Source organism: Calypte anna, chromosome 1 (genome assembly GCF_003957555.1).
Source record: "Calypte anna isolate BGI_N300 chromosome 1, bCalAnn1_v1.p, whole genome shotgun sequence".
Lineage (NCBI taxonomy): Eukaryota > Metazoa > Chordata > Aves > Apodiformes > Trochilidae > Calypte > Calypte anna.
Genome location: NC_044244.1, coordinates 3,211,495 through 3,355,371, shown reverse-complemented (window position 1 = coordinate 3,355,371; position 143,877 = coordinate 3,211,495). Strand labels below are relative to the sequence as shown.

Genomic DNA, 143,877 nt, shown 5'->3' with positions numbered 1-143,877 from the left:
AACCTTCAGGCTGCAGAGGACGCTGAGCAACCACATCACCAACTCCTCCTGTGCCAGGCTTCACCCCGTTGTCTCTGCCAAAACTCAGCCACTGCTGACTTGCCAACAATCCTCTTTCACTGCCAGATGGTCACGTCTGGCCACTGAACCTTGTCCTGGACTGGCTGCAAAGAGAGGGCAGGAGTAAAGTCCTGCCCCTTGGTGTGATTCCATCGCCTCCATCTCACTCAGAAGTTGCCTTCACCAGACCACAAGGGAAGAGGACACCAGGGGTGAGGGGCAGTGGCTCTGCAACATAGCAGGTGCCTGGAAGACTGGCATCCTCCATGCCACTGTGCTGTACCATTGGCTCAAGAAAAGCTGAGACAACCCTCAGGAGGCATTGCTGGAGGCAGAGTGACCTTCACTGCCCTTGGCTCTGCAGAGGATGCTGGTTAATTCACTGCCCTTGGCTCCTGTTGGTTAAGCAGCACAACACCTGGAATCTCTGCTTGGATGCTTTGTGGCAAAGGCCTCCAGACTTGGTTTCTGTTTCTCCTGGATGAAGACCAAAGCTCAAAATCTGGCAGAAGGACAAGTCTTGAGGAGCATCCAAGGGAAGAGCTGTTCTGATGAGGAAGCTGAAGAATGTATTTATCTCAGCTCAGAGATCTCCAGGCAGGTGTCTGATGGATGTGCCATAGAGCAATGCCCTGGATGGGCTTACTGAGGAGGGGATGAGGGTAATGCAAGCTGTAAGATGACATGAAATCCAGCAGTACCAGACCTGCATCCAACTGTGCTTCCATCTATCTCCAAGGGAGAGCTGCTTCTCCTTTGGAGAAAAACAGGTCCAAAAGGTTCTCCAGGTTCTCCAGGAGCACCGGGGTTTCCAGAAGCTCAAGGACCTCCAGGTTTTAGAGGAGATCAAGGACACAAAGGATCCAAAGGTGAGCCAGGATATGTCTATCCAGAAGGCCCAAAAGGTGAGCAAGGAGATCCAGGGGCCAGGGGAGACAGAGGAAGAAAAGGTTCAAGTGGATTTCTGGCTCTAAAGGGTCCAAGGGTTCTCAAGGTGCTCAAGGTATTTCAGAGAAGTTGCCAATATTTTTTTGCTGTGCTGGAATAGGATTGGTTAATTGTGTGAAGAGAAGCACAGTTCAGGATTTGGAAGAAGGCAGCACTGTGCAGGTGCTGGGGCAATGATTGACACTCTGTGTGGCACACGTGGCATGGTTGGATAGACAGACAATACCTTGGCATTTACCACTGACATCTGGTTGGGCCAACCCCAGTCTGATTGAGAAACTCTGCTCAACCTTGCACGTGCTGAGTTCCAAAACAAGGGAGGTCACCAAGGCTTCTGTTCAAAGAGACAAAGCCATTGATGGAGAGTGCCCTGTGGCCTCATGGATCTGGTCACCACAGGCAAGATCTCAGCTCCTGGGACCTACCTGGAACACATAAACAACCTGAGGCTGAGACCATTTAAGCAACATGCCCATAACCCCAGCAGAAAGTTATTTCAGGGCTAATTCATGGTCAGAGGGAGGCTGCTGGTCTAGTGGTTGGCATGTGCATCCACACTTTGAGAACATGAAGCTTCAGTTTCCTCCTCTGCTACTGGGTGCCTCCTGAGAAGTCGAGTTTCATGATGGCTGTTGGACCACAGTAGGTTCTCCCAGCCTGACAAATCCCCTTTGGACAAGTCCCACTGTGATTACAGGGAAGAGCAAAGTATCTCAGAAAGCTCCAAGCAGCCAGCTTGAAGGGGGAGCTCTTGGGGCTTTGCTCACTCTGTGTTCACAGCTCTAACCTTCCTTCTGAGATGGCTATCCCAGAGATTTGCCTTTACAACACACCAGGATACCCTGTTTTCCAAGGATGGTCAGGGATATAACACATAACTCTACATTCCTCTCCTCCTTGCTACTCAGTGGTCCAGCATCTCCATCCCCTTGGCCACAGTTTGTGCTGTTTCCTGCCTACTTTACCCATCTCCCAACCATATACAACTTTTTTTGGCCTTTCCTCTGCAGGAGTCACTTTATCTCACCCAATGGTGAAGCACCCACCTTGCAAGCTCTGATTTAAGTCTTTCTTTGCCTCAGTTTTCCACGTGCAAAACAGGTCTTGGTATTTTCCTCCCTCTTCAGAGCAGTGTGAGGATAAATACATTAAAAGCTTGGCTGTCATTCAGGTCCTAGAGTACTGTTTGACATAAAAGTGACTTCAACAGATGGTTTAAAGCCAATTAAAGGAAAATCTTTGCCCTGAACATAGAGGTAGAAAAGATATGACAGGTCACCCAGCCATCATCCCTCCCAGTGTAGGGTTGTTCTGTTCCTGGCCTTCAGCTTTGTCAAAGAGATTGTGCTGAGAGCAACTCCAAGTGCTTCCACCAGAAAGAAATTCAGCATTTAAGCCAAACTCTTGCTTTCTTCATTTCACAAAATCATAGAATAGTTTGGGTTAGTAGGGACCTTTAAAGGTCACACAGTCCAACCCCCATGATTTCATCCCTTTATTCCCATTATCCCCTTGGGATATCCATCACAAAGCTTCTTTCCTAGCCAGGCACAGGGTAGTTACAGCAGCAATGAGATAATGTTAAAGGGATGATTGTGTTAATACCTTTGTTTGGCCTCTGAGAATCTCCTGGGTAAATTAAATGCTCCCAGGTGCCTGAGCTGCTGCAGAACAGATTCCCTGCTGGGGGTCCCCTCCTTCACTCCTCTCCACTCAGCCAGGGCACCTGTGTAGGGTTTCCATCAGTCCTTGGATAAGGCCAGCCTGTGAGATCACCTTGGTTGGAAAAGACCTTCAAGATCATTGAGTCCAACCATTAACATAACACTGCCTCTCTAGGTTAAGCTGGAAGGTGGAAAAAGTGCCATAAACACATGCAAAGGGTAAAAGTTTGCTGAAATACTCACTGGACAGAATCCCACAGTGGAAATGAAGCACTAACTTCTCAAAGTTAAGCCATCATCTCAGCAAGTGGATTCCTTGGGTGTAATTCACTCTGAAACCCATTTCCCTTCTCATCTCACATTTACTTCCACCATACAGACACAAACCCATTTGTATTTCATGGCTGCATAAGTGGCATTTTATTCAAAGCTTGAATTCAAAGGTGTTTTTTGGTTGTGGTGTCCCTGGGGTTGGGTCTGGCTCTGGCAGCTGGGATGATGCTCTTCCAGCACCACGAACTGCCAAGGACTATGTTGTGTTGCCTTTTTTTTTCTTTTTCTTTCTTTTTTTTTTTTCAGAAGATCCTTTGCTTTCACTGTAATGATGTGTATCTCAGGCCAATAGATGAAAACAAATAAGATATTTCAATAGCTTTTCAGTTTTGCAAAATTAATAAGCTTCTCAGCATGGTTCTGGGAAGGCATTAGCTCAAGACACACAAGAATATGTGCACTGGCAAAACTTTTGCCTTGGAAGGAAATCTTTCTCTCAGCCCCATCTGCACATATTTTTCTGCCATTACTACTTTGGGGGAGGAAAATAATTGCAATCTACAGATGTCAGATGGGGTTTGGGAGTCATAGGAGGCTCAGGATCAGAGGTGGGGCAGGATTTGAGCCTGATGAACCATGCCTTGCTCCATGGTGTAGCCTGGATTCCCCCGTGTACTGCTCAGTGGTGTTGAAGGGGTGAATGTTTTCCAAGGATTTTTTGGTGCAAGGAGCCTAATTCTGTTCCTGCCTCTCCCTTTTAGACACATTCTTATTTTATAAACATCAATCAGTCATGGGGTTGTTTTATTTTAATCAAAATCTTTTCACGGCAGGCTGGACCTCTTTATGCAACCTTAGAAATGCCAATGCATTTATTACCAGAAAGCATTATTTTAGTCATTCTCCTTCAGCAGAGCTTTTGAGAGACATCTGTGGCAGTCTTCAATCACTAAAACAGAAATAATTTTCAAAAACAATTTGTCTTGTCACTGTTTTCTTTGAACACACTGATGACTCGATCCATTTCCCTCCATCCTACCCAACCATTCTCTCACATCTTTTAAGCATTTCCACCAGCTCTGGTGAGAACTGCAGATCCATCTCCTAGAAATGACAGCATCTGGGGCTGGGTGAGGCCAAAGACTTCTTTGAGTTGGCTTTTCTAACACTGCCCATGCAAGAGATGCATTTTGGGAAGCTCAGTTCAGACATTCTTCCCCCCATTGCACATTTACTTCTGAAATAACATTCTGCAGCTGAGCTCCAATTTCAGTTCAGCCCTGCAATTTCTCTTGCCTTCACTGAAAGCTGCCCTTTTGCAAGCCCAAGCTGATTGTGTCCCTTGTCTCTGGCCACACAAGCCAAGTAGAAAGATCTCCCATGGCTGTTCACTCTTGGTATGAAGGGATTTTCAGTCTGTCAATAGATCTGATGCTCACTGCTGGGATTTAAGGTTTCCTCATTGTAGCCAGGCTTTGTATTTTTGCTGGGTAATCCTGCAGTTGGTCAGAGGGCTGGAGCACCTCTCCTATAAAGACAGGCTGAGAGAGTTGGGGTTGTTCAGCCTGGAGAAGAGAAGGCTTCTGAGAGACTTTAGAGAACCTTCCAGTACCTGAAGGGGCTCCAGAAAAGCTGGGAAGGGACTGTTTACAAGAGTATGGAGTGATAGAACGATGGGGAACCATTTCAAAGTAGAAGAGGGGAGATTTAGGTCAGTTATTAGGAAGCATTCTGTTCTGTGAAGGTGGTGAGACACTGGAACAGGTTGCCCAGAGAAGCTGTGGCAGCCCCATCCCTGGAAGTGTTCAAGGCCAGGATGGATGGGGCTTGGAGCAACCTGGTCTAGAGGAAGGTGTCCCTGCCCATGCAGGGGAGTTGGAACTGGATTATATCAAAGTTCCCTTTCAACACAAACCATTTTATCATTCTATGATATGGGAAATGAGCAAACAAATACTCTCTTGGTCCTCTATCAGCATGTCCAGCCAACCAAACTTTACCTTTGGTTTTCATTCCTTCACCTGGGGAGCCAACCCTCAGTCACAGAAATTAAAGGAGGTTGGAGAGAAAGAAGGGGACTGTAGGAGAGGGTGAGCATCCTGATTGCTGCTCCCTCCAGCCAAGCTGCCTCCTTGCCTGCACCTTGCTTGGAAGCAAAGCTCCAGCTCCCTGGCAGATCTCTCAGCACCATCAGACCTTGCTGCTTATAAAGGCAGAAGCTTTCTGTCCTCCAGCCCCAGATTTCCCCCTCTATCTCCTTTCTTCCTTGTCTCCATGCCCCTGTTTTGTATGCTCCCACCCTCACCCATAAGAGTCCAGTGCTGCACAAGCATCTCCACCTTGGAAACCAATCCTGATCCACAAGTGGATAATGAGACCTCATCTGCTCTGCTGCAGCATCCCCAGCAAGTGGCAGGTCCCAAGGGACTGCCGAGGGATGGCACTGCCCACCTTGGTCAGCAATTCCTCTTCCATCTGTATTTCTGAGCTCCTTTAGCCCTGTGTTCAGCACTGCCCTGCTGCATCCTTCCTTTCCCCCTCCATGCCCCACTTCCCTTTTTTGACCTCCTGCCCTGCTTTCTCCAAGTGCCAGTCAAGCCCTCCGCACCTTTCTTTATCCTGGGAAGGAAGGAAAAGTTTATTTCAGCTTAGCATCCTGGCCAGTACTGAATCCAGTAGTGAGGGGGAAAAAAAAGCACATCCAAAATTGGCATTGCTCAGTCTGGAGAAAAGGGGGGTGGGGGAAAGTCCTTCTCACTCTCTACAATCACCTTGTTGGAGCAAGGTGGGGGTCAGTCTCTTCTCCCAAGTTACAAGTGACAGAACAAGAGGAAAATTCCTCAAGTTGCTCCATGGAAAGTTTAGATTGGATATTAGGAAAAAATTCTTTACTGAAGGGGCCATCAGGGACTGGCACAGGTGAAGTCCCCATCCCTGGAAGGATTTAAAAGCTGGGTAGATGTGGTGCTTAGGGACGTGATTTAGTGATGGGCTTGGCAGTACTGGGTTAATGGTTGGGGCTTGATGATCTTAAAGGTCTTTTCCAACCAAAATGCTTCTTAGAGTCTAAAAATGAAGTCCCAAGATCCCTAACTAACCACACAGCACTTGCTTGGTGCCACACATGCCCACGCTGTGAGGTCTGTAGGATCCCAAGCTGCATCTCCTTCTGTTTCTGGAATATAAAGATCAGGAGAAAGAGAAGATATTTTCTTCTCTTTTGCTCCCCCTTGACACGGGGAAGCTCTGAGAGAAGTTTTGGCTCACCCTCAAGCTAGCTAGCATCCCTGTTGAGCAGGAAGGTGATGGGTTTGCAGCCCTCATTTTCAGAATGCTCTGGAGCAGGACCTACATTTACCAATGTATTTCTCTTCCTTGAGCACCCTGGTAATGCTGAGAGCATTAGAAGTAGGCTGATGTTTCCAGGTGACTAATTAGTACATTTTTTAAGGTCTGGCCATCCTCTGTCCTTTCTCAGCAGTGCCAGTTGTCAAAGGAAGTGAAGGAAGGACCATTGAGTCCTGTGTCCAGTTCTGGGACTCTCAGCTCAGGAAGGAGATTGAGGTCCTGGAGCAGGTCCAAAGGGGGCAACCAGGCTGGTGAAGGGACTGGAGCACAGATCCTCTGAGGAGAGGCTGAGGGAGCTGGGGGTGTTGAGGCTGGAGAAGAGGAGGCTCAGGGGAGACCTCATCACTCTCTCCAACTCCCTGAAAGGAGGTTGGAGCCAGGGGGGGGGTTGGGCTCTTTTCCCAGACGACTTTCAACAAGACAAGAGGGCAGGGTCTCAAGTTGTGCCAGGGGAGGTTTAGGTTGGATATTAGAAAGAATTTCTTTCTGGAGAGGGTGATCAGACATTGGAATGGGCTGCCCAGGGAAGTAGTGGATTCTCCGTGTCTGGAGATATTTAAAAAGAGACTGGATGTGGCACTGAGTGCCATGGGCTGGGAACCGCAACGGTGGTTCAAGGGTTGGACTTGATGATCTCTGAGGTCCCTTCCAACCCAGCCAATTCTATGATTCTATGATTCTGCTTCGTTTGCAAGAGACATCTCCTTGGTCCACCAATGCTTCACCTCTAGGGCTGGACACCACAGAATCACAGAAAGTCAGGGGTTGGAAAGGACCTGGAAAGATTATCAAGTCCAATCCTCCTGCCACAGCAGGGTCACCTACAGGAGGTCACACAGGAACACATCCATGTGGAGTTTGAATATCTCCAGGGGAGAAGATTCCACAACCTCCCTGAGCAGCCTGGGCCAGGGCTCTGCCATCCTCACAGTGAAAAAGGTTTTCCTTATATTTATGTGGAGCCTCCTATGCTCAATTTTGTATCCATTGCCTTTTGTCCTATCGTGGGGCATAACTGAGAAGAATCTGGAACCGTCCTCCTGGCTCTCTCCCTTTGTGTATTTATAAACATTAATGAGGTCACCCCTCATTCTCCTCTTCTCCAAGATGAAGATCCCCTCAGCTCCCTCAGCTTTTCCTCATAACACAGATGTTCTGCTCCCTTTGAGCATCATCTTGAAGGCTCTGCTCTGGACTTCTTCAAACAGTTCCCTCTCCTTCTTGAGCTGGATATCTGCTGGAGAGAGCAGGTGGGCACAGCTGCCACCCACAGCCACCATCACAACCCCCACAAACCCATCCTGGGACAAATCCAGTGCAACCCTGGGGTGTATTTGAGTCTCAGCCATTGCTTTACCCCTCTGCCCTGCACAGCACCCTCTGATTTTTTTTAATTTTTTTTTTTTTTTTTTTGCATCCCCTCCAACCCTGCTCCTTGCAGTGAGGTTTATTTTATTTTATTTTCCAGCCTAACCTTTGTCTCGTTGAGCCAGTGAGTCATCTCCCTCATTAGCTGAACTTTGAATATCTCTTTATCCGCTGGATCCCTTTCAAGCTCCGTTCCCTGGCAGCGGAAGCTCCTGCTCTCCTTCCCTCTGCTCTGGATTGCAGAGGAACTGCCTGCACTGCTCTTGCAGAGGCATCTGTCTCCCCAGCTAATAAAATCAGAAAGGAGCAGGGATGGCTGAAAGCCCAGGAGCTCCTTCCCCAGGGGTTGATTGTTTGGAGGCACCTCTGACCCTTTAGGAAGACCCCCAGGTTTTTTTGGCTGGTGCTGAGCCCCCTTTTCTTCCACCCACTGCCTCTGTTGTTGCTGCAGTTTCTGTTTGCAAAGTGACAAGGACATTCTGCAGCCTCTCTCACAGCTGATTGTGCTCAGAGCCTGCTGCCAGCAGAGCCCAACGGGAGCTGCCTCAAGGACTGCTCTCCTTGTGGCCTTCTCCAGAAGGTCCAAACCACAGAACCACAGGATGCTGAGGGCTTGGAAGGGACTTCTGAGGCTCCTCTCGTCCAACCCTCCTCCTAGAGCAAGGTCCCCAAGAGATGGTTTGAGAGGAATACATCCAGGTGGGTCTTGAATGTCTCCAGGGATGGAGAATCCACAAAATTATTTAGTTTTTTCTCTTCTTTCTCCCCTTGCACAGACCTCCCAGAAATTTAATCTCTTGTGGCTGAATGGATAATCCCAGGGGAGGAGCAGGAGAGGGTTACAGGTCAGGTGTGAAAGGGTGCAAGTGTTTTACAGGGTTTTAAAAGAAGTCAGAGCGATTTAAGTGACTGAAAGCCACTGCTCCTGATGTGCTCCCTGCTGCTTCAGGGACTCAAGGAGCCTCTTGCCTCATAAAATAAGAGCAGAGGGTGCTCAGTCAGAGGGAGAAACCCCTTTTCCACTTCTCCCTTGGATGTGAACAAGTGATGGCTTTATCTCCTGGACAAGACGAGCAACCTCCTCTGTATCCCTGTCTCATTTGGGTATTTTTTTTCTGGTCTCAGAACTGATCACCTCCCCCCACATGACGGGGAGCATCTCCTTTGACATCTCAGCTCTCCTCTGCCTGCTTCCATGCAAGCTGGTAATTTGTGTCTCTCTGAGCTGGGAAGCTGGAGAGCTCTTCCCCACGAGGAGCTGATGATTCACATCCCCAGAAGAGGGAATCAATAAAGCATGACTAAGGCAGCCCTACATCAGGCTGCTGATTAGAGGCTGCCTCCACATCTCTGTCCAGAGTGGCAATTTACTGATTGTCTTTACAATTTTTTTTGGCTTGCAGAGTCTTTGCCAGGCTTCCAGCAGCCCTTTTTATTTATTCATTTCTATGTTTATTTTTGACTCCGTGTTTTTTTTTTCTCAGGGTTTGTGCTTTCTGGGGATGAGGAGTTGTGCCCATCTACACATTTCTCGCCTGTCTAGGGAGAAAGGCAATTCCCACTTCCCTAAGCCATCCCAAACAGAGAGATGGGTGTTATTAATCACTGTTATGGGGCCACTTGGGGATTGTTTGCCCACGAAAATGCTTCGGGGCAGGGGACTGCTGGAGAGATTTGATTTATGAATGCACCATCAAATGTGCCGAACACACAGGGAAGATAAGTGTGTGCTGGATGTGAAACTAATTATATGCTATCTGCAGCCAGCCCTTCACAGGAAGGAAAATTAATTCTTGGTGACAAGGCAGAGGATACTTTGCACCTTTTGAAGGCCAGTTCCCAGGAGAATGCACACACACCCTACAAACACAGAGTTAGGGCACCTACATACACCCTACAACCTGAACCTCGTGTGATTTGATGCTATTCCTCAGCACTTCTCCAGTTTACCACATGCTGATGCTTTCTAGGAGCAACATGTGGATCCAGGGATGTGCCTTGGATCCAGGGATGTGGCTTTTCACCAAACCATCCCACTCTTATTGCCTCCAGGAGCATTTCTCTGGTGGCTGTGCTGTCCAGGCAAGGTCTGGGAAGAGGTTTTCTTCTCACGGTTATTTTGTGCTGGATCAGTTCCACAGCTCAGATGATTGCACAGCCCCACAAGGCAAATGATTTTGGGGCCATGGAGCTGTTACACAGAGAAAGGCAGACCTAGCAACAGGTAGTGGAGTGACCAGATGGCTACCAGAATGGGGCCACCAACTAGTGACCAGATGGCTACCAGAATAGGGCCACCAGCTAGCACAGCAAGCAAGGCAGCAAGGAAAAGTTTTTTTGGTGAGGAGAGGCAAATTGGAAGACCCTCCCTAAGGGTAAGTCCTTGGAGGGGCAGGGACAGAGACAGCACCCGCCATCTGATGGCATTTTGTGGGCATCCAAGCTCCAGAAATGGCATAAGGAGTTGAGACTCACCCTTGGAGCAGCCCTCAAAGTCTGCAGAGGTGATGACAGGGAAGAGGAAAGTGTCTCCTCTTCCCTGCACCCATGCTGGGAGGATGCAGCACAGAATTCCTGGCACAGAGGTCACAATTCCCACAGCAGTTCCCAAGGCTCAGCCTGACCTCCCTAACCACAGGGAACTAAAATACCTCTCTAATATCCCCAAGCCTGTTATCCTTGCAGTATCAAACTGATGCTTAGTGGGAGAAAGCATCCCCAGGATGGACAAGTGCAGGAGGACCAGGACTGACTTGAGCTTTGACACTGAATTTTGTCTCTGCTTCATCCCATCCCCATGCCCCATCTACCTGAAAGAGATGCTTCAGCATCCTTTCATCAAGAGATGCTTCAGCATTTCAGGAACAGCGTGGCCAGCAGGTCCAGGGAAGGGATTCTGCCCCTGTGCTCGGCTCTGGTGAGGCCACAGATTGAGTCCTGTGTCCAGTTCTGGGACCCTCAGTTCAGGAAGGAGATTGAGGTGCTGGAGCAGGTCCAAAGGAGGCAACTGGGCTGGTGAAGGGACTCAAACACAGATCCTATGAGGAAAGGCTAAGGGAGCTGGGGGTGCTCAGCCTGGAGAAGAGGAGGCTCAGGGGAGACCTCATCACTCTCTCCAACTCCCTGAAAGGAGGTTGGAGCCAGGGGGGGGTTGGGCTCTTTTCCCAGGCAACTCTCAGCAAGACAAGAGGGCAGGGTCTCAAGTTGTGCCAGGGGAAGTTTAGGTTGGAGATTAGAAAGAATTTCTTTCTGGAGAGGGTGATCAGGCATTGGAATGGGCTGCCCAGGGAAGTAGTGGATTCTCCGTGTCTGGAGATATTTAAAAAGAGCCTGGATGTGGCACTGAGTGCCATGGGCTGGGAAGTGCAGTGGGAGTGGATCAAGGGTTGGACTTGATGATCTCTGAGGTCCCTTCCAACCCAGCCAATTCTATGATTCTATGATCCCAAAAGGGCAGATTTCTCTCTGCAGCCCTTCAGATGTGCTTAAAACACAGCAGCTCATCCTCACTCGTTTTTATTCCTACCATTGGTTTTATTACCTCCAGCAATGGTGTGTGGGGCTGCCTCCAGGGGGCAAGCCAGGATGCCTAAATTAGCTATAGGGAACCTCTATAGGGGACTTTAGCCAGGAGCAGGAAGGTATCCCTGGCAGAGATCAGATCTCCCTGCTCTCCTCAGCCCACTGGAGCACCCTGACTCTATCAGGTGTCTTGGGTGAAAGAATCTCCCTACCCGTGCATCTCCCACTGGGTAAATAGCAAGTAGAGGAGGTACCAAGAGTGCTGAAGCACGTTGGTGATGGACACCAGAAGTTTCAGTGGCCTCCTCCTTGCTCCCCTCTGCCCTTCTCCCAGTTTTGTGGAGGCTTTTCCAACAAAAAGGAAAATAAAACCCAGATCCCAGCCAGGGGCTGCAGGTATGGGAGCACCTGGAGAAAGCAGATTTGCTTTCCTGAGTGGGGACACACTGTGAGTTAGACCCTGTGATCCTGGCTCCTGGTCTTGCTGGAGATGGTGATGCTGAATGTGAGGGTTCCACTGGTGACAATGATGCCACGGGGGATCTTTGCTGGGGATGGTGATGCTGTGGGTGAGGATCCCACTGATGCCCCAGGCAAGGGTCCCACTGGGGATGGTGATGCTGCAGGTGAGGGTGCCCCTGGGAGTGGCTGTGTTGTGGGTGGGGGTGTCACTGGATGGTGATGCCACGGAGGAGGGTCCTGCCAGGGATGGTGATGCTGCAGGTGAGGGAGGGTCCTACTGGGGACAGTGATGCCATGGGTGAGGGCTTTCAATGGGGATGGTGATGCTGCAGGCAATGATCCCACTGGGAATGGTGATGCCATAGGGGAAGGTCCTGCTGGAGAGCTGGAAATCCTGCTTGCTGCTCAGATGCAGGTCTTTGTCTGAGCCCCCCTGCAAGGCTCCTGCTCCTGGTCAGTTCCCAAAAGCCAGTGAGATGTCAGGGTTATTTACTGAGGCTGGCAGGAAGGAAAGGCCATAAATTCCCCAGATATAATGTCTGAGTCAGAGAAGGAGGCAACCAGGGCCAATTCCAGCATGGCCTGGATGAGCATCTTAAAGGGAGGGGATAGGGTCAGCTGGGGCTTGTGCTTCCACCCCTAATCCAGGAGGTCTCTTGGATGCCAGGAAGGTGAAGAGGAATCAGATAACAGGTCCTGTGGGTTCCTGGTGGTCCCAGAGCTGCTTTCCCCAAGCAGGATACCCTGTGTTTGCTTCCAGGGCTGGGAGGCAGCAGTTTTCTTTGGGCTCCTGCCCTGCTTGAGGATCATGGTTTGTTTGAAAGGCCTTGCAGACAGCTTGCCCTTCCACCCCGGGGATCATGGCTTCTCTGGCAGGAAAGCAAAAGGTTCAGCCTTCAGGACTGAAGATCATCTATTATCTCCTGAAGGGTTTTTGCAGCCCTTGGCTTTTTCTAAAGAAAATAATTTCACATTTTTAAAATTAGCCCCGATGTGTTGCAAATGCAAAATCAACACATTTCTTCAAGAAAAAAAGCAAAACAAAACAAAAAAACCCTCACAAAAACCCCAACAGCACAAAAAAATTAAAAAAAAAAAAATCCAGAACACCATAAGGAGACATTTGGATCCATTCACATGCTTGTCTTTTTCCTCTGCTTGTTTGGTTGTTTGGGAGCAAATTCTCCTGCAGGCTTCAAGCACCCACAAACCAAACTGGATAAATTGTTCCTCTCTGGAAGGCTTTACCCCACCTGGGCTCCTGCCTTTTGCAGCATGTGGCCTCCAAGTTTGAGCCACCCAGACCTCATCCCCAACAAATTTGCTCCTTGTCCTCTCACCATTTGCTGCATTTGTTTTTTCTGCTCTCTCAAGGTTTTTTTTTCATGCCCCAGCAGACATCTCAAAGCTACTCTAGACCTCCAGGGAAGGACTTCAGCAGGTGATGATGGATTTGCTTCCAACCCTTCTGCCCAAATCATTGGGGCTTTGCAAGAGCTCTTGGAGTTGCATTGCTTGAGGACTGGATCCCACCAGACCTCTTGGATTTCACTGCTGTAGTTGTCTCCCCTCCTCGAGCCTCCTTTTCTGGGGTGATGCTTGTAGCTCAGACACCAGCATCATGGTGCTGCAGCTCCAAGGACAAGTGGTGATTTCCCAGCCCTGGCATCTGTTACAGTCTGACAGAGACAGGAGAGAGGAGAGGGTGCTGAGACCTGCCACAGAAACCACAGGTGGAAACAACACACCTCCTGCCACCTCCTGCTCTTCCTCCTCTCCCTCTGTCCTCAATCCCCAGCAGATCCTGAGAAGTCTTAACAGATGAAAGTGTCCCCTTTCCACCCTGCCTCCTGGATCTGCCCATCCCTGGCTTGATTTCCTTGCAACATCGAGCTTGACCTGCAAGAAAAGACACAAAGTCATGAAGTCAGCCCCAGCTTTTGTTCTTCCATCTTGCTGAGACAGAGCATGAATGCTCCCAGGTCTCTGCCCTCCACTGCTCCCTCTCTCCTGACATCCAGGAGAGCTCAGCTCAGTGCTCCAAGCTATTCATGGGTGTTGCTGAAAACCTCATGGATGGAAAGGTCTTGAGCAACAGCCTTGAATCACCCAAGCAGAGTAAAGAGAAGGTGGTCAAGGAGCATTTTAGGGATGGAAAGTGTGGACCTGGAAGGCTTTTGGTAGAACAAGTAAGCACATGCTAGAGGGTCAGGAGCACTGGAGGTGACATGGAAGCAGGACACGTGTTTGAAGGCACAATGCTGCTTCTCAGAGGGGCTGCTGAGCTGCTCATCACCAGCCTGTCAAATGTTTTTTGTTGGAAAGGAGGGAGGTGGTAAACCTGGGGAAGGCAGCTGGGTGCATGGACACATACAGATGCCCAGTGTGGTCCAGAAATGTATCATTAAATCATTAAATACCAAACCAGCTAAATGCAAGGAGGGCTGGGGCTGCAGAAAGACCTGTGAAAGACATCCATAAGTATATTCAGAGGTTAAAAAGAGAGACTGAGTGGGCTAAGTGGTGAGTAATGAAGATGTCACTCAACGAGATGAGATCTTTCAGGGTATTGAACTCTGCTTTATATTAGATGGAAATTTTCAGGTGCTTGGAGCAGAAGTGGATCTAAACAACACAAAACTCTTTATTATTTACCCAACTGCTTCAAATTCACTATCATAAGTGTATCTGATTTTAATCTGGAAGGTATAATCCTTCCAGATCATTAGCAAAGATGTTAATGAAACTTGATCTTGAGCCCTGACTCTTGTTCTACCCTGAAAAATGTGCCTTGCTCAATGTACCACACTCTTGTTCAGGATTACTTACTGCACTCCAATATGTTTTCAGTTTTTACAAACCACATTTCAGACCAATGCATTTTTTCTGCTTTTTTATTTCCTAAGACAAAGAAGTCAAAATAAAACCACATGTTCATAAAGGCTGTGCCGACTCCATCCTCTGGCTGTGCCATTCCTCTTCGCACCAAAAAAAGAGATGGGAAAGAAGAAAACCTGGCAGTTTTCTGTGCCCATCATCCCTCAAGTCTGATTCTTTTATCATGGTGATTTTATTCAGCATTTGAGTCCTGTTAAGTTTCTCCCCATTGACACTACTGTGTGGACAGAACTAAGCTCTAAATATTTCATCATGATTTTTTTCTTCAGGATTCATTCGATTATTTTTATAGGCTGGTGATTGCCAGAATTATATTCTCTTCTTTTTTGTCTTAAATCACCACTTCACTTCCTTTCTTCTGCTTCTCAGGATCATATTGTCCAAAGATTTAAAAATACATCCACCCAAGGATCCATATGTTAATTAACTAATCCCCTTATTAGCAGCTAAGAATGAACACCAGGAGATGTCTGCAACCTACACAGACTGATTTCTTAAATATAAAATTTCTTGAGAACTCTTTTTTTTTCCTCTTTATCATTCTCCTTTTCTTTTTCCCAGCACTCAGACAACAAGATTCTAAGGAGTTCCCTGAGTATTGTCCCTTTGGGGGTTCCAATAGTGTCATCTTCCTCCTCACTCACCTCTCTGCTACATTTTTGGGTGCATTTTGCTGCCTGGCTTGCTGTCCCCTTCCCAGCAATACTTAACTGTCCCCAAAGGCTCCACAATTCTCCAGCCTGGGCAGATGTTCACCCCACAGAGGGCTGTGCCAGCTGGAAATGTCACTGTGACCCAGCTAATTTTTACTGTCCCCAGCTGGAAAGGACAGTGTCAATAGTGAGCGTTCTGACCCCAAATCCACTGTGTCTGCTCCAAGGATGCTGCTTTCTGCTCAATGGGCTGGAGCAGCTGATGGGTGGGAGAAGCAGCTGGAGGGAGAGTATGTCCAGTGGCACAGCTGGATCCAGAAGCACACATCTGTCCATGGTTCCCCATCCTCCAGGAGCCTCTTGAGACTCAGCCTTGGCTGGCTGCTATGTTGGACAATCTCCCAGCCTTCAGCCCTGCTTAGAGCCTTGCTTGGGATTTTCCAATCTACTCCTTCACTACTGGCTTTTCCAGCCCCTTCAAGCATAGGTTTAAAGCCCCCAAAGCACTATTTTGCTTTCTGGCCCTACGGCAAGAAAATGTCCAAGGTTCCCCATCCCTTCCCAAGCTGTAAGCAGCATGTTTAGGAAAGTTTTCCAAAGTACAACCCATCACACGAGTACATGCAGCAGATTCTTGCACTGGGATGAGATGCTGAGCTGGAGAGGAGCAGAGAGGGGGTGGAGAATTGGCTGGAAAAATCCAAAAGCTCAGAGCAGTCCTGAAATAGCAAGCCAGCACGGCCCAGTAGTTTTAGGGAGGTTGGGGTTGGTCCTTCAGACTTACAGCAGGAGGTGCACAGCACTGATGCTGCAACGGATGGTGCCCATTAGCCACAGGCTCCTTTTCAAAGAATCATACCATCCTCTGGCTCCAAGGAACTGGAGAAACAACCTCACTCCAGACAGCTGTAACCAACTGTGACAGCTTTGATTTTGTCTATGCTTGCCACGCTGCCTCCAGGCTCCACTACACCAACTGCAGGAATCAGCCCTTGCTGACAGTTTCATCACCTTGGGCTGCCAGCAGAGACTCTGGCAAGGGTTGGTCCCAAAATAGCAGGAAGGCTCCTCTGGTTTTGGGCCAGATGTGTCCTGTGCTGGCCTTGTCGTGGAGGACACACTTTGTGATGGTGTTTCTGCCCTCCCTGCCCGGATGCTCACCTGTGGAAAGGGGATGCTCACCTGTGGAAAGGGGACGAGGAGCGTTTCAAGTGCGGGAGCATTTTGGGGGGGCCATCTCGTGCCTGAAGCACCACCCCCATTACATGGAAAGCCCCCAAAATGGAAATGGAAAAAACATCCCACTTCAATCACTGCTGTGATTAAAGAAAGAACTCAGAGGAATTTCATATAAGATGGCAGCCCAGCCGTGGGGAATAATCTCACAGCACACGGACTTGATGCTCATCAGCTCGCTCGTGATGTCAGCCTGAGTGCCTGCACTCTGTCTGCTCTTCTGTATTTAAGCTTCCAGATCTTGCTTCTTCCCCAGCACCAAGCTGTGAATGGACCTTAAAGCTCATGTAGTTCTAACCCCCCTGCATTGGGCAGGGACACCTCCCACCTGACCAGGTTGCTTAAGTCCCATCCAACCTGGCCTTGAAAACTTCCAGGGATGGGGCAGCCACAGATTCCTTGGGCAACCTGTTCCAGTCACCCTCACTGGAAATAATTTTTTCCTAATATTTAACCTAAATCTACTCTCTTTCTGTTTAAAACTGTTGTCCCCTGCCTTGCCACCACAGACCTTGGTAAAAAGTCTTTCCCCATCTACCCTACAAGCCCTCTTTAAGTACTGTAAGGATGCTCTAAGATCTCCCCGGAGCCTCCTCTTCTCCAGGCTGACCAAACCCAACTCTCCCAGCCTGTCTCCATAGGAGAGGTCCTCTGATCATCTTCATGGCCTTCCTCTGGACATGCTACAACAGCTCCATGTCCTTCCTGTGTTGAGATCTCCAGAACTGGATACAGGTAAGATGTGATGAGAGTGGTGATTCCTCTGAAAGCAACTTGGATTGATTGCACCCAGTGGATCCTGGTGCACGATGTGCAGGAGCTAATGCAAAGTCCTTGAAGGTCTTATTATTTTATCTGCTTATTATGTAGCTAGAGGAGACTAAGTAGTGAGGGAAGGTTGTAGACTTAAGGGCCAGCAGGGATGAGCCTGGAGGTTTCCTCACTACTGGGGTAAACCACCAGAAATCACCCAAGGCAGGATTTCCACAGCCTTTTTCTCCAGAACCAAGAAGTCCTTTCCCATGGAAATACCCCAGACAAGCCCCAAACACCTCATCCCTTCTCCTTACCAGCTCAGCCATGGTTGGGATGTTCTATTATCTTTCAAATCACAGTGATTTGCCTTTCCTCCCCCAAGTCCATGGCAATCGTTGGTCTTTAGAGAGCATTTTACCTACATTTATCCCATTCCAGGGAGCTCTGTTTGTAGTGGTTTATACAGAGGAAAACTGAAGCAGAGAAACAAGGTAAATGCATTTTTTCAGTGTTAAGAGCTCTCAAGATTTGTGGCTTCTCTGAATCTTCTCTCCAGCCAGCCTGCCAGGGCTGAAATCTCTGGGATGCAGAAAACCAAAATATTTAAGCAGAAATTTCCCCAAAGAAGAGGTAAATCCTCATTCTACCTCCAAAGACTCTCCACTGTTGCCCTGGGCAAGCCGCTGAGTTTATCTGTGAGTCAGAAATAATGACACCTCTTCAGTTAGCAGCATGAGGGTGCAGAAAGGAGGATATTGCTTAGCAGCACTCAAACCCTACCACGCTCCTACCAACCGTGGATTTCTGAACCCTTTGAGCGCTTTCTCAACACGTTCAGGGTTGCTGCTGACTTGATAAAATTATTTAGGTAATTTAGGTACTAAATAATTAAATTATTTAGGTAAAATTATTTCCTAGAGATGCATCTCCAAGAGATGCAGGTGTGCCAGGAATAACCTGCTGTCTGCAGATGGTGGATTCTTGAAGGAGGTTCAAATGAAACAGTTTTGACACGCAGAACCCTAAGGGCCTGATGTACCCCACCTGCAATCTCCAGGCTGTAACCACACTGCTTTTTGTACTGGATTTGGGGGGTAAAATTTTCATCCCCTCTCACGATGCTGAAACGAGGCCTACAGATGGCACTGAGCCGAAATAGGATTGATGATTTTGCAAGCACAAACCAAAGGTGGGTGGAAAATGTGTCTTGGAAACCGGCTTGGTTCCACTTTTGATGCCATCTGAAGTCTTACCGGGATGTGAAAACGTAGCTGGCATTTTGCAGCTGTAAATATGATCTTCCCAGCCACATACAGCACTTCCAGCTGCCCAGATGCTACTTATCTTGGTGTTCTCCTGGAACAAAACCTGGCTTTATTTTTTTTCACTTCCAAAATAAACTTCCTTTTCTGCACTCCCACAGAGAATCGCCACTGGGAAGAAAAGCTGTGCAGAGTTTTCTCTCCAGCAGATTCCCTCCCTGTTCCCTCTGCCCTGAGAACCTGAAAGCAGAGCAGGACCACTGTTTACAGAAAACTGATGAGCATTTAAAGATGTCTTGTTCCTAAATAGATCCATTTCTAATTGAAAGAAGCTGAGCAAGTCACATCGAAGGAGATCATTAAAATGTAAACGCCGTCGCTTTTAATTGCTCGCTAAAAATTGTCATTATTTATTTTAAAAGTCGAGGTGCATAAGAATATGTGTTTAATTGCAAAAAGAAGGAGGAGGTGAATTCTAAATGCACTTTGGATGCTGCAGGCTGAGCTCTGGCTGGTTGTTTCCATGAGAAAAAGCAGTGGGTTTTCTCAACCTGCAAGTCCTTCGATGCAAACACACGGTTTGATTTTTTGTTTCCTCTTTTAATGCATTTATTTGTTTGTTTGCCCTTCTTCAAAATCCTATTTCTCACCTTCTGCAATTCTCACTCTTGGAGGAGTCTGGAAATCAGCCCAACCCTTCCAGATCAGTTATTATGGGATGTTTTTCTGTTCACGCTGGTAAATGGCTCGACTGTGTGTAATTAGTTAAAGATGTGAAGTGCCAACTAAATGCCAAGTGATGTTACATAAGTGTAATGTATGGCAGACACACTCTGCCACCAAGAAAAAAAAGCATCCTACTGTTTTGCACCTAACTAGCACCTTTTACCCCAGGCTGGCAGAGCTCCTCACTGTCATTGCTGGAGGTTGTCAGCACCCTGGCAAATTGGGTTATTGTTTTAATTTAAACAAAATTATTGTTTAAAGTTGCATTTACAGCTGAGAAAACTGAGGCACAGAGCACTTTAAGTCCCTTGTCCCCATTTTCTGGTGAGTCAGCAGCTGAGCATCACAGCAAAGCCTGAGTCCCATCACCAGCTCCAGGTAAGGGTGATGCTCCCTGCCAGGAGCTGGGGCTCCATAATTCCTGGTTGCACTGTTCCTGCTGTGCTCACTGTCAGAAAAAACCTGGGGTGACACCCTGGGGATAAACTAGGGGTAATTCCAGAGGGGGTGGATGTTTTGGATGGGATCTGCAGATGTTGCTGCCCACCAGTGAGTGGGAAAAGCTTTGCTGGGTCAGTGGTCTGGCCAAGAGGGGAAGTGGTAGGTAAGCTGAAATGAACAGCTCGTGTCCTCAGAGAGGCTGCCAGACTGGACATGAATTAAAATGAAGGATGGGCAGCACGTGTCTTCCCTCTCCATGGTCAACTGCTTATTAAAAAGATCGGTTTCCTTTGATGGTGGCAGGCTTTGGGTTTTTGTAGGGCTTGCTATATAACTGAGGAAGAAGAGCAGCTTCATCTCTTTCTGTTGGGCTCACAGAATTTTCCAGCTCATGCCCATCCCACAGGAACACACTGGACCAAGCTGTTCTTTGACTCAATGACTTCCTGCCTGGGAAACCCAAGCAGCACAGGTCAGGAGGTGGTTGAGCCTAAGGTCACCAGCTGGGAAGTGGGAAATGCCACATCCATGGGACATTGGTACAGACCTACCCAGATTGGCCCTGGAGGGTTTGGGGCACGGTGTGTGCATCATCCCTCCTGCCTGGGCACCCTTCCTCTATGCCCCTTTTGCAGCATTGCTATGATCCCCATCTCCCTCTTTCTGGTGAGCAGAGTCCTTGTGGCTTCTCCCTCTCCAATGTGTTTGCTCCAGGCCTTGAACTGCTTTTGTAACTGTGCCCTCATTGGATTTTCAACATCCTCTGGAAAAATTGATTTCACACTGTATTTGTAGGTTTTAAAAAAAAATAATTCCAAACACCAAAAACAAGCCATGCCCTGACTGGTGTTACGTAGCATCTGTGATAATTGGGCTCTCAGAAAGCCAAGCACTTTCTCTGTTTTAATGAGATTCAGACTTTAATTACCATGTCCCTTTCCCAGGCATGCAGTGGAAGCAGGGAAAAGAATGACCACAATCAGGTTTCGGGCATGTTGCAAGAGACAGCCTTGATGGATCAGGTTTTGGTTCCTTAATGAGGGGCAATTCTTGCCATGCACAGTTGGAAAGCCACTTTCTCTTGCCTTGTGGCCTACATTTCCATCCCTTAGGATTTTGGCCACAAGCCACTGCTGCATCCTCACACAAGGCACTTCTCCAGTGATGGAAAACCAGCAGAGATGAACCTGCAGAACAGGAGAGGGAGAAAAGGACATCTCAGGAGCTGGTGCACACTCTTAGGTGCCACTTTCTCTTGCCTTGTGGTCTACATTTCCATCCCTTAGGATTTTGGCCACAAGCCACTGCTGCATCCTCACAAAAAGCACTTCTGCACTGATGGAAAACCAGCAGAGATGAACCTGCAGGACAAGAGAGAGAGAAAAGGACATCTCAGGAGCTGGTGCACACTCTTGGAAAGGTCTTGATGATGATGATAACACAGGGTGGTCCTTGGATGGGGTCCAGGATCCCTGCAGGACCAGCTTCCTGCAAGCTCTTTGCATGGTTTCTCCTGCACTGCACAGATCCCAGGCATATCTTGCCCGTCAGGCTTGGATGATTCATTTGGTGGCTTTCTCACTTCCCCGCCTCCATCCTGGAGGATGCAGTGTTTTGAGGACTCTTATCTGCACTGAGGTTGGATGAATTCAGTGGTTTTGTGTCTGCAGAGCCACAGCTTCAAGGGAGGGATGGGGTCATCAAGAGAAAAAAAAAAAAATCTGGGAGAAATCAAGATGCTGCATGGTCATCTGAGAGGACCTTTAAATTGCAGTGTTCAGCCCCTGTGACAATGCTGAGATCCACCAGAAACTGATAATAAAAGAATTTTAAAAGGGGGTTTGGAAGACACTACAAATTCTTCACAGGCTCTCGGTGTTCCTGCACCCACTTATTTCATAAAACGAGAGGAAATCCACGTGTTCTTCAAAGCCCCATGGTTTAATTTGTGTTATTCCATCACCCTTTAGATGCTCAGACATCTATGTCGTGCTTTGCCTTTCCCCGTTGGTATTCAGGACCCAAGTTACAATTACCAGGTGAATATTTCCAGGATTGCTCTTCTTTCCATTTCCTGACCTCTTTTTCCAAGTTCCCAGCTATCTTCCCAGTTTTCCATCACTCAGAAAAGGTCACCCACTGCTGCTGCTGCTTTTTTTTTTTTTTTTTTTTTTCTCTCAGCAGGCTGGAGTACACACTGTCCTTGCTGAATACACACAAGCATTTTCTTGGAATTACCTTCTTTTTCATCTCTAGCTGGTTTTCTGTTGAGTTGTGTGCTCTAGATGCCCACACAGATGTGACTGCTTCTTGCTGGAAGCAGGGGAAGCCAAGGTCTAAGCAGGCAGGAGCAGTGGGTGGCTTGAATCAGTCTTGACATGAGACACCCCAGCAGTCACCATGGGCAGGTTTGGCACCTCCATGGAGGTGGCCATAGCCTCCATCAGTTTCTGATGTCACCCAAACACTATCTCTGCTTGATGGATGTCAGGAACTCAGCTGGCTCAGGAAGAGAAAACTGGGTTTGGCAGGGAAGAAGCTGAGGCCCCAAGGTCCCTTGGGGTGGGAGAACTCAGTGGGGTCAGTGCTGTGAGGGCAAAACCTTGCACGTGGTCCAGAGCACTCCCGGGAATGTGATTTTCATGGCTATCCATCCCCTCTAGCCTTTCCCAGGGGATGCTGGGCAGAGAGGGTTTGGATCTTCCAGCCTTCATCCTTTGGAGGTAGACTTGTCTCTCTGCTACTTTTCACTGTTCTGTAACAATGATCTCCCAACTCAGTATTTTACTGTTGCTCTACCCTTTTCTCATCCAAACCTTGGCTTTATCAATGCTTTCTTCTTCACTTCTTTTGTGCTTTTGCATTTCCAAAATGAGTTATTTTATCCTTCAAGCAGCATATTCCCATGGGGAGCCACGTTTGCTGCTGCTGCTGCCCTACTGGGTCATTTTTAGGGCTCCAGAGTGGGCATTGGTGGTATGTGTTCTTCAGACATTCAGGGCAAGCAGGGAGATGGGAACTGCAAGCAAATCTGCAGCTTTAGGGCAGATGTAGGGATGTATTTGAGGGTTCTGGGACACCCTCAAACTTCTAGTTTTGCATGGAGCTGGATTCCTCATCTTTGACAAAGATGACTGGATCCGTGGCAAAGCACAAAAGTAAAGGTCTTGGGTAAGAGAAGAGTGAGCTGGAAGGCTCCCATGGGCTCATAGCCTCACCTTGCAGAAGGGCACAGACAGCCTTAGGCCCCACTGAGACAAATCCCAAGAACAAACAAACTTTCACCCTGGGGCTTATACAAAGCAAACTCTGCAGTGACCAAAGACCTTGAATTTCCTTGGATTTAAATTGTCCACTCCTAAATCTGAAGAAACACAAAACATCAGCAGGTAAGGCAGGGTGACCTGTGTGGGTCAGAAGAAAAATCCTTTACTAGGTATCCAGACTGGAGAAGGGCAAATTGCCTTTTGGGATGTCCACCCTGTTACACCCAGCACCAGGAGAAACTGGGATCTGCTTGGCTTGTAGCAAGGCGGAACACTTCAGGGTCTGATTTGGATGTTGTTCTGTCTCCCAGTCTACACCACCAAGGGGAAATGCATTCTGGATGAAGTTAGGATGCTTCTTTTGGGAAAGATGGACCTTGTGTTTTCCCAGTACATGTTGGGTTGATGGACCTAGGCTGGGATTTCCAGGTATCCATGTTATGGAAGGATATGCTGACTTGATTCATTCTTCTGTCTCTCTTCTCTTCTGGTTTTGGGTAGGGTATTGTCCTCCTCTGGCACCTCTGGAGTGGGATCCCTCAATCTCAGCTACATGGGGAGACCCCAGAACCTTGCAGCCAACCCCTGGATATGGGAGCAGGTTGGGAAAGCAGCACAGACACCACTCAGGCAGCCCCAAAACCTCTAAGTCAAGCCTGCACAGCTGCCTGCCTGTAAGCATGAGCCTATACCAGCCCTTCAGCAGTCACAGAACTGTTGTCTCCCTCCTTTTTCCAGGAAGTGGATTGCAAAACCATGTAACCACAGAGACCAGCAGTGTCTGAATGGGCTCAGGCACTGGTCCATACCCATCTGTGGCTCCTGGGAAATTCCTTCCTACTGGGTGGAAAAAGATGAGCTTGGTGAGAAACAGACTCCTGCTGGGCATGTGGCCCTCCTCTCTCCACAGAAAATGGAAACACTGCCCTGCAATGGACTGAAAACTCCCAGATCTATATATAAAAAAACAGCCCTGATCCATTTGTCACCCCCCCCCCAGCCTCACTAAATGTTATGTTTAGGGGCAGACCTTGGAGTTGGACTCTGGACAGTACAGAGGAGGCTGTTTGGGTGGATTTGCTGCTGGGGTAACCTCTGGACAAAAAAAACAAAAAAAAAAAGCAAAAAAAGCAACTTGAGCTCCACCAAAAGACCTGCACTGTGAGAAGATGCTTATTCCTTCACATATTCTTTTTCTATTTAGTGAAGGGAAAATTTGTTTCTCTTCACAGCAGCAGTTCCCACTTACTCTCCATCCAAAGGGGGTCTTAAGGGGAGCATCTAGTCATGGTGTGGAGGGTAATCTTGATAAATAAGTATAACATAGAATGGTTTGGGGTTGGAAGGGACCTTAAAAATCAAGTTCCAACCCCTCTGCCACAGGCAGGGACACCTCCCACTAGACCAGCTTGCTCCAAGCCCCATCCAACATGGCCTTGAACAGTTTCCCAAACCCTGCCCTTCCCAGAACTGCTGCCAGTATTTCCACTTACTTAATACAAAACTGGGAACAGACACAACAGGAAGCAATTCTGAAGAAGAAAGCAGCCATCCTGAGACTTCATGGACTGGGCACAACCCTTCTGCAGGGAGTACTGGGATGGATTAATTCTGTTGGCATAGCAAGTGAAAAGGATGCTGTCCTGTTCCAGAGCTTAGGCATCACTCCTCCTTATAGACCACTCTGCAAAGATTGTGGAATGCAAGTGGTGGAAAGGATCAGTTCCAGGCTATCCATGCTCCTTCTTTCCTGGCTTCTTGGCTGTGGAGATCTCAAGCATGACATCCATACAGGGTGCAGCACAGTGGGCAAAACCCACTGAGATGGTCTGTGGCTGGCTAAACGCAGCTGAGGAAAAGAGAAAGGAGTTGGCATCATCTGCACATGGCCTGTGGCTGGACACTCAACAGGAAGCAGAGGAGCCCAGCAACCTCACTGGAAAAGTCATCTTTTGAACACATCAAAGTGTGAGACTGTCTCCAGGATGGGAAACTGGAGTGTGTGAGAAATGTTGGCTTGTTTAGTAAAGAGGCAGAGGGAGAATGTGCTTCCTTGCTGTGCTCAGAAAGCTGAAAAGCCAGGGTAGCAGAGGTGGGGCAGCACATCCCAGCGACAGCACTGATGGTTTAATAGTTTTTATGTGCTACAAGAAGAGGATAAAAACATTTGTTTGCAAATTATTAGTGAGCATAAGTAATATTAGTAAGCATAATTATTAGTGAGTCAGAGAAAGTGCTGTTCCAGCTACTGTAAAAACAAGCTGGCACTGAAGGGTCTACTGGTCATTTGAAAGAGCTTCAGCCCAAGATTCCTCTCCTAATTGCATCACTCTTGGGCACTCACTCTAAATTAAGCAGACAGGAGTACAAGAGAGCTAATGCACTGCTCAGAAAGGCAAACTATTAACCAAAGCTTCTCTCAGATGTTTAACTTCAAGAAGGCACAATTGAAATCTCATCAATTACGATCAGCGGACATGAGAAGGGCTTGAAGTTAATCCATAACATAATTTGCAGGATAATAAAAATTAAAGATGTGAAATCTCTTTTAGGTTGAGTCTTCTTCAGTCCCCAGGGTGAGTTAGATGGGTCTCTGTATCCTGCTTCTCACTGTGCTGCATGCATGCCATAAAGGCAGTGCAAGAAAAGCCTTCTCTGATGCACTTCTGTTACTCAAAGGATGCTGCTGCTGAATATTTCCAATTAGAGATGTAAATAAACCCTTTCTGTGCAGTGCCAGGTATATTCCCTGCTCTTGCCTTCACTGGTAGTTTTCTCTCCCAAAAATGCACCCAGTTGCCCTCACAGCTCTGCTGTCCCTGGCATCCTCTTCTTTTAATCACTTTGCCCAAGTCCCCTGCCCTCAGCAGTCTGATCAATGGGAACAAATGAACTTCGGGTGACATTCCTGACTGAAAAACAAGATTGAGTCCTTCACTTCCCACTGTGCTCCTGACAGCAATACCACTTAGCACTCCTACCCTGTGAGGCATTACCCAAACATTAGCTAATTATCCTGCCTGACTCCTTAGAAAGTAGGCAATTAAGTATTTAGCTCCATTCTCCAAATGGGGAAAACCTGGCATAAAAAGAGGTGAAATGGGCAAAGGGCAGTGCTACTGTGGAGGGTGGAAAGCAGTTCTGCCTTTCAGAGGAGCAATGTTGAGGGTAGAACTTGCCTGACCCCTCTCAGCTGTCTGCACTAAAGCTGAGCTTCTTCTAGAGCACTTTGGGAGAGGGATTAATCCTTACCCAAGCCCTCATCCATTCCACTGAGGTGGGATGAACCATCCTCTAGGAAAGGACACCCAAGGAGCCCACCCACCTTCTCCCTTCTGCCAAGGGGAATACTTGGGCAGGTGAGGATGCCTCAAAGAGTGTGTGAGCTGCCTCCAAACTGCAGACAGCAATGTTGCCAGGGCCAGTGCTCCAGAGCTCCTGGATCCTGGGAAATGCTTTGCTGGCATCATTGAAATCAACTGTGATGGAGACCTCGGAGCACTGCGACAAAAAGTGGGCTGAAAGCTCCATCCTTCCAACAGCCCATTTGGTGACCATCACAACCACGACCTGGGGATAGCTTTGGAGGGAGCAAATGCTGAAACAAGCTCTTTAATACAGGGAGAAAGTGTTGAGCAGAAAGGTCTTTAAAACAAAACAACAGAAGGAGTCCTAACATAATAACAAGAGCTCCAGCCATTGTGACTAAGTACTCCATAAAATGTGTAATTACGGCACTATAGCAACTATTGAATTCCAAGGCACATTCTGCATCTGAAACACAGGACAGAGCATCCTCTTTGGGTGATTCAGAGAAATAATCACAACCCTCAAACGCTCCACGTAAAGAACAAAAAAAGAAATAAAAAAGGGAGAAGCACCAAACTGCGACGTGCCACATCCACCTGGCCTGCAAGTGCCATTCCACGGGAGCAGGCCTGCCTAGGATGAGCCCACCTGCCTGGGGGGGAAAAAAAAAAGAGATGAGCAAATATTTTTAGCCTGCAGCACAGCTGTGAGCATCTCCTCTGCTTCCTACGAGCGCTCGCGGAATCGTGGAGCAGAGCCGAGTGCGGGGGCACATCCTGCTGGTGGGTACGGAGAGGGTGGGGTGGAGATGACATGGGAAGGACGTGGTTTATGGAAGCACGTAGGGCCCAAGTGTGATTCTTGCCCTCATTTCCATCTCAGAACCTTCTCCTGCCCTTGGGTGCCCCAGTTCAGCTCAGGCAGGGCCAAGCACGCCAGGGAACCGGGGAGATTTTCTTTCCTCAGCGTGGCTCAGAGCCACTCACGTCCCTTAAAAGGCACCTCCTGCCTCAGACAAACTCTCCTCCATCGTCTGGGACATGTTGGTTTGCATCTGGAGACTGGTGAATGAAGCTGAGATACTGACCTTGATTTGAAATTAAAAAAAAAAAAAAAGCACACTTGGGCTTTGTAAAACAAGCCCTTTGAAGCTGTTTTTTATTGCAAAGAATTCCGCCGGTGTGTGTGTGCGGAGGCACTGGTGTTTCAGGGCCCTTTCAAGCTTCTTTTCAAGCTCTTTCACTCATTTAAGCTTTTTAACCAAAGGACAGATGCTGCAAGAGGGGGTGAAGAGGATTCAAGCAGGTATTTAAGTGCATGGCCTAGGAGCAGATGCCTGGATCAGGGCCCAGATCTGGAGAGGTATTTCATTACATTGAAGGAGGTATTGTTTTACCCCGGTGTAAGGAGGTACAGATGATCCCTCTCTCCAAATAGGGAAAAAAAGAAATAACCCATCTTTGACGCCAGCTCTTACCCCTTTTCAGCATGGAAATGCATCAAGGCCCTGGAGAAAATGGGTCTTGATCAGCTTGGACACTTTTTTTTTCATAGAATCATAGAGTTATCTGGGTTGGAAAGGATCCCTGAGATCACCAAGTCCAACCCTTGATCCACCGCGGTTCCCAGCCCATGGCACTGAGTGCCACATCCCATTTCTTCTTAAAAACCTCCAGAGATGGAGAATCCACCATCTCCCTCAGCAGCCCATTCCAATGCCTGACCACCCTCTCTGTAAAGAATTTCCCCCCATTATGTCATCAAAATGACAGATGATGGTGAGCGAGGCCAGTTCAGGGAGGTTTTTGGAATTGCCCCCATCTCCCTCCAGCCTTGCCCATAGCTTAGAGGTAATTTTCTTTGAAGCCACTATGGGAAAAGGAACATATGTTTGATTGGAGAAGATGCTCTCCAGCCTCTTCAGGAGGGTTTATTCCCCCTGCACCATGTGCTGAGTTAGAACAAAGCCCTGGCTTTGCAGAGGGAGCTCAGTTAGGTGAGTGAACATTGCCAGAATCTGGTAGGACAATACCCTCTCAGGCTCTGCTTCCGCTCAGAACACAATAGGAGTTTACACAACTGCACCCACTTGAGGCTTTCACCATGCTTCACAGCTAAGCAATGAGCCCCCAAATGTTACAGCTCTGCCTAATGTCCTTGGCTCTGTCCTGCTTTGGAAGGAAACAAGTCATGGCCTGTGCTGCCAATGCTATTTCCTTTAGCTTGTCTTTTAAAGGTCTTTTTTTCCAACAGCTGATCAGCTCTGCAGCTCCAGGGAGTACGTGAGATCCGGCTGGCCCACCATCTAGCTGGTATGGCCACGTGCCATGTTGTTGTTTGTATTGCTTTCATTTTGCTTTTATTTTTTTTTTTTAATTTTATTTTTATTTTTTCTTGTTGGAGTTCCTTGGCTCTTCCACACGACTTGTTTTCATCCTGAACTATGTGCTCATTACATATCCAAACACCCACGCAGGTTTTACATGAGGAAACTCAAACCACACGCGCAGAAGAGGAGCAAGTTTGTGATGGGGGGAATGAGATATTTGTCTCGAGGCAGACACAAACAATTGTCAAATCCCTGAGCTGCCTGTGGTTGGATTTCAAGCTCACTGACGACAAGCACGAGGATGCCGCGTGCGCATCCTCCTGGCAAAGACATGCAGGGGACATCTCCTGTGCTCACCTTGGCAACTCCAGCTACTGTCCAAGGTGTTTGTCCAGGGACCTCCTGGCTCTTTGGCCAGGGCTCTTTGCCCTCAATGCCAAAGGGACCCATTTCTGCTGCTTGGAGAACTCTCACTTCCCCTTTGTGGCCCCATCTTCACCAAACGGCCACAGGCAGTGTAGATCTACCCAGCCAGATTAGGTCTGGGAGGGACCAAGTGGTGCTGGAGGTTTTTTTTTCAGCAAGGACCCAAGTGAGGGAGTCAGAAATAGGACTGCTCTGCATAGTGTTTGCTTCATAACTGCCCTCCTGGGGGTTCTTACCTAAAGCAGCAGGTCTGAATTGCTGCTGGATGCAGCACTGGTGCCACCAGGATCCCCAGATGGCATTAGTGCAGCAGACACAGCACAGCCCTGGACTAGCACAGCAGGGTTCAAACACTCATGTTTTTCAAGTCTGTCCCATTTTTATAACCCCCCCACCACTTTGATTAAGGTCTGGCAGCCACCCTGATGGGGATGCAGAGCTCAGCTGGAGGCTCACAGGCTCTCCAAATCTGCAGAATGCTGCTCCCCTGCACACTGTGCTCCTCCACACTCCGTTTGTTCCACTCAGTGGGGAAAAACTCCTCTCCCAGTGACCACCAGTAATTGCAAAGCACTGGGCAGGCTGAGTAAAACCACAAGACTCAGTTTGCAGCTCAGGATTGCTTTGCTTCCTTGCAGCCTTCCCTGCTGCTTGTGCTGCAGATGAATACAGATTTTCCAGGGCTGTCACTACTGCGTATTTCACCAGCATTTGCTTCACTTCAAGTCCAGAATGTGCTAAAAATAAGCTGGCTTGGCATCCAGGTCTTGATTCAAGTGGTAACAGGATACTGGGGCAGAGAAACTCCTGGGGTGGTTTGCACTGTGCAGCAGTGAGCTGCTTGCTCTCCTTCCTCATCCTCCTCCCTGCTGCTATGGGGCTGTCACCCGCTGCTTGCTCATCATCCACTTTTCATCCAGTTTCATATTTGAAGGTCACAGGTTTTATATGGCATTTCTTCTCTTTGGGATGGTTGTTAGCAGGGCTCCAAATGCTGAGGTAGTGTCTCTTCCTCTGGGGCTGGGAGTATATTATTAGTAAAATATTTCTTGTAATACTCTTGAGGTAATTTAGGTGGCTGTCAGGGGGGAAGCCAGCAGGCAGAAGTTTGGATAAGTGAAGTCTTAAAAGCCACATGAAGGCCACAAACTTCAAAAAGCTTCGTTAGCAGAAGGAGGTGAGGATGTTTGCACCTCATGCATGGACTTCTGCTGAGCTGTTGCAGAGATGTGTGGCTTTGATAGCAGAGAAAACGCTGCAAACCTTCCTCCTGGGAAGGCATCCTGAGATGAAGGACTGATGCTGCCTCCCCCCTCACTTTTGAAATACCCAGTTGATGTTCAGTCTTCAAGGCTGCTGAAAGAGTTTTTCATCCACAGGCAGATTTTGCTGCTGCATTCTCACTCACTTTCCTAAAATAAAGGGGGAAAAAAAAATAAAAGAAAAAAAATCCTTGCACTAATTTAATCCTGTCAGGCATTTACTGTCCTGCCTGATAATATCTCTCCAATCTGGCATTTCCAACTGACAGCTGTTTGTTTGTTTATTTGTTTGTTTGTTTTTCCCTCCTGATCTTGAAATGTCTCCTCTGCTTTCTCAAGCAGCCCAAGCTGCCCCAAGCCTCCCCTTCTCTTTGGTGGGAGCTCTGCGTGAAATCATCTCCAGGGAAAAAAACCCTCCAACAATCTTGAGGCAGAGAAACCTGTCAAAGATGCAGCTTACATGCTGGTGTTTGGGGTTTCAGAGCCAGCATTTTGGCATGCAGCCATGGAGTGAGCCAAAGCACTGATAAAACAACAGGGTGCAGGTCTGGATATCCTGATGGGAGCTTCCTTTGAAGCTGAGCAGAGCACCCCAGACCCAGAGAGGTATGGGTGCTGCTGGTGATTTATCCATCAGCATCAACTGCAAAGGAGAAAATGATTAAAGTTATTCACTAGAATCCACAGCAAAGTTAAAAAAAAAAAAAAAAAAAAAAAAAGGGAGTGGTAAAGCTATGGGAAACAGCAATTCTGGAAGCCAGCACTCAATTTGCAATTGGTTTCAAATGGTGCTGTTGGTTAAATGCTAAATCTGGGCACCACTCAATCATATGCATTTTCACTTTACTTGTTATTTACTTTCATTTATCTATTTACTGTTATTTCTGGTTTAAGTCCTTCCTGGAAAAAACAAACAACAAAAAACTCAGTATTTAAAAACTGGCAGAAGTGTCAAAACAAGTTTCTTGGTGAATACACTGTCAAATATTCAGCTGGTAAAATGGAACAAGGGAGGACAACTGTGCTTCTCATCATAAAGATTGGCAGAGGAGCCAGTGCAGGATCAAATCCCACTGGGATTTCTTACATCATTTTCCCAAGCAATCACCTGCAGATGGGGATACTGTAGGATCTGAACAGGAGACATCCCCTTTGGCAATCAAAACCCCACTCCAGACCAATGGGGCACCTCCCTGAGCCTCACAGCCACCTCAGCCCCATGGGGCACCTCACTTACCTCCATGGGGTGTCCCTCTGAACCTCACAACCCAATGCAAGCCCATGGCACATACTCCCAGAGCCCCACAGCAGCACCATTGGGTGTCACTCTCAACCCCACAGCCACCTCCGACCCACAGAGCATCACCCTCAGACCCACAGTCACATAGGGCATCTCCTTGAACCCCAGAGGAGCCCCATGGGACATTCCCCTGAGCTCCATGGGGAGTTCCATAGGGCATCTCCCAGTGCACCACTTCCACCTCAGCCCCATGAGGCATCTCCATGAGCATCCCCCTCAACCCCACAGCCCAATGCAGCCCCATAACACATTGTCCTGAGCCCCACCTCATCCTCCAGAGACCCCCTGGACCCCAGAGGAGCCTCATGGGACTAACCCCTGAGCCCCACAGCAGCCCCAGGAGGCATCCCCCTCAACTCCACAGCCCAATGCAGCCCCATAGCCCACCTCAGCCCCATGGGATACCCCCCTCCCTCAGCCCCACAACACCCCTCATCCTCATGGGACACCCTCCTGAGCCCCACAGCAGCTCCATGGGGCATCCCCCTGGACCCCAAAAGAGTCCCATGGGGCATCCCCCTGAGTCCCACAGGGAATCCCCCTCAACCCCACAGCCCAATGCAGCCCCACAGTGGATTGTCCTGAGCCCCACAACCCACCTCATTTCTATAGGACACCCCTCTCAGCCCCACAACCCACATCATCCTTATGGGACACCTCCCTGAGCCACACAGCAGCTCCATGGGCATCCCCCTGGACCCCAGAAGAGCCCCATGGGGCATCCCCCTGAGTCCCACAAGGAATTCCACTTAACCCCACAGCCCAATGCAGCCCCATAGCACATTGTCCTGAGCCCCACAAAACCCCTCATCCCCATGGGACACCCCTCTCAGCCCCACAACCCACATCATCCCCATGGGACACCCCATGGAGCCCCACAGCAGCTCCATGAGGCATTCCCAGGACCCCAAAAGATCCCCATGGGGTATCCCCTTCAACCCCACAGCCCAATGCAGACCCATAGTGCACTCCCGTCAGCCCCCTGACCCACCTCAGCCCCTGAACCTCACAGGAACTCCACGAACCGTTCCCAAGACCCCAAAAGACCCCCATGGGGCATTCCCCTCAGCCCCACAGGGAATGCCCCTCAACTCCACAGCCCAATGCAGCCACATAACGCGTTGTCCTGAACCCCACAACCTCCCGAAGCCCCACAGTAGCTCCATGAGGCACCTCCCAGAACCCCAAAAGACCCCCGTGGGGCATCCCCCACAGCCCAGTGCACCCCCACAGAACACCCCTCTCAGCCCCACAACCCACATCATCCTCATGGGACACCCCCCGGAGCCCCACAGCAGCTCCACGAAGCATTCCCAGGACCCCGAAAGACCCCCCGTGGGGCATTCCTCTCAGCTCCACACGGAATCCCCCTCAACCCCACAGCCGAATGCAGCCACATAACGTGTTGTCCTGAGCCCCACAACCTCCCGAAGCCTCACAGCAGCTTCATGAGGCACCTCCCAGAACCCCAAAAGACCTCCCACAGGGAATCCCCCTCAACCCCACAGCACACTGCACCCCCACAGAACACCCCTCTCAGCCCCACAACCCACATCATCCTCATGGGACACCCCATGGAGCCCCACAGCAGCTCCATGAGGCATTCCCAGGACCCCAAAAGACCCCCATAAGGCATCCCCCTCAGCCCCACAGGGAATCTCCCTCAACCCCACAGCCCAATGCAGACCCATAGTGCATTGTCCTGAGCCCCCTGACCCACCTCAGCCCCATGGGACACCCCCCTGAACCTCATAGGAACTCCACGAAGCATTCCCAAGACCCCAAAAGAACACTATGGGGCATTCCCCTCAGCCCCACAGGGAATGCCCCTCAACTCCACAGCCCAATGCAGCCACATAACGCATTGTCCTGAGCCCCACAACCTCCCGAAGCCCCACAGCAGCTCCATGAGGCACCTCCCAGAACCCCAAAAGACCTCCCACAGGGAATCCCCCTCAACCCCACAGCACACTGCACTCCCATAGAACACCCCTCTCAGCCCCACAACCCACATCATCCTCATGGGACACCCACCGGAGCCCCACAGCAGCTACACGAAGCATTCCCAAGACCCCAAAAGACCCCTCGTGGGACATCCCCCTCAGCCCCACATGGAATCCCCCTCAACCCCACAGCCCAATGCAGCCACCCCCCCTCAGCTCCCTGACCCACCTCAGCCCCTTGGGACACCCCCTCAAGCCCCACAGCAGCTCCACGAAGCATTCCCAAGACCCCAGAAGACCCCCGTGGGGCATCCCACTCAGCCCCACACGGAATCCCCCTCAACCCCACAGCCCAATGCAGACCCATACTGCACCCCCCTCAGCTCCTTGACCCACCTCAGCCCCATGGGACACCCCACTGAGCCCCGCAGCAGCTCCACGAAGCATTCTCAAGACCCCAGAAGACCCCCGTGGGGCATTCCCCTCAGCCCCACAGGGAATGCCCCTCAACCCCACAGCCCAATGCAGCCACATAACGCGTTGTCCTGAGCCCCACAACCTCCCGAAGCCTCACAGCAGCTCCATGAGGCACCTCCCAGAACCCCAAAAGACCTCCCACAGGGAATCCCCCTCAACCCCACAGCACACTGCACCCCCACAGAACACCCCTCTCAGCCCCACAACCCACATCATCCTCATGGGACACCCCACTGAGCCCTACAGCAGCTCCACGAAGCATTCCCAGGACCCCGAAAGAGCCCCCGTGGGGCATCCCCCTCAACCCCACAGGGAATGTCCCTCAACCCCACAGCCCAATGCAGCCACATAATGCGTTGTCCTGAGCCCCACAACCTCCCGAAGCCCCACAGCAGCTCCATGAGGCACCTCCCAGAACCCCAAAAGACCTCCCACAGGGAATCCCCCTCAACCCCACAGCACACTGCACCCCCACAGAACACCCCTCTCAGCCCCACAACCCACATCATCCTCATGGGACACCCCACTGAGCCCTACAGCAGCTCCACGAAGCATTCCCAGGACCCCGAAAGACCCCCCGTGGGGCATCCCCCTCAACCCCACAGGGAATGCCCCTCAACTCCACAGCCCAATGCAACCCCATAGTGCACTGTTCTGAGCCCCCTGACCCACCTCAGCCCCATGGGACACCCCCCCAAGCCCCACAGCAGCTCCACGAAGCATTCCCAAGACCCCAGAAGACCCCCGTGGGGCATTCCCCTCAGCCCCACACGGAATCCCCCTCAGCCCAATGCACCCCCACGGGACACCCCTCTCAGCCCCACAGCAGCCCCAGGGGTAACCCCCTCAACCCCACAACCCACCTCATCCCCACAGCGCTTCCTCTTTTGCCTTTTCCTCCTCTTTTTCCTCATTCATCCCCGGGGTCTCTGCCCCCTCCCCTCCCCTCACGGCCTCGGCGCCTTTAAGGGGGAGGCCCCGCCCCCCGCGGTCGCTGCCGGGGCCGCGGCTGCCGCTGCTCACAAGAAGATGGCGGCGGCGGGGCCGGCGGGTCCTGAGAGTCGGGTGTTGGGCTACACCCTGCACCGCTGGAGCAGCTTCTCCTCTACCTACCTGCCTGAGTGAGTCTCGGCTTCACCTCCGGCTTCGGCCGCTCCGCGTTACCGGGGGAAGGGAGGGGGGGGTATAGGGCCTGCTCCGGGCCCTTACCCGAGGCCTGCGCGGGGAGGCCTCGGCGGGCGGAGCGGCGGTGGCGGCCGCTTCAGGGAGTGCGGGCCCGGGGAGGGGATAGGGGCGGCCCGGGCTGGCTTTGAGCCTTTGGTTGGTGAGGGGAGGCTGCGTTAGAGACCGCGTTAGAAGAGGGGGAGAGCGGTGGGGAAGGAAGGAAGGAGGGAGGGAGGGGTGTGAGCTGTGGTTGCGTGTGGGGGAAGGGGTGGTGAGGGGGGTGTGGGGGGAAAGGGTTTGTAGAGAGGTGTTTGGGGGGGATGTGTTTAGGGAGAGGTTTGTATTGAGGGGTTTGGGGGGGATATGTGAAGGGGAAGGGTACAAGGGAAGGGTACAGAGGGATTAGGGGAGATGTGTGTGGGGAGAGATCTGTACAGAGGGTTTTGGGGGGCTAAGTGTAGGGGAAGGGTTTGTGCAGAGAGGTTTGGGGGGATATGTGTGGGAAAGGTCTGTACTGAGGGGTTTGGGGGGGGCTGTGTGGGAAGGGATGGTCAGTAGGGTTTGGGGGGGATGTGTGTGGGAAAGGTCTGTACTGAGGGGTTTGGGGGGGGCTGTGTGTGGGAAGGGATGGTCAGTAGGGTTTGGAGGGGGCTGTGTGTGGGGAGAGACCTGTACAGAGGGGTTTGGGGTCTGTCTGTAGGGGAAAGGTTTATGGAGAGAGGTTTTGGGGGGATGTGTGTGGGAAAGGTCTGTACTGAGGGGTTTGGGGGGCTGTGTGGGAAGGTTTATACAGAGGGGTTTAGGGGGCTGTGTGTATGGAGAGGTCTGTACTGAGGGGTTTGGGGGGGCTGTGTGTGGGAAGGGATGGTCAGTAGGGTTTGGGGGGGGCTGTGTGTGGGGAGAGACCTGTACAGAGGGGTTTGAGGTCTGTGTGTAGGGGAAAGGTTTATAGAGAGAGGTTTTGGGGGGATGTGTGTGGGAAAGGTCTGTACTGAGGGGTTTGGGGGGCTGTGTGGGAAGGTTTATACAGAGGGGTTTAGGGGGCTGTGTGTATGGAGAGGTCTGTACTGAGGGGTTTGGGGGGGCTGTGTGTGGGAAGGGATGGTCAGTAGGGTTTGGGGGGGCTGTGTGTGGGGAGAGACCTGTACAGAGGGGTTTGGGGTCTATGTGTAGGGGAAGGGTTTATAGAGAGAGTTTTTGGGGGGATGTGTATGGGAAAGGTCTGTACAGAGAGGTTTGGGGTGCATATGTGTGTGGGGGAAGGGTTTGTACCAAGGGATTTGGGGGGAGATGTGTGGGGAGGGATGGTCAGTAGGGTTTGGGGGGGATGTGTGTGGGAAAGGTCTGTACAGAGATGTTTGGGGTGCATATGTGTGTGGGGGAAGGGTTTGTACCAAGGGATTTTGGGGGAGATGTGTGGGAAGGGATGGTCAGTAGAGTTTGGGGGGGATGTGTGTGGGAAAGGTCTGTACTGAGGGATTTGGGGGTGTGTGTAGGGTTAGGGTTTGTACAGAGGGGTTTGGGGGGCTGTGTGGGAAGGGGTGGTCAGCAGGGTTTGGGGGGACTGTGTAGGGAAAGGTCTGTACTGAGGGGTTTGGGGGGCTGTGTGTGTGGGAAAGTTTATACAGAGGGGCTTGGGGGAGCTGTCTGTAGGGGAGGGGGTGGTCAGTGGGATTTAGGGGTGCCTTGTATGGCTGAAGAGGTCAATTTAGGGGGAATTGGGGGGGGGCTGTGTTTAGGGTAGGGTCTGTACAGCTGGGTTTTGAGAGGGTCTGTGTGTCAGAGGGTGGTCAGCAGGGTTTGAGGAGCTGTGTGGGAGAGGTTGATCAGTGGGATTTGGGAGGGCTGTGGGAGCTGAGCTGGACAGGTAGATTTTTTGGGGGGTGATGTGTGTGGGAGGGGGTGTTCTGCAGGACATAGGGGGCTTTTGGGGGGGAAGGGAGTGGTTAACACATTTGGGGGGCTCTGTTTGTGAGAGAGGGTCTGTAGGGAAAGATTTTGGAAAGGCTGTGTGTATAGGAGGGGATGATCAGCAGGATTTTGGGGTCTGGGGGGGTTGATCAGATCTGGGATGGTGTTAGGGGAGGAGGTTTAGCATTAGCACTGGGGGGGCTGGGGTGTGTTTGGGGGAGTGGTTGATGAACAGATTTGGGGAGTGATTTGTGTGGAGTGATCTCCAGGTATAGACAAGGAGGGGATGCACTCAAGGAGAAGTTGGCCCCAAGTTTGAGGGGAAAAAAGTTCGTGGGGGATGCTGGTCACTGGGTGAAGTAGAGAGAAGGATAAGTAAACTTTCATTCCAGGGTGTTTTTTGGCAGCCAGCCTTCCCCTCCTACCCCTGAGGTCTGGAATGCTGTAGGCTTGCAGAGCTGCCCTCCCTTCTTGTGTGGCTTGGAAATTTGGGGTTTGGCAGAAGACCCTACAAATATGGACCTGTCCTGAGTGGGAGACTCTGCTGTGTGGCAGTCGAGCTACAGCCTCTTAAATTCCTCTAGTTATTGAAATAAAAACTTGAAGTGACTCTTAACATGGTCTAGCTGTGCTGTTGATAGTTTTGTCCTAAGTTTTGGTGCTTGATGTCAGGGGGATCCTTAGGAGTACAGGACTTAGACACCTTAGTTGTTATCAGCTGTAGAAAACCTAATCATTGATTGTGCTGAATTTAATAACCTCTGATTGAAACAGCTCTAAATTAGCCACTCTCAACAAGCAATAAGGGTTGCCTTATTTGTTAATTATTAATAGCATGAATTAACTCCACTATCCAAAATGCAGTGAAACTTAAATTTCTGACCAAGGTCCTAGTTGTCCTCTGTACATTTATTTTGTTAGGTATTAAAAAGAACTGGATCCTTCTCTAAATTATAATCTCTGGTGATAATTAAGTAATCCCTTTATCTTTTTCTTTGTTAAAAGGACTTGATTTTGAGGTGTTTCAGGTCTAATCCCTTTACCTTTTGTTAAAAAGCCTTGATTTTAAGGTGTTTCTTTCAGGTCTGTGATCATGTTTGTAGTTATTTCTAGCAGCGTTTCTGTCTTTCATAAAGTGTAGGTTACAGAATTAGAAGGGTGGGAGTCCATCATTCCTCTCTCTGATGCAATATGAAAAGACAATACCATATTTCTCCCAAATATTGCTTTCCAAGGTTCCTATTAGTCCTTTTTCACTATGAACTCATGTCAGGAATTAATGTTTGTTCAGGTGGTATCTGCACTGCTGCCCGAAGTCCTTAATGTCATTGCCTCCTGTGATACAATTCTGTTTCTTATAGCAGGTCTGGTGTTTTACAGATGCACGGCCTTGTGTTTGGCTGGTTTTTAAGATGTTGTTTAATGTGCTTATCATCAGTAAAACCAACTTTTAACATCTTTTAAGTGGTGTTCAATAATGGGGCTGCTCTCTGGCTTGCTGACCTTGGTCTGAGGGATGCTTGTGTTATGTCCTCTGGGGAAGTTTTGGTTTTTACTTCCTGTTGGTTAACTTTTGATTCCTGTGTTCTGGGAGAGAGCTTGATTATGTTTTGAAATGAAAAGGGGGGAGCTGGGGCTTTGCCCCATGATTTAATTCTCTAAAGGAGGAAATTTATAAAGAAACACGTGGGAAGGTGGGGTTTTTTTGGGATGAAGGTGGAAAACCTGGAACGTAGCATACGGAGGGATGAACATTCAGAGCTAAAAGTTGAGTTAGTATTTAATATGTGCAAAGAACAATGTTGTTCTGCAATGTTATTGGGAATTCTGGTTATCCTGTAGTTTAAATGAGTTTAGTTTGCTGGTCTAACTGGGGAGAGACCTCTTTAACCTTGAAGAAGAGGAATTCTGCCCTGTTGTATGTCAGGATATACTAAATAAATAATGTTGCTTCTTGTTGGGAGCTGTGGTATTGAAAGCAGAGTGCTTGTGGAAGAGGAACAGAGTAGATAATCCTTTTTCTTTGTCAGCTGAGAATGACTTAAACACACTTAAGCAGTCATGTGGTCTTAAATGTAAAACAAAGTTATGAAAAATAAAACTTTCAGCACTGCTATCTGGGGAAGCAATTAGATGTCTGGTAATTTACATTACATCTGCTTGTGTGATGCTTGACTGATACTGAATCTTTTCAGAACACTAAAATCACCTGATAATTATTATTTTTTTTTTAAAGTGCTTTTCAAAGACCTTTCTGGTCAATTCTAGTTTAGGACTAGTAGTCTATGGAAGAACAGCAGTTTTCTTTCAGTGATAGAATACTTTTCTGGGGAATGCCAGCATCTTTTCCTGTTGTGTTTGATGGGGGTACTATGGAATTCATTGGTGTGGGATCCAGTTTCTGGCTGTTTTTCTAATTTCTGCAGCTACTTGCAAGTTTGCAAGGATCTTTCCAAACTTGAAATGCAGATTGTCCTTCTTGAGTCTGCCAAAAAATAGTTCTACTGTTTTTAAAACTGCTGGAGTTGTCTTCTGTTGGCTTGTAGCTACCAGCAGGAAGGCTGACTTGGGTATTTATTTAAAAAGCTCTGTGGGTAGAAGTGAAAGAGTTGGTCTAGTAATAGTCTAGTTCAGTCTGTGTTGTGGGGGAGGTTGTGCCTTTGGGAAGAAAATTGATCCAAGAGGAGATTTGTTCTTGAAACATCTGGTGTTTCCAGGGACACTCTGCCTGTGTGGAGGCAAGAGTGTGTTGAGAGGATTCAGCTTGTCCAGTGTGTTGTGTTATCACCTGAGACTCCTCCATCTGATCCCTTCCCTCTCCCTGGGTCCTTTCCTGAGGATCAGAGCCACCTGTGGGAGTGCTCCCTGGTGGTCCTATAAGGCACTGGCCTAGGGATTTCCCTACCACTGTCACTTCCCACACAAAATGACTCCTGGTGTCCTTTGACACAAGCTGAAGGAGATTTATTCCTCTCTCTTCTGTCCTGCAGAAAGCAATGAGCTCACTTCTATTTTTTTTGGACTAGGAGGCAATAAACTATTTAGACAAGGTAATGTAATCCTCATTCAAACTTAGGTTTTTTTGCTAAGAAGGAGAACCAAAAGCTATTCCTCTGCATTCTGAGAGAAGCACTTCATATCCTGATTTTTTTTAATTGCTCCTTTTTTTACTTGCTCCAGTTTGAACTGCCTGCTAAGGTGAATAAGAGGTGAAGTACTGTGTGCTGTGCAGTGGCAGTCATGTACCCTTTTCTATTGCCCAACTCTAAATTACTAGGAGCATGGTTTCTAGTGGTTGCATTAGACTTGGGACTGATGATGCTGATAGTTGACTAATGCACTCAGGTCCTTCAGTCTCTTTTATATGGCTGACATCCCACTTGAGAGACTGACAAGAGCTTTTTAGTGTTCTGTGAGTCTTGTAGCTTTGTGGTGAAGTTTCACCCTGTTTCTATTGCTCAGATTTGTAGAGTCATCCAGGTTTTCCTGTATGGTATCTCTAGAAGGAGCTCACTCTCTTTCCTAGATTTGACTTGGAGATTTTTATTGGTATTTTGTTCAAGTCTTTCTTGTGCTAAACTCACTATTAAGAATATAAAATAACATTGGCTTCGTAGCTTATAATTAAATGCCACTAGCAACCTCCTCTGAACTGGTAGTCACTTTTTCCCTGCAACCCACTTTTGTCTGTTTCACTGTGGACTTATTCTGGTAATTCCAGCCTTGTCCAGTTTGTTTTATGTGGTGCTGCATCAAATGCTGAAGGCTGGATGGCTCTGCTGACTCCTTTTCAGAAGTCATACTGGAACAGAGAAAGCTCCAGCTCTTTGGTGCCATAGAGTTTAAATATGTGTGTTTTGGTTGGGATTCTGTCATCCCATCAAACTAGGGGAAGTAAATCAAGTGAAAGATGCTTTGGTAAATCATGAGTGACTTGTAGCCTTTCAAAGAGAGAATGCAATATTTATATATATATTTTTTTTTCTTTTTAGTAGGGGATGAGACTCTGCCTGGTTCCTGCCTGGTTTAACAACTGTTTTGCTGTATTGTGCTTACTCTGAAGCAGAGATGTGCTCTCCTGTGTTTCCAAATCTTATTGCAAAGCTTTAGCAAGAAGGTGCTGAGCACATGTGTAACAAAATTTTTAGCATAGAGTCCACAAAGATATAAAAATATTAATAAAATAAGCCAGAGAATAACCTGAATTCCAGCTGCCCTGTTCTATGAGATTTCTGTCACAGGAAAAGACAAGTATTTGTGGCTAGTGAAATGGGATTTTCAGTTTCTTCTACCATGTGAAATGGGTGTTTCAGATCTGTACCTTTGAGGTTCATAAATCTTGTAGCTACATCCGGGTCTTGAACAATCTCATGTTAGAGTTAAGTCATAAGGGAAAGGTTCTTTCTCTGTTTTCTGGTATGCTCTGTTTCCTTGACAAGGTGAAGATACCTTCTGCTGAGTTCTCAGCAGCTTAATGCTACCAAACCAGACCTGAGTGCCTTGGAGCTTTTCTGGCAGTGTGAACTGTGCTCATCATCCACACTCCAGAAGTTTTAGGGCTACTGCTTATGTCTCATGGTTTCTTAAATAACTTCAGCTTTGTACCAGTGATGATTTCCATTCTAGTTGTAGAACTGTGGCCTTGGGTGTTTTGTTTTTTGCCCATGTAAGCACAAATATACTTTCCCCCCCCCCCAACTTAAAATGTCATCATTTATAGCTTTACTTGAATACTTTAATGTAGTCAATTCACTTTCCTTGTTCTTTGCCTTTAGGTATGGGAAGACAAACAGGCAGCCCTGCTGGCTGGCTGTAATTATCCGCTTGTGATGTCTTTGCAACACTGATCAATACTTTCAACATTTACTAAGATGAGCTGGGAATGCAAACACTGGCTAATGAAGCGAGTTGACCAACTCTGTTCCCCTCTGGTGAATCCTGTGTATAGAAATGTCCTCAGTTCTGCTTCTTGTCCTTTTCAGTGCCCAGTAGAACATATTTTTTTTTTTCCTCCACTTGTTTGTAAGGATTTTCTGGATGTTTCTAGAAAACCTGACATTCTGACAGGCATTTTCCCCTTTGTTTAGATTGCTTCTGTAGCCTAAGATTTTTCTCCGAGCTCTGAAATTCAATACTTAAAAAGCAAAGTGTTTCTGCTGGAAATACAGTTGCTTATATATAGATTGAATACTTCTCTAGTGTCAGATAAGGTGAAGTGGTGAGAAAGAAAAAGGTCAGAGGGAGGTAAGCTCATTCCTGAAATTAGCATCAGAAGTCTGATAGCTCCTGCTTCCCAGGTAAAAGCAGAAATGCTGTAGCATGAGAAGAAATTTCTTCAAGCTTCACTTAGAATATAGCCATTATTTAGGAGAGGAGACAGAGTTTTATTCACTGGCAGAAGGATGAAGGTGAAATGCTCATTGCTCTACTTCCCTGCTGTGACTAACCTTGCAGAACCTGTATTACTCCAATGTTCATCCTTTTTTTGGGATGGTATTTTTGGTGACCATTAAGAATGTAAAATTTCCTAGGAGGTGTTAACATCATGAGATTATGGATCATTTGTTCTGTATGTGGCTTTATAATCTGCAAGCTTAATAAAGGTTTTCTAGTTCCTGATTATTAATTACTTGTTTAGAGACTAAAACACTATTTCAAGCAGAGAGTGTTTTCTCTGGGATAACTGTTGTTATTGCTTAGACAGCATCTACAGTCTGGGTGATTATCTTTTTTTTCATGGCAATGGTTATAGTTTCTTATTCTGCATGGTCATCTTTGTTAGCAGATTGCTGTTAGAATGCACTGTTAGGAGGTTTATATTGCCACCATTGATTTTATGATGTGATCATGATTTTTCTGTTGAGGTTAAGTGTGCAGCATTGATTCAGTCAGTTCAGATGTCAACATCTTCCAAACTTCCAAACCTAGACAGTGCTTGACAACTTCCTTAAATTTCATGTTAATGTAAACTTCTAAAACTAATTTTACCTTTTTTTTAAATTATTTTTTAATTTTTTTTTGACTGCAGCCTGTTGAATTTTGTAGGAATGATGGACTGTAAGTTCAGCTATATTTAAATTAAATAATATATGTTGCTGGAAGGGTGGGGAATGCTGAAGATGCAGAGTGGTTTGTTGCCTTAGGTCATGCTGTTTTAGTCATCACTTGAAACTCAGGATACAGAATCTTTGAGAAATTATTTCCTGGTTCAGCTTAAATCAGGGAGCACAACCATATATTTAAGCCAAGGATAGCAACCTGCATGTCTGAATTTAAAGTGCAGAAGCAAACTGGTTAATAGCACTTGCTCTTTCTCTGGTGTGTTCTGCAGTTCCTGGAAAGTGACATGATTGATAATGGAGAAAAATTGCACACAGATAATTTTGACTTTGGTGGCATTTTCCTCAATCCTCTCTGCATTTTCTCACCCGTCTGACTGCTGGGTTCATAATGTCACTCAAGCTCTGGGAAAGTGCCTGAAAATCACTGAAACTCTGCTGAGTATATTACCTGTATTTTTCTTGAATGCTTTTCTGTAGGTACATACTTGAAGCAGCATTTGGCTCTTATGGTAAGAGTCATTTAAATATTTGACTATTTAAATACAATATTTAAATAATAATTCACTAGTCTAGTCTGCATCTGAAGATGTGTTAGCTGGGGTAGCAAAGAGGTGCTCTTAAGACAGTGTTAAAATAGAAGAAAAAATTTAGATCAGGTCGATGGCCCTGTGAGTAAGGAGTTGCTGAAGGACTTCCCACCCTCCTCTTTCCTGATGCTGTGCTGTTTCTAGCTTTCACATTTGGTCTCCTAAACTCCCTACTTTCTGGTCCAGGGTTTGGAAACTATCAAATGTGAAAATAATGCTGACCTGGGAACTGGTGCATCCTTCAGCAGGAATAATTTATATTGCTTCAAAATAAGGAATTATTCCCTAATGTAGCCCTGGGGGCAGATATTTCTGACTTGTAACACAATTGCCAAAATACCCAGTATATAATGACAGGTGGATATTTCTTTTTTTTCCCAGGTCAGTGTTTTGTCTTCTGGCTTTCCTGAGTAGAGCTGTTAGTGAGAGAACCTTAGTTTTCAAAGGAAAGCTAATACAACGAAGGTTGTCCCACCTACAACCAGGAGGCATTTTTTTGGAGAATTTTTTTGTGAAGAAGCTCCATGTCTGGTATAGTTTTGACACAAGAGGGCTTTGATCTGTTCTTTTGAACTTAATCTGCTTTGAATTATTTTACAGGCATCAGTTTTTTGGGTGAACTTTTTACTAAGCGTGAAGTTACATTGCTAATGAATATTAAAAGATGTGTTTATAGCTTACATTAGGAATTTATCTCTTTTCATGTCATTACTTAGTCTGTTTTCATGGATTTCCAGACAATATTACTAACACTGTGGCATGTCAGAGCATTTTTGCAATGCTGTGAAATTGTGGAAGACTTAAATCTGCTTCCTGGCCTTTGTAAATTTTTTCCATGTGTGCATTAGTCAAACAAAAATGCTCCACCACCTTTGTGATGCTTCCAAAATGCAGCACAGAGGCTTTAGATACGTGTGTGCTAGGCACTGTTTTCCTCTAATCTTCTTGTAGAGCACCAGTCCCTTTCCAAGAAAATTATTTTAGAGATGAGAGTGAGGGTAAGGCAGTACTGAAGTGTTCTACACTAGCAGTACTGTGGAAGATTTGAGGAGTCTTTAAGTTCAGTGGCTTTTCTGGTGATTGCTGATGGTAGAAATCCATGTGCCCACACACTGCCTAAACTCTGTTCCCAGCAAGGTATGACAGGTTTTTAAAAATGAAAATGGGATTTTGTTGTGAAGTGGCCACAGCTCGTGGTGTCTTAAACTCTGGCAAATTTCACAACAATATTTTATTTATTGACAAATTCAGATGAAGAATTTAATACCTTTGTCATCTTCTTTGAATGATGAAGAGTAGAATTAGTGCTGTTCTTGGCCTTTTTATCAAACCAGGGATTTATTTCTCTTTGGGGAATCTCCTGGAGCCTCACCTAGGCTGGGCTGCATGCATCCTTGTGTTAGCACTTTGTGAATCATTTAAAAATCTGGATTTCAATTATCCTTGGGGCTTAGACATGTGCAAATGAACACAGAGTGTGAAAAGAATTGGGCAAAAGGAATGATTCCAGATAATCTTATTTGCTAATGTTGTTTCACCAAGATGATTAGGTGAGTAGTCTTCAGAACTGCTGATTTCATCAGCATTTTAAGTGCCTTGCTTTCCACATGATTTTTTTTAGCAATCTAACAATTCTTAAAAGTACAGCAAGTGCAGGGAGAGAACAAACCTTGATATTAAAGGTTCAGCATCATTTACCAGTTAAATTGCATCTAAACTGTAATCCCTAAACATTGGGACAATTAGGCTGGTAATCATCTGCAATGTGAAGTTACTGTGGTTACCAGCATACACGAATAAGCCTGACTGTATTTTGGTTTTTTTCCAATTTCTTTTTCTGCTGTGTTAATACTGATATTACCAACCTGGAACTGGAAGCTCTTGCCACTAAGGATTTGGTGTGATACAGTCATAAGTTTAATCTGTGATTTAGGGTTGTTGAGTATCACAGGAATAGAAGTTATTTATCTGATAACTTGCTGAGAATTCATTCTGCTGCTGTTGTTGAAGTCACTCCTGGTAGCATTCAATTCCTGGTGTGTCAGGAGGAAGCACTGGTGAATGAAAAATGCTGTGTATAGAGTGGTCCTAAGTAGAGGAATTAAAAAAAAGTACTTTCAAACTTAGTTTACTGGAAATGCCTGCAGTTGTCTTATTTAAGAAGCAGTTTGTTTTTTGATGAAGGTTTTTGTGTATCATTGGGCTGGGACTGATTCAAGGCAGCTTAAAAAAGTAAGATTTTAATTGAAATATGTAACTATTAAACTCTTCTAAATTGAACTGTTTCTAGACTAGAGAGCTAAGAGAGCTGTTTCCTTGTCCAGTATAGTCAGCTGTGATCTGGTAGGTGAATTTCTGCAAGGTGACTTTTAAATGAATCAGTTTCTTTTTGTATGCTGTACTGTTATGCTATTATTTTGTATGCTTAGCTATTTTACTTTTGATGGAAGTGAATTTATAACATGCTGGATGTTTGTGTGAAACTCAGCTGCTGAGGAGATGGAAGCAAATTTAGGCAGTAAGTTGGCAAATCTCACAACAGTACAGTATTTAAAATATACTGTAGACACTTGTGTAGTTGTTTAACTCAAACATTGGTTCACTACAGAAGAAATCCTCCTGTACTTTCTTAACAGTGGGGTAACAAAGTCCTGTGCTTTAAAACATGCAAAATGAAAAAGAAATACCCAACCTCCCCCCCAAAATTGGTTTCCTGAATGCAGCTGCACACCGTGCAGTAATTGTGGAAGTTTTGATGTCTTTCAACTAATAAATTCTCATGTCTTTATGTCCTTGTGCCTTTTTTATTAGAAAACTTTTCCAATAGAAAGGAAAGAAACTAACAAAATCTAGAAAGCTTTTTTTTTGTTTGTTTTTAACAGATTAAGTAGAGAACTTTATACATTGCAGAGAGATGGTTTGGAATCAGCATTAGTTGCAGGGAGTTTCTGGGAGCTGAAGGAGAAAAATTTCTCTAGTTCTTTCCCGATCCATGGAATAGGGTTTTTTTGGTGGGGAGGGGTTGGTTTTTTCCCCCCTCCCTGTTTTTCTTAGTTAATATTGTGTGTACATTCCAGTGTCTAGGCTGGGCAAGAGCAGCTCTGTTAATGCTTTGTCCTGGCTGGTGTCATGGTTCCACATGTTTGAAATACTTGGCCAGCCACATCTAAGTCCACTTTACAGAAAACTAAGTGGAAATATTAATCCATGTATCCTAGTGGCTGTATTGCTAGTCAGTTTTGGGATGGGAGTTGGAAAAAAAATGAAAAAAAATCATCATAATGACAACCCAGAGGAAGTATTTTGTCAGTTTTTTGAGACAAGTGATGTTTTTGTAGTCACTCTGGATTTTTTTTTTCAGTGTAATGGCGTGGTACCTCGGTGGTTTTCTGGAAGAGCTGTGTCTGAGTTCCAAGTCCTCCTGTGTGCCCTTTTCTGCACAGCTGCTCTCTGAAGAGAGAGATTTGAATGTGCCAAGCCAAGCTAGTGTTTTGGATTTGTTTATTCTTAAGGACTCGTTCCTAAAGTCCTGGATTTCTTTAATAGCAACTTCATGGAAATATTTAGGTTAGATGCAAATTATAGCAGCCTTGAACCTAATTTGGAGTATATTCTGCAAAGTCATCTTATTCCTCCCCCCCCTTCCATACCCTGAAGCAATGAAAAGCTCTCCCTTAGTGATTACAAATCCTAAAACTACAGCTTTTTGCACAGAGGAGTCCTCTGGTGATACCAAGTGTGGGGAGATCTCTGTAATTCCAGCAGAGCTCAGGCAGCAGTTGGTACAATGGATATGATGGTTTCTGGGTTGGTAAAAGGAAAAATTATCTCCTTCCAGCAGTTGCAAGGGCAGTGTCTGCATGGGTAATAAAAAGAAACTTCCACTCTGTTCTGCCAAGAGGGCTTTCTACACAAAGCATCCAGAACAATCCACTTCTCTTATTTAGCAATGGGAGTGCTGACAATAAAGGTTTAGATGCTAATAGCCACGTAGGAAGGCAAGTTATGAATTTAAGGCACACCAGTGATGTGTCTGGGTCCATTATTGTTTGTGGTGCAAATAAAGTATCTCCTTCTGCTTAGCTTTTAGTGTGGGATAGGAGAGCAGCTGAGGTACCAAACTTTTTTTTAAGTAGTTACTTGCCAATGGGAGAGTGGAATTGGTATGAACCTCTTGTCCAGATCCAGCTGCTCATCTTTTTTTATTTTTTTTTCCTCCTTTTTAGCTGGCACTAGTAGTAAGCTGAATTGGAGAACAGATCTGACGAAAGAAGTTATTTATGCTGATCTTTATTATAGCTGCTGGGGTAGGGAGGGGGAGGATCAGGCAGGAGTGGGTGGAATGGTCTCTCTTGGCAGCGTTGTTGATTTATGCTAGACTGGATCTTCTATCTACAGTTTATGATTATGAGTTGTCTCAAACCACATTTAATAGGTTGCTTATTTTTTTTTTTCACAGAAAAAGCTTGCGTAAAACTGTTTGGTACTTGTGGTAGCTCAAGGGCTTGCAAATACCTTTTGTAATGCCTTGTGAAAATGACATGGAAAGTCATCAAGTTAATGGAATTCTCACATCTAAAGTTTCTCAGATTTTTATCTAGTTGTCCTGTTTGAAAAGCCTGTCTCCTGGTACTGCGTGCGATTGTTGTGATGTCCAGAAAAAGGGCTCTACATGGAAAAAGGCATTTGTCATTAAGATACACATTTGATTGCTTCTTACTGTCTCATGACTGCTGGAATGCTTGAATTCCTCCAAGCCCATAAATTTTCCTAAACCATTATCATAAATTGACTTGGTGCATATGGACTTCTTTTTTCAATGTTTGTTTAATTTTATCTAATAACCCATGTGTTTTGAAACACATGTGAACAATATTGACACTGCTGTCTTTACATTTTAAATATCTTTTTAGCCATCATTTTGTATGAGCTGCCTGCTTCTTTTCTCTGTCTCGGCAGAAGGATTTTTATCTTGTCTAGATTGAGGTCCTCTTTGGGTTGTGGAAAACTGATCTTTGACCTGGAGAAACAAACAAATCTACTTCTAAAAATACAATCTTTGGGATCAGTCCCAGTTATAAAATGCCTCTTAGCAGCAGGGCATTATCTGGCTATGTTAACAGTGCCAGTTTGTGCAAATGTTGCTCAGCCTATGAAGGGCCTGTTGTCTAATGTTTAAATAAATGTAATAGCATCATAAATAAAATCTAGGGTAAATTGTATTCTTGCATGTTAGGAAAAAAGTTCCCTAAAGGAGGAAAGCCATACAGTGTTATTTGGTTTTATCTGCCTTAATATCCTTTAAGTATTTAATATGTTATCTTCTTCAAGTTTAGCTTTTTTTTTCTCTCTCCAGATATTAAAAGGTATTAAAAAAAATTCTAAATACCCTTTAACCTTGCCTGTGCCATGGTATAGGGGATGTTCCAGGGTATGATTCTCCTCAAAACAAATGTGTTTTGTTTCCTAGTGGTGACTTAGCTCTGAGACTGGCAACTCGGTTTAGAAGTCTGTGTCTCATCAGTTCCCAAATTCTCCCCTTTGGTTTGGTTGGTTCATTTTGTCCCTGTTGTAATTAAAGACAGGAGGTAGGTTTTTCTCTGGGAGTTGAGCCTCTTCATGCTGCCAGCTCCATGGTCTTAGTTGGGTGTTTAATTACACAGACCAACAGCTTGAGAGCTCTGTACTGATGGGGTTTGGAGCAGGAGGGTACTCCATGTCCCCATGCAGGGATGGGGGAATAAACCAGCTGAGGCTTGGGCTGGTGCTGGCACTGCTGTCTTAATAAGTGCTGTGCTATGATGGAAACTGGCTCAAGGGAGAGGGAATGTGAGTTTTGTTACTGTGCTGGGTAAAAAATCATAACATGTTGCTTGTAAAGCCCACAGATGGACAGCCACCAGTCCAGCTTGCTAAAATGGACCTTTTTTAAGGGGTGACCCTGGTCTAGCTCCTTTCTGTCTCCTCAGAGCCCCGTGGGGCTGCTTGGATCCTGGTGCCACTATGGTGATTTTGGTCAGCCCAATGTGGAAAGATTGAGCTGATTTTTTTGGCTTCAGCACTCAACCTCTGCCTTAACCTCTTTCCCTTCTGAGCTTTTATGGGAGTGCTTTTTCCCTCAGTCTTTTGTAGTAATCCAGATGCTCGTGTTCTTTTCCTCCTACACAGCAGATGGAGATGGCAGAAGCCTTTTGATGACAGCTTCCTTCTTTTTACATAAGTTTTATGAGCTTGGTGAGTTCATTAGTTGGATGTGGCAGAGCTCATAAGCCCTGTCCAGCAGGTGGTGCATCACCATCTCACCATAGGTTGTATATATTTTACTTTTTGGTTTTTTCTTTTAGCTTTTAATCTTATCTGGGAGGAGAGCTTTACCCCATGGTTACAGGAGATAGGAAGGCAGATCCTTCATACGATTATCATGATAATTCTATTTTGTTTTAACAACAACAAAAAAAAAAAAATCAAAACCCATCTGAATTTAATTACCTAAATACAACTTGGATGTAATTTTGCTGTTTGAAGAGCTGAACTTCTGTTTTCTTGTGTGATATTTTAGGCTTTGTAGCTCATATGAAAATTACTTGATAAAATTAAGTTAGAAAGTCATCTTCCATACTCCAGGAACTCTTTAGGTTACCAGCTCATTCTTTGTTCCAGTATCTCCTGTCTTGTAAAGGACACTTTTTTGGCTTGCTGACTGTTTTACTTCTCATCATTTTAACCTGATAGGAAAGTTTTTACCCTGTTGAGGTGAACAAGGCCATTTTTCCCCCCTTCATTGCTGACTTGGTCCTACATAAATTCATCTGTTTTACGTTTACTTCACAAGTTCTGATTTTTTTTTTTAATTTTTTATTTTGCAACTTGGAGCTCCATTTCACAACCACAAGGCTTGCAGGTGTATTTTGATGGGTTCTGTAAAATAGTAAGGTAGAAAATTTATAATAAAAGAGGGGGAGAATCTTAGTCTGTGCCTAGTGATTTAAGCAGTTGCATGAGAATTTTACTGATCTGCACGGATGACAGATCTTACTGGAGATGGAAAATTCAATGTAGCTGTTACTTAAGTTTCTTCTGGCTTTTCATTTTTTTTTTTTTAGGAATATCTTGGTGGATAAACCAAATGATCAGTCCTCAAGATGGTCTTCAGAAAGCAATTATCCTCCCCAGGTAAGCATCTCAATCTCTGCAGCTTCATAGCCGTGTTGTGCAATTTAATAAATACTGGAATTTTTATTTTAAATGAAGGCAGTTATTATTTCATTTTCATTTACAGCTCTCCTTGGCTACCTTCTCTCACTAAAATGCAGGTTGTTGGTGTATTTGTTGTTAACATTTCCAGCAATTTGTTTGTGATCTTTCAAGAAATGTGTTTTTTGCAGGGAAAGCTTTGCCTTTCCTCCTTGACAATCGTGGTCATACTGGAAATAATCTAACCTTATGGTTAGATTAAGCTGTTAATGAGGCATGCAGGTCCCCCTTTGTCAGCACTCCTGGAAGCTGTTGTAGATTGCTGGCCTTGAATCCTAGATCTAAGGAGCTTGTATTTGTTTCCCCTAATAGAGCATTTAGAAATGTAGACTGTTTAAAGAGACATGAATGTCACCTCTTCTGCTGGTTAAGCACCTTATTAAAATAAGATTTGTATTGATTTTAGCATTTAATTTGCTTTTTCACAATTAATTAGATTGTTAGATCATCCAGAAATAGTATGCTTATCCTTTTATTTAATTTTTTTTCTCCAATAAATACTTTATCCTTCTCTTTATGGTAGTTCTGTATCTTATTACTCTGGTACTGTTTGATCAACTTCAATATTTCTTATGCTGGTGGTTTTAAACTTTTGTGTTTTAAACACTGATGGCACAGCAGAGTGTTGCACTGTATCTCTCTTGCAAAATTGTGCTTTTCTACTTTTTTAATTTAAGTATTCCCTATGAGTTAAGTCTTGGGTCTTTTCTGTGGGTAAATCTTGCTATTTTGCTTTGGTGTGTTAAAAATCTCTAGGCTAGCAGCTCCCTGTAGCAGTAGATCAGCTCATCCAGCTGAGAAGCTTTCATCTTGATTTTTGTGATAAAGTGGTCTGTAATATATTGTTTGTAAAAGTGTTGGGTTTTTTTAGGAGGAGAGGAAAAGCTGTCCTGTTAGTTCCATTAAAATGTTTCATAAACCTGCTGGAGAAGTCTTACTAATTTTGAATCTTCTTAACACCTCCATGCATCTACTGTTTTTATTTTTTATTTCTCTTTCTAACATATATGTATTTTTATGGACAGCATAAGAATTTAATCTATACCCTGAAGCATTTTTAGTCTATCTAGGAACTATTGATTGCAGGATAATGGGTATTGAGCATGTGTTGTGGGGCAGTCTGTGCCATCTTCCACTCCTTTCATGCAGGGAGCACGTGTTCCTCTTAGGGCTCTTGTGTTCACAAGGCACAGTTGGCTTGTGGTGTAGCTTTGGACTGGGTTTTTCATCCCAGGGGTGCTCATAGCTGTTGCTAAAAGTTACTCTGTTGTTTTCTCAGCCATCCTGAGTATTTTTGTGCTTTTAAAAACCTGATTCTGGATTGGGAATACATCTCCTGTAACTTTAGAATATTCCCAACCTGTGTTTAAAGCTGACAAGTAGTAATAGGTTTTCTATTCAGGCACACAGATTGAGCAGGGAATAGAGTGGTAGACTTGTGTACAAATCACATGAGTTTGTTAGAGAGATGTCTTCCAGCAATTTTATGTGTATTGATCATGGCCTGAATGAAGGTTCTGTTGCAGAACTACTGAATCCCAACCCTGGAGAACTGGGCCCTACATGCAATGCATTTAGGCCAAACTTTTTAATATGAGAGAAATGAATTAACATTATCACAAACAGACTTACACCTATCTCTTTATCTCTAATATATGAGATATCCACATTTGAGGTCCTTTGATCTGACTTGAAAAAAGTCTCCAGAGTGGCAACTGGTACTGACAGGCCAGCATTTGAGTTTTATTCTGTTATGTAAAGACAAAACCAACAGCACAGCCATCTGCCTAAGAGGAGGAGGCCACCCTGCTGGATTCCTCTTACTTGAATCTCTCTGTGCAGCAGTGAGAATATAAAATGCTGTGGAGTTGCTCATGTGTTCAGCAAACCCAATCGTGAGCACTCAGTGAGAGATTGTGATGTATTTGTAGTGTCTCTAATATGTACTTTAGCTGATTCTGATGCTACTAACTCGAGTCTTTAATTATTCATGTAAAACATATTGTACAATGTAACTTCTCTGTTGAAAAATTAACTGCAAAGAGGGAATGGGGAATTAAAATGTGCAGAAGAGGCCTTTGTGCAAAGAATGCAGATTTTGTTATTTCTCTGCACGCAGAAACGGATCCAAATTGTGTTGTCTCATCCTTGACAGAAGAACTCCAGATTTGATTGCATTTTTCTCAAAGTAGTTTTTCCACCTTGCCCACTGAAAGACTGCCACATTTAACTTAAAACTTTTAGGCATGTTTTCTGCTTTCTTCTTGCAGATGGCCCAAGTTTTTAAGATGGATTCTTTAGCTTGGGAAACTTCAGTTGGAATAGTGGGCGACAGAATGATGAGCATGGTGAGAAGCTGGGGGGGAAATTAGTTGCTTTCAGATATTTCATGTGCAAAGAACAACTGGTACAGACACTTGACGTTTAATCCCCAGAATAAACATCATGTATCCTATGGAAAATGAAGTTGCAAAGCATTTTGTGGCTTGTGTGTGGGCTTCACTTCATTTAAAAATTGGTCACTTTGGTGGTGACGCACTTGTTAAAATGTGTGGGCGGTCATAATAGTCTGGGACAGGAAGTGAACTGAAACTTGGTAAAATAAAGCTTTCCTTGTTTCCAGCTTTGTTAGCTGAAACTAGAGCTAAGACACAACACAAGGACTGATGTCAGTCATGCTTACTGGAACGTGCCCTGAGATATTTTAATAAACTCTGCAGCCCTAATCCCCAGCGTTTGTCTCATCAGCGTCTCACCTTAATGTAAGGGTTTAGTAATTCCCAGCTGAGGTGGTGGTGCTGTGCTGGCTTAGAGGTAAAAATATGAGTGAGTCCCTAAACATCAATTTATTCCCTTCCCTTCTGAGTAAACAAAACCTCTTCAGGCACCTTTTCTCTCTGAGTGTTCCTCTTGCTAGGAGGAGAATTAATCAGAACACGGGCAAAAATCTGAGGAGGTATTCGGAAGCTCAACAAAGATCCATGTTTTGTAGTAAGTGTCCATGGGTCTGTATTAAACCTTTTTGAAACAGGAAAGAAAATAAGAATGGGAGTCTGGACACTTGCCATGTGTCTACGTTTAGCATTAGGGTTTTTCTAGCTTTATGGGTATGGTGGAGTTAAATCATTCTTACGGCTATGAAAGCCACCAGTTGGTTATGAATGGGTGACAGTGAAAGGAAATACATGTGGCAGCTGTTTTTTTGTTTATTAAAATAGATAGCTTTCTTCAGTCTTGAAATAGAATGACCCAGAAATTATAGATTCAATAACAAACCTGTTATGGGGTAACCTATTCAGGCAGAAGAGGACTGATTGTTCTATTTTTAAGTTAGTTCTAGGCTTATATGGGAAGTGTGAAGCAATAAGGCTGGTAATGCTGAAGACCATGGCCCTGTCAAAAATGCTCTTCCTGATGGCTCCAGTGCTGGTGTAACTTGGAAGACTGCATGCAGAAGAACATTTAATTCCCCTGAGTGGTTTAATTAATGTGTGAAACAAATGGATAAATTTTTATTCAGCCACAAGCTTAATTGCAAAACCAGTGGGTAGGTGGACAAGGGCAGTCCCTGTTGGGTATCTTGGTTGGTTTGTGTTTTTATTTTCACATGCAGTGTGAGTTTCGCTACTCTCTAATAAAAATGCTTGAGCAAAAAAAGGTTAAGGAGAATGAAAGAAACAATATAAGTTTAACTCTGGTTTCACAGGAAGCTTTTTTAATGCAGTTTGAAATCTGGTCCTGCGTGTTTAATGTGGAGATGTAAATTTTGAAGAGTTAAAGAGCATATGGATAAAGTTAGTGGCACTCTCCAAACAACTGGTTTCAGTTTTTCAGCTTAGAAGACCAGTTTTCCTCTCTTGAATTCCATCCTGCTGTGGAGATTGTATCAGGAACTCATTTAAAGTACATTAATAAAATTGACACTTGGTTGTGTGATGCAGAAGCATGCATATGGTTGCCATCAAATGAATGGTAGCATAGATCAGAGCTTCAGAAAAGTTTGGAATTTTGCTGCAGCTTTCAGTGTGACAGGACTGGACTTGCTTTTCTGGGTGCACAGTAAGAAGGTGTTGAGGTGCTGCAGTGCCATCCATGACCTACGCCAACTCTGCCCTTGGTGCTTCTTCACTTACAAATGTGTTTAATCATATACCCCAAGTTCTGCTCTTTGAATCTTTTGTAGCATCTTTTTTGTAAGTTTTAGAGTTTGAAGCTTAGCAAATAGGCTGAGGTTTTTTGCAGTTACTCCAATTAATGTGCCATACAGCTAATGAGCAAACGTCAGTTCATCATTTGGATTTTTAGAATACTTCAGCACATCAGATGTACTGATGTTGCTTATAAAAATAGGATGGAAAAGTGTCATATATCTTCATATTTGTCTGAAATCTCACAGACTTGTTCTCTCTAGGGTTACTAAATCAATTGATCTTCAGTACACTACTGTAACATATTTCAGAGCTGTAGAGAATAGTCTGTCACATCTAAAATCTTGGTAGCAGTCCAAAAATATCCATGCAGACAGCTGTTTCCAGCTTTTGGGGAAGTAGATTGGTTTTTTTCAGCATCAGTGAGGTTTGTAGCCAGTCAGTACCCACAGTGGCAGCAGCCTGTATATTTGTAGAGAAAAACAAAGTGCATCTGTATGTGTAGTCCTATATGTGTATTTGTATATGTATTAAAAAACCCCAAAAATTCTCACAGGTATTGGGCCTTGGGCTTTAAAGCAGACTTATCTTTTGTTTCTATTTCAGTCAGCAGAAAGCTCCACAAAAAGGTTGTTTTTAGCTTTTGTGTTGATATTTTTTGTTACATCTGCCTGACTCGGGCTGATAGGATTTGTGGAAGCAGGAGGGTGAGTGCAGAATTCCTTCCTTGTCCATAGGTTTAAGAAATCACTGGTAGCCATGAGGAGTAGTTGCTGTGCTGTGCTCCCTCCTAGAGCATGCCAAGATAAAGGATTTAACTTCAGTACTGGATTTCTCTCCCTTAATTTAGTAAGAATCAAATAATTCAGGATGAAGTTGGTGCCAAGCTTTTGCAAATCTTGTGTGGAACTTGAGAAATTATGTTCTCATGAGCCAAGCCATTAGTTTTGTGATTCCAGCAAGGTTAAGAATTGGAGTTGCTGATGGTGGTGGTGCTGGCTTTACTTTTTCAGCTTCAGGAGAGATCTGCAGAGAAGAAATGGTAAATTAGGAGGAGTTCTTAAGACTCTGTGTACTGTCTGTTCTGCATGGGAATTTTGGCAGCAAGCTGTGCCATGTATCAAGTGCTGCCTTGCTCATTACAGGGCCATCCTTTTTGCTCATCCCTTCCTTTTCTCTGCTTTAGAAAATCTGTTTTCTGTGTAGAACTTTGTACTGAAATTTGGGAAATACCTTGAGACAAAAGCATGGCTTACTTTAGAGAAACTAGTGGAGTTAAAGCAGTGGGTTCTGACATCAAGATAGAGGGTGTTCTTTACAAAACTAGAAATATTTCATTAAGAAAAAATGATTTGGCAAAGTGCCAAAACATTCTTCCGTTGTTTTTTATCAGTGCTGATACTGGTTTATTTTCTTTATTCTGACAAAAAATTGAGTTACTGGAAACATCTTTGGTAGAACATCTTTATTCTATTGGGGTACCTGCCCAGTCTGCATTCCTGTCTGTATCCCCTATATGTGCAAGAATTTCTTTTATGAATTTCTTTATGAAATTCTTATGAGCTTTCTGTAATGGGAATCAGCCTTTTGAGATCACACCTTTATCCTGATGCTCTTTAGAACCATGTCAGCACTGCTCCTAGATTGAGAATTAAGTTTTTATGGAGCCAGAACAGAAAGACTTGAGAACTAAACAGATGGGAAAATTTGTTCTGCTTCTCACTCAAAAGTTTCACTTCTTAGGGGTAAGGTGATCCTTACCCCTCCACCTCCTGATGGAGCTGTTCAGCAGGAGCAGGGGGATGCCCATGGCACTTCATAGAATCATAGAATTGGTTGGGTTGGAAGGGACCTCAGAGATCATCAAGTCCAACCCTTGATCCACTACCATTGCAGTTCCCAGCCCATGGCACTGAGTGCCACATCCAGTCTCTTTTGAAATATCTCCAGACACGGAGAATCCACTACTTCCCTGGGCAGCCCATTCCAATGTCTGATCACCCTCTCCAGAAAGAAATTCTTTCGAATCTCCAACCTAAACCTCCCCTGGCACAACTTGAGACCCTGCCCTCTTGTCTTGCTGAGAGTTGCCTGGGAAAAGAGCCCAACCCCCCCCCTGGCTCCAACCTCCTTTCAGGGAGTTGGAGAGAGTGATGAGGTCTCCCCTGAGCCTCCTCTTCTCCAGCCTCAACACCCCCAGCTCCCTCAGCCTCTCTTCATAGGATCTGTGCTCGAGTCGCTTCACCAGCCCAGTTGCCTCCTTTGGACCTGCTCCAGGACCTCGATATCCTTCCTAAACTGAGGGGCCCAGAACTGGACACAGCACTCAAGGTGTAGCCTCACTGCTTTCTACTCAGTCATTAAAGAAAGCAGCCACATAAATACAAATACTCTCCTTGATATCGGTCCTGCATTGTGTCTGGTTTGGCAGTGCTGCTCCTTGGAGAAAAGGGACACCAGAAGGTTTTCCTCCAAGGCCTTAGTGACCTCCTTGTAGTGTAGCCTTGGATTACAGAGTTTTGTAACCCAGTGTGATGAGTATTTTGGGTACTCCACTTTGTCTCCTTTGTGTACTGCTGCTTTCTGAGGAATTAAACACATTGGTTTCATGTCTAAAATGATGTGTTCTTCAAAACAAGATGTCTCCAGACTGCCTCTAAGACCTGTTTTGTAGGGGAAGGTTAAATAAACTTGGTGCTTGTTGGTCCCCGCTGAATGGTGCAAGTGCTTCTGTGCATATGCTTGAGCACTGTAGCAGATCTCCTCCTCCAGCAGTGCTGAATATAAATAATCTGCCAGTTCTGGGCTGAGGGGGGCACACACGTCTGTGTAAGGGGGAAGCAATTGTTAAGAAGGGAGAGCATTTTCCTTGTTTTATGAATAAATGACTTATTGCCAGTTAAGTGGCTTGGTTTCATTTGGTATGGTTAATAAATAGTTGGGTCCTATGTTAGCCACACATCAAACTCAATCTGTGTTCAGTGGTTAAAGTGTCAGCCCAGAGAGGAAAAGTAATTTAATGTTCTCTTAGTCTGTGGAACATACTGTGTTTATCTAATTGTGTATTCAGTTTAGGTTTCATTTCAGGCTGTAGTGGGTGTTTGAATCATCATTCTCTGGAGTTTGATCCTATTTGCCAGATTTCAGGAAGTCTTGCATCCAACTTTAAGGAATGCATGTAAGCCCTGAAGAGAAATGCTAGGACTTGGTAGTCAAACCAAATCTTTTGCTTGGTTAAGCTGCTTTTAAAGTATATTCCTAAAAAAAAACCCTTGCTTCGTTTCAGAAACAAAGGGGGCAATATAATAATGGGGAGGAATCATCTTAACTTTCATTCCCTGGCTTTGCAAACTGAATTTTTGAAGGCTGTAAGGCTTCTCCCTTAGTGTGTTTTGCAGCCTTGGCTTGAAACTTAAAATTTCACTGTCCTCTTTTCCACAGTATTTGATTCTGAAACTTGAAAGACCTGCCATAGTCCAGAGCATCACGTTTGGCAAATATGAGAAAACACACGTCTGCAATTTAAAGAAGTTTAAAGTCTTTGGTGGGATGAATGAGGAAAACATGACAGATCTCTTATCCAGGTAAGATGTGATTTCACCTGCTATGGGAATCAGAGGCTGCACCACAATGTTCTTCCCCTTCACTCCCAAGCAGACACGTGGGTGTAATAGAGCTGTAAGTGCAGTCCTGCAAGTAGCTGCCCTTGTGCTTTTGGCCGGGTCAAAGAGTAGCAATCCCAACACTCACTCCAGGAATCCTTCCTTATCCTGCTCTAACCACAGAGGATTTGTGGAGAGCAAACTCTTGGAGATTTGGAAGAGCTGAGAGCAGAGTGGAATTCTGCTGGGCTGTGATTCATTTCTTCTCTGTGCTTGAGGCACAAGAGAAATGATTCCTTAGCTGTGGGTAACTTAAAGTACATTTTAAAAGAAGCCCAAGTAACCTGCCTGTGTCAAGAACCTTGTTGCAGCTGTAAAAGTATGAACTAATCAGCTGCTCTGCCTTGCTTCAAATGGGTAAATACCAGGTTTTCCTTTTAGTTTGATTTGGTAGTTGTACTGACAGGAACTAAAGAAAGGGCCTTTTGGCTGTCCTATCTCTCCAGAGTTTCTGAGTAGTTGCTAATGTAAATTTGCAAGGGTCTTTTAAGGAGTCTTATGTTTCAGAAAGAGAAATTATATTTAAATATCTAGGAGTTCAAGAGAAATGAGTAGCAAGAACTAGTCTATTCTTGGAGGTCTGCAGAAGTCCATCACTGGGAAATGTTTGGGTGTACCTCATCTGTAGTCAAGCAGAATTACCATGGAGAATCATGGTGAGTTCTTTATTGCAGGTATACTCCAAGACCATATAGAAAGTAGTCACAACCCCTTCATCCCTTTTGCCCTCTTTAGGTAGACCAGTCTTACAGTTTGATTTGATTGCTGCTAGAATTATGGGGGAAGAGGTCTTAGGAGCACAGTTATTATTGATACCTAATGTCATTTCACTTGTACTGAAGTTTAAGAAATTTTTTTGGGGGGGCATCTTCTGTAAAAACAAACTTAAGATTTTTAACAAATTATATTAAATATTTGAATATTTATTTATTTAAAATAATGTCCATAAATGGATTGCAAAGCACTCTGACAGTGGGATAACTGTGAGAGCTGCTCCATCTCTGTGGTAAAACTAGAAAGGTGAGGTTCAGGCAGACTGCTTGCTGAAGTTGTGGGGTTATAGGTGCAGGTGAGCAGTAATGATCCCATCTCAGCTCCTTCCTGAAACCACTGGCCAGTGCTGCTTCCCAAGGAGATAAGATGGTGAACAGCAGCCCAGGCTTTGGTCTAGCATGCCTACTTACAATTCATAGTCATATGAGTCAAGCTTCCCATTTCAGGTGTGACAGATTGCATTTATTAGTTAGTCTTAACATACAAGGTAAGATTTAGTAACCTTATTTATTTTTTCCCACAGTGGCTTAAAGAATGATTATAACAAAGAAACATTCACCTTGAAGCATAAAATTGATGAACAGATGTTCCCCTGTCGATTCATTAAGATAGGTAAATGCATTTTTTCAGCATTCTGAGTAGAAAATAATCTCTTCTTATACTTGTGCCAGTTTTGGCACTTGTGACTTCATTGTACCCAGGCAAAGCATCCACAATAGCTGTTCCATTTCATGATCTTTTAGGCTGGCTAGAGTGGAACACAGTAAAGTCCTGTTGCTAAGAAATAATAGCTTCATAATTTAAATCCCAGGGAATTAAAGCAAAATATAGTAATTTTCACAAATACAGTTGCTGAGTCAACTAATTGCTGGAGAAGCTGCTTACTGTCCTACTATAAATTGCTACATAGAGCTTAAAAAATCATTAAGAAAAATACTGGTAAAAATTTCAGCATTAACAGCTCTGGAGTTTGAAAAAGGCTGAAGTCTTTTGTTGTCAGACACAAAATATGAGTTGCTTGTAACACGTAGAGCAGCAGCAGAAGCCTTTCTTGTTCTCTTCCTGCTACTCTAATCATTAAATCTTATCTCTGGCTAAAGATGACACCCAGGGTCAAGGAAGAATTATACCTCATGATGTCTTAGTTTTGTTTGTCTGGTGGAGCTTCTAAAGGGAGTGCTAAAGAAGGCTGGTTACTGTGACTTGTGATGGGAGAAGGTGAGAATCTCTCTTCCTTGGATCAATCAGGCCAGAGAGAATAAATGTCCTGTGCTGGCCACCAGTGATATTGATTGGTATTAATATAAAAATTTAGAGCCTTTCAACTTTTAATATAAAAAAATCTGTCTTCTGTACCTACTGAGGTAGTAGAAGAATGGCAGGTTTTAAACTTGCTCTTTAATGTTAAAAATAGATCAAGGAGGTAGTTGCTGAAAAATCAGGTGAGATCCTGTTGACTGATTTAGATGAGTTAAGGAGTGTTTTGAAGTGTTGGGTAATTCCTTTGCTAAGACTTGGGTGATAGTGGTTGTGTTGTAGGGGCTCTCCTTGGAGCCCTTTGCTCTGTAGTGTCTTCTCAACAGCTTTCTGAATCTCCTCTCCTATTTCCCTGAGGCATCCATTATCTGTGGACCTTAAATGGTTTTGTTTCCCATTCCATGAGTAGAGAAATTCATAGTTTGGTTTGGCAGCTGCTTTTGTGGAAGCATCTGTAACACTTAGCTTTAGGGAACCTCAAGAGGGGCAGAGGAATAGTTGGAGTTAAAAGCTGACTACATCAGGAAAGAGAGATTTATTATTAATTTAAAAAAAAAAAAATGTTTTCTGAAGCTTTTGGGAAATGTTATTTTTCAGTGGCTAGAAAACAGGAAGAAGTTACTGGAGGGCTAAAGGTGCAAATGGAAAGGTTAATGGCTATTTCTCTGGATGTATAAATTGTATTCCAGTAAAATAAGTTTTGATGTTATAATGTATAGCAGTAAGTTGAAACTTGTTAGGGAAGTGAAATGCTGATTTATTTCTACTAGGAGGGTTGGTTTCTTTTTATGTATGTGAGTAGTATTGATACTCCCATGGCTTGTTGTTGGTATGGATTAGTCTGTATTATCTATACCTTAATATTACATTTGTATTTAGCTGTCACTTGATCACTAGCTATAGTTTGGGATTAATTTCCTTTTAAACTATAGCTATAGCCTTTAGTTTCTTGAAACTGTCTCCTGTGAAGAAATTCCTGTGCTAGGACAGAAGTCAAAATGATCTTTTCACCAAAATCCATTCAAACCTCCAGCTGATGGCTAGTGTAATTTTGTTTATGAAGTGGTGAGAGTGTTTTTTGCTGTGAAACAACTGCAAAACGATGTTACGAAATTCTGTTATTTTTCAGATTCACAGCTTGAAGATGTTTTCAGTTTGTTAAAATTTCCAAGCTGCTAGCCAAAGAAACTCAAAATTCGAAATACTGTGCTGTGTTCCTTGTAATGCTGCCAGTAAACATGAGGCCAAAATCTGCCCTTTTGGACTTGTAGAGACTGACACTGCAAAGGTTTCTGCTATCAGTGAGGTTTGCATGTTGGGGGAAGGCATTAGTTAGTTCAGCAGAGACTTGCATCAGGCATTTACTTTATAATTCTGCAGATAAGCAGTGAGTTAAACACCACTGTTAGTAACACATCAGTGAGCTTTGTGTGAGGGGGAACAGGCCAGGAGAAATGTGACACAGGTAGATCTGTGAGAGGAGAAAATAATTCTTACAACTTCCATTGCTCATGTATTAGAGGAAGTTTGACTTGGAGAAAGCAGAAAAAGCAACTTACCTCTTTTTGTGAAGAATAAATCCTCACTTTTTTTAGTTTAAAGAGTTCAACTTTCAGTTCCTTAGTCCAGTGGTGTGAACCTGCTTGACAAATAATTTTTACATTTCATGGAGCATCTCATTAAAGAACTTGAGAAGAGGAAGAAGGATATTTATCTGGAAAAAATATCAAAGAATATTCTTTTTAATGTCTGCCTTCATTTTTGGCTCTGTTATTTATGGTTACTCCTGGGGTTTTTCTTTTTTGCTGTGTCCTTGGAAGCAGAAGGTGTTGTAAAGACTGATGGCTGTGAAAGAGCTTGAGGAAATGCTGGGTTGTAATTCTTGGGCCAGTTTGTTACTAGCATGGGAGTTCCTAAGTAGATTTTTAAGCTTTAGTGCAATAGAAGTGAGCAATACTTTTGGTATGGATGTTTCCTTCCTTTTTTTCAAACATTTGCTCCTTGTGTGTCTGCTGCCTGTAGATGAGGGACACAGAAATTAGATTGAGAGAGGTGTTTGAGAGTTTTTTACTGTGTTTAATGGCTCTGGTACTGTCCCCTTTTCTACATGGTATTGCAGTCCTTGACTAGGCATAGCTTCAGGTTATTGAGAGATATCCCCTAAAATCATCCTTGTGTGGGTAAAATAGCTGTTTAAGTGACCTAAATACCTTCTGCTTCTATTGAAGATATATTGATTCTTTTTATTTTTATTTTCCTCTGTGCAACTCACACTGTGGATTGAGTGTTGAGCAGATCTGAACAGAATCACGTCCCAGCGTGGATTGCTGGAGGACGTGCAGCAGAAAACCACATGCAGGTGGCTTGGTGGAAGGAGGAATGCTGTAGCTTTAGGCTTCAGACTCAACACCTTTTATTCTAATGTATTTCCACCTCAAAGATACTCCTGTGTGTGGAAAAAAGCAACATAGCAGAGAGCAGATAGCATCAGGTGTGGCCTCTGCAACTCTGTGTGCAGAGTGGGGTGCACAGTGATTTTTAGAGATGATTCTCACCTCTTGCAGGGACTCAAGTAGGTTTGTGTCTGTTTAGGATGTGGTGTGAAATCTGAAGTGTGTGAAGGGGAGGAAAAGGAAAAACCAGACACTGGGAGATGTGAGAAAAGAGAGTTTCACTCAGGAGCCTATGTTACCTCTTTATTCAAAGTTAAAAATGAGATTTGTGTGTCAGAGTGAGAAGTAGCTCTTATCATTGCATGTGGCAGTGTTGCTGCACTTAGTGTCTCTTTCTTCCAGGTCTTAGTTAAATTTTGGCTGCTCTAAAAGGAGATTTGTCTAAATAGCTAAGCACACCTCTGGGGGCCTCAAAACAGAGAGGGCAGAAGAAAGGATGAGAGGAGTCTCCTTTGTGTAGCCAGGGAGCCAGAGAGGTTAAAAAAATGGGGAAATGCTTCAGCAAGACTCCTAATCCTTCCTAGCTGGAACAGGAATGACATTACAGTTTCAATTCTTCTGTTTTGATTCTTCTCTACTCCCGTGGAGTAGTTTAAAAAGATCAGATTCAGTTTTCTCTGAAAACTAGGGAAGAATTCACTTTGCATTTGCTGCACAACTTAATGTATACTTTCCTTAAAGTAGGTGATTGCACCATGAAAACTGATGTTAAAATCACAACTTCTGGTGTTCCATTTCCTTCTTGTAAACAAGACTGTTCAAAACTCTAAGCTAACTTGGGAGGGGGTGAAAGTGCTAGCAAGTTGGTGGCTTTGTATGTTTATTTTCTTTTTATGGTGATAGCTACACAGGATTCTTATGCACATCCTGACACATCTTTTGGGCTATAGTTACCAAGAGGGTGAGTTGTTAAATTTTACTGGGAGAAGTTGGTATAAGTTCTGAGAAGAACTGCTACAAGAGAGTTGGTTTGTTTGGTTTTTTTTTTGATATATACTTTCTGGAATGAGGAGGGAGGATGGTAATAGTGGGGTTTCATTTTTCACCCAGTAAACTCAATGTTTTAAAATTGGCCTCAGGTTCATCATCAGGAAACTTCTGGTCCATTTGAGGTGGTCTGTGGTTTGGTCCAGCTGTTGGATAGGCTTTGATTCTTTATAGCTGAGCAAATTCCAGATTTACCTTCAGTTTGGTTTTGGTTTGTGTACTCAGGTCTGAAGACAAATCAAAAGTTACCACCCTTAAATGTGGTGTGTTGCAAGTCTGCTGCTTTAAGTGGTGGGATAGGGTTAAACTTCTCTGTGTACTTGAACTGCAGTAATGTTTTCTGGTATTAAGATACCATATTGGCAGCTCTCATCTTGTGCTGAGGCCAGAAGTAACCAAGAAGGAAGTTTTTTGGGCAGTGTGTGTGCAGTGTGGACAGAGGACAAGTGACTCCTGGTTTTTCTGATCAGTTCACTTCTCTCCTGTGTCCAGAGATGCTCCTTTTAGTAATTGCTCTGAAAGTATCTGGCTTTGTATGCGGTCATGTACAAAGAAACTGTATAAACAGGATGATGTGAGAGCTGTAACATATAAAGTACCTACTTATGGATGTTAAAATCAGTTAAGAAATGTTTAATTCAGAGTTTCTTTGGATCTTTTCTAAAAATCTCTTCTGGTGACAGTTTTGAGAACTTGTCATAAATCTTTACTGATAGGTTGGTAGAAACATCCTTTAAAATTCAGGGAATCATATATATGAACATATGTTCTGTGTTCAAACACCTTGCAGAAAATAGTAGATCCAGTTGAAGTGTAAATATTGAAGAGCCTCTTAGAGCTCAGCAACAACTTTATAACAGTTTCGTTTCCGTTTCTTCAAAGATTAGGTCAGAAACCCTTTAGTTGAACAAATTAATCTCAGTGGTGTTTTATAGTGGTTTGAAACTCAACAAGCAAAAATAGTTTCTGAGGAAGGGAGGAAGTAGTGAACTCCATGCTGTTGCTGGTAAATACTCATTGGTCTCTAATACTATCTTTTCCTGTTTATCAGTTAGAGTAAAATAAAAAGGAAATAAAAGTATTTGAAACCTTGATTTCACTGCAGTTCTAAGAAGTCAGTTCACACACTTTTCAGGGGATTGGAGTTGTTCTCAAAAGCAAAACCAGCTCTTAACCTGCAGGTTGATCAATAGACACTCCAAGACCATAGATGTTAATACAGAGTGACAGACAAGCTTTAGGTGAGAGGCTGCAGTGTTTCATGGGTCATTTATTATTTTAAGAATGTTTGTTCCAATATGCAGATAAAACAGTATTAGACACACAAAAAAAACCAAACCCAACCCAAAAAACTGCACAGATTTAAACTGAAAACCCCCACCAAATCTAGCTACAGTTTTTAGATTGGAAACTGACAGTTTTCCCTCCTCCACAACTTGCAGAAGTTACTAATTTTGTGAAAATGAAAATACCCAAGATTCTGGTCTTTACCATTAGGGAAAATAATTGTTGCTGACAAATGTGGAAATTAATGTGCTATGAGGAGCAAATATTGTCACTAGTATGCTTGTGATTCCCATCCATGTCAAAGCTTGTTGCCTCTTTGAGCTGTTTTAAATGATACTATTTTTGCTCTTTTGCTTATAAAGCAAGCTTCTGCTTTGTAATGTTTTGCTGTGTTGATGTTGCTTGGTGCAGGTTGCTTTAAATTACTTTATCATGATGCATTTAATAATTTCTCTAAGCTTATTTAAATGAACTACAAGTTATTTCAGATTAGAAATACTGAATTTTGTTTTAACTCTCAAAAGCATTCTGTAGAATAACAGTAAGACTAAAGCTGTGGTTGTTTTATGTTTATGCATCCTTTTTTCTCCTTTTCCTTTCCTCTCCAGTTCCACTCTTATCCTGGGGACCTAGCTTCAATTTTAGTATCTGGTATGTTGAACTGAATGGCATTGATGATCCAGATGTGGTCCAACCATGCCTCAACTGGTACAGCAAGGTAGGCCTGCATTTTAGGTCCCTGCTTGTTTGAAGGTTTTTAGTCTTGTGAATCTTGTGAAACTTCTCTTACTGGAATTACATGACCTTCTCATTCCTTGGATATCAGCTATTAAAACAACAAACATGCATAGTTAAAACTCAAACCACATGGTTGACTTTGATTTGGTGAATCTGTCTTAATTGTATGCTTGTTCTCTTTGAGAAAAAAAAAAAACAAAACACCTTAAAAAACCCCAAACCACCACCACCACCACCACTACAAAACCCCAACCAACTTTAAAAAAAAAAACAAACCCAAAACTGCTACATAGACATCACAAGAAAAACAAAGGAAAGCAACAGTGAGTCAAAGGGGACAGTGTTAGTAAAATACTATTTGTATTGGAAGGAAAATGAATCTTAAAACCAGATTCCATTTCTCCCTCCTCTTGTCTTTTGATTATACCAGTCCTTCTGGAGAGCTACATGTGAACCTTGAGCCTTTTGGGTTACATACACAGCTTTTGTTACAGGATATAAAAAGGAGCTTTTGTTTTAAAAAGAATTCACATTGGTGTCTTTGCTGTTGCAGCTCCTTACACTTCCGATGTTTCCCTCTTACTGTCTCTCTGCTGAATACTCTGGAACAGAGGGGAACTGATGCCCCTGGACTGTGAGATGAGATGATTTATGCCATTTGTCACTTTGATAGACAGAAGGTTTAAAGGATTCTAAATATTATTTGTATAAACTATATTTAATTGAGTACAACAGATGCCTCTTCTGTAGGAGGGAAGTGCACATTGACAACCAGAATTCATTTTGTTGCTGCTTTTTATGCATAGATCTTCTGCAACAATTCATGAAACTCATGTTGTATTACAGTGAAGATGTCCTACCCAGCTGAATAAGTCTGGGTTAGTGGAGCAGCATATCACAGCTTCCAGAAGGAAGAAGTTAAAAGGAGATTTTTGTGTGGTAGAACTGAGGCTCCCTCATCAGTTTGTGGTGCTTGTGGCCCTGCTCTCTGGCTCATGCCAACATCACAACCTTCTTTATGGAGGATTTAAAACCAGCACAGTCACAGGGAAAGTTGTCTGTAGCAGCTTTATGATTGAAGTGATATTGTGGTCATTATTCTGCTGATTATTCATGTCCAGTTCTGAAAAGTCCTGTTGACAGAGGCTGCTGATGGTTTTCTGTGCCTCCTTTCTGCTGCCTCTGCACGTGGTGCCATTTTTGACCAGTTGCTGTGACCAGGAAGTTCTGATGGAATTTCTTTGATTTATTTTTTGGTTAGGAGCCATCTGATGGTGTTGTCAACATCTGTTTTGTTTGGTTTTATCCCATGGAATCAACCCTTTTCATGGTCAGCATGTATGTAGTGGCAGCTTCTTCTAGGGGGTGCCAGCATTGTTCTTCTAAAACTTAAAGCCCTAAAGCAGCAAGGCAGAGACTTAGTCATGATTGTTTGGGCTCTAACAGAATCAGGTGCCAAGTTTTTGGTGGTGAGTTCATGTCTCACTGATGTTCTCCACACCCACAGTCCCAAGAGGCCACTGGAAGAGTCACGTAGGAGGATGTATGTGCTGACCCATGTTTGGGGAAAGGCAGAAAAGTTGACCTGTTTCTTCCAGGTCTTTGAGATGGGCTCAACTTTTTCATGCATGTTACTGGAAGTCTCAAAAGGCTTTGAAATCTAAAAATTCTCTACTGCCTGAGACTTCAGACAAAAGGAAAGGTCTTCACAAAGCTGCCCATCCTTTTTGTAATGTGTGAGCTTCAGCCAAAAAAACCCACCCTACTGAAGAGAATGGAGTTGGAGGGAAGTGATAAAGATTCAAAGCAGCCACCACCCTCCTTGGTTCCCTCCTTACTGTTCCAGCTCAGCCTACTGCTTCCTGGTAGCCTTACCACTGGTTTTTACTGGAGGGTGGGCATATTTCAACAACTAAGAAATGGCAGTTTATTGATGGCTATCCCTTTTGTTTTTTTATAAGGAAATATTTTTAATTCTGCTAAGTGTATTGACAGTGTTAGTGTCTCAGTCTCATGATCTTTCTGCATTTTTAACCCTAGGAATTATTTACAGCTTCAAATCAAAGCTATTATTTGGGTTCTCTCATCTTTATATGGCAGCATTTAAAAAGGGGCTTTTAATATACTTAATACACTTTTTTGCATACAAAGTGTATAACATTTAAAATGTAAATATCACTTAAATACAAACTTTTATATTACATTGAGTGCCAAACCTGCATCCAACAGTCATTTGATGTTTCCTAAGCCATGTGTGTCAGTCATGAGAGGCTCAATAGAAATATGCTAAGTCTGAATTTTGTCTGATGTCTAAATGAGAGGAGCTGAAACTGCAAAAGTTGGTTCTTACTGGTGTGCAGCTATCCTTTTGCTTGCTATTCCTTTGAGCAACAAAGAATCCATTGTGAGTATGGCACTGACTGATGTAAATGAACATTTGCTTAAAGACTTAGATATCTTAGAAAAAAAAAAACTTTTTTTTTTCCACTTGTGCTTTAAAACTGTTTTAGCTTCAGTATTCCTGTGCCACAATCTTGCATTTTTATTGTCCTTGGCCTTTTTCATGTGGGCTGGGAACTGATTTCCTAAAAATGAATAGTTCTGGGTATTGGCAGCTGTGAAATACTGATGGATTAAGACCTAAAAATACAGCACGTGGTCGTGTTTCGTTTTAGCTGTTTCAGTTTATGAAATTCTTGCTATAGGGTCACTATTTTGAGAGCACTACTTTTTGTTGAATGTTGGTGGTGTTGTGTTAGTTCCAGGTTTTCAGCAAGATTGTATTCATTTAAATACCATAAACATCACTTCTAGCAGTGATGTCCATTTAAGAGTAAAACCTTCTGTCTGTAATTTGATCAGCCTGAAAAATGCTTAAAGTTTAGTTTGCTTTTTGCCACTGTGGATGTGTGTTCAAGGTGGAAATGGAGATTGTATTTTTTTCTTGAATGCCATAGAATGTAAGTTTGAAGAGTCTTTAAAAGAAGTGGTTCTGCTGCTTGACAACTTGAAAATGTTACTTCTGCATATTGTTAGCAGCTTTGAAAATTATTTGGATGATTTGATAGGTCAACAGCACAACCTGAGTAGCTTTTACTCAGAATTTACTATTTCCTCACATTTCTGTGTGTTTGACCCAGTGGGGGGTTTCCTTTTCACCTTTCTTACCCCTTTCCACTACTGAGTGGGAAATGGGCAGCTTTGGCTCCTCTGCAGTATGAAAGCAGCAGTTCTGCTTCAAGATGCATAAGAATATTTTGAAGGTGAATATTTTCAAGGTGAATCTTTAGCATGCACATAATTCCTTGCTGCCATCGATCTGAAACCCTCACAAACCCATGGGGTCTGGGCTCATCCCTACCCTTCTACCTATTTTCTGCTGCAGGAGCAGTGGTCAGTGCAAGTATTCCATGTTCTCACAGCTTGCTTTTTTTTTTTTTTCCTTCTTCTGCCTCTAGAAAAGCTGTGACCTACTTACTCTTCTAAATTATTTTGTTACGTAAGAGTCATACAATCAAATTATGCAACGCTGATAGTGAGGGCTTTTCCCTGCTCTCTTCTTCATGTAGGCCTGGGACAGCAGGGCCAAGCAGATGGAGAATGGAAATAATGGTTACTCCAGAGATCTGGGACACCGTGGGTTCTCTTCTTGTCTGCTTATTAAATCAGATGATACAAAGTTGTATGATTTCTATGTTGCTGGAAAGTAAATGCCTACAACTGCTTGTAATGTCTTTCTTAGAGCATTCCTCTGTAAGCTTGTGAGAATTTTAAGTGCAGCTTGTATAAGTCATCCTGCTTCTGTCTCTCATAGGTAGTTTCCAGCAGTGCTGGTAAAAAAAAAAAAAAAAAATCTACATGTCTCATAGGTTTTCTTGTGTTCCAGTAGTACCGTGAACAGGAAGCCATTCGCCTTTGCCTGAAGCATTTTCGTCAGCACAACTACACTGAAGCTTTTGAGTCACTGCAGAAGAAAACCAAGATTGCTCTGGAGCACCCTATGTTGACAGACCTGCACGACAAGCTGGTACTGAAGGGAGACTTCGATGCTTGTGAAGAACTGATAGAAAAAGCTGTGAATGGTAAGAGAATCTGAGAATCTGAGTGGCTTGATGTAATAATTAGAAAACAAAAATGTGGTGAAATGAAAAAAATGAAAATGAAATGAAAAAAAGTGTTGAAATGCTTTGACTGTTGATGTGCTTGGTCGTAGAACTGCCTGGTCCATATGCTATTTCAGGCTGGAGAAGGACTGTTTTTGCAAGGGCCTGGAGTGATAGGACAAGGGGCAGTGGTATTAAATTAGAGTAGATTCAGATTGGATGTTAGGAAAAATTCTTTACCATGAGGGTGGTGGAAAAATGGAACAGGTTGCCCAGAGATGTGGTTGAGGCCTCATCCCTGGACATATTCAAGGTGAGGCTTGAAGAGGCTCTGAGTAACCTGATCTAGTTGAGGGTGTCCCTGCTTACTGCAGGGGGGTTACACTGGGTGACCTTTAGAGGTCCCTTCCTATCCAAATGATTTTATTCTATTATTTTATTTTATTATTCTAATAATTATTATTATTCTGCCTACTGTGTTGTACAGCTTTTGGACTTGTGAGCATGTATGTGATGAAGGATAAAAATTCAGTCGTAATCTCTTTATCACTGCCTCTCCTGGAGTTGCTTTCTCCCCGAGGTGACAACCTGGTGCTCTTGAGTGGGTAAAGATAAGTTTTCCATATAAGTGGCTGAAAAGCTGAAAGGGGGATTAACTATCAGGAAAGTCCCTGGAGTGGTGAGCAATGAAGCACAGAACTTGAGTTCTCAGGAGTGATCTGTATGATGGTTTCTTGCCACCATAGTTGGTGGTAAGCAGAACTTAGTTGGTGTTTTCAAGCAGAACTTTGCAGCTGTGCCTGAATGGGAATCTTGTTTTTGCTGATGAGGAAACAATCCTTGCAAAATGGTGTCAAAGTCACAGTGACTGGAGGCAGAGCCTGTCTTCACTTGCAGAGCAGGAGGTTGGCAGCTGGTTTCATTGTAACTACCATTAATTTTTTCCTCAATCTTTCAACTTAGAAGCACTTGTGTTTTAACATCTCTCAACTCCTAAAATGGGGAAGATGTATTTTTTGTTGATAGAATGGAATGTAAAAGAGTTGGACTGTTGCACTGAAGTGTCTTCCAAGACCTGTGCAGTGGTTTTGGATCACAGTCTGGTAAAACAGAGGTGCTCTTGGCTGTGGGTGTTCTGCTTTTTGACTGTGGGCTGTAGTTCTTCATGAAAAACTTGTATTGGCCTAAGAAAATAACCTTGTGTTTGATGCCAGTAGAGTTTAGTGGCTTAGTGGACCAATTTCATGGAAATCTGGCACCAGGGATGTTTTTTCTAGTTCTGGACTAATTGGTCATTTTGTAATAACTTTTGGATATATTGCTAGCATAGCTGTTTGACTCTTTCAGTGTGGTTTGTACCACTAAAGTTGGAAGTGGCTCTCAAGATACGATAGAAATGGTAGCTTTTAAACCAAAGTGTGTCTTCCATGAAAATCCACCATCTTTTTACAAATAAACTGTTCAACTAAGCACAACGTTAAGCAGCTTATTGCCACAGGTTGTCAAAACCCCTAGTACATGGTTTTCTACAGGTTTTGGCTCAAGGTTTTCTCAGCTGCCTGGATAGAACAGATGAGCTCTGCCCTGTGCTGAGCTCCCTGAGCAGATACCAGAGTTGTGATGAGAATTGCCAACCTTCATCCTCACCCTCTGGAGTCAATCCTGGCTTCCTGAGACAATGTGGTGGTGTTGGCTGGGATGGCAGCTTCCTGCAGGGGCATCTGGCAGCTTCCTCCTGAATCCTGAGGGAGGGTTGGAAGATGAGAAAGCAGCAAGGAGCTGTAGCTGGCTGTTTCTGTCTTTGCAGTATTTCTCAGATAGCAGTGCCTGGGGGGAGCTGATGAGCCCACCAAAGTGAGGCAGACTCTGCTGAGGGCCAGAGGAATGCTGTGTGCTGATGGTGATGATTTTATCCATGTATCTGTCTGCTGCCTTGGCTGTGTCTGTGTGTTGTCAGTGCCTAGAGGCTGTCCTCTTTCCACTTCATTGCAAGCTGTAGTAGAAACTGTTTCTTGAATGGAATTTCACTAGAGGCCTAGAATGTGCTGAGTAAGTTCTTTGAAAAATGGACCATTTTTTGTTTGGGCACTAACGAAGTCAATGCTTCTCACTTTTTTACCTGTTGAATTTTGATTTCTATTATGACTTAATATTAACATACTGGGTTTATTCTATCCACCAGCTTTTCCTAGGCCTTGAGCTGAGGTAGTGTTTCAGTTTCCCCTTGCACATTGAGAATCATAGAATCATCTGGGTTGGAAGGGACCTCTGAGATCATCAGGTCCAACCCTTGATCCACTACCATTGCAGTTCCCAGCCCATGGCACTCAGTGCCACATCCAGTCTCTTCTTAAAAACCTTCAGGGATGGAGAATCCACCCCCTCACTGGGCAGCCCATTCCAATGCCTGATCACCCTCTCCGTAAAGAAATTCTTTCTGATATCCAACCTAAACCTCCCCTGGCACAACTTGAGACCCTGCCCTCTTGTCTTGCTGAGAGTTGCCTGGGAAAAGAGCCCAACCCCCCCCTGGCTCCAACCTCCTTTCAGGGAGTTGTAGAGAGTATTGAGGTCTCCCCTGAGCCTCCTCTTCTCCAGTTGCTGTCTGCAGTGCTCAGCTTTTCCAGGTGTGGAAATACAGGCAAATGACTCACCTGGTGGAAAACTGCAGGGCTTGTACTGCCTGACAAACTGACACTTGCTTCTTGTTGGATTTATGTGAATACTTCTGCTTCCCTGGTTCTTGCAATCATGTCCTGTTTTGGAAGGCTGAGGAACTCAGCATTACTCAAGCAAACCAGAGAAATACTGTAGCTTGTCTCACCAGTCCTTTTTTGTTTGTTTGTTTTTTTAGTTCCAGGGACAGTTATATACAGGAGAATATTTATATTGCCTCCTTTTAATTTGACACCTGAAGTAAAATGTCAGTGCATGCATCTCCCATTGCTCTGCTCCTCATCCTTAATGATTTTGCTTGTCTGTGAATACATTAACCTTCGTTCCCCCATCCTTCTGTAATTCTTTATGCTGTCTTCAGCTTTTGCACCCATTTAAAGCTCTGTCACCTCCCAGCACCCTGTGGAGAGAAGTGCTATCTATCCTGAGATGCTGAGGCTGTATCCCATATTTGCTTTAAGCTGACACAACTGCAGGTTTTTAACTAACTGGGTCAATTCTGCCTATACTCAGGACAGTGTGTCCCCTGGCCCCTTGCTTACTGGCACTGGTGCTCATGCTGCCACATGTCAAACCAGGTCAGGGAGCTGATCAGCCTATGATGGGGGAGAGGAGAGGACAAACCCCCTTCTGATAGCCACAAAACCCTCTTGAAACTGCAGCTGGAATAGTTTGACCAGAGTTGTAAAAGAGGATGGTAAAGTCAAGTTGCTGAATGTAGTAGCTGGCATTTAGCAGCTGGATCCTCAGTAGAAAGGTATTTTTCAGCCTGCAACACATTCTTCTATAGTATTGCTACCATCTGCTCCCTGTGGTCCTCTACCTGTCCTTCCTCAGTTCTGCATCTCTCTCAAGTTCCTCTGCTTGAAAGAGGTTTCTTCACACCCAGCATTTTATTCCCTAGCAGCTTTGTTGTGAAGTCTCCATCGCTTGCTGCGTAGTCTCTAAGGTGTGGGTGTTCTTATGACTGAACTCCTCTGTGATGTGCTGTTTTTTCCACATAAAAGCAGATTAACTTGAGGCCTGTGTATGGTCTGTGCAGTGTAGTTAAAGTGTAGAGTTAATTGAGATACACAGATCCTTAAATTATCCCTGAAATCCTTCAAAGAGCAAACTGTTCTGTAGCAGACGGGACATGAATATGTGAACTTCTGACCTCTTGCTGATGTGGAAGTTCATTGCCCTAAAGGAACAAACAGAAGTGCACTGAGGTTGACAGAGTTCCTGCCTCCCCAATTCAGCCTAAAATGTCTTCTGTAGAGCTTAATATTTGCAGTGCTTGGTAGGTATTGAAAAAGTGCAATATGATGCATCTCTCGCGGGCTATTTCCATAGGCTTAGTCATCTAGAAAAAGAGTAGGTGGTCAAGAATTAGTGCTAGCAGAGCTAACTCTTGTTCTTTTTTGCATTGCTAATGATGAACTCTGTCTTCCACCTCACATCACCAGATGATTTCTTTTGAGAGCTTGGTGGCAGGCAGCCACACTTTTCCCGCAGATTCTTTTGACTTGTGCATTACAACTCTGAAAATGGGCAAATGGAAACTCTGGCAGCTGCCTGACTTCCTCTCAAGAATAAAAGATTCCCTAAATTTCAGCTGGTTCACAGACTTAGTTCGAATGCTTCCCATTTGGATTCATTCCTATAGCTTTCAGACGGGCCTATATTATTGAAATAAAAAAAAAAAAATGCTTAATATTCCTACAGAGAGCACGTGGAGCGCAAAGGACTCGGTTGAACTGTTTACAGCTCCTGTAGACATAGAAAGCTGCTTGAAATGGATGAAGATCTGCTAGTTTGGTATTAGTATTCTGGTGATGGAGGTGTTCCTTCTGGCAGCTCTCCTGTCAGTGTGTGATATGTGTTTATCTGTTGACAAGTCATCCCTGTACGCAGAACAAGAAGTTGTGATGTGCAGCCTGTGGGCTTGAATGTCTCCTGAAACTCAGGATGCACACAATGTCTAGGTATTCTCCTGGAAGCTTGAGACAGTCGTGTATACACCTCAATTTTCCCATCAAATAGGTTTGAATTTGGTTCTGAGGGAGTATGGATGCTGGCTTGGTGCTCTGTAGTACTGGGATATATAGAGGGGATCCATAGCCTATGGCAAGTAGATAGTAGGGTTTGTGTAGCAGGAGTGTATCTCCCAGGGATTTGAGGGCAGACCCAGTATCCTGTTTCATTTTTATCAAGAAGGAAGAGTGAGAGCATATTGCAGCTTTGGGGCTGGAAAAAATTATATTTCCCTTGTTGCTCCCATGTCCTGAGGAAATTGTCAAGTAGTAGTTGGACTGTTATCTGGATTCATCTTTGTTTTCTGCTTCAGCTTCTCTTTAGAAGGATTTTTATGACTAAAATATGTTTAGGTGTTTGGGGCATTTAATTTTTTTTTGTTCAAGAAAAATCTTATAAAAACCAAACCCCACCATCCAGAAATGATGGGCTCAATGCCACTGAATTTTTTTGACCATAGGCAGTGAAGCTGAACAGATTTTAGTAATCTTATCTAGAGATGTGTGTTATCTAAAAAAACATAATACCATTTTACTTGTTCCTCATTGGCTTCAGCAAGTTAAATATTTTTGTTTGCAATGTTTGTCCTAATGCTTTCCAGGTAACCTGTAATTGACTGACAAAATAAAAGCTCTGGCTATCAGGGAGGTCGAATTTACTAAGCTTTAACCACTGTGAACTTTATGTTGTTACATCTAAAATGCGTCACAACTTGCTACAATGGGGCCTGAAAATAGTACAAAATAAAAGTACCAGCTTGGGCCATGATTTTAGGCAGTAAACATAGACATTGAAATGAGAGGCCTCTGGGGTGAAGGAAAAGACTTCCTTTAAAAATCTACACTCAAGGCTTTATTTTTCTCCCAACAGGGGTCTGTAAATTTATTTTTAAACTACTGATTCATTGGAAACAACTGACAAACCTGAGCCTGCCTAGATCTGATCTTCAGTGACTTGCAGAAGTTTTGGAGACCTTTTGATCAGCAGTGCTGTCCTGGCAAGAAACACAAGAATAGGGTTGGCATCAGAGAGAGGATCCACCTAGAAATCCTATTTTTTTTTTTTTTTTTTTCCTCCTGATGGTGTCAGACAGGTGGTGATTCAGCTTCCAAAACAAGCTGCTGCTGGTTTGCAGTGCAAGTAGAATGAATGTAGAACTGCTCCCAGCAGAAAGAAACATTTCTGGGAAGCAAGCTGGACTATTTCCAAACCAATGTCCCATGGAAGACAAGAAGCATTATTAAAAGAGGCTGAAGGCACAACAGGGGAGAAGTGTCATATCTTGACAAGTGCAGCCTGTGGGTGCTGAGCATGGGAGAGAGGTTAAATCACCCTTTCAGATCATATGTGGTGCAATTCATCCTCTTGAGCTATTTATGTACAATTATCTATTGGCTGCCATAGGGATAAATATGGCTTTTCACTCAGACCAAAAGCTCTAATGATAACCAAAAGGCTGGATTTCTGTCTAGGTTTGTGGCTAGAAAAATCTGCCTGAGTCAGGAAAGGGATTTCTTACAGCACATGCATTTATTTTGTTGGAAGTGAGCTTTTCTGAATCAGAATTGATGAAATCTCAGGCTCTTAAGCCTCTCACATCTTATTCCAACTTTAAATGCTGAAGAAGTGGGCGTTAAGAGCTCCCAGTCTTAAAACCAAAGCAAACCACTTTTCTACATACATTGAGCAAACTTCTGGCTTTCCTCAATTACCCTAATGTGAGGGGAATGTTGATGTTTTTGGCTCTAAGACAGGTGAAAGTAAAATCTGCCCTGCTTTCACAGAATATTTCATTTGAAAAACCTGCAGAGCTGAGATGATGAAAGTTGAAAGTAGTTTTAAGACCAACTTCACCTTTCAGCAGCTCTTGAGTGCCCTTATTTTCTTACTAGAAGGTCTCTAAATAGAGTATTCATCTTCTCCCAGGAAACACTCCCTGGATTGGGCTTTAATTAAAACCTGGATTTCAGTCACGACAAACTACAGGATGCCAGGAAGCACTTTAAAATATTTTCTGAACAGTGTGCTGTGCTTAACAAAGGTTTTTTACCTTTTTGTAAATAAATAGGGATGTGTGCAGTAAGGATTATTTTTTTGTCTGTGTGCCTACCAAGGGATTTTCTATAAAAAAACTGAGGCATTCATAATCTGTTAAATTCTTACTTCAAAGCCACAATTACTGGGGTTGGGAGAACTGAAACCTATCAGATGCAATGCAGTAATTTGATTTTGTCTTTCTCTGCTGGAGAATGTCAAAGTAATTCCTGAGCAAATTTTACCTGATGCCATTTTCCCAAAGAGAGCTGTTGGGTGTTAGGTGGTTAAGGACCCCTGAATGCCTCCTGTGTCTGAATGGTGTATGTGCAATGTATTGTTTCAATACAAACCCATGTAAATCTATCATTTGAGTCCTCAACCTGCCTGTTGTAGTCACCACTAGCAGCTAGTGATGTAAACTGGGTGTCCCAACTCATGTTTTTCAGGTAATGCATAAATGCAGAATAAACTCTTGTCAGGAAGAGCTTGTGTCTTGGGATGGGAGGGTGATGGGTGGGATATAACCAGGTGAGCAGTGGACAAGAGCCTTGCCATTAGCAGTCTAATAGTTTGCTGTGCCTGGAGAAGGCAAGATAGGTTCTTTTTCAAGGAAACACTTGAAGAACAATAGCACCAATTTTCCCAATTGCTTGCAAAGCTCTTTCCAGACTGAAGAGTGGTCCAGGAGAGCGTGGGTGTTATGAGACTCTTTTTCAAAAAATTAATGTTTATGACTGGTAATGTGTAACCAGAGTAAGGAACTCACTTACTGATGCTCAAGAGGTGAAATGTGGTAACAGAGGGAGAGAGGGAAGTCACAAGGTGAGCTTGGATAGAGTGCTTGGAGTGCTTCTTACAGAAATGCTGCAGTTGGCATATCTGGCCAGTGACCTAATGCATCTTCTGTTTCTCTAGTTGCTTAACTCTCTGAAGAGAATGTAAACTGTTACTTTATTTTTCATTCAGTGCTTGGTTGTCCCATATCGTAGCATTTAAATAATCTGCTGTTCTTCCTTTTTCTTCTTAGATGAAGCTCCAGAGATGCTGCCTGACCTAGTTTTAACTTAACATGTACTAAAATGGTTGAATTTTACATGCAGTGGCAACTTTCTCTTTGCTTAAATTAAGGTGGAGGGATTCAGTTTTTAATTAGAGATTTATAGACAATTGGTATGACCTGGCAGGCAAGCTGGGTGACTCTTGGAGTGAGTATTCTTGTGATTTTAAGTTCTTACACATTTAATTTGTTAGAAAGTTTAACAAACTGGTATATGTAGAGAATTTACTTATAATGAAGGCTTTGGAGTAGCATTCTGGATTGAGTTAGGCTGAAATTACCTGCATTAAAAGTGACTTTGTTATAATGGAAGTATAAACATTTTATACAGCAGAGTTTGTGTTTTACAGATGGTTTATTCAATCAGTACATCAGTCAGCAAGAATACAAACCTCGCTGGGGGCAGATCATCCCCAAAAGCACCAAAGGTAAGGACATTTCTTAACATATAATCTATGCAATGCCAGTTCCATCTTGTTCCTTGGAGCACATTGAGCAAGAAAGTGATGCAAGAAAGCCTCCTCTAGGACAGTTGTTCTAGGGAAGGGTTTAGTCTCTGAAAAATTTGCATTTGTCTGCAAAGTCAGTGAAATGCAACCTGGTTTCTGGTTGTGTAAGGAACACTGCAGAAATACTAGCTGTGACTTTAAAGTTAGCTTATCAGTTCAGAAAGAAATCTCAGAATGTAGGTTAAGGATTCAAGTGATGACTTATATGGCTGGGTTTAATGCAGGGGGATGTTGCGGGAGGAGCCCTTCTTGCTCCTAGGGCTGATCCTGAGGCCTCGGGGTTTAGCCCATTCCTGGACGATGTCCTAGGGCTGTTCCTGGGGCTGCAGGATCTACCCTTTCTTGCCTGCTTCTGGGGCTCCTCGAGCTGTGGGCTTCTCCATCCTTACTGATGAGTGAGAGCTCTCTCTGTGGGTGTCAGCTGCTCTCTTATTGGCCCCCTGCTCCTGCGCATGCTCAGGAGGGAGGCCAGACACAGGTGAACCCACACCCACTCATCAATAACTCAGGGCACCTGGTCCTGTCTCACTACAGGGGGTCAAATGTACTGCAAATAAATACATCATCTTAATTGGGAGTATTTTAAATTTGAGGTGCCTCTTCTGAAGTTTTGGTCTATTTCACAGTAAATCTGAACTGCAGTATCTTTTCTTCTTGCTTTCTGCCTTGAGAGGAGACTCAGCAGCAGCTTTGGCTAAAGTACAAAAATTGTCTTACAGCAACTGTAGGAATGAAGGTGACAATCACCAAAATGTGGAATTCTGCACCCAAACCTCTTGGGAAGAGCTGTCTATGAATACAAGCAGATTTTTTGTCCAGCAGAATGCAGGTTGTCTGTCTTATGTTGCTTTCCATAGATGACACCTGCCCTGAATGCTCAACAAATGCAAAGTGATTGGAAAACTGCTTTAATTGGATAGTTGGAAATTCCTGTATATGTGAGAAGATGTAAAGGGTGCAAAGTTAGCTCTGCTCTATCTATACCATTACCTCTTTGCCTTCATCCTGTGGGTATGTTTCCCTGTCCATTTGAGTATCTCAGCTCAGGCAGTTCTTAGGTGGGGAGAGATGGAAAGAGTGCTAAATGTTGACTGTGTCCTCTTTGGAGAGCTGCAAAGATAGCTCAGACCTCATTTTTGTGGGCCTGTGTGCTTCAGGAAGTCTCAAGCCCCTTTCCAAAGCTCTTGGAACTGTGGCACTTGAGCTTTCTGTGCTATCAGTCACCAGTTAATTCAATATAAAACTCTGTACAGTTTCATAATGCACAGAAGAATATTATCTGGATATTACTGTGCTGATGTTTGAAGAATGGTGAGTTATTTGCTTGTTCTGCTTCTGTATAGTGTTCAGGCCATATAAGAGGTTGTCTTTGGTTTAAAAATCTTATAACAGAGAACTTTGCCCTCTTTTTTGGAGGTGATGGGGAAGACAGCCGACCAGGGATGAGAGGTGGCCATCAGATGGTTATAGATGTTCAGACAGGTGAGTAGTTTTTCAGTTTCTTAACTAGCTAAATTATTTAATCAGATGTTTTTTCAGATAACTCTTCAAATGTGTTTTTCTTGAGAGACTCAACCTCAGGTTTTGTCAAAAAAAGAAAAGTACTTTCTGATAGTTGAATTAAATACTCTTTCTCTCTGGAACTATATTCCGACTGCCTTTCCCACCCCTCTTCTTTCCTGTTAGGAAAACCTTAATCATTGTCTTAACTAAGAAAGCAAGAACAATTGTTTTTAATTTTTTGTCCCTCCTACTCTCCTAGAGCAAGAGCTGAAACAAGACAAATTAGGGATTATGATTTCCCTTATCTGCTGCTTACTATGCTCTTTGAAATAGTGCTCAAGCACTAGCTCTGATGTGTTGAAATAGTCCTTGTATTTTGGTTGGAGTGGCTACTAATTTCCACAGTGTGCAAGAAGCTCCTGTTAAATATGATTTGTTAAACATCTTTTTACAAAAATATTTCCTTTGCTAATTTAAAGAATGGCTTATCCTCTGTTTCAGAGTTTCTGCTGAGAAAAGAAAGGGAGGGGTATAAGTAACCGTTCCAGTGATTGTTGTTCTCCATAATTTTCTGTCTCTTTGTCTTGCTTCTATTTAATCAGATTTCTGTGGTATTGTCATTCCTTACTAAAATAAGGAATGCATCTGCCTTCATCTCTGCTAAGGAAACAATTTGTGTAGCAGCACTGTTCTTAGGAAAGGAGAAACAAGATCAGGGTGTGAGTAGCAGAGGGGAATCCAGGGTGGCATTGAGGGAGCTGGCAGAAAAATTACCATGGCTCTATCTGTTGTGGTCATATGGACAGGGACTGAAGCCTGTGACAGGATAGTCCCTTCAGGAGTAATTTGCTAAGTCATAGTGAACAAGCAAAATTGCAGCAGTAGCTGCAGTCTTTGGCTTTTACTCAGAGTGTAGTTACTGCTTTAGAGGAAGCACTCGAGTTATTTTTTTTTATATGAGCACAAACTTTTTTTTTTTTGTGGAGGAGGGTTGAGGTTCATTAGAATAAAATGCTGCTGGGGGATTGCTGGTGTTTGCCTACAAAAGAAGCTGTGAACGCTCCCTAGTGGCCTCAGGGAATAAGCAGACAGTGGTTGCTTCACAAGCGTGAAGGAAGGTGAGGTTTGCCAGTTCTGAAATGATCCTCCTTTAGACCTCCTGCAAATGATACATTCGTGGTAGTGTGAGATTTCATTTCCATGCCTGTTGGTTTCCTTAAATCCCAGTAAGCATATTATCTCTGCCTTTGACTTGACTTTACACTGTGCTTTAACAAGGCTGTAAAAAGTGTCTTTTTTTTATTACCTGCACAAAACTCTCTGGAGAGCACCAATGGGGGTAAAATCCTGATGCAGGATGAGATCTTCCTCTTTCCATTCCCATCCCTTTCTTGCTGCAGCTCTGTCCAGTGGTGGTGGGATACCTTCAGAAAGTTTCTCTGTGGGATAGTTGGAAAGTTGCCCTTAGTTTTGCTTCCAGGCCCACTGAGGCTTGTAAAAGACAAGATGTTTTTGCAATTATCAGTTTTGCCATTTTATTTGGCTCATGCACAGGCCAAGGGAGTTCTTGATGCTGTTATTCTTAAAAGCAGCTGTTGCCGCTTGCTGGAGTTTTCCTTTGGAATATAGGTAGTGTTTAATGAGACTGTGGGAATTCAGCCAGTTATGTCAGGATGTGTTTCACAGGCTGGAGCTATAAAACTCCCTGGCTAACCTTGAGCAAATACCCACACACTTGTTGAGCTGTTTGTTGATGTTCTGCGTTTTTTTTTGTTTGTTTTTCTTTTGTTTTGTTGCTATTTTTTTTTCTTTCATAACGAATTAAAATCAGCTCACTTTGCAGCCCTCATTTAAAGGGTTGATGTCCTTTTCAACACCTCATGTTTTCTTCAGGTTTAGTATTTTAGAAAGCAAGTGAAACACCAAAATCATACATATAAAGAGATTCCAAAGCTTCATAACACATAGTGTAGGTGATGGAAGCAAATTTCAATCCCAATATCCAGACCTGCTATAACTGGACTATAAGTGGTGCTGCTTTTTGATTTCAAGGAAATATTAATCAGTTATTACTGATGATAAAAACATCCAATTATATTTAATAAATTTTGTAGTAGTACTGAGAGTGTTGGATGCACAGGTTAGTGTCAGGACAGAGGATATGCTAAGCAGTTGAGCTACATCTCAAGTTACCAGTAGTGCATTGAGTCATTGAGAATGTTTCTGCTCTGAGTTTCAGGTAGAATATAGTTTAACTTGGTCTAAACTGCTTTTTAGCATCTGTTATCTTCTGATTAGGTTGAAAGTAACTGAAAGAACAATTCTGGCATCTCTGCTGGCAACCAGTAACTTGTGCTGTTACATCTGATGTTCCTGCTCGTAATACCTTCTGTGGCTGCCTTAGGATAAGTGCAGTGCAATTTGTGCTTTGTAAAACTGCTTAAGCAGTTGGGGATGAAATTGTGGGCACTTTGGGATACCAAGGTGTAAATGCAATGTGCTACCTTCTTATATAAAGCAAATAATTGGCAATTACTGATTCTGACAGTATCTACCGTGCTTTTAATCGTATTATCACTCAGACTGGAATGAGGCTGGTTTTGATATGCTTATGTAGAAACACTTACAAAGAAGCATTTCTGGTTATAGTTGGAAACAACTGTTAAGTCCTCTTAAGCTTTATTGACAGGAAGCTGAACATGAGCCAACAGTGTGCCCAGGTAGCCAAGAAGGCCAATGGCATCCTGGCCTGCATCAGGAACAGTGTGGACAGCAGGTCCAAGGAAGTGATTCTGCCCCTGTGCTCAGATCTGGTGAGGCCACAGCTTGAGTCCTGTGTCCAGTTCTGGGACCCTCAGCTCAGGAAGGAGATTGAGGTGCTGGAGCAGGTCCAAAGGAGAGCAAGGAGGCTGTGAAGGGATCCAGCACAAGTGCTGTGAGGAGAGGCTGAGGGAGCTGGGGGTGTTGAGGCTGGAGGAGGCTGAGGGGAGACCTCATCACTCTCTCCAACTCCCTGAAAGGAGGTTGGAGCCAGGGGGGGGTTGGTCTCTTTTCCCAGGCAACTCTCAGCAAGACAAGAGGGCAGGGTCTCAAGTTGTGCCAGGGGAGGTTTAGGTTGGAGATGAGAAAGAATTTCTTTCCGGAGAGGGTGATCAGGCATTGGAATGGGCTGCCCAGGGAAGTAGTGGATTCTCCGTGTCTGGAGATATTTCCAAAGAGCCTGGATGTGGCACTGAGTGCCATGGGCTGGGAACTGCAGTGGTAGTGGATCAAGGGTTGGACTTGATGATCTCTGAGGTCCCTTCCAACCCAGTTGTTTCTATGATTCTATGATTTTGTCAATGAAAATAGAAGTCTTATGTCATTTCTGCTTTTTGCTGCAAGGTGCATGTTTTGTGTAGTTCAGACACCACAGTGCAGAGTTTTCTGCTCTTCCTTGATGGAAGGGAAAATATTTGGGTAGTCACAAGTCAGGTGAATAAATTAAAGCACAGGTATCCCCAAAACATGAAAGTGAAAACAGTCCCAAAACTACACAAAAACATACACAAGTGGACTGAATGGCAGTGGTGAAAAGCTGTACTGTTGTTTACATAGGCTGGGATGAAGTACTCAGCAGTAAATCATAGGCTTGTACACAGTACTGTGTTCCCAGATGCATTAAGCCCTAGTAGAGTTTTGGATGAGGATGGAGACATGTAGCACTGATACCTTGATTTACATAGCTTTGATTATACTATCTCAGGCTTTTTATTATTCAGGCATGCCATGCATTTAGAAATACAAATGCTTATTCTTTAAGAAAGTGTGAGTGAATGAGTAAGAGCATTACCAAATTCAAGTTTCAAGGAATAACATCTGTACTTTAAAGGAGTATGTGTACTGTGTTTTGGAGATGTGGTTTATAATTCCACATTTAAAGTAGAGTTGATTGCCACAATTTTCTGTGAATGACAGGCTATAAAGCCACAGAATTTATTTAATACACTGAAATCACTATTAAAAAAATAATGTTTTGTGATATATCTTATTTGTTTAAACATTAGTCTTTTATTTCCTTTAGATAGAGCTTTCTGAGGCTTTGACAAACCTGTTTTAGAAATAATATCTAAATGACTAGGGTAATTTTTTTGTCTGCATTTATCTTCTCTTTGGCAAGTGAAACATTTTTTGAAGTAAAATATTAGTGAAATGACCTTTGCTAGTCACTGTTCACTCACCAAAGTGAAACAGCTCTGTAATTTTGGTTGTACATTATTTTGCTTTTCCTTTCATAGGAAGGAATTCTGCTTACTTCATTCTGTTAGATAAGTAAGAACAAATCTGTAGGTTGGGAACAGTGGGAGATTCAGATAACTGGGCACAGTATGCCCATAGTATATGCAGGCAATTCAGTGGAAATTATTAGCCTGGTTCAGAAGCAGCATGGAGAGATGAAAAAGATGAAGTGAGAGCAGCAGACATGAAGGATGCTGTTTTGCCTGAGGAAAACACTGCTATCCACAAGATATTTAAAGACAGGACTTGTGTACAAGATGAAGAGATCTCTCAAACAAAACACAGATGGCTCCTAAGCTCTGAAACACAAACAGCTGCTGAATCCTGGATGTTACTCAACTCCATGGTGCTTTCACATTTGAGAGGAAGACACTCTGCCTGCTTAAGCCAGCCCTAGCCTGACAAAACTCAAATCCAGCCACCACCTACATGGAACATCTTCACTGAGTGATGGGATACATAAGAAAATTTAAGGTCTGACTATATAGTTCGTGCTCCTTACAAAGTGGATTAAATCTACTGTAGCTACATAGGGAAGTGATGTCCTGTTGTCAAGTGCTTTTGGTCTATCTTAATGCCTAGAATTTTTTTTAACTTATTTTTTTTTTTTACTTCTGAGGTGAGCCCTTAGTTTCAGGGGCACCACTTCTCAAAAACCATCTCAGCAAGTTTGAAGAGGGCAATTGGGAGGGCAATGGCTGATTAATAGGGCTTGGAATTGAAAGGACCCTGAAGGGCTTCAGGGAGCATCTTAAGAGGTTCAGGCAAGAGAAATGCAGGTACCTGACCTGCACCTGTGTGCAATGGTATAAGCTGGTGACTGACTGCTTGGGAAGAGCTGTAAAGTGGCAGTCAGCTGGATGTGATCATCAGTTTGTCCTTGTGGTGCACAAGGGCAACCTCCTTGTGTGTGTTAGCACAAGTGTGGCCAGCAGGTTAAGGGGAGGGAGTGATGTCCCTCTGTTTGGTGTCTGTGAGGCTACATCTGTGCTCAGTTTGGGCTTTCTGGTACAACACAGGTGGTGGTAAACTTAGGAGTGAGCTCAGTGAAGGGCATTAGAGTGGTTGTGGGCTGGAGCTCATGATGCCTGAGATGATCAGAGAGCTTGCAGAAGGCTCAGGGGAGGATCTTAGAGCTGTCTTCAGCTGATGGGAAAGCATGGAGAAGATAGCTAGATTTATTTTTGGGAGGTGCAGAGGGACAGGGTGAAGGGCAAGGGACATATTACAAGGGAAATTCCAGTTAGATATTAGGAAAAAATTGTAATGAAGATGGGCATTGGAGCAGGGGTCTGTACAGACTGAAATATCAGTATTTGGAGATACTCAAAGTGCAGCTGAATACTTTCTTGCACAACCTGGTTTGTCTCTGAAGTTAGCCCTACTGTTAGGGGTTGAGAAGACAAATGATGGACTTGTATGACTGCTGTACATCCATAATTCTTCATAATTCTCTAGAGATCTGTTCTGGCAGGGACATGGAAGTACCCTTTGACCAAAATGTTTTGTTAAATATGTTACCAGGGTTGGAGTGCATTCATTGTGTCCAAACATCAGGAGGTAAAAATGCAGAAAGGGATGCTCAGAGAGATGAAGCATCTTTTATCAGCCTGGCTTTAACAATTTACTCTATATATCCTTATTGGGTGAGCAAGGCTTGCTGGAATCCTACCAAGGATTTCACCACACAGAGAAGATGGAGTTAACAGGAGAGCTGACTTGGAAAGCACAGATGAACCTGGACTGAAACTACCTCAGGATTTTTGTTATTTTACAGGACCTGGAGAAGGCTGCTTTGCACACTCTTCAGAAAAAGAGAACTTAAGGAGAGATTGACAGGAAATAAGTTAATTTTGTGGAATGTACTTTCTCTAAGTACACTTTTTAGTCTTCCAGTGAGTAAGGGAAGAAAAGAATTCAGACGTTAGAGAAACATTTTTGCCTGAGCAAGCAGATTAGAAATATTCATGGAACATATTTAATTCAAAGTGTTGAATATGTATTCAAAATAAATGTAGAGGAGATAAGGTGAAGATGCTGGAGGAGAAATTTGACTTCCTAAATTTAGCTGGTAAAAGCTTTGGGTAAACACAACTGCTTTCATGTTTTTCTTGTTGCCTTGCAGGTAGGTTTGAAAATTCTTCTGCTTTGTCCCTAAAGCAAAGTGGACATTTGCTTTAATAAAGCAGCACCAATATTGCTGCCTTTCATATTGCTTGGATGCAAAGGAAGAATCCTTCCCCCTGCCAAAGCAAGGTGCCCTGCTTGCATCTTGAGTTCCCCAGTGCTATTAAAGTAGAAAAAGTGCTGTTAATGGGAGACTACTGTGCTCCTCTCAAGCTTCCCCACACCTGCTGCCTGGGAGTTTGTGGTCTCTTCCCTGTGTATTCTCTTCCCTGTCCTCTTCTTGAGTATCTGATGTTTAGGTAGCAGTGCCTGGGAGTGCTGGGCATGCATCTTGGATTTGTCCTGCTTGGAGCTTTGGATGCAGGGTCTAAAAATAACCCTCCCCACAAAATCTGAATTGGCAAATAGAGTAGAAGGTGTGATAATGGTTGAGAGATGGAGTTCAGTATGGTTAAAACAAAACAAAACCAACAAGCAGAAAAGCAACCAAAAAACCCTATTTTTTCCTTATGCCACAGGAGAACAATTGCACACTTTAGAAGAACTATGCCTATTGTCTTTAAAAAAAAATGTATTAAATATCCCTTCAAAAATGAAGATGCTTCCCATGTAAATGTCTATAGTTCTGTAATAAGACTTACAACTGGTAGTCATTCCATGTCTTGGTAGTGATGGAGCCTTTCAGCTGAGCCACAGTTTTCCATCATGATGAAGAGGTTTGGCACACTGCTCATGCACACTTGTGTTATCAGGGTTGCTCTGAGACTCTGGGGATGCTCACAGTTCACACCAGCTGTGTGACTCTGCTCCTCTTTCAGTGCTTACATGCCATTTAATTCTGTCAGCTCGTTTTAGGTAACTTTCAAAAATCTGAGTTTTCACCAGATTCATTCAGGTTTGCTATTAAATTTCATCTGAGACAACAAAGCCTTTAGAGGCAGGCATGACGTTTTGGCAAGGCCCCAGTAGGATACTTAGCTGGTGCCAAATCTTTTATTTTTCTCTGCTATCAATGAAGCTGTTGTGGTAATGTGGGTTTTGTGAGCTGTGAGAATTTATGTGCACAAAGGGACCTGCTCTTTGCAGGGAACACTGGGAGCCCTGAGTCCAGGAGGAAGGGTAATTAAAGTTAATGAACCAGGGTAACCTTTCCATGGTGATGACCACTATCCTGATGGTAGGTAAGGGTCAGGGACTATTCCCATTTTATAATCATGCTTCTAACTCTGCTCTTTAATTGGTGTTGGATTCAAAATTGGTCCTTACCTCCATAATAGATCTGGTTTGTGGATTTTAAAGGAGTTTTTCACAGCTTTGCATGTCTTCAGTGGCTTGTTCTTCTTGGACTTGGTTTTGTGTTTTGTTTTAATGCAGCCTAAAATGGAAATATTTTTAGCATTTGCCACTAGATAGTGATGTTTCTATAATAGGAGCAGCTTAGTTATCTCCCCATGTCAGAACAGAGTCTTCTTCCTTAAATGCTTCTCGCATGCAGAGGCTTCATACAATTTTATCAGTAAGTATGAGAGGCCTTTAAACTTGCTGTTCATAGAGTAGTTGTGAGTTTAAAATACCAGGCTGTAAAGATGGGCCTGGAACACTGACTTGAATCTGTAACTCTTCTGCTAACTTGCTTTTGTGGCATCAGATGAGTTACTTTATGCAAGACTTCTCCCTTGAATGGGATTTCATAGTTAAAATAAATTCTCCTTTGTTAAGGAATAAACTCAACAGAAAGTCTCTGCTGCTATCTCAGAGGTCTTTCTAATCTATATTTTTTTTCCCACCAAATGGGGTACAAGCTGAGATGTCATTGATAAAATAAAATGCCCAGTATCCTAAAAGTTGAATATTGTTAATTTGGATTTTAATCAGAAATTTGTGGATTTGATGGCCTCTTATGTACATGTAAAAAGAGTAAATGACTCAGGAATTGACTGTTCTGTCAATCCTAAAAACTTCTGTTATTAAACCAGACTATTTTCCTCGTGACTGGTTACATCAAAGAGGAGCAGTTCTTTAAATAAGAATTGGTTTCAGTTTCTCTCTTGGTAGTCTGTCTGGTTTTCACAGGTATTTTTTAGGTGTTAGCCTCTTAAAAGGCTTTTTCTTTTTAAAAGAAAATTAACATGTTGGTCTCTTTTTAAATAGAAACTGTGTACTTGTTTGGTGGCTGGGATGGAACTCAGGATCTGGCTGACTTCTGGGCATACAGTGTGAAGGAAAACCAGTGGACCTGTATATCCAGGGATACTGAGAAAGAGGTAAGTTCTGCAAACCTCTGTACTGTTAGTAATGTAAGAATTGGTACGCAGAAAAATGCCACATTTCTGAAGTGTTTGTATTGATCTGCAGTGTGCAGGGGGAGCCATAAAATTCATCCCTTCCAATTCTGAAGACTTTTGAAATGCTTACATTGGGCAGCTGTGAGATGGAGGTGAATTTGAAGCATTAAGATTGCTGGAGGGGAAAGGTTTATTTCTCAAGAGCAAACTGATCAGCCAAAAACAAGTTCAGTGGGTAGAACACGAGTGAAATAATCTGACAGGGCTGAACAACCAGTCTGACTAACAAACACTTCAGACCTGATGCTGGGGGTGAGCTTCAGAAACAAATTGGTTTTTTTTTTTTTTTAACTTCTGTCAAAATTGTGAGTAGAAATAGGCAACTAACAGATGGAAATCTAGAGGATGAGAGTAAGTGCCAGAGGCCACACAATCCCAAGAGCTTTTGTGGTATTCATTTGAGCCATTTTCCTTGGCCTGTTTTGCTGAGTATTTGACGTATGAAAGCTCTGAAATGTGTGTAGATTGGGTTACAAGAGGTAACACAAAAAAGTCCAAGGCCTTTGGCTCATGTAGTTAAAAGTTCTGTGTGGCTGTTGTGGTTTCAGTTTGCTACTTGCTATCAGCAAAGCTTCAGGAATTTCATGCAGCTGCTTCTTGAAAATATGAAAGAGATTTGAGATTTGACCACTTTTTCAATAACGAGTTCCCAACTATTGGAAGAAAATGTATAAAATCTCTTATGTCTCATTGGTATTTTTCCAGTTTCTTCTCAGACCTTATTTTGTGAGCAAGATTAAACAACACTTCAGTGCTGCCACTTCTCCTGGCAGAAGTGTTTAGAGGTTGTAATAAAAAAATCAAGTAGGACAAATAGCCTGAGATGTAAAAAAATCTCACACTAAGGCACATCCTGTAGGCTTCAAATCTGTGTGTGTGTCATTGGCTTACAGTTCCTAACATCCTTTACAAAATGAGCAATAACAAAAGTGAATCTGATATTCCAGTTTCTATTGTAACAGAGCTCTGTAGGGGTAAAGTTTTCCTTATGCTTTTTGCATCCCTATAAGTTGATTTTTCCCTCTCTTATTGCAAATTGGTTCTGTTTTTTTTTTTATTCTTTATCATCACTGCTCATGGGGTACTTGTGCATTTACTAATATGATGCTGAAGCCAAATTTAGTCTTTTAGGATCCAGATCTGTAGGCTGGGCTTGTGTTGCTTCTCTTTGTGTTGAAGCATGGATTTAACTATTTTTCTGACTGTTTTCCCAACATATAACCTTAAGGTAAAGAGGGGGGTGTGTCACGTAATACCAAAGGCAAATTGGGACTTGTCTTCTATTGAGTTTATGGTGAAGAGAAACAGCTTAAACATTCCTTTCTGTTGTCTACCATTAGAAGGAGATTAGGAAAGTCAATAACAGTGATAGAAAAGAAGGAACAACAATTCTAATTGTTCCTTCCTTCATTTTTCTTCTCATTCCATATCTGTTTAGTGTGTACTTTTGACTAGCACAGGATGCAGCAAGCTAGAGCCTTCCTGTCAAAAGGGGTTGCTGTGTTTTCTTCCTGCACAAACCAGTGTGTGGGTAGTTCTGGTGTTTAAGGGATTAGTTTCCTTTCTTGCTGGGATCCTGCCTTATCCAGTTGAGCTTCTGTGGAGCTTGGGAGGCCTGGCTGGGATGCAAGGCAGCAGCAGTGCCAGGAGCAGCGTATGGGGTTTTTTTTTTCTTCCAAGTTCTTCCTGCCTGACTCTAGCAGGAGATAATGGTGTGGTGGGATAAAGAAGGGATATGCAAGGAAGGCTCTAGAGGAGACAGTATATAAGAGTTGTGGGTTGGTAGAATAAAGTGATTATCATGGGATTTTGGAGGAAAAATATTACAGGGTGTAATGGAAGGTCAGGAGATTCAACTGGAAGGTGGGTCTTGGAATGAGAGGAATCAAGGTTTCTGTGGGTTTTTTTGTTTGTTTTTTAAAGGACAATGTGTTGAATAGGTGGGGGATTTTGAAGAAGAGACATACATAATAAAGTGCTAAGAAATGTGCATGGCTTTAGAAGGAGAATCTTAGAAGGACTCTGCATGGATATAGTTTATAGTGGTGCTCAGTAGAAGACCTGCTGAAGCACAGACCAGGACTTTGGTGGCTTACAGTACAGTGAACTGGCAGCTGCTGGACTTGCAGACCAGAAGTGGGTTTTTTGTTTGTTTGTGTTTTTTTGAGGTCTAGATAAAACCTGATTTTGAAATGAAAAGGTCAGTCTCAAAACACTGAGAAGTAAATTGAAAAACAAAGGCTCCAGATGTTTCTCTAATAGGGACAGCAACCATTCACAAACAATTTGCTGAAGGAAATTAGCTGCATGTCTGTTAACATGCAATTTTTAAAAATATTCAGGATAGATTCCAATATAACTTGGTCTGATTTTTATGTTGTATTGTGCTTGCTCTGCTTGTAACTATTTTGTTCTAATTATTAAGTGACAGTGGTTAAATTAGCTACTGAACAATTCAGCTTGGACAAGAGCACAATGTGGTGGAAGTTGCATCTTCTCTGGTGTTGTATGGGTACCACATAGTAATGCTTTGGGGATGAAAGTACTTGTAGCTCCTGTTACAATGCCAGATGATCATCAGCTTGCCATTAGCATTGCATTTTTATATGCTTGTGTGACCATTTTAGTAAATTCTTAGGACTGTTGATTTGCCAGTGAGCTGGAGAAATGTTTCTTTGTCACCTGAAGGTTCATTTGTGGCTTCTAACAGTTGGACTTCCAAAGCTAATTTTCCCTAGTCCTTTTTATGCCAGGAGAAAGCTCTTACAGAACTACTGGATCAGCACTGCTAATCACTTTAGAGCCTTAAAAAGGTTCTAGAGTATTGGGCTGAACCTCCAGTGTACACACCACAGCTTTTGATGGAGAGACCTGAATTAGAGCTTCCCCACCATCCTTCCACTGTCTGGATTCAGCAAGACTCTTGCAGTCCTTGTCAAATCATCTTCCTCCAAGCATGCATCCTTCAAGGAGATGCATCAAGCAACAGCTCCATGACCTCTCAACTCTACCCACAACTTCAGTCCCCTCTGTGGCATTCTTGGAGTGTGCAAAAACTCTGTGAATCAGCTGGCATGGAGCAGAGCCAAACCATGTGAAGTCTAAGAGCCTTTAAGGGTTTTTACCCTGAACCAAGTGGAATGTTCTGACAAATGGTGTTGTATCCAGTGTTTATTAATGGTTGTAGATTGTAGACCTTTCCAGGATTTGGGAATAAATAGCTTTGAAATAACAAACCCTGTAATTCCTTGAGCATTTTGATCCTAGGCCAGTGTCATTTAATAGAGAAACTTAATGCTTTCGTGTCTTAATATTTCTAGTTTCCAAGCAGCAAATTCCTATTTTGGAGCCTAATTTAGTGAAGTTCAGTGCAGGGAGGACAGTTTATGTGAACTACAGGGAAGACTTTACTTGGTATAAATTGATAGTGGTGTGGATTTTTAAATAGGATCAAAATGCTGAGGGATGTTGATGCCTCTGGAGATAAATAAGAGTAAAGTGGCATGAAGGTTGGCATAATTTGTATGTGTTTAGTAGTCCTGTACCTTGGTTCAGTGTTTCCTACATGTGTGAGACAAGATAGAGGATCTTCCTTCAAACTGTTATTGCATGAATTAGGAGGTTCTGTAGTGCAGATTTGTGTGTATGGTCTGGTGATTCATCTTCATTCTGGGGATGGGAATGAGGGAAAAATTTTAGAGGGAAATCCTGTTCACAAATTATCTCTGTGAAGGATGTGGAAATGGTGTAAGTGGGTTAGGTTTAGGTGACACTCTGTTTCTCAAAAACAAAGTGTTTCTTGTCAAAGCTCCTTAGGTAGAAGTGGAGGTCTTGTCATAGGTTGAGGAGAAATCCTTTTGCACCACGAAGGAAAGTGTTGGTCAGTGAGTAGCCTGCTGCTCAGGAGGTTCAAAATGATCTAGAAAGTGCTCTAAAAAATAGTTGTATTGTAAGGTGCCAGTTTGCTGCTAACACCAAGTGTTTTTCCAGTATACTGAAAGTAAAAGCTGCCAAGTGTAGAAAGATCTCATAGTAGTGAAAGCCAGAGAAAGTTTCACCTGCTGTTGTATTTCCAGTTAAATTTTCTGTGGTGCCTGCATGCATTTCTTTGTTGACATGGATGAACTTACCCAAAACTTCCAGTGTCATGTTACCACACAGGCATTTTATGGTTTTGTAAACTTTTGTGTCACCTGTGACTATTTTTTATCTAATGCTGAAGTTCATAAGCTTATCTACGTAAAGCTTTTACCCTGTGGTGTTTTAAGTGCAGGAAACAAACTAGTCTCAAATATTGACTCCTTCCCACAGATGGTGATGTAGTTTGGAAGATGCTTTAAATAACTTTGCATTTTTAGTTTCAAATGCTGTGATGTTTATGAACTTGGGATCTAATACACTGAATCTGCCATGTCCTACTTCTGAGTAGTTCAGTTGTACAGATGCTGAGTTGTAGGAGATGGCTGGTGCCACAAAAGCACACAGGGAGAAAGCAGCTGTCCCAAAAAAGCCTGTAGTAGAAACTTGGATACTACAGCTACACCTCAGAGCCAACTTCCTAAACAACATAAATGCCTACAGAAGTAGAGACAGAGAAGGCAGATGCTGAAGTGAAGCAAATGAAAAGTATTGGAGACTGATCTTAAATATTGCATGCATTTATTTTCCTCCCTGGTGAGTAGCATAAGGGGTTTTAAATTTTCTACCCAGTATTCTCTCTCAAAGAGATAAAGGCTTTCAGATATGCCTCATTAACTTCTCCAGTGATTTCTTCGTAGGCAGCCTAAAACCAAAAGACCTGTTGAGGCAGGAGTACATTGATTATTTTTTAAAATAAGTTTTTTTGGAGAGGTTTTCAGCTTTCTGAGGCGACTTCTTACTTGTTTATGTATGCCTAAGGAGCTTTGTCCTCTTAACCCTTGTTTATTTGTCTTTTCTAACTTTGAATTTCTTTTTAAAGAAAAGACCATCCATATTTTAAAACAACTCTGGGCTTTAAGTTATTCATGTCCATCACCAGAGGCCTGTAGTTCTTCATTCCAGTATGAAAAAAAATGCAGAAAACGAGTCAAACTTCATTTATTCCCAACTTCTCATGAGCCAGCAGTGTGCCCAGGAGTGTCCACTGGCATCCAGGTTTATATCAGGAATAGTGTGGTCAGCAGGATCAGGGATGTAATTCTCCCCTTGTACTTTGTACTGGTGAGTCCTCACCTTGAGTGCTGTGCCCAGTTTCTGGGTCCCTCACTTCAAGAAGGAGGTTGAGGTGCTGGAGCAGGTCCAGAGGAGAGCAAGGAGGATTTGAAGGGACCAGGGGGAAAGTCTGATGAGTAGAGGCTGAGGGAGCTGGGGGTGTTTATCCTGGAGAAGAGGACACTCAGGAGGGACCTTATCACTCTCTCCAAGTACCTGAAGGGAGGTTGTGGTCAGGTGGGGGTTAAGTTCTTCTCCCAGGCAACTCATGACAGGAGGAGAGGGAATGGCCTGAAGCTGCTCCAGGGGAGGTTTAGGTTGGATATCAGGGAGCACTTCCTCATGGAGAGGGTGATGAGGCATGGGAATGGACTGCCCAGGGAAGTGATGGAGTCACCATTCCTGGAGGTGTTTTAAGGAAAGGATGAATGTGGCACTCAATGCCATGGTCTAACCAGTGTGGTTGTGTTAGGTATAGGCTGGACTTGATGCTCTTTGAGGTTTTCTCCAGCCTCAGTGATTCTGTGACACCAGATGTGTCAGTGTGTGTAGGTTCCTTTCCTCCACACATTGGTACTGAAGTCAGTTTCCTAGAGCAGGGAGTACTTAAGTGCATTCTGCACACTGTTCTGAAGGCTGCAAAACTTTGGCAGTCCTGGAGCTTGTGCCTGCCAGTCTTCAGATGATATGTGGATATCCAGACCATCACAAAGCCTTCAGTTGCAAGGGGTGAAGCTTGTAAACCACTTTTACACCTTGGGGTAATGCATCCTGCATACTTGATTTGTCATGCTTATGTTCCAATAAAAAATCACCACTTCAAATCTAGCTTATGATGAGCTGACTGCTCTGATCTGGAATGCAGCTTTATTTTACTTACATGACTTTTTTAAGGAGTTAGTGCATCATCCAGTTGCCTGTAAATTGCAGATGAGGCAGTACACAGACCTGCTGGGGTGGCTGTGACTGCATCTCAGGGAAGATAACACACTATTCAACTGCTTAAAGTATTACAGAATTTTCATGTAAGGATTTAGTGAAACAGTGGGCATGGGTATAAGGAAAGCTGATTTATATCCTTTGGTATTTTAAAGACACGAATATGCACCTGTAAGACAAGCCAGCTGGAATCCCTGAAACCCTGCATTTCACACTGAATGCCTGGAAAGGAAAAAAGTATTTTTAAAGAAACAGGAGAGCATGTGGGGGCAGAATGTGGAAGGAGAGCTCATCTTCTTGCCAACATGGTGGAAGTAGCTTCATACACCAGTCAGCTTTGCACTGGGAGTAGAGTGGTCTCTTCTTTCATCTAGGTTTTGAAAGACTTGCCTTACATTCACACTCCCCAAGCTGTACAAGTACAGAAATCTTTAAAGAAATACCAGTTATCCCAGTGTGGTAACACAGGTGAAGCATTCTCAAGGAGTATCATAAGCAACTCCTTAGCTAAATTGTCTGGACAATTACAGACTTGAAAATGTACTGGATTTTTGTGGACCTTGTAGCTAATAATGAGTGTATTTCTCCTACCAGGTTTTGGAGGTAATCAGTACTTAAGCTTTCTGGACTGTCTCAAGGGCATATACTGGCAGAATGGATTCATCAATAGGTTGAGTTCTAAGGCCTGGAAGAGCTTAGTTTGAATAGGACTTAATCCATGGATTTTTCCAAGGCATGTGTGTGATGGAGATTTTGCTGATACAGTGATTCAGGAGTTGTTGGATTTTGGTCCTTGCATTGCTTTGCTTTCAGGGCTCTGTCCTTAAAAGCTCCTCCACACGTGGTTGCTGCCATGCTTTATGCTTACTCTTCTTCTTACATGGAAAAGGTTTGGCACGATGCCTCACAGACCTCCAGTGAGAATACTTGCACTGTTTCTTGGCCCATTTTCCTCTGTATAGAATTGAAGATGCTTTGTTTCTGAAACTATGACACAGCAGAGGCAAGCTGAGTGCTGCACTTCCAGTGGTAATTGATGCAGATCCTGCAGCTGGGTAACTAAATCATGTTCTCAGAATAGCTGAAAGAAAGGAGATACAAACAAAATCTTTAGGAGCTACGTCTTTGCTCATCTGTCACTTAGTTCAAAAGAAGTCTCCACAGTTCTGTTTTTTCAATGCCAAAAATACTCTCTTTAGGTATATATTTTTTTCTCTTGCCATGTTACTATAACAGCTGACAGAGGAAGCCTCCATTAAACTGTGCTTAGTGCTGTATCCCTGAGATGACAATCCCATAGGCATGAGTTAACCTGATGGGAAAAATTACATTATAACAGCTCTGGGTACAAAATGCTTCTTTGTCATCTTTTCAAGACTGTCTTCAATTTCTCAGAAAGATCTGAGAGCCTATGGCTGTCAAAAGATTTAGATTTAAAATTTAATACTTATCTATCACCATCTTTTCGAGGACAATTAATTAAAAAAAAAAACTTCAAAAATTCTAGCCTTGCTGCATCCTCATCTTTGTGGCTAAACAATCCACAAATGACCAGTTAAATATTTTTCCTCCTGTTGGTTTCCAAGTGTGGCTGTAGCTGAGCTGAACAGTTTGCATCTGTGGAAAAATCTCTCTTGGCTGGACCTTTGCTGCCATTGTTGCTGGTAATGAGAGGACAGCATGAACTTATGAAAAAATGACCTCATTCAACATCCTGCAATTGTTAACAGGGTTAGTTAAATTCAGCACACGAGGGATGTTGTCCTAAGGGCCCATCTCTCAGAGCTGGTGAAAGCTCTGGTGCTGTGGTGGGTTGTCTGTTATATTTCATCAGTGTTACTGAAAGCAAAGCTTGGGCAGCTGATGTGTAACAAAGCAACAATTTACTTGTTAAAATTTAAGAAGCTACAACTTCATTCAGGTTTCATCACTGTGAGTAGCACTTGTTTTGCAGGTAAATTGTTCCCTTTTTGTTAGAAATAGCACAATATTGATGTCCTTTCACTGCAAGGTTGTCTTATATTAGGGCATTGTTTTGGTGCTTCTCTTGTTTGTGTTTGTAAGCTTAATCATTTAGGCTGGGTGATGTATTTTTTGACTGAAAACTAAAGCCTAGGCAAGACCTTCATGCCAGTTCCTACAACCAGTTTGACATAAATGAAAGAATTACTTCACACAGTGAAGCTCTGGGATTTTTTCCCCCCCCTCCCCTTTTCCACTTGCTTGCTTAGAAATTCTCTTAGTCATAGGATGCCTTGGTTTACTGCAACATGAGATCCACTGGGTTATGCATTGCTTGGAAGGCCTTGATGATACCTTGGTGTGAGAGCAAGCCAAGTGACAGCACATAGCCCAGAAATGACCCCGGAATGTGGCTCCCTGCACTGGCAGTGACAGGGGCTTGGGTTGCCAAAGTTGTTCCTGTGCTGTAGGTTAACTCATGCAACACAGCTGTCAAAGACAGAATCTTGGTATTTAGGAGTCAGTTCATAGGGCACACTTAATTTCTTGGGAGGTGTGTTAATTAGGGTTCATCAGAAGCCAGTAGAGCATGTGCTGGGTCATTCCTTTGGGAAAATCCTCTGGAATTAGTGGTTTCTGCAAACAGGCCTGTTGGGAGCCTAATTGTTAACATTGTGGGAATAGAACATGAAGCATCCTTTCCTTTTCCTAGCAATGTTCATGTGCTGCACTGAGTCTGCCCTCTGTGCCCTGCTGAACCTCCACTGATCCTGAAAGGATGGAGCAAACAGTCTGAGTAAAGTCTTAGGAAGGGACTGAAAGGGATGAGCCCTCTGTAGATCATCAAATCCAGTCCACTGCTGCTATAAGGATCATGTTGTATGATCTCTGAGCTTAATCATTTGACTTACAAGCTCATTGAACTGCCTTTCAAAAATAGAACACCAGGCTATTTATTTTTTGCTTCTAGTCTAAGCAGGGGAAGTCTCTTCAGGGAAGGCTCAGCCTGAGGCCATGAAGTATCAACAGAGAGAAACGTGTGGATCCTTTTAGGAAGGAAAAAAACCCCAAAACTTCATCCCGTTTATATTTTTTTTTCCCCACCTTAAAGAGATGGATCAAAACTTCGTGATAAAAGCTGCCTCTGACTTTAATCTGCTCCATCATGTCTGAGTCAGATGCCCAGAAAGGACTTGGTAACTAAATCTCTTCAGTTGCATGGCTATAGCAGGGTACGTGTAAGCAGATTAGCCATAGCTCAAATACTGTGTCAACTGCCTGACTGAAAGGTATCTTCCTTGTTTTAGTTTTGGCTAGGTGACTTCTTAATGTTCAATTACTTGCAAATACTTGTCAGAAACTTTTTGGTATCTGAACTTTACGTTTATCATAAGACATTAAATTATTTTGTGTTAAAAACTGTGTAGACCCTTGGCTTTCCAGTACTGGTGCTGGGGAGTTTTAAGCATCATGATTCTTATCTAGATTCTCATCTACTTAATAAGCTTCCCAAAATATTTACTGGCAGAATGTACTTAACTTGCATACTCTAGAAGAATATTATTTATAGCTTGTACAACAGATGTAGAAGTAAGTTGGAATATCTGTTATCTTTTATAAGTAGAGGCAAGAATATCTTAGAGTGGAAATCTGTGGTTGTTGACCTGTTGGCTTCATATGATGCTTTAAGCTTTACTTAAAGCAAATTTGCAGAGTAATTGAATGCAGTGTACATTCTGCATCCAGATTATTTTTTTGGAGCTGGAGTCCCATCTTGAGCTCCTGGAAGCATCTGATCCCAGTTTAATCCTTTGCTGCATTTACCCCATGTGACACTCAAAGATTTTTGAGTCTAGTGCTTGACCTGTCAAGTCTTGGACAAGAAATGACACATGGAGCACTGATTTCTGTCATCATAAAGATTAGAAATAAGTAGCTGGGATATGCTATTTATGGGAGGGTCCTGAAGACTTAAGAAACTCTTGCAGATAGATGGCAGTGTGCCTGTGATGGGATGCTCTGGCTGAGATGTGATGCTGTCGTGTGTTCTGTGCCTGAACGTGGAAGACCTTGCTCTGACTTGGTGCTCCTGGCATCTGGCTGGTGATTGCCTGGGCATTAGAAACAGTTCAGCAGCTTCCTCTTACTTTGCTTTGTGTCTGAGGCTGATGGGCAAGACAAATATCCTATGCTACCATGAAAAAAATGACAAATTCAGTTCTTTTCGGTAGGTTTCCAGCACCCTGGGTTTTGCAAAGAAACTTAAAAAAAAAAAAAACCAACAACTTTCTGTGAGCAACTTGTCTGGGATGACAATGTTTTATTCTGTGTATGGCTGCAGTTGTTTCTGCTGCTGAATTTAGTTCTCAGAGTAAAGCAAAGAGTTTTGAACTGCAGCATAAATGGTTGGGGAGCATTAGCTGAAGATGGGCATAGAGACAGCACTGACAAGTTCTAATCTTAAAAATCATACGGACTTGAGTGAATGCCAAGAATAATATACATCTTTCATTTTCAAGCTTAGTGGAGAATAATATACATTTCCTTTCATTTTCAAGCTTGTGGAGAACTTTTTTTCTTTTCTTTGTGGGGGGTGGAGGAGGAAATGAATTATACTCTGAAACTGGGAAATGAGAGCAATTAATCTCTGAAGTTGTGTGTAGGCAGGAGGGACTATTTGTTGCATGACAGCTTGCTCTCAGAGCTGGAAACAAAGTAGGTTGTTTGTGTCTTTTTATGTCCTCGTCCTAGTTTGCTTTAGGACAAGAGCATTTACCTCATGACGCTTATTTTTGAACTTTATACTGGAGGCAGTGTTCACATTCCATTCAGTCTTTTGCAGCACCAAGAAGGGAGAATTAGTCAGCTGTTCTTTGTTTTTATTTCCCTGACTCTTGAACGGGGTCCAGGCTTGCTCCTGAGGTTTTTCATCTGGATCAGCTTGAAAAAAACAGATTTTCTTGCAACTGAAAACCCTGTATTTGCAAGAGGTTATGACAACTAAAAGAAGCCAAGCTCCCCCAGTTTGACTCGGGTGGGATGAGGAGTGGAACTGGCTTCCTGTAGTCCTGTTTGCACTGAAGTGGGTTCATAGGACATTTATTTAAAGCAAAACAAAAAAATGAAAGCTATCCCAGCTATCATGTTCATGCCTTAGCAGAGTATGCCAGTTCAGATGATGCATACTGATTCTGGCATCCTCAGTTATTTGAGCAGACCCTACCCTGAGGAGTTGAGTCCCAATCCTTTCTTCTATAGGAACAAAATAAATTATTCTAAGGAGGCAGTGTTGTCTCTCAGAGCTGTTGTGTTGCTTTTTGAAAACGTTTTGTAAGTTAGTCCTTAAGTGGGATAATTGCTTTCGGCATTTGCAAGTTAAATGAAGAAAGCTCTAATTAGATTTTATAAAGTGGCTTAGCATGTTGAGAAGGCTTTTCATAAAGTATACTGTGTATTCACTTGGCATTGCACAATTGAATTTCGTGTAGCACTGACGAAACCAAAAAATCCTATTTGGCCTTGGTCACTCCTGAGTGCTTAAAGGATTGAAAGCCTGTCTTAGGTCCTCCTAGCTGTACATCCTTTCTTCCTTTCTCTGCCCTCCCACTCTCATCAGGGCATTTATCTGTATTTTAAGTGACCAGAGACATTGCATCAAGATCAACCTGTTTGAGGAAGGGAATTAGAGTAGGGCATAGAAACGTGGTATTTTGTTTCAAACAGGGCCATGGCTCATACTGCTTAATCTGTCTTAGCCTTTATTATGCTGTGCTAATTGTATGGTGGTGCTGGGTGGCAGAGAGCCATTTTGTTCAGGTTGGTCTTAGCTCTGTGTGGGCACCTACTGAGTTCCACAGAAACCGAACAGTGCCCATGCTTTAGTAATCTTTGGTATTGTTTGGTGTCCTGTAGGTTAGAAATGTGATATGCTAATGCTTTACTGTTGCCATCAGAGCCTTGGCACAAGGACTGGCCAAGGCAGCTAACACGTTGCTTGCCATCTGAATAAGAACTTAGCCCAGTCACAAGCTTCTCACGTGTGGTTTCTGTAGTGTGCGTGCCAGGAGCTTCCTGATGAGAACTGGAAAGGGTCCCCAAAGCTGTTGTTTGTTCAGAGAGTTTGGGCAGTTGCTGGTTTGTGACTTACTAGAGTCTGGTTTAACTGGAGACATGCTCTCTTTAGGAATTAATACCTCTCTGAAATGACTCCATCAGTTCTTGAAACTTCCATCTGCAAAAATGTAAGATTCTACCTGCTAACAAGTTTGAAGACAGGTCAGGGAAACTGGAGCTGAAGAGAAGTACTTAATGAGCAGCCTTGCACTGATTTGTTGTGATTTCAGATAACCACGAGGGCAGGTGATTGAAAACTCTGATTTGCCTTCTGCTCTGCTCAGGACTGGGGCTTGTGTAATCTCTTGTGGTTATCAGCATGCAAGTGGAACTCTTTCTAGCTCAGATATGGTTGGGCATGGCAGTATGCTTAGAGGAAGAGCAAATACAGTAGATAAACTACAGGCATGCAAAAAGTATCATTGGTGATAAATTTGAGTGAGATATAGAGATCTCTAAGATTCACTCATCTTGGGATGCTGACTTCTGGATTGTCAACCAACCTACATCCTATCAGCAGGGAGCAAGAAGTTGTTTTCTTGCTCTCTAACAGGACTTGATCTCTACTGCTGTAGATTTAAGAGTCATGCTTGTTGTGGTCAGGTTTTCCCACTTGTTGCTTAAAAGGGGTCAGGTTCTTTCAACACTTCTGGAATCAACAGGCTCTCTCCCCTTTGTTGGTTGGTCACTTGCCCCATGACAAGTTGTGGCAGTGTGTTCTTTGTTTGAACAAGAGGCTGGCTGTTGTTTCTGCATGAAGTACAAGTCTTGGGATGAACATTCACAACCACCCACAGGCTCTTGCTTCACTTAACCACATGTGCCTTGAAGTATTTTGTTAAGTGTCTGCTCATTTCTGTGGTTGTAAATAGAATTTGTGTCCCTCTCTGAGGTGTATATACACTCCAAGGACTTCCATGGTCAGGTTGAGCGGCTCTCAAGTCAACCCAAGTTTAGGCCTTTCCCTTCTTCTGACCTCACATGTCAAACCAGTGTGTACCACTGTTACTGGGGTTATTTGGTTTTATTGTTAAACATGTAGACTAAATTGGAAACCTTAGGCAGTTCCAAGAGATCTTGAGAGTGCTGTGCAGGAACAAATCCACTTTTCTTTGAGAAAAGATTATGAATTGGAGGAAGTTTATTACAAGAGAGTTCATGGCATGGCATGCTCTGCAGTTTGGTGGAGCTCAAGTTCACTTAAGAACTTGAAGTTTCTGTGCCTATGTAGATGAAAAGATCAAAACTTTCAGTAGCCCTTTAAAAAGATACTGCTGTGAGCAACCTGACCAGCACATAGTGCAAAAATGAAGATATTTTTCTTGAATTTTCTCATTCTACCATAGTCTTAGGAGATGAAATGTGTATATTTTACACTTAGTACTGTAGGTGCCAAGTATCTCAGGCTGAGCTCAGACAAATTTCAGTAGATGATGCAGCTCTTCAGGGTCTGGAAATTGCTAAATTGGAGATCTCTGCCTGAAAGTGCCAAAGACATTATTTGAGCAGATTTGGTAGGATTTACTTTGGCCCACAGAGTGTATATAGAGATGAAGGAGTGGGGGAAGGTACTTAAATCAGTGGATTCAATTAAAGAACTGCAAAGGTCTGGAAAAGAGAGGGGAGAGTCAGGAAACACAGGTAGGTCTTTACGTTTTTGCCAAGGCAAATATGTGCTCTTTGGCAGGGGACCAGTGACATATCCTTAAGTGTCCCAGCTGCATAACTAGAGATGGATTTTGTCTGCTGAGGTTGCTGCCCTGTGAATCAGGGGCAATCTTTGTGAATACACACATTGGTACTTCTCATGCAAAGAAACTGCCCTTTGTGTTTGAAACTGGGTCATATGGAAGATGCTGGTTTGTGTTTTCTAGGAACAAGGTGAAGCATGTTGCTGCCTTCTCTGTCAGCTTCTTCCATATGGCCAGAGGCAATGAATAAACTCCTGCTGCATTTTAGGATTTTACCTTAATATTTTGTATTTTTTTCAGTATTTTTTAGAAGATAAAATTATCTTAATTACTATGAAGTAACTAATCCTAAAAGCTGTAATCATTGATGATATAATACTTCCTACTTAGTAAATATGAGCAACTCAGCTCACCTCTTCAGGTTGTCATTTGTTACTATTGTTGCCTGTAATTGTTTTTAAATCAAGAAATCAGTTTCTTTAACATGAACAGTAAAGACTACAAAGATGTTTCCTGTTATATTTTATCCATTATAATGCAATATATTCCATCAGGGCATTTTAAATTTCTGTAATTATTTCAGTTAAGTTTTTACATGAAGGAGTACATTTGTTTTCTGTAAGGGCATTATTTACAGAATTTACAATGAGCAAATATGCTCATTATTTGGTGTGATATGACAACTTCTTTTTAACTAAGTCTTAGCAAATGGTGATTTTTGTTACATCTTTGCCCAATCTTTATTTTTCAGTAGGTTTTAATAGATTTTTTTTTTTAATTTCATACTTCAATCCTCTTCACATCTTACCTTTTTTGTCACTTGAAATCTTACCTGTTTTCATGTTGGTTTCCAGACTTCAGAATTTATTTAGCCAGCCTTGTTCTGGCATCTTCATTTATTAAGTGTCAAAATTACACAAACTAATCAAAGAATCACACAACGTTAGGGGTTGGAAGGGACCTTGAGAGATCATAGAATGATGGAATTGCTCTGGCTGGAAAAGACCTTCAAGATTATGGAGTCCAACCTCATCCTAACCCTATTATCCTGTTCCTGATGACCCACCACTAAAGATCATTTAGTCCAACTAAGGCCAAATAAACTATAGAATTTATATATGAACCTGATATTGTGTTTCCCCCCCTCTTTTTTCCATCAATATTTTTCAAATAAGGCTTTGCACATCTTGCTTTCTAGTATTTTGGAGTACAGGAAAATTACTTTCATGCTTCAAGATGAGTGTACAAAGGCTCTCAAAATTAGGTTTGGGAAGCAGAGAGGCTACTGCATCATCGTAATGTCACTAAATAAATCACTCTCTGGTTTAAGTTGAGCACTCCTGGATGGATAAGCACATAACAGATTGACAGGGGCCCTCTGTCTTTCTCTTGAAGAGCATCACTCACAACAGTTTTACTTACCGTGGGAAACTTTGTTGTAGTTGGAGGCTGGAATGGCCATATCTGTTTGTGAAGGACAGGGAGTGCTTTTGTTACCTTCAAATACCCATTAGGAGTATGATTGCTTGTGGGAGTGTCTGATTATGATCTGTTAGAAAACAGCCTATTAATAAAAGAGAGGCTCTTGTAACAGTGCACATCTTCATTTTCTTCCTATGTAGTTATTTATAGGCTGTGACACATCAGTTTGCCTCTCATGTGCATCAACTTCTGTTATTTTAAAAGATCAAGTAGCTTTCACATACCTCTGAGAATCACTTCTGGAGGAAACAGGCTGTTTTCTAAGGAACCTTACAAAAAAAAAGCTTCAAGTCATAAGTTTGTAAAAAAATGTGTTTAGCTTTTTGCTGGTGTCTTTCTAAAGGACAAAGAAGTTATGGAATGTCCTGTTAAATGGATAATTATATATTAACCCTGTATTTATCTGATTGCAAGCAGACCTTGACTTTTCAAATCATTTTCAGTTTCTTTATATACTTATTTCCCCTGGTGAGTGTGCAGCGGTCTACCTGGAACAAGATGATGATTTTTTGTTCTTTTTCTGGTTCTTTTTTCTTTATTTAGAGTGGTCCTAGTGCCAGATCTTGTCACAAGATGTGCATTGACATTCAGAGGAGGCAAATCTACACGCTGGGACGCTACCTGGATTCCTCTGTGAGGAACAGCAAATCTCTGAAAAGTGACTTCTATCGCTATGACATTGACACAAACACATGGATGTTACTCAGTGAAGACACAGCAGCAGATGGAGGTCCAAAGCTGGTGTTTGATCATCAGGTCAGCAACACTCTTAGTCCAGATATTCAGTGTTTGGGACTCAATCCTGATTGTAGCACTCCTGGGGTTTAGAAGGGCTGTGCCAGGTGACGAGGAAGGCTGTGATCAGCACTCAGTTATATTCTAACAGCATTTTTGCCTAATGCCACTGATTACTGGAATTCTCATAAAAGTTGAGTCAGAAGGATTGTAAAAACCTTTACAAACCAATTCGTTTTATTAAGACATTTTATTAAAGCTCAAAGCACAGTTCTGCTGGTTTTAATCAGGCTCGTTGAGCTGGGTTTGCAGATCTGCCTCCTCAGAGGGCATTGGGGAACAACTTGCAAAGCTGTGTATGGTACCTTTGGAAGAACACTGTAAGCAGGGGACTGAAATGAGGCCAACAGGATCAGGATTCTTTCAAAATTGGTTATTTTTTAAAATTTGTAGGATGTGCTTGCTTTGTGGAGATTGAGATACCTTGGAGGAGTGGCTCCTAATCCTTTAAAAAGCATTGCCAGTATGTTCAAACTGAATACTTTTTTTACTTGTGTTTTTAATGACTTCTGTGTACTTGAAAAAGGTAATTTGTTCCTAATTGACTTTTATAAAGCATAGCCAAGAAACAGCACATCAGTACTCGGTTTTAAAGCAGCCCAAGAACTGCTTTTATTGGTAATAGCTGTTTTGTAACCAAAGCTGTTGTTTGCCAGCACAATATGTGTTTCTGCTGACACCGAAAATTAAAGATCCGCGTTGTCTGCAGAACAAAATCCAATCAGTCTTTCTGTTTCTATTAATAACAAATGCTGGTCTCCCAGGTGTTGGGGAGAAGGCAAAAGTAAATTGTCAGCTGGCAAGGCTACTCTTGCTACTCTGTTTTCCTGCTTCTGAAATTGTTTCTTTCTCTTTCCCCCTGCTGTCTCTTAGGCAAGAATGTCCTCCCTGAATTCTCTATCAGTCTGCAGCTCTTTCTCTTCTCTCCCTCAGTACCTACTGTGATAGCACTTTTTGTTTAACCTTCACAAAAATGTGCTGCACTAGAAGTGTTTTGCTAAGTAGCATCTATTACCTTACTGTAATCTTGTCTGGGGTTTTTTTTTGTCTTTTTTTTTTTTTTTCCACTGGTGTTCTGTAACCCTCTGTGTTGTGTGGTGTCTGAAAACATCACCTGGAGTTGGGGAGTTGTGTTTCATTTCTGCTGCAATGAATTTCTTGTGCCATAACTTAAATGCAGGCTTTGGTGCTAAACATATTTCTGCTGAAGCCTCATCAAACATCCTTGGCCAGGTTAAAGTCCTGATTTACGTGGAAGTAATGGGGGTAACAGTAAATACATTCTTGGGATGGAATCTCAGGAATCACACGCAGGTTTTGAGTTGAATGGTGATCAGTAAATGAGCAGTGATTTGGAATTTTTCCCTTGCACAGTCATTGTCCAAGGTGATATTCTTTTAGCTTCCTGACAGAACTGGCTGTGGATCTGGATGTCTGTCCCTAAAATCAGCAGCTAGAGGGAAGTTTTTATGTGTTGAGAAGTGCATGTAGCCTCTTACTTTTTCTTCCTATTAAATAGACAAGTTAAAATTACAACTCACACTTTAAATAAAGAACTGTTTTCTGAGATTAATACCTGTCAACTGTGAAGACACACGTATTCTTTTCTGTTCATTAGAGGTTCAGGAGCTGTGCAGAGTACTGTCTCACTAGGTGTCACTTGCAAGGGAGGGATGTTTAATCTTAAATCTTTGTGTATTCAAGTCTTAGTGTGCTGGCTTAAAACTACTCATCTTGTTCTTTCAGATGTGTATGGATTCTGAAAAACACATGATCTATACCTTTGGAGGCAGAATTCTGACCTGCAATGGCAGTGTTGATGACAGCAGAGCCAGTGAACCACAATTCAGTGGATTGTTTGCTTTTGACTGTCAGTGTCAGACATGGAAACTTTTGAGAGAGGATTCCTGTAATGCTGGACCTGAGGATATCCAGTCCCGGATAGGACACTGTATGTTGTTTCATTCTGTAAGTATCCACACCACACTTTGATTCATGACACCTAACTTGAAGTATACCATCTGGTTTTGATTTTTCTTGCAAGTTTGAAACTCTTTAATCTCCCAAGCGTTGTGTTGACTCACTTGATTTCGTGTCTGCTGACATTCTGATGCTTGGAGCTTTCATGGCTTCAAGTGAATAAAATTGCAAATTAAAAACAAGGTGAATTTTACACAGCTGATCTCACTGGAATTTAATGGTAAATAGATGCAAAGGCTGTGGTTCCATTGGCCTAAAAAGAATTTCTTTTAGAGTTGGTAGAGCAACTTCAAAGCTTCTGGTCTAGTAAATACCCCGTGTGGTTAGTGGAGTGGTAACCTTGGCTTGTGCAGGGGCTTGCTGGGTGGGTGTTGAGATGCACAGATCTCATATTCCTCTGTGCTGAGTACCCAGCTGCTACATGTTGTCTTAGGCAGCTGTTAACAACTGGGTACAGATGACATTATGGACACTTCATCCAGAGCCTGATGGAATGGGAGGGCAACCTGGATGTTGGGATCAAGACCACACAGATGGAGTTCAAGATGAGTGGAAAGGTTGACACCCCAGAGGAGAGCAACCCTCCAAGGTGACTTAGACCAAGTGGGCTAACAGGAGCTTTATGAGATTCATTGTAGAGAATCATAGAATCGGCTGGGTTGGAAGGGACCTCAGAGATCATCAAGTCCAACCCTTGATCCACTACTGCTGCAGTTCCCAGCCCATGGCACTCAGTGCCACATCCAGTCTCTTTTGAAATATCTCCAGACACGGAGAATCCACTACTTCCCTGGGCAGCCCATTCCAATCTGATCTCCCTCTCCATACAGAAATTCTTTCCAATCTCCAACCTAAACCTCCCCTGGCACAACTTGAAACCGTGTCCTCTTGTCTTGCTGAGAGTTGCCTGGGAAAAGAGCCCAACCCCCCCCTGGCTCCAACCTCCTTTCAGGGAGTTGTAGAGAATGATGAGGTCTCCCCTGAGCCTCCTCTTCTCCAGGCTGAACACCCCCAGCTCCCTCAGCCTCTCCTCACAGGACTTGTGCTGGATCCCTTCACAGCCTCCTTGCTCTTCTCTGGACCTGCTCCAGCACCTCAATCTCCTTCCTGAGCTGAGGGTCCCAGAACTGGGCACAGGACTCAAGCTGTGGCCTCACCAGAGCAGAGAAGTGCAGGGTCTTGCACCTGGGAACACATAACCCAAGAGTGCAGCTCAGACTGGGATCCACTTGGCTAGAGAGCAGCCTTGTGGAACAGGACCTGTGGGTCTTGGTGGACAACAGGCTCAACGTGAGCCAACAGTGTGCTGTAGCAGCAAAGAAACCAACAGGATGCTGGGCTGCATCAACAAGGGCATCACCAGCAGAGCCAAAGAAGTCATCCCACTCTGGACAGTGCTTGTCAGACCACACTTGGAGTACTGCATCCAGTTTTGATCCCTGCTGTACCAAAAAAGATGCAGACAGGTTGGAGAGGGTCCAGAGAAGAGCCATGAGGATGATCAGAGGACTGGAGCACCATGAGGAGAGGCTGAGAAAACTCAGTCTATTCAGGCTCAAGAAGAAAAAGGCTTAGGGGAGACCTTATTATGATGTTCCAGTACTTATAGGGCAACTACAAAGAAGATGGAGACTCCCTGTCCTCCCTGGACAAGACAAGGGGCAATGGGCACAAGTTGCACCTGGGGAGATTCCCTTTGAACACGAGGAAAATTTTTGACTCTGAGGACAGTCAGACATTGGAATGGTCTCCCAGGAGAAGTGGTGGATTCCCCTACTTTGGAATATTTTAAGTCTCAGCTCAGTGGGGTGCTGAGACCTCTCATGTAAACAATAATATGAGAAGGGTTGGAGCAGATGATCCTGGAAGTCCCTTCCATCCTGACATTCTGGGATTCTATGAAAGGCAGGGGGAGAGGGGCTGTGTGGCACTTGAGTATCAACCATGTTTGCTGAAGTGCAGAACGTGGGTGTTTTGTTGATATTAAACTGCCTTGGGGATGAGGAGGAAGAGAATTAAAATTAATATTGTGGCATTCAAGTGTTTACTGATACCACCAGTTGAAACCAGACCTGTTTGAACAATTTACTGAGTTTATTTCTCTTTTCCTTTCAAATGGGAGGTTAGAATTTTTATAGTGAACACTGTGCTTTCAGAACTTGCCATTTCTTTTTTGTTTTGAATGACTCTCTAAAGTCTGGTCAGAAGCATTGCCACACAAAATCCTGCAGAGGCACGAGAGGATTTTTCAAGTATGTCTGTGGTAAAGTTAATACAGGTTTCTAAAAGCACAGATCATGGAAGTTTAGGTCCTTTGCTGTTTTCTCAACCATTAGAAAGAAAAACAGTCTGCCTCTTACTGACTTTCCACTTGGCAAACCTGAAAGAAGTAATAAACCTGTTATTCTTGGCTTGTGGCTTAACTATTTCCCTGTTCTGAATTTGGTAAAGTGCTGGTACCTGAATGTTTTCTCTTACAATCTGTCTTTTGTTCCTGGCTGTTTTGGGTTATTTTAACAGTGAGGTTATGATCTAATGGGGTTTAGACATGGAGACTGTTAACTGTCTAATATTAAAAGCTGGAAAGTATATTGTGGTTTTAATGTTATGAAGTTACAGCTTGATCAGGGAAAGCTACAGTTGTTAACCTTATAAAATAATCTGCCTGATTGCTTACGAGCTGAAGCTGTGTTTTATCTAAGTTTGTTATTTTATATAGATTGAGAAAATGAAGTCTTAAAAGTTGCATTTATAATAAGCTCCTTGGGATGGAGAAGCTGTGAACCTTAAATGTTTTAGCTCTTGAAACTGCAAAATCATGAATAAAAGAGCTAAGAAGATCAAGAATCTAATCAAGAATTGTCAGGTTTTTATTGAGTTTGGGATTGCTAAACTGTTCTGCATAATTTTTCCTGTGACTCTTTCAAGAGATGGAGGTCAAATATACTTAAAAAAAAATAAAGATTGGTCGACCAAATCGTTAAAGCCTAATTTTGATCTTTGAAGAAATATATCTCATATTCTGCTTCATTCATGTTTTTGTCAATGTTCACTGTTGGCCAAGATACTTTCCTGAGCTTGGTAAAAACATATTTGGGTTTTTTTCTTTTTTTTAATTCTAGAAAAATCGCTGCTTATATGTGTTTGGTGGCCAGAGATCCAAGACGTATTTGAATGACTTCTTCAGTTATGATGTGGACAGTGATCATGTGGATATCATATCAGATGGCACTAAGAAGGATTCAGGGATGGGTAAGACTATATAACTACATATTACTTCTTCCTCTGGGTACAAATGAGAAATTCAGTGTTAAGCAGGTGAAAGGCCAGCCTCAGTGTCCTGTGGTATCAGGTTAGCATCCTTAACTAGCCCTGTGTACCCAAGTAAACTCCACAAAAATAGGATAAACTTAGGCTTTGTCTTTCCTGTCATTTGACACTCAGCATCTTCAGCAGAATACATAATGCTTGATGCATGAAACCACCTAGCTCCTCAAAAGACAAAAAAATAATTCAGCAAAATAAGAGCTCAAAATACCTCCTTCAAGACTCCAGCAAAGGGAAAAAAACCCAAACCAAACAAACAAATGGTGAGGAAATTTTTCTTCAAACCATAAAAGGAGGAAGCAATATTTTCTAGTTTTCAGCAAGTGGAAGATGCCATAAAATAGAAATTATCTGCTTGGTTTGAGGTGTAGAAAAGCTGGTAGGATGCTCAGAGACAGAATTGGAGTACAGGGACAGAGGGTTTCTGCCTGGCAGGAGCAGACTAGAAAGATGAGACTTGTTTTGTTATTCTTCTATCAGGGAGGGGAAAAAAAAGGTAGGAGGGAGCAAGGCTTTAGTCCTTTGTGGTTCATACCACTGGAGCTATAGACACCAAGCACAGTTCTGTTTACCAGAAACCTTTAACAATACCCCAAAGGCATTGTAACAGAACCATAACAAACTGATTTTATACGTCCTCTTCTCAAATGACATACAGAAAAATGTCCTTTTTTTTTTATCCAAAAAGGATTTCTGCATTTCTAAGCACATCATTTCCCTGCTTTGCAAATATCCTGATTTTCAGCATACAGCTCAGAAGTGGGAATTTGTGTTGCAGTGTGCATTACATACAGGAGAGAAGTAATAAATATTTCTTATTATGTATATTTAGTCCCGATCTTGTTTCCTTTTCTTCCAGTTACCAAAATTCCAGGAAGCTAATTTATCTTGAATTCAGGCTCCCCTCCTTATTTTCATCAGGCTTAATTCTTAGCATGTAGTTTTGCTGAACTTTTGAAGTGATTTATTTGATGGTTATGAGTTGCTGTTTGCTCGTTAATTTAGTTATGCCAGTGAGGGAGAAGAGTACCCAAGCTCTTATTCTCTGAAATATTTGAGTGCTTCCAAGAAAGAATCAGATTGTAGACAATCTTCTTTATTAAGGTGCCTGCATTTTGCCTGATGTTGCTCTACACACCCACACACACTTTGTTGTCCTTAGAGCTTTTAAAGAATTGATTTTCTTTCCCCATGAAATTGCTAGCATTCTGCCATTTGGCTTTTTGAAAACTACACTTCTTAATAGCCAGGAACTTTAAGACCTGTGGCATTAAGCTGACACCTATCTCTACTTCAGATTTAAAGGTAACTGAGCTTGCCTTGTGGCTGGAGAAGACTCTGAGCCCTGCTTCTCATCAAGCACATGAGCTTCAAGGTTTGGTTAGGCAATGAGACTACAATATTTAGCCCTCCTCCCCATTCCCACAGGCCCCAAAGTGTGGTGAATAGTTGACTTTGTAAGAAAATGACTCACTGGAAATAATTCACAAGTAGATTCTCAGTTTACTGTTCTCCTGTGTGTAGAAAGTAAACAAACAGACATGAATGTTTCCCTTGCTTTTGAAAGAAAATGCTAGGATTATTTGCATTTTAACAGGAAGAGAACAAAATACTTGTGACATTCAGACAGCAAATGCTGACAAGACTATTTTCACCCCCCAAAAATCAAGTCTCTATTGTGCTCTTGTTAGGTGGTGATACACCATTATGATCTGTGCAAACAAAGTGATTCCCTGACTGGTGTCTGTGAAGTTTTAAGCTGCTCAATGTGATGAGTCAAGTTGAGAATGCCTGACCTAAATGTTCCTATAAAATCCTGTGATTACATTTTGTTCCTGGCTCGCATGTGGCATTCAGTTCTATTCTTAGTTGAGCTATTTTGATTTTTTTTTTCCCCCTTTATGAAAGAACTTAATTGTGCATTTGTTTAAAACTTCCATTCCGTTTTTAAAAGATTTTTTAAAAAGTAGTAAACTGGATAGTTTAGGAATATCAGTAGTATAGAGTTGTTGTAATGCTTGAAAACCATGGTAATGATATGTTGGCTCTCTCCTCTTCTGGATGAGATATTTATGGTGTTTGGTGGTTTTCTCTCTTAGTTGTGCTTATGATGTTGATCCTGGTATATGGGCTGTGCTTGAGAGAATATTGAATTATAAGTGTCATTTAAATTTTCTTAATTGGGAGTAAGGGACAATAATTTCATCAAATTTAGATGTGCTTTTTTCATTCCTGGTTAAGGTTCAAATTTGGTCAAGTTGCAGTTTCTAAAAGATGGCTTTGCACACATTCTACTAAAAATGTCTCCTGTGTTGGTCTGCTTGGAACATGGGTAAGCCTGGCAGCTCTTCATGGCTGGTGAAAGCCATTTGCCAGTGAGCATGGGTTCTTTCTTCCAGCACAACAAAAACCTGATCCCTTTTTTTGCTGTCAAAGGAGGGCACTAGAGAGAAATTAGGCCATTAGGGGTGGTTGTCTTTCTACTACATGATACCTGTTGGGAGCAAGAAATTTGTTAGTTCAGCTAGAAAATGGACCAAATGGGAGTGAGGAAGAGAGAACGCAGCTTTGATGATGAGTTGGATGTGAAGAAAGGCAATAATGGTCCAAATTGGGGGAAATGTAGTGCAGTCAAAGAGGCTGTGGTTGGAAGAGAAGCAGAAATGTGCATGTTGATGGACATAAGCTTCTAAAGCAATCATATCTTTTTGATAAGCCCACAAAACAAAACCACACACCCACCAAGTCACCCCAAACCCAGGATGCATAGACCAGAGTGTCTCTGAAGCAGGTCCAGGGAAGTGATTCTGCCCCTGTACTCAGCACTGGTGAGGCCACACCTCGAGTCCTGTGTCCAGTTCTGGGCCCTTCAGTTCAGGAAGGAGATTGAGGTCCTGGAGCAGGTCCAAAGGAGGCAACTGGGTTGGTGAAGGGACTGGAGCACAGATCCTCTGAGGAGAGGCTGAGGGAGCTGGGGGTGTTGAGGCTGGAGAAGAGGAGGCTCAGGGGAGACCTCATCACTCTCTCCAACTCCCTGAAAGGAGGTTGGAGCCAGGGGGGGGTTGGGCTCTTTTCCCAGGCAACTCTCAGCAAGACAAGAGGGCAGGGTCTCAAGTTGTGCCAGAGGAGGTTTAGGTTGGAGATTCGAAAGAATTTCTTTCTGGAGAGGGTGATCAGGCATTGGAATGGGCTGCCCAGGGAAGTAGTGGATTCTCCGTGTCTGGAGATATTTCAAAAGAGCCTGGATGTGGCACTGAGTGCCATGGGCTGGGAACTGCAGTGGGAGTGGATCAAGGGTTGGACTTGATGATCTCTGAGGTCCCTTCCAACCCAGCCAATTCTATGATTCTATGATTCCACATGGTCTAGAGGTGCCACCACTCTCAGATGTCCTTAAAAGTCTCCATTGCCAGCTTGCCTGCCTTGCTTAACATGCAACCCATGACTAATCACAAGCAGTCATTTCAGGTCTGAGGGAGCTAATGGGAACACTTGTGGTCAAGGTTCCTGTGATAATCCCATTTGGCCCTGACTCAGGTGGTGTGTCAGAGGGAGAATTTCCTTCTGCAAGAGGATCATCTTATATCCCTTGGAATTGAGTCACCGCTAAAGTCAAACGAGAACAAGCCCTAAACATTCCTGTGGCTCCTTTCAATGGTGAAACAGTTTTTTCTGGGCAAACTGCAAATATTTTTGTGGCTGCTGGTGAAGTTTTCAGGTCCTTTGCTGGGGCAGGTGCTCATTCCAGACTCGGAGCTGGGCACCTGAGGGACGGGAGGGTTTGAGGATAAGCACCACGGACAGAGGCGACACAGCCCAGCCCAGGAAACCCTGATTTGGAACAAGACAGGATCAGAGCAGCACTAATCATAGAATCATAGAATCAGATGGGTTGGAAGGGACCTCATAGATCATCGAGCCCAACTCTTGAACCACTGTTGCGGTTGCTAGACTATGGCACTCAGTGCCACATCCAGTCTCTTTTGAAATATCTCCAGACACGGAGAATCCACTACTTCCCTGGGCAGCCCATTCCAATGTCTGATCACCCTCTCCATAAAGAAATTCTTTCTAATCTCCAACCTAAACCTCCCCTGGCACAACTTGAGACCCTGCCCTCTTGTCTTGCTGAGAGTTGCCTGGGAAAAGAGCCCAACCCCCCCCTGGCTCCAACCTCCTTTCAGGGAGTTGGAGAGAGTGATGAGGTCTCCCCTGAGCCTCCTCTTCTCCAGGCTGAACACTCCCAGCTCCCTCAGCCTCTCCTCAGAGGATCTGTGCTCGAGTCCCTTCACCAGCCCAGTTGCCTCCTTTGGACCTGCTCCAGGACCTCAATCTCCTTCCTGAGCTGAGGGGCCCAGAACTGGACACAGGACTCAAGCTGTGGCCTCACCAGATCTGAGCCCAGGGGCAGAATCACTTCCTTGGACCTGCTGTCCACACTGTTCCTGATGCAGGCCAGGATGCCATTGGCCTTCTTGGCTACCTGGGCATTTTAAAAGAAATCAAAAAATAACCCGTAACCAAAAGGTCCCTCAGGGTCTCTCTGTAGATCTACAGGAAGCTGACCCAGAAAGCACAGCTAGCCCGGCATGGCCAGGATCCAACTCAGACAAGCACTCTGAGTATCCCATTTTGCTTGTCTTTGTGACACCTGACAGGTTTTGCATTTGTTCAGTTTAAGGCCTACCTTGTTAGGGGCCAGCATCTCCCTTGCTGGGAAGCACTTTGGTTTGCGAGAGACCTTGTGTGCTCTTCATCTTGTGGGATGCTGCTCTGAACCCATCTCACATAGTTTCCTCCTGCTGTGAAGGTGAGGAGAGCAGGCAGTCACCAGGTTCTAGGGATGCTTTACAGAGATGGCATAGCATAAGAATTCAATTCAGAATATATTAACTGATCCCTTTTTTTTTTTCTTCCAAAATCTCATGTTTCTTAAGAAGAGACCTGAGCTTTAGATGTTGTTCCTTTTTGAACATGACAACCAAACTGTTCAAATGGTCTCCTTAGCTGTTCCTTGGCTGACTGCCAAATGCAGTCTCATCATGAAAAATCCAAGAGGATAATCATTATCTTGCTGTGTCAACAGCTGGCCTGCATGCTATCTCTATTACTCATCAAGGTTTGCTCCATTAAAGTTCACAGGAGGTGCTGCTTTAGTGTTCTATGGATTGCAAGCAGCAGTATGGAGTAATTTGCTGACCTACCACATTTTTAAAATTAATCCATCAGGAAGGTGCAATGTTCTGGTGAACAGCAGTATCCATGTGATGCAGCTTTTTCCTGTTTTTTAATCACGAGGCATCACAAGGAGTGACAATGTTTGCAAGTCACTTGTAGGAGGATTAGCAATAATGTGTTCTGAGGGTTTCATAACTTAGGTGGCACTGAAAGGCTGTCAGTGAAGTTGCTTCCCTTAATTATCCTTCACAAATCCTTCAGAAGTGATCTCCAGACTGCAGGCTTTCATCATTATTTTGCCAGTGCTGTTCCAAAGCATGTTTAAAAACATACTCTAGGATCTCCTTGAGTGAGAGAGAGGAGATGTGATTTCCAAACTTCTGCCTGGTACTGTGGGAAGCACATCTGTGTGAACTCCAATTTTCTGCTTTGCAAGCTCTGTCTCAGTGTTGTGAAAGCTGTTTTCTTGTTTAGATACTGGCAGGAGCCAACATTGAGCTGGAAATAACTGTAGCTGTTTGCATTTACAAGCTAAAAAATATTCAGGGTGTTGAAATGGTCACCAAGATCAAATCAATGCCTGTAGGAAGGGACTGTGGTGGTGGTGGGAATGTAACTGTTGCATGGTGAGGTAGAAAACCTTTTCCCTTCTGAGGAAAACCTTTTCCCAATCATATTTAAATGTAAATGATATTGCACAGGGTTGCACAGCATTTTATCAAAGCTTTCTTGGGAATTACTACTTGTTTATGTAACTGGCTGCCAGCTCCAAGGCCTGTGTGGCTGAACATTATTTTCAAATATTGAGGCCATGAGTTTTTTATTCTTGCTAGATAGAAATTAATAAAAATGGCAAATTCTGTAGAGTGGATTCAGACCTCTTACCTGCAGTTAGTTACTACCCTCCTACCCCGAAATGCTTAATGAGATTATAGATGAAAAAAAAAAAAACCAACAAATCTTCAGTGACACAAGAAAAGCATTCACCATCCACTAGACTTTCTGGAATTGTTTTGTGATGTCTCTGCACAGCTTTTCCCTTTCAATCAGTAATGTGTTGTCAGAGGAGCCAAGTTAATATCACATAGTGACAGGCCAGTGCTCTGCTCCAAACAAGCAGGGCTGAGTCTTTGCTTGCTGCTTTCTGTCCTCTGAGCTGACCTGGGCCTGAGAGATACTGGGCCTGAGAGATACTCTGAACAGTGTGAAATAGGTGGGAGTTTGCTCCAAAGCTGATTTACATCTGTGTTTATGTGAGGGAACTTCCATGGAGCCATTCTGACCTCTTTATGCACCTCATCCATCTCATATATTACAAATTATAATTCTTGCCTGGGAGCTGGCATTCCCAAATCCAGTTCTCACTCTTTGTTGTTTAGGACTCTTTTTTATTTCAGGTTTTATAATTTAAAAGCAGTCAGTGACTTTCACAGGTTCCATTTTGTCTCCCATGCAGAATTAAGTTTCCTCCCCAACGTACATTTCGTTACCTAAATAGCACAAAGACTTTTCACAACTTCACATCCCCTTTTCCCCTCCAACATGCTGACCACAATCATTTGAATTCTCTCCAGCATTTACTGAATGTCTGCTGTGCTTGCAGATGGTGAAGCTCTCTTACCCCCTAGTGGAAGAGTTTGTCAGTCATGAGGATTTTACAGAGCTCTTTTGCTCCATCAAGGATCAGAAACATCCCTGGCAAACTTCTTGACTGTTGCTGTTTTGTCTAAAATATCACAGCCTCTTCCTCTTACTGTTTGTTTTTCTATTAATTTTCAAGGACTTGTTTACCAGATACATGGATTCTTGTGGATTTTTAACATTTAACTTTTTAGTTTAGTTTCTCCTCTGCAAAAGACTGGAACTCAACTTTATTGAGCCTAAGGCATTACTTGAATGTGGCTTCTGCACAAGTTGTTTGCATAGTTCAAGAGTATATTCAAGATACTCCTCATCTTAGGCCCTTATTAAATGCAAGGTTACATGTGTATATTTATATATTATTTTTCTAGGCATTCTGCACTTCAGACAGTCTCAAGAAGAGAGAGATGTACAGCTGAGGGAAACCTTAAATTACTTTACTTGAATTTGGTTGCTGCGGATAAATTCTTACTTTCAAATGAAAAACAGAGGCACTAATGTGCAGCAGGTTTTCCCTCCATTATTTTAGCAATTTCAGCTTCAGGAAATCAAGCATAAAGAAGATAAAAAATTTAGTTATTCAATAAAATGTCAGGAGGAGTGATGGGACTTCATAGGCAAGTTTCAAATGCTTTTGGTACCAATGGAAATACAGCGACTGTATTCCTCCTAATTATAATAATTTTCATTTCAATGGCCCTGAGGTGTTAATGCTCTGAAGATAACACAAGCTTTGTTTCTAAAAACCTGGTCTTGAATGTTCAAAGCAGCAGATAGGGTTGCAAAGATATTTTCCATGTACATTAGCATTGCTGATCAAATTTAGATGACTCCTGCCAGAAATGTCTCAAATACGCCTTGAATCCTTTAGGGTCAATGAGTTGAGTCCCTGAATATGCAAGCAAACACATTATATGATACTTTAAAGAAACAATTAATGATATTTAATCTATAATTGCCTTTTTTTGTTCCCATTTTCCTTATTGGGTGACTTTCACAGTACTCATTAATCTTATTTAAAAACTTCTTGTGGTTTGCAGCTAAGACAAGGTATGTAGTTGTTGTTGTGACAGCATTGTTTCTCTTTTTTTTTTTTTTTCTTTTTTCCCTCTCTTCTTCCATCCATTTACCTATAAATTGGGTTAGTTTTCATTTGAAAATTTGTGGCAAAATTGGAGGACAGAATAGGCAGGTTTATGCTGAGGTCTGACTCCAAAGGCTCTGCCTCCTTCTTTTCTGTAAAGCTGTAAGCAAGGATTTTGTTGACAGGACTTTGAGAATGAATTACCTCAATATAATTCAGTTTCTCCTTAATTTTACATAAGAATTAAACTTCTTGTTTGTTTGAAGAGATGTGTGGAGTTTGGGTTTTTTTTGTTTTTTTTTTTTCTTAGCTTGTAGAGAGCCCAATGCTGCTCAGAATTTCTTAACTGATGTTTATTACTTTCTGGCCCTATCAGATGGGAAAACTGAAGTATCAGACTGAATCCTCTTCCAGAATGGCCTTGCAAAATACCATTTTATGTCATTTTAAACAGCAATATTAAATGGTTTATTAGCACAGGGCTTGTATTCTAGGCCGTGTGTGGAGTTCCCAATTAATTGCAGGGAAGAATTTGCAAAATACAAGAGTTCTGAGAATTTTTCATGCCAGAATCTTGATGGAAGGCCAGGAACCTTTACCAGCCTTTGTAAACTGACCCAGAAAGAGAAATGAGACAAACAGGATCTGTAAACAAAGATCACGTGCTCTTCACAAATACATTTTGGAAGGGTGGTTGCCTAGGGAAACAGGAAATAGGGAATTATACAACAAACAAAAAGGACTGCCAAACAAATTTGCTGACCCTTTTTCGGGGAATTATGATGAAAACTGCTGGAATCCTGAGTATTTCACCATATTTTTAAATATGATGGTGGAACAGAAGAGTAGCTGGGTAATTATACCATAACTATTTTGAAAACACAAAAAAAAAACCTCCTTGACATCTCTGTCCTAGAGGAACCAGTGCAAGGTTGTGAGCTACATAAACTTGAGTTCATCTTAATTTTTTTTTTTTTTTTTTGAGTTTCCCAACTTCTGGAATTAGGCTTTCTGGAATTAGTGCTGCCTTTTATGGATGAGATAATAAGCAAATCACTCATATGTATGAAGCCGAAAAAGGCCAAGCAAAACTGTTTAGAGACAAAGTTTGAGTCTTTAAACAGCAAAGGTATTTATTTTCGGATCCGGGGAACCCCCAGCTCGTGCTGGACAAAGAGTTCCAAGGGTTAAGGGAAAGGGTTAGGATATTTATACAGTAAAAGGGTAGGTTACATCATCCTTACATACATATTCATAACAGGTGGAGTCTGGGCGGAGTTGTCTTTTTGGGGATGTGTTCGGGGGTCTTTGGGGGTCTTCAGATGAAGTAACGAAGTCTTCCTCAGGGTTGAACTTTTTACCTTTCTTGCTCTTGATGACTTCATCCCCTTGTTATAGAGGATAATTGGCCCCTTGCAATAAAACTTCCCCTTATCTGCTAGTTCTGGCAGCCTCATCCTGCCTTTCGTGCCGGTGTTTACACTCCCCCAGTGCCCAGCTGTCTCAGTGGTGCCAGGACTTACACTTCTAATTATCTCCAAGACAGAAGTCAATCCTGTTAGGGTCTTGACATGTCTCATCTGCTTTTGGTCACTTCTTTCTTAGTTTATCCCTGAATTCTACTGGTTATGAACATAAATTCATTAACATATATTACAAGTTCTAATTCTACATAAAGTAAATTCACATAAACAGTTTGGCCTGATCCACTCTCTTCTTCATGTACAGGGCTCATCTAGTTTTATCTTGAGACAGTTTACTTCTCTTTTCTGAGCTGGTGATTTCCCAACTAGCTCTGATCATGTCTTTCCCTAGGAAACAGTGGCTCTCAGTGTTTTCTCTGCTTTCCAGAACTCACAAAGAGGAAGGGAATAAGGAAATTTGAACTGGATTTCTCCTTAGATGAGAAGTAGTCAACCTCTGGGTCAATGTTTCTTCTCCTGCCTCTGGAGGGCACGTGCAAGAAGCAAATTGTTCACTTGGTGACCTCTGCACAGCTCCCATTTCATTCTGAGTTGTGGTAAATAACAAGATCCCTGTGCAGCAAAAGTGATAGAAAATACCAGCTTTGTATCACTCAGTCCTGAGTTTTGGTTTTTATAAGAAGGATGAAGAGGTGAAAGGAATTAAAAGGGAGAAATTGAGCAAACCCCAGGTACATTAAACTTCAGGTGTTCTTTATCCCAGAATACCAAAGAGGTAGTTATGTGAAAGCTCCTGCTTGTCCTGTGGGTATTAGAAAATCTGAATTTCTGGAGGAGGGAAGTGGATTTGTCTGATGCTTGGATGCCTTGCTGTACCCTCTGTTGTTTTCCATGTATGACTTTTTTTTTCTTTTCTTTCCCCAGTTCCAATGACAGGTTTCACTCAAAGGGCTACCATTGATCCCGAGCTGAATGAAATCCATGTCTTGTCAGGGCTCAGTAAAGACAAGGAGAAGCGGGAAGAGAATGTAAGGAATTCCTTCTGGATTTATGACATTGTGAGGAACAGCTGGTAAGTTGATGAAAGGGGTGCTATTTCTGACATATACACTGACTTTCTTTAGAAAGTAATCCTACACGATCCTGCCTCCCAGGTAACTCCATAACCTTTTATAACCATGGAGTTGTTAAAGACAACTCGAGTTCCCTTGAGGCACCTCTTTTTTTTCCATAGTTTTTAGAGAACCGTGGCAATAAGCCAAGTGAGGGAGAGAAGTCATGTGAATTCCTTATTGGAGGCAGGTGGTGGGAATGAAGGGAAGTAAGCCATTATAAGAAGTTTTTCCTGTAGGAAATGTGGAAGGCCAGGATACATCATCAGTGCAGCAAATTCAGTCAAAAGTAAGTCAATAGCTGTGCACGGGGTATAAGTTATTAGAAACTGAGGAAGTTGGTCTGCTGTATGAATGGTTTTGAAGTGTTCATGCTAGACCTCCCAGTGCTCCCCAGGCTGTGTTCAGGTAGCTCTTAGAGGCATTATTCTGAGAAAATAGCTCCTCATCTATTTGCTGTATGGTATTTGGTAGCTGGTTGCCACTGCCCCTTTCAGAGATGGCAGTGCTTTTCTGTTCAAGGTCTCTTCAAAGGTGGGGAAAATAATTTTGAAGGGTATGAATGGTGAAAAAATGAGGTTTCAGTTGGAAAAAACAACCTAAGTCTTCTTGGAAATAAATGATTGAAAAAGTTTCTGGCCTGTAGAGCTTTACTGTGTCCAAGGTAGTATTCTCCATAATGAAAAAATACTTCAAGGCAACTTCTAAAGATGTCAAAGTTGTGATGTAAAATTTTGAGAATTTTTTTCCTGTTTGGCTTGTGATTGAGGATTGTGTTCAGTCAAGATGACCTCTGACAGTTAATTGGGTTTCTTTGTAAAGCTAAGAATAGAAATGGGATACTAGAGCAAAATACATAGAGAGAAGCAAGAGAATCTTTGGTGTTATATGCTAAGCAGTCCAAAAAAAAGTTATTTTTTCCCTTACACCTTTTCAGTAACTTTTCTAATTTATGTAAACACTACTAATCATTACTTGCTGCCTTGTATTTCAGGTCTTGTGTCTATAAGAATGATCAAGCAGCAAAAGAGAATCCAGGTAAAAGCCTTCAGGAAGAGGAGCCCTGCCCAAGATTTGCCCATCAGCTGGTGTACGATGAGTTGCACAAGGTATGAGGGTCCAGACACACATGTGATTTTTTTTCAATTTTTTTTTTTAGTCCTACTGTTTTTTGGGTGTAATTGCTTCTTCACAGATGGTAGAATAAATACAGCTTTCTGTGTAGTGTTAATGTGGTGGGTAACTTTCACTTAACTTATTATCATCCTTTGCAATAAGGTGCTAAGCTACTTTTTACATCAGTGTGAAGCAGATGTGATAGATTCTAGATTAAATAAAAATGCAGACAATGGGATATATACTAAACCTCTACACAGTTTTCAGGCTTTTGCTGGTACTTGATAACACTTGAAGCTTTGCTCATGATCCTCAGGGAATTAATTTCAAAACCTGTTAATGACTGTGAAGTCATTTCTTTAGTTTAGAAGTCATCCCTCTAGATGGTCACAGATAACATTTCAAGGAGAAAGTGTATTTGAATGAACCAGTCACTGTTAAGAATTTGCCCTGCAGGTCAGAAGCAGCTATCATTCTTTAGTACTACCTCACTTTTGTGGACATGCTCATACTTAAATATACTTAAAATTATTTGTAGCATACATGACTTCTCAGTAGACTTAAAGTTTTGTGAATATTAACCAATAAAGCACAAACCCACAGGTTAGGTTACTAGAACTTCATTAACCTTTGAATTTAAATTACTGCAACATGATTACTTCACCTTTCACAAATATTTTACAATTGTAATAATTTTTTTGTGAAGTTTTTTTAGTCTGGATCTAAGTTGAAAAAGACAAATACATTTTGGTCTTACCATTCCACGAGATGTCATAAATTGAATATGGAAAACTCCAAGTAACCCAAAAGCTTTGGGGATGATGGATAGGTATAACTTCTCTGTGGAGAATTTGTGTGGTTTGTCTCCTCACAGACCTTAGTCTTGGACAGTAAGTACTGTTCTGCCTTTAATGGCTTACTTCCAATTGTAAGGTATGATGAGATTGAGAATAGTATTTTATAAGTTATTGTGAAGGTTGTTAAACCATGGCAGTTGCCCAGCTTTATCTGAAGAGCTGTTTGATGTACTTGTTTTGAAGAGTCTTATTTTTAGAAACCTCTGTTCCAGTGACCTTTCTAAACTCCTCTGATATAAATAAGGAGATCCTACATCAGGGGGATGCAGAATACATTGTTTTGAGTGATTATTTTTCAAGCCATGGAGAAAGGTACCCTGTTGGACTTCTTGAACCTCAGTCCTGAGGCTGAAGACCCTTTGTGGCATGCTGGTGAGGCCGCATCTCGAGTACTGTGTCCAGTTCTGGGCCCCTCAGTTCAGGAAGGAGATTGAGGTCCTGGAGCAGGTCCAAAGGAGGGCAACCAGGCTGGTGAAGGGACTGGAGCACAGATCCTCTGAGGAGAGGCTGAGGGAGCTGGGGGTGTTCAGCCTAACGAAGAGGCAGCTCAGGGGAGACCTCATCACTCTCTCCAACTCCCTGAAAGGAGGTTGGAGCCAGGGGGGGGTTGGGCTCTTTTGCCAAACGACTTTCAACAAGACAAGAGGGCAGGGTCTCAAGTTGTGCCAGGGGAAGTTTAGGTTGGATATTAGAAAGAATTTCTTTACAGAGAGAGTGATCAGGCATTGGAATGGGCTGCCCAGGGAAGTAGTGGATTCTCCGTGTCTGGAGATATTTAAAAAGAGACTGATGTGGCACTCAGTGCCATGGTCTAGCAACCGCAATGGTGGTTCAAGGGTTGGACTTGATGATCTCTGAGGTCCCTTCCAACCCAGCCAATTCTATGATTCTATGTTTAATATCAACAGTTCAGAGTCTGAAATACCAAACAATGTGAAGAAATAGAAGTAAATTTTATTAATGTTTCCACTTCTCTTGAAATTTGTCTCTGTAGCCTTGGATTTCAAAGGTGTTGTATCCTAAAAACTGTCAGAATGACTGTTAAAGAGTACTTTAATTGAATAAAAAATGAATTTTTACATACAGGTATATTAATGGTTCCATGATTGATGCCAGGATCACTGGAACTTTTTTGAAAACAACCCCAGTAATAGTTGTGACTTCTGATTTCAGATAAGACTGGTGGTTTTTTCTTAATTTCTTCTTAGCATTTTAGTTTGGGCTTTTTGCAGTTAGCTCTTTCCTTTGTGCCCATGTAGGGTATTGAGTGTCTTGCAGTTAAGCTGCTGTATGGAGGTGGAACAAGTCTCTCCTTCCAAAAACTGGGGAAATTCTTCTCTGCAAGTCAAATTCAGGCTCTCAAGAGCTTATGGGAAATGTCAGGGGACAGTCCTGTTGGTCATCTCCCAAGATAGGGATGGACTGGCTATCACTTTACTTGGAGCATCTTTAGGACTTCCTACTCAGTTTGCCAGTGGCTCTTGTTTTGGGGGAGTATAATGTTTTTTGCTGACTCAAGGAAAGGCTGCTTATCTGAACTGTGATGCTTTAATACTGCAGCTTCACCATCAGTGCTCTACCTGGAGCTCAGAGCATTGGTTTAAAAAAGAAATGCCCTTTTTCTGAGTCTTCCTTGCAAGTAAAAATGATTCTTCAAAGAAAATGTGTGATTACTGGAATCACCTCACAATTATTATATATATATATATATTATATAATCTGCTCATCACAAATCACAGAAGGGCTTAATACAGGTGCTCTCTTATGAGAATTTGGAGCTTTTGAAGACAAGATTGGAGAAGAATTTGGTCAACCCTCAGTTTCACTATTGCTTGCATCAAGTATTTTGAAGAGGGCAGCAAAAGTTGGCTCATATCCTCTTTTTCTGTTGATATTTTACGTATTTAAAGGTTTATCTTGCTCATAGGCTTTTCCTAAAGAAAGAGCCTGCCTGGTTCGTGGTTGTTTGTTTATAAATATCTCAGGAATCTGTTAGAGGGTTGTTCTAACAGTGCAGCTTTTTTATTATCTTAAAATGTAAGCAGTTTAAGAGAACTTTCTTCATTTCTCAGGGGACAAAGTAAGGCTAATAACAAGATGGAGCAGCTTGTCTAAAAGGCAGAGTTTTCTCCCTCCAGAATAAACCTCTCCAAAGATGCTGACATAGTAAGTAGTCTTTGTTTAATGGATATATACAAACAACTTTTTGATCTGCCTCTCATTCTCAGGTTCATTACTTATTTGGAGGGAATCCTGGCAAGTCCTGCTCTCCAAAGATGAGATTAGATGATTTCTGGTCTCTGAAGCTCTGTCGACCTTCAAAGGAATACCTGCTAAGGCACTGCAAATACCTCATAAGAAAGCACAGGTATAGAAACAAAAGATGTTTCACAATTTCCTTTTCCAGTGTGTCTTTTTTTTTTCTTTTTCTTCAAAGCTAAAACTTCATCTTAAACTGTTTTGGGAAATGTCACTTTGCTGGTTGTATGATGGCCTGCAGGTTTCTGGATTAATTTGAATATTAAAAAATATTTTAACCATAAAAAGCAGTGGGGCAGGGCTAAACAACAAAATTAACTTCATTCTGGTTTTACTCTTTTATTCTAAAATGGGAAAAAAAATCTGTCTGTGTGGGGAGCCATGGGGAATTTTTAGAATCCGTTTTCACTCTGCTGCTCACCAACGTGTGTTTCAGTGCTGTCACCTCCCAAGGAAAGTGAGTATGCTTCTGAAATGCTGTGCTAGGAGATAGTAACAGCTCACAGGGATGCTAATGAAGTCTGGGGGCTGTGGATGCTTTTGCACATCTGAGACTCAACTGCGTTGAGGTCATTTGAGTTTCTCATTCAGACTCACTTGGAAGATCTCACTTCTGCAGGATTCAGCTACACTGTGGTGCTGCTTTGTGCTCTGAGTGTTTCAGAGCTGCCTTATATTTGCTATTTAGGGCACCAGCTTTTCAAAATCAAGCTTATGGTATTGCTTTAGGCAAGAAATTGCAGCAGTGAGACGCCCTTTCAAGACCCAGCAAATGATTTGAAGCCAATAAATAACTCTTTCTGCATTCTTGGTTGAGAATACTTTGTTATCAGGTTCTGCCAAGAGTTGGAGGTTGTTTTTTACTGATGATGTTTTTTTCTTCTGGGCAGCAAGCAAATTGCTTTGCTCAGCTCACAGTCACTGTGGCTGGGTGAAGCCTTTCTCAGATTAGCCATGCAATAGATGTGAATACCTACAAGAATGAATAAAGGTCTTGCCCAGTAATCTGGGAGGCTTATCAAACCCATGTGTGGTTGCATGCAAATACAGCTCTACAGCTTCCAGAGAGAGCTCTGGATTGCTCTCTTTACTTGCTTAAAATGCAAGGAAACTCAGAGGAAATGTTGCTGTATATTGTCTGCAGCTGGGGTTTCTGCACCTAAGGCCATTTATTTGGGTCCATATGAGAGAGTCAAACATGGCCAGACAAGAACTGGCACACTGGGTGCTTTGCTGGAGTTCATGTGGCTCTCAGGGCTGGAGCTGAACTGCTGCAAAGTCACTTGGGTGCACTTTATCCACACTTCCTCAAGTTCTAGGTACCAGAACATGTACTTAACTTGCATACCCAGAACATCCACTGCCTCAGCTGGAGTCCTGTTAACTTACTTAGTATCAAGCATCCATAGCTGAGCCAAGCTGGCCAGGTGTAGAAGACCAAAGTGTCAGTGGTACAACTTAAATTCAGTTCTTATCATCTAAGAAAAATCTGTGGTAATGTTTGGAAGAAATCACATTCACTTACCAAAATGTCATGTGCATCAGGTAACAGACATGGTCCTGTGCTCCATGTACTGTCTGAACAACTTCAGACAATTTCACAAGTTGGGCTACAGGTGTCCACTACAATATAAATAGCCAAGTAGATGACCCAAATAAATAACAATATAATTAAATCTATTCAGTGAGACTTCTTTCCATTTTACCAGCTATACTCCTCTAAAGGTAACTGATATCTATTGTGAATAAATTGTATGGCATTCCTATAAGGCAGGACACAAGATGCCTATTCCTATAAGATACAAGAGAGTTAAATAACTGAGAGCATAGCTTTTAGGGTTCCTCATCTTTGGAATGTAGAACTGTCTGAGCTGTTCTCCTGGGAAGGTTTAATACTGTGTATTGGTGATTCAGAAGATGTCAGTGTGATACTGCACTTGGTGGAGAGGTGATAGGACAAAAAGATTTTAAACTTCATCCTTTGTAGGCTTAGGCACCCAGCTCAGTGCTGCAGGAAAACAGCTCTGCTCACTGAGGATGCTGAGCCCAGAATGATTTTCTGAGGGCTATGTTAACTTCATCAGGGAGCTGACAGAAATTAGTTTCTCTTCATTAAAAGAAAATGGTTGTGGTGCACAGGATTTTTACATACATGTGCTCTTGCCAAAGGTGGGTGATTAAGGCACAATATTCATTGACTCTGGGGAGTTTCACCCCATAGTCTCTTTTTCTGTTTGGCAGAAGCAGGGAGCATTCTCCATCCCTGTACTTCCAGTTAATGTTTCAGCACAGTCAGTAATATTTATACCCCTGAGGCTGCTCAAGGCTTTTCTGAATCTGAACTGTGCTTCTCACATGAGGTGATACTCATACCTTATTTTATTTGTGGAAAACAAACTACTAAATGTTTTATATGCATGTGTTAAAACCCTGCTTTGAACAGAGCATTATGCTTTGCCCTTGTAACTCCCTGAAAACACTCTGATGTGTTTCAGTCTGGCTGGAAAGCATGTACTGAAACAAATATGAGGCCAAGCTGCCATTAACATTGTTTTCTTTGGAAATATTTGGCTGAAAGTTTCCTTCAATAGGTTTTACTCTTTCTAGAAACAGTAGAACTTAGTCCTGAAGGAAAGGGTTGTGCTCATATTTTGTGTCCTCTTTGCAGGTTTGAAGAAAAAGCTCAGACTGACCCTCTTAGTGCACTGAAGTACCTGCAGAACGATTTGTATGTAACTGTGGATCACTCAGACCCTGAGGAGACAAAAGAGGTAGTGATGAATGATCTTTGTCTTATAATAAAATAAACCATTCTCATGTGGAAGCTTTAAGCCTCTTAAACCTTGTTACTAGGTTTGAAGGAGCTCTGCAGGTGCATGACACTTTGCTCTGTCTCATATTTCTCTGCACTAAAGATCATCCTGCTTTTAGAAACAGTCATTTTACAACTTCACTTCCAGATAAAATAGCTTTTGTACTCCTAATAGTCAAGACTGAGCCTTTGTTTTAATTCCAACGGGCTGGTGTGTATTTTGGGACCTTTAATTGAAATGTAAACTCCCTGAAATGTCACGAGCCTGGAGTTGGTTGTGTGGTGGAAAGTGACTCTTATTCACCCTGCCTTTTGGCTTGTCAATGTTAAAATAGTTCTGGGGGAAGGGAAGAGTTTTTTTCTCTGGATAATAGGTATTTCTGGAAGTAGATTGTATATATACTTTGCTTGCTTAAACTCTTATTGCCTCTGCCTTTGGAATATTATCTGGTAGGCATGTTCTTTTATTTGTTCCAGGCATTTGTCCCCATTTCCTGTTTTGATTCCATTACTGCAGTACATGTCACTTTGCAAAAAGGATTAAAGAAATGGTGTGGTATCAGATAAGGTGATTGACTTGACTGTGCCATTAATTTCCACATAGGTCCTGGGGCAGCTGGCTGGATGTACAAGTGTTCAGCTCCTTATGGGTAGATGAGGAAAAGGAGACCATGGATTTTTATCCTCTTTTGTTAGTGACTTTGGAAGTGATTTGACAGCTCCTTTTATAAAACTGCAATAGGAGAATGGGCACTGTTATTCCATGCTGAGTTTCTGGATTAAATCACTGAATCTGTTGCTTTTAGCTTGTTAGCTCAGATAAAGATCATTATACAGACACTAAAAGCTTTGGGGGAGGGATATGCTTCTTGCATGTGCATGATACAGAATTGTAGGGTCAGAAAAGTTAAGGAAAAGGTATTTACTCATATCAGGATCCTGGAATTGCTCACATTTTTCATAAATTTTGGTTATCCTTTAGCAACATCTGCTTGAATAAAATATTTAAGTGTTGTGCCTCTCAGTTCTGTTAGATGGTTTGTCATACAAATTGTCCCATATCAAGTAGTTTCACATCCTTTCTTGCCATTTCTAGCATAGGAAAGACAAATAACAGATCATCCTGTTTGTCTTCAGGTAGAAAAGGTAGATACATTTATTTTTTTTTCTCATGCATCATGCTTCAGGGGGGCTCAACCCAGTTATGTCCCATCCTCCCAGTGTGGTAGCACTTTCCTCTTCCTATTTCAACCTGTAGTAACCTACAACATACAACAACCACTCTGATGCTGTTCTCTTCTTCTTCTCCCTCCAACCCACTATAAATCCATGTCCTGGGATCTCCCATCTCACTTTGTCTCCATGTCACACCTCTGTGTCTCATCCTGCCTGTGAGGGCCATGTTTCTCTCTCTTTGGCCAGTAACTCCTACAGAGATTTTGAATGTCATGGCTGGCTGTGCCTTTTTATTGCCTGAACAGAACCCATTTGTGGTGTGCTCAGCAAGCTCCTCTCCTTTTAATTCATCCTTCCTGCTGTCACCAGCAGACCAAAGGAGCTGCCATAAAGGCTGCACAGTTGTGCACGTCTTGTTTAGGAAATACTTTCATGTTTAGGAAATATTTTCATGTTCTACATTTGATTTTCCCAGTTCCATGTGTAGTATTTAACTTGTCCACCTTGTAAGAATAAAGAATTTACCTGACTGCATGGGCTCCCCTGAGATTTCTGGGGGAAGTAGCAGCTTTATCATACAAAGTAGAAATAGAGGAAATGTTTTGGGTTTTTTTTTGTTTGTTTTGTTTGTTTTAATACCCCTGTTTATAGAGAGTACTGGTGTTCTGCACATTAATGATACAGAGTATGAGCTTAGGTAGCTCAATCCAGCTGAGTGAATGTACTGTGAATCCTTTCTCTGCAGGCCTGCTGCCTGGTCTGAGCAAAATTCAATAGCTTCTGTCTTTGGTGATGGTCCATTGGATCAATGCATACCATTCAGCAGAATTATAGCTTCCATTCCAGTGGTCTCCTAAAATCATTTAACAATTTCTGGGAGGCTTTTGCTTTTTTTTTTTAACTTGGGTTTTGATTGCCCGCGGGGTTTGTTGCGGTTTGTTCCTAGGTGGTTGTTGTTGTTGTTGTGTTTTGGGTTTGTTTGTTTTTTTGTTTTTCTGAAATCATGCTAGCCAAAAAGCTTTAACTTCCAAAGCTTTTTCCACTGGAACAAATCTGCCAGGTATGTGGCACGGAGCCAGCTACTGCTCTGGTACTGCCTGGGTGTATTTCCAGTTGACGTCAATTTACCTTCCGGTTATCACATCGAGTTGGCTTTTTGCTCTGGCATTACATCTTCAAATAGCTCTTGTGTTTTCCAGAGGGATTGACGCAGGCTTTTTGGATCCCATATCAAATTTCCAGCACCAGTTTGATTGTGTGGCTCAGCCCAGGCACCTACATACTGTCTTTTATTTGTAGTTGAGATCTTCCCAACTAATATCAAAGGCTGTGAGTCTGATCGCTTTCATCTGTGCTGCCTACAGCCACTCCATGTTGTGAGGCCTCTTGGTGTGGCAAATCCTATGGGAACTTGTTTGTCCCTCTTCATTTCCTTCTCTCCAGGGCAACTTGTTGAATTTGGGAAGGACCCTGAGTAGGTTTGGCACAACTTTTGTGCCATGGTTCTCTGAGGCTATATGGTTGGATGGTTTATGGATTGAGATATGGGCAGTCTTCTATAGTATAACATGCAGAATTTCACTTTCAGGCAAGGCTGACTGGCTTTTTAATAGAAGTAATTTCTTCTAACTTGGTTAGGCAAGTCTCTTCAGCTGTTTTGAGTTGCATGCCAAAGAAAATAAACAGACTGTTCTCAAAACTTACTTTGTCGTTAGTAACCAATTTTGTTTAAAGTAGCATGAATGATTGGCAGTCAGAACATACTCCCAGATTTTCATTCCTTCCTTGTGAATTTAAGGATGTTAATAGGATTATAGCTTTATTTCATTTTTTATTATTGTAAAGTGAGGTAGATGCCTGCAAGTAAGAGCTATTGCATGGGTGCTTGCTTTAGTAGCTGCAGGCTCTGTGCCAGCTCTGTCTCTGCTGCTGCCCACAAATGCAGATCCAGTTCTCTGTAACTGTGATTCTGCTTGAAATCACTTCAACATCTCCAGTTAGTTCAGTGTTTTCAGATCAGTGAATCTTTTTTTCTTTTTTCTTTTTTTTTTACTGGCTGTGGATTAATAGCTCTGACAATGTGTAAGAGCAAGTAGATTCTCTGAGCACATGCAAGTTTGTGTGTTGTATTTTATGGATTTCATGTATTGCAACTGACATTTATTGGCTAAATATTTCTGGTAGCATGGGTGTTCTGTGTCCTATTACACACCCATGTGTCTTGGGTGGTAGCTTGGAATTGCAGACTTTTACAAACCAAAACAGAAAATTAAAATAAATTCCAAGTTTTATACTTAGCTGTGTGCTGTTAAAGCAGGAAAACATCAGCAGATCACATGCAAGACTAAAGGGGCTTTTTGAGCAGAGGGGCTGTGGGAAAAATCAAGAGGATATTAAAAAAGTAAAGGAGAGGGAGATGACTTTGTACAGTGGGATTGAGATTCAACTACTGGTGTCAAACTCAATCCCATGATTGCTGTCAAACAGATACAGAGTGCACCTAAAACTTGCAGTTAATGTTTTTCCTGGAGCATGGTAAGAGGAAGAGAAGGACCTGGAGGCCAATTTGTGGCCTGAGTAGCTTGTAGACAGAGGCTGGAGGCCCATGTTCAAGGCCCCTTCATACTTTCTATTCTTTCAACTTTGTCTTTAATAATTTTGCCAGATAAAGCCAAAAGAGCCCTGAAAAGTATTGTTTTGAGCCTACATTAGACTGATATTTCTGGGAAAATTGAAGCCCAAGTGGGAAAAATAGTTCTAGGAAGGAGCTAAGAAAAGCATGTTTCTCTTCTTCATGTCCTGCTGTGATTCTTTGTAAAGCCTCAGAGTCTTAGTGCTGTGAGAGCAGAAGCTTTGGAGCCAAGGAGCCTTTACAAAAACCACATTCAGCCTTCTCAACTCCAGCTAATGACTGTTCCATCCTCAAAGAATTTGAGCCTCATTTCTTCTCTGAACCTACACAACAAGGTACCATCCCACCAGAACTGGTCAAAGCTGAGAAACTCTTGTGTACTGTGAGCTGAGCATGTGCAGACCTTACAGAGGAGGAATGGTACCTGGTCCATGCAACCTCTCAGGTATCCTAAACTGGAGTTACTCATCCCCCCCCCTTAGTGTTCACCATTTCATTTGCCACCAGAAAGCAAGAGGTGGGCAGGAGAGAGGTTAGAACTTGAATAGGTTGCCACATGGCAGGTTTGGTTTTTTGCTGGCAGGTAGAAACCTAAATAAAGTAATTTAAAAAAAAAAAAGCTGATGAAAGAACAATAATGTTGCAAACCTGAAGATTGTAAGCTGGAAAATGCCAGAATTAATGCTACCCTATGTAGCCTTAATTTAGTCTGTGGTCCTGAATGTGGTTGATGGTATTGGTTAACCTTACATTAGACAGACACTTTTTATAACTCAAAAGCCCAGATCTGTAAACTGATACAGCCTTATATTAGTTAACCAGATATAATTTATCTCTGAGGAACCCCTGCCTTGGTTCAAAAAGGTGGGTTGGATCTCAGAGAGAAATTAATTGTTTAATGAAGGAAACTGTTGCCTTTTGAATGGAGGCTTAATTTGGGATGGAAGAAGCCAGTGGGCTGGAGAGATTGTCTGGAGAAAATGGGTGGTGGTGTGATTAAAGCAGTTGGGTGCTTCTGCTGGGTAATTGAATTGTGGTCTTGCCTCTGACAGAGTTGCTGTGTGAGTTAAGCAGATTGTTTTTTCTAGATGATCATTAATTGTGTCTTTTCATTCTGCTGTCTGGTGGGAGAGATGTGAGGTGTGATTTACTTGAGGGTTTTGCTCTTCTGGCTTCAGGGAAACCCAGAAGCTGCTGCATGGTGCCATGTATTCTGAAAAATAACATTCTGGTAGTTTCAAATAGGGCACCCAAAATTAATCAGAATTTGAAGTGCTGTCTGTTACAATAACAACTATTGTGATAGAAAAAGTGGTGAGGAAATTAAGTCCTTCTTTAGAGCAGAATTTGAACTTTATGAAGAACATAGTGTTTTGGATATATGCTGTGAAAGGTGTGCAGGAGATCTGGTGTTGAGAAAGTGGTAACATCCTATGCACTGGAAGAAAGTAGAGATCCTTTTGAAGAGTATCTGGCACTGTAACACAAATGCTGAGTGAACCAACTTGGGCTCAGTGCTGTCCATAACTGTTGTTCTTAACTTTTCCATCATTTTTTAAAATATCAACTGGTACAAAAATCCAATTTCAAAACAAACACCCAAACGACAAACCTCAGGGTTAGCTGAAGTGCAGTGTTATTCATCAGTAGAGGGGGACAAGATGCTCCTTCCCCACAAAGAAGCTTGTAGCCCTGAAGATCCATCATGCTCAGTGCAGATAAGGTTGGCTTCCTTGGCAGAGAGTCTTTCCAATGGATTTGTGGTTCCAAGTCAGCAAGTTAGTATCTGGATCCTGTTTTTGTAGTCTCATAGCTGAGCATCCTGAGACCCAGCCTCAAGCAGAGCTTATGCTCTCTCTCCAGCTGCCTTTCTGGGGAGGGAAAGGGAAAGTTCTGAGAGCATGTGGCATCTGCTTTGTCCTGGCACTGGTGGCTTCATGTGGTACCAGTAAGGCCACTGTGCATCAGGGGAAGAAGGCCCAGACACAGATTTAACCACCCATTTTATTGCAACTTGTGGAGCTATTGATGCTGGGCATCTCTTTAAATACCTTTCTGATTTGGAGCAAAGGAACTCTTACAAGTTCTGCTAGCAGTGAAATACATGTGTAGCATTGGAATCCTTTTTGATTGCATGTTGCTACTCAAGAGGGTACTTAGTCAAACTTCCCCTTCTTCAGAAGTCTGTCAGTCCTGTGTTTTTCTAACCTCTTCTTACATACCTGCAGTGCCAATTTCCCATTATACCCTCCCCAAAAGACTGCCAACTGTGTTCCAGAACACCGTGGTCCTTATTTTTTTTCTCTTTATTTCATGTTGAAATTGATCTTGCTGAAGTATTTGTGTGGCTTCTTGAACTTAGTTTTAGGCTTAACTTTTTTTAGTGGCCTCAATATTTGTCTCTTCTTTCAGTTTTATCCTTGGGTATTCTGTGGGAGTCCTTTGCAACCCTGACTCTCCTTTGAACTTTATAGATCTTAAGATTGATAAACGTAGATTTCAAAGCACTTCATTTTTTTTTCTAAGTGCTTTCTTACGTGCTTGCTAATAGATACAAAGCATCCAAAAGTAGTTGCCTTCTGAAAGGAGGTTGGAGCAAGGGTGGGTGTTCATCTCTTTCCGAAGTTACAACTGATAGAACAAGAGGAAATGGCCTCAAGTTGTGTCAGGGGAGGTTTAAATTGGATATTTGGAACAATTTCTTCATTGAAAGGGGTTGTCAGCCCTGGCACAGGCTGCCCAGGGGAGTGATGGGGTCCCCAATCCCTGGAGGGCTTTCAAAGCTGTGTAGATGTGGTGCTGAGGGACATGGTTTAGTGGTGGGCCTTGGCAGTGCTGGGGTTAACTGTCTGACTTAATGACTTCAAAAGGCCTTTTCCAGCAAAATGATTCTCTGATTGTTAGATGAGTTGAGCCTTGATAACAGCAGAGTACTGGATTTGTTTGAAAGATTCTACTCCTTTTCATTGCATTTCAACCCATTTTTCATTTTCTGCAGTAGGATGATACTGATCTATTATAACTCCTAAATACATTTTCACAGAGCCTGTGTAACTGACCTATTTTGTATGGCTGCTTTTTTTTTTTTTTTTTCCCCTCTTTATGTTGATTTGCACTTGGCCTTAGTGAATGGCACCTTGATCCATCCTGCAAGCTAGATGAAATGGAAACAGTCTGAAGCCTGTCTGCTACCATGCTTGGCAGTCTGTCTGAGCATGGTGTAAGGTCTGTGGACTCAGAGGATGTCCTCCTGTTCTGTGAAGCAGTTGTATCACTGAAACCCAGAGTGCTGCTGACCCTGGGGCACAGATGAATCACTTCTGATTCATGGCTCCATTTTGATGTCAAACCATTGATGACTACCCAGAGTAAAGTTATTTGACCTATTTGCCACTCCCTGTTAGCTTAATCTAGCCTTGATAATTTGCCATAAATATTGTAGAAAAGCATCAGAAGTCCTACAGAAGTCAAAATGGACAACTATTGCCAAGTCCCATCCTGGGGCCTGCTGCTCTCTTGTGAAAGCAATCAGCTTGATGCTATACAACTTGTTGCCAAATCCACATTGGCTGCTACTCATCACCTTCTTGATTGCTAGCTAGATGCCTGCAAATTCTTTGTCTTCCTATTTTTTTTTTCTTAAAACCAAAATTAAACTGTTGGATATACAGTTCCTGGCTGTTCTTCCTCCTCCTTCTCTGTACAGAATTGTTTCTCATGTGGTTTTTTTTTTTTCCCTCCCTTTCTTTCCTTCGGGCTGTGTGCTGTGAAGACACACAAATGGGTGACAAGAGATTACAAGCCTTCAAGGGATCAGCTAATTCTTTAAGGAAACATGACAAAGCACTAAGCTTTACTACAATGTGGGCTGCTGAAAACAGTAAAAACTGTTAGGTATAGGCCAGGGTAGAGGAAGAGACTGAGTTCAGTTTCTGTAAGTAAAACATCAAGGGAGGATAAAACCATGAACGTGTTACTTAAGATGTTTTTACTCATTATTCTGATGTTCCCAAACACAAATTTTTTTTAGTTAAAAAGACATGGCTTTAAACTTTTCCAGCTCACAAAGGTTGTTGCCATTTAAAGCTTTCTCTGTGTTCAAGATCATCGCCTGCACTGTTCAGCAATTACCTCTGTTTTCTGACCATCTAATCCTTGTGCTCTGAGACTGTACCACACTCATCTTGGGAATGTGGTTGCATAAAAGAGGCTCTGTCTTTCTTCTGCACTGTGATACCTGCCAGATACCTTAAAAAAAAAAAAAAAAAGTAGGTATAAAATCAGGTTTTAGGGCTTCCAGTCAAGTGTCTTTCATTGCATCAATGCTGCTCTCATTCTAGGAAATACATCCAACTTTCTTGACCAAGGTAACAAATTGTATTGCTTGTATGAAAGTGTCTGCTGCTATTATTGAGATGCCTAGCACTGCAGTCCTAAGGACTGTGGAAAGAAAACAGCAACTCCAAAGCCACTTGAACTTCTATGACTCTTTTGGGTTTTTTCCTGTGCAGTTGATAACTTTTTTCTTTTTCTTTCTTTGTCCCTCTGCCTCCTCTTCTACAGTTTCAACTCCTTGCCTCAGCATTATTTAAGTCTGGCTCGGATTTCACCACTCTTGGTGAGTATTGTGGCATCAGAAGAATTATATTAAGTATATATTCTTAAGTATATATATTCTTAAGTATATATATTCTTAAGTATATATATATATCCCTCTGATAATTACTGTTAATTTCTGCTGATTTTGATATTGAATGTTATAGTTAACATGAATGTTGTAGGTGCTTTTTGCTTTGAATATTCAAGTGCCACTACACAGGCTTTTGAGAGAGCATTTATAATTACAGTGTCAATGCCTCAAGCCCATATTTAAAATATGTCATCAGTGGTTTTTAAACCTGTGCTCCTGGGATCATTTTCTGTCTCTTATTCCATCTGATGCTTCACTGTTACCCAAATAAACAGAAACTCTGGTCAGAATAAAGCACCTCCTGTCATGTCACTTTGGAATCTCACAGCAGTAGCCTACAGCTCTGTTTGCTGTATAACTGCAATTCCTGGAGTAAATTTGGTTCTCTCGTTCTTTGCAAAAACTATGTTCTTTGGGAGCAATGTCAAAAGTGAGGAACACAGTGGCATGTAGGGCTGGAAAACCCAGGAAGGTCTTGAAGCCAGAACTGTAAAATTGTTTCACTGTTCTGTCCAGTCTAACTCTCAACACAGTTTTGAAGAGATTAATCCCGAGGCAAGGTAGAAGGGAAAGCTATAGGTAAAAATTTACATTCCTGGTAATATGTGGTGTCCGTCAAGTTACTGGCTTTCATCGCCGAGGAGCATGGGATGGACTTCACTTATGTTGAATGTGTAAATTCCCGAATTTAAAGGAGTCGAGGGAAGGAAGAAGCCCCCTGCACTATCTGCCTGGCTGGGTGAGGAAAGCTCTGGCTGCACTTGTGCAGTTTGGAAAGCAGTTACCTAGTTGAAGCTGGAAGATTAATTTTTTTTTAAAGGAAGAAAAACCAAGGTTTTGGAATGGGTTTTTTTTCCGTAGTTTTAAGTGTTTGACAAGCTGAATTAGTTCTTGCCACTATTTTATTCAGAGGTTGGCTTTACAGCTAGGAGGATACATCCATCAAGTGGTGCTTCTGGAAAGAAACCAAAAAAAACCCAAGCCCTCCTTTGATTTGATTAACTTGGTTGACTTTGGATTTAACTGAAGAGTGAGTTCACTGAATTAAAAAGTGTTCCTTTGAGATAGCAGTGATTGAAGTATTACAAAGCAGAGGAAATCGTTGTGTGCTTGCTCTATTGTTCTTGGCAGTTGATGGTTTAAGTATGAGGATTTGGATAAACAATGAGAGTGAACCCTCCCCTGGTGGGAGGCAGCACTTCACAAAACCCATTTGCAAAGCCCCCCCCCCCCCCCCCCCCCCATTTGTGCCAGATGCAGCTGGGTCCTCAGTGCAAGTCCAGGGATTAAACAGTGAGTGGGACCTGAGGCTCCTACTACACGGCAGATTTGTCCCAAGAAAAACTGCAAGCACTACAAGTACAGGTTCTGGTTAACCCAGTAGTCAAGATAATGAGGAAAGCCTGAGGACAGAAGAAATGAGGCACCAATAAAAATAGCTACACAAGATTTTTGTTTTCTAGGACATCAAGAGCAGTCCCCTGAGGACTCTTGCTTCCCCCCATTTCTTGAGGACTGCCAATGAGCTTGACAGCCATTTGCTTCTTACTTTTTATGGCATTTTGACTGCAGCGTTGGCTTGGGGTGAACATGGTCCTGGTGTTTCTGTGCCCCATAACAGTGGGACAGAGAGGTGGCAGCCTTGGTAGTTGAGGCAGAAGTAGCAGAGGGTTAACATCCAGCCCAGATGGACCCCTGGTGTGTTCCACAGTGGTTTCAAGTAGTGCCCACTGACTTAAATTTCCCCTTTTTCTTCCTTTCCCAGGATGTTCAGATGTTGACCACACATATGCCCAGAGACTCAGCTGTTTGATAACATTGAGGTCAACTTCTTTCCAGACAACATGACCCCTCCTAAAGGCAACCTGGTGGACCTCATGCTAACGTCTGTAATGGAGCAATCACTGGGCACTACGTGGAAGAGAGGGAAAAGCATCCATTTCAGTATTTTAATTTTTTTAACTGCATTGATTGACTGCTGGGATGAAGTAATATAGTAACCCCCAGGTGTTTGGAAGGGGTTTTATACTTGTATGGTGAATCCCTGAAGCTTTTCCCTTGGAGTAGGTTAATAAAATGTAACTGACGTACTTCCGACTAAATATAATATATTTTTTCTGACTATGGATTTTGAGTTAGCAAATGTAAGATTGAAAGGTGGGGGGAGGGGAAAGGAAAAAAAAAACCCCAAAACATACAGTGATCCTCTTTGCCTGTGGGGTAAAAACTGAGATTTGTGGCTTGTCTGGAATTAAAAGAGGATGGGTTTTTATTTTGGATTTTGTGAGAAAGGGGAGGAAGTTTGTTCTTTGCTGATTTGTAGCTAGTCATGGTATATTGCTTTATCCTCCAACCCCGTCCTCAGCAGCTGGATACCTGGCACAGGACACTGGCACATTTGAGGTAATAATAATAATAATAATAATGTTTTTGTCTTGAGTCTCGTGGTGGCCCTGTGTATGTGAAGGGGAGCACGTGTTACAAACGATCCGTCTCACCCTCCCAGAACCAGGCTGACAGTAGTGTCTAATTGCACCTAATTACCTAAACAACTATCTTCCCTCCTCTCCAGCCTTCCCCTTGGACCTGACAGGCAAGTGGGAACCTCAGAGAAACTGCTGGAAAAAAGGGAGAACACATCTCCCCCCTTTCAGGGTTTGTTCCCTTTCTGCTGCCGATGAGAACCCACGCAGGTCCTCACGGAGCTCGGCAGAGCTGGGGCTTCACACACTCATGTCCAACCTCTGCAACCTGACTCTGGGTTGGGTGTAGGATTTCTGAAGCAGATTGTCTCTGTTTCCATGCACCTGTGCTTCTGAAGCAGATTGTCTCTGTTTCCATGCACCTGTGCTTCTCTGTGTGTTTGTCGATGTGTCAATGTAAAGAGGATGGCTCCCAGCAACTTGTCTCCTTCCTATGTAGTGCAGCTCATACAATTTTACATATATTTTAGGCCTGGATCTGAATTTGAGGGAGGCCTTTTAGCATGAATCTCTTGAAAGCAAGCTGATGCATATGTATAGAAAATATATGCTTCCCCGCTGAAAACCCTCTTTATATATACCAGGTAAGGGCTTGGTGCTGCACTAAGAAGTGGAATGAAGGTTGCATTAGAAAACTTTGCTCATTTGGTGTCGGTGAACATTCAGTACACACTGGCAGATGTAAATATTTATATGAGACTGCAAAGCTTTATGTCAAGAAATGTTCATGCCAGTAGGAATTCACTGCTGTGTACCCACCGTGGCTACACGACTCGTGTTGAACTTGATGGAAGTCTTGTGTGTTCAAAGATGATTTGAACTCTTGAAATAAAGAGTTAGTGAAGTGTCTTTTTTCACAGCTCGAGTGTCTGCTTGCTTTGATTGCATTGCATTGCCTCTTTATCATCTTCTTTGTGTGACTTTCCTAGTCCTGATAACGTTAGAAATTTAAAAACTTATTACAAGTGTTTGATCAATTAGAAAGGAACAGTGTTAGAGGGTGGCCTTTGTTTTGGTCTTCAGGAGGGAGTATAAAAACACTGTGTTTTCAGTAACCTGTGACTTGAGGCTGTTCAGATGTTGTATACTTCAGTGGATTGGCAAATCAGCTGTCTGGAAGAATCTGCTCAGGTACACAGTGCAGTAAATGAAACCTGATAAAATTGTTTCTTTGAAACATTGCAATTTATTTTTTTTTTTCCAGTGACATGGAAAGTTTTACATCACTGCAAGGCTTTAGGATGTGCCACCTCTGCTGGAGCTTTGTTCCACTAGTTTAAGTAGAATTTTCATGGGATGAGTGTAGATACCAACAGTGCTGTACTGGGGGAATATTCCAATCAAGCATTGTTTCCAATTGGGACTGAACTGAGTGCTTTCCATACAACCAGCACAATGCTGCAGCCCTCTAGCACTTAAAATTTAGTGCTGTTGTGCCCCTTATCACTTGATCTCAATTGCCTCTGTATTCTCCAGCTTCAGCCAGATGATTAATTGCTTTTTGTGACAGTTTTTCTAATCAGCCAAACTCTTTGTAATCTTTTCTGCCTACAACTTCAATGTTGAACCCAAACGTTGCAGCTAAACTGAGGAGCCCTGATGAGCACTCAGCAGAAGTTCAGGAAAGCTGAAAGCTTTGTGAATGGTTTTGCTGGTAAGCAGGGCATCTTGTCAGGCTTGATTTGTATGACAGAAATTGAACCAAAACTCTGTGTTGGGGTGCAATGCAAAACCTGACAGCCTGGCTCAGGTTTTTTTGTGGGTTTTTTTTGTAGCATGGGGCAAAGGAAGGATTTGTCTGAGTGGGGTGAGCATTGCTTCTGCAGGACTGACAATCCCAGCTAATGAGAGCACTTGAGGATGAGAAAATATTGACCTACCTTTATCCTGAGCTGATCGATTCCAGCTTGCACGAGTAGAGTTTATGGGTTACAGCTGGTGATTAACCAGCAGAAACTATTTGCTCAGCTTTGGAGTTATTTGTTGAGCAGCAGAGGCACCCTGTGGCCAGAGAGGTTAATCCAAAGTGGAGGTTTCTTTTGGCTTTGCCAAGGGTCTTTTCTGCTTCTGTGTCCTCAAAGCTAGGAGTCCAAATGAAATGATTTATTGGCATTGGTGTATGCTACACCTACCTGATTTAAAAGCTAATTTAAAAAAAATCTAAGCTGTAAAGTGTAAATTTCCTTTCAAAACCAGCCAGTTATTGACAAGCAGTTACAGGGAGGGTTTGAATTTAATTACATGCAGATCTGTAAAGATTCTGGTGATATTCCAGGAAAGCATTGGATGTGAGCATTACAGAATTACTGAAGTACAAACAGAAAAGATCTGAAAACAGCCACCTTAAAATGTTTCACAGCACAGTGCATGCAACTTTATAAATATCCCAGCTGTATGTGAGAAGTCTTCAGATCTCATCCTTATTGCTTGCAGGCTGCAGCAGAGATGGCTTTTTAGCTTAGACAAGACAAAAAGTACAATATTTACCTTTACCTTATATTATAAGGTGACTTTCTGTATGGATTTAACACCATGTAATCTTTGCACTACAGTATTTTATCTCTGAATTACCTGTTGACTTGTAAATAAGGTATTACAAAAGAAAACATCTTTTCAGAGAGGGACACATTTATGATGTCTGGGGTCTTTAAAGCCAAAGTTACAGTGTTCTGGTATGTTTTTTAATTCTGTAGGAAGTTAGGGTCTGTTACTACAGACATCAAAACTTCAGTCCTGATTTAGCTTTTTGTAAAATATCCTTTTGAGATTCATGAGTTTGGTTCTTCACTGACACCGACCTTCAGCACTTCTGTATTGTATCAGGTGATACAATGTTCAGTAGATCAACTCCTTGGAAAACATGAAAGTATTCTTCATGCAATGTTGTTATTATGAAGTGACACATTTTCCTGGAAAAAGTAAGCCCTTCAGGTTTGATTTCTGGTGTTTTGAACGAGACAAAATTAGATTTCTTAATGCTAGTCTGATGCAACCCCTCCCGAGGCAGAGGTTTTTAAAGAGTTCTCCCAAAATACCTTTCCCAAGCAAGTCCTGCTATCACAGTGTGGACCTAAGACATTTTCAATGTGCCAGGAAAGACCCTACATGGATAATGATGTTAAAAATTGGTAGACTATGCCCATCTTCTTGTCCTTTTAATTTATTTTTTATTTGTTTTTTTGAGGATCCCATTAATTCTTATTGGTCCTGGGGAGACCCGAGGTGCGAGGCAAAGTGGTTATTGAAATTAATTGTAGCTTTTCCTCTTCTGGCTCTTTGAAAAATAACATTTGTGACATATTTATTCCTCCTGAGTCTAATGAGGAAGGAGAACTTTGTCTTGGAAAAGTTTAGTTTGCCCTTTTTCTCTGGACAGCATCTTGGATGCATAGTTTAGGTCCTGATATCCAGTTGTGTAAATAAATGTCTGAGGTTTGGGTCTGTTTGCCCAGGATGGCTCTGCATGCATACAGGTTCACTCTTAGAGGTCAAGCTGGAAGTTCTTACCAGATCAATTAGCAAAATTGTGCTCTCCTCTTGGAAAAAACACCCTAGCAATCTGTGGAGACACAGTTGGAAAGATTTTTTTGAAGGTATTTGTCTTGTCCAAGTAGCAAGTAGAGTGAAATTAGGGAACATACTAAAGCTTCCCTTTCTGGAGATTGTACTGGAGGAGGGATGCTGTGAGAGGCTTCAGTGGCTGAAATGGTTTTAGTCACTGACAATTTTATGATTGAGGTGTCAGTAAGCAAATTAATTAAATCACCTATTTTGGGGAGGGCAGACTCGTTGCAGAGGTATGGGGGTAGTGGCAAGGGATTGTGATAGCTTTCCCTCTGTGCTTTTCTAATCAGCAGCCACAAGTGTCAGGGTCCCCACCACCTGTTTCTTCTTCTAGAAGAGACTCCTAAAGGAGAGTGATGACTCTGGAAGAGTGTTTTCCATACAGCTGTTGTCCTAATCATTTTCCTGAAGCAGACAAATTCCCAGAAGGGAGTTTTCTTTGCCACAAAGTCATCCCACCAACCACTCTGGCTCTGCTGTGCAAACTTGGACTTGTGAGTGCTGGAGGGAGTGATAAATTCAGGGCAGTGTTCTGAGAAACACTTGTTTGCTGCTCTGGGAAGAAAAATGAGCTTTAATGCTACTTTTTTCAGGTGCAGGAAGGTGGCAGGAACCCATAACACTGATGCTATCAATTCTCTTGCTGCCTCCTCTCTGGCAGAACTGAGAAGGAAATACTTAAATACTTTTGTAGAGTTTATGGAATGGAACTTCTAGTATGAGCTAGCTCTGTGCAACCTGAAACTTGAAGGCTCTTCCATGTGATCTCTGTCCATGCAGTATTCTGTTCATTAAATGCTTCTGGGGAGAGAAGCAAAAACATGTTGGATACGTTTCTGTTCAGTACCTTTGTTTTTAGGGGTGGAAAATGTCTTGTGAAACCTTGAGTCCCAAGTGTATGCTTTGAATTTTCGCTTCTTAGTTGTGGTTGGCTTGGAGTTAAGGAGTGTTTGGCTGTTGTCAAGTGAAGTCCTGACAGTAAAAGCAATTAATTTGTGTCTCTGGAAGTGCTTGTGTTCTTTTATAGCTGTAGTTATTACAGAAACAGAGGTGGAGGTGGGCCTAGTTTAGGAAAGAATAAATAATTATTTCTGTTCTGATTAGGGGGGGAGATTGTAGAAACTCAGAATGAGCTTGGCTGGTTTCAATAAGTACACATCATAATTTGGAGATGGGTTTTATTTTGTGAAAGGAGAGTTTAAGAACTTTATTACTTACTCTTGATACAGATTGAGTAATGTATAAGCTGTAAATATTGTTGAAATGTAAATGTACTCTCAGAGGCTCCTTAATGTACCTGAATGCCTATGGGTATGGTAGAACTGATCCTATCCTGTCAAGAAAAAGGTTATGCTGGAAATTATTTGGGTTGTGGTGTAATGACTTGTAGGCAAAAATTCCTGCTTTGAAAGCCTCTTGTTATAATGAAAAGTTGGAGTGGAAAAAGTAGGTTTACTGTACTGGAAGCATTATAACAGTACGTGGCTCAGCACTTGGATAAAT

General features: G+C 42.9%; 1 protein-coding gene across 1 annotated transcript; it reads left to right on the top strand.

Moving 5' to 3' along the window:
* The first annotated feature begins 34,909 nt into the window (after window positions 1-34,909).
* On the top strand, window positions 34,910-138,453 carry MKLN1 (muskelin 1). The gene is made up of 18 exons (XM_030469472.1): window positions 34,910-35,050; window positions 50,757-50,826; window positions 58,497-58,639; window positions 60,015-60,103; window positions 66,084-66,193; window positions 70,103-70,295; window positions 78,453-78,530; window positions 80,028-80,093; window positions 88,671-88,783; window positions 104,788-105,000; window positions 106,786-107,007; window positions 110,142-110,271; window positions 120,598-120,745; window positions 121,780-121,894; window positions 124,987-125,126; window positions 127,686-127,788; window positions 136,201-136,255; window positions 138,093-138,453. The coding sequence occupies exons 1-18, from the start codon at window positions 34,959-34,961 to the stop codon at window positions 138,173-138,175; spliced, it is 2,163 nt and encodes a 720-aa protein (XP_030325332.1). The 5' UTR covers window positions 34,910-34,958; the 3' UTR covers window positions 138,176-138,453.
* Window positions 138,454-143,877: the final 5,424 nt, after the last annotated feature.

Excerpts from the sequence above, each read along its gene's own strand:
- MKLN1 (XM_030469472.1), top strand. The coding sequence starts at position 34,959 with ATGGCGGCGGCGGGGCCGGCGGGTCCTGAGAGTCGGGTGTTGGGCTAC. Across the intron at positions 121,895-124,986 it reads TGTACGATGAGTTGCACAAG|GTTCATTACTTATTTGGAGG; the intron begins GTATGAGGGTCC and ends TCTCATTCTCAG. Across the intron at positions 125,127-127,685 it reads TACCTCATAAGAAAGCACAG|GTTTGAAGAAAAAGCTCAGA; the intron begins GTATAGAAACAA and ends TCCTCTTTGCAG.